Consider the following 141,739-nt stretch of genomic DNA (forward strand, 5'->3'; position numbering starts at 1 on the left):
ATTACTTAAATATATAATGTTGCTGAGAGTCTCCAGGTGACTCCAGTGATCAGATTCTTTGTTGGCCTGTCAGAGTGCTATACTAAGGAGATAACTTGTCTTCAGCTTTTCCCCTGAAGCCCCACGTGAAAGAAAAGATGCCAGAGTGTGTGGTAGCATTTCAGCAGATTTGTAAAAAGAAAATGACAGTCCGGACCCAGGGCCGTGGAGGCCCAGAGTGTCCGTGGAGGGCCAGGGAGGGCGTAATGCATACAAAAGGTTTGTGGCCTAAATAGGGGTGGGGGGTAGGGGCACCTATGCAGGAAACCTTTTGTGGTAATTGTGTCATCAAAGTATGTTTCGTGTTGGTCGCTCAGTCCTGTCCGACTCTTTGCAACTGCATGGACTGTAGCCTGCCAGGCTCCTCTGACTTCTCCAGGCAAGAACACTGGAGTGGGTAGCCATTCCGTTCTCCAGGAAGTCTTCCTGGTCCATAGATTGAACCAGGGTCCCCTGCATTTGCAGGCAGATTCTTTCCGGTCTGAGCTACCAAGGAAGCCCACGTGTTATCAAGTGGCAACATTAAAGACTCAAAGAGGGAAGAGGGGAACGCACTCTGGAGTCAGACAAGGCTGCCCACGCCGGTTCCTGAACACGGTGGCACCTCTGGCAGCCCTCAGGGAACGCTTGGTGCCTGTGTTCTAATCAAACCCCAGCAACACCATGAGGTTGGTGCTCTTGTTAACAAAACATGGTCTTGTTTGAGGTTGGTGCTCGTGTGGTTGCTGTTTAGTTGCTCAGTTGTTGCTCCAATTCTTTCTTGACCCTATGGACTGAAGTCCACCAGGCTCCTCTGTCCTTGGGATTTCCCAAGCAAGAATACTGGACTGAGTTGCCATTTCCTTCTCGAGGGGATCTTTCTGATGCAGGGATGGAACCTGCGTCTCCTGCATTCACAGGAGGATTCTTTACCACTGAGCCACCAGGGAAGCCCTTACACCGTGTTACAGATAAGGAAACTGAGGACAATTAAATCTCTCTTCTGCAACTCTAAGGCAGGATTTCTTCATACAAAGGTCAAGGCTGTACGTGGCCAGGTGTGGCAGAAGGGGGGAGTGGGGGTTCGGGGGATGCAGGGTGCATGGGTGCAGAGGATGGCAGGATGGGGCTGTCTCAGAAGGTCCGCTGTGTGGTTGGAAGAGGGTCAGGCCAGGACCTGAGGATGGGGCCTTTGGAACCAACAGAAGGATTTCGATTTGATGGGGAGGAAATTGGGGGCCCCTTGTTGTCTTGGAGGGCAGATGACAAGCGTGTGGTGGTTGAGGAGCACTCAGTGTTGGGGTGTAGGCGCTGGAGTGGGGAGAGGCAGGACTGGGAGGCCAGTGGCGAGGTGGCTGGGCAGACAGGGTTGAGGTCCCGAGAGTCTGGGGGGCAGAGGCCATTCCCTAGGTGAACCTTGTTGGTCATTAGTGACTTCCAGAGAGGCTGCCCCAAACATCTGGGAGGGGGACTGCTTCCCAACCAGGAACCCCTACCTGCCATTCTTCAGTCAGCTCTGGCTTTTGCCCTCCAGAAAAAACAGATGTTTGCAGTGCTTCGAACCCAACCCAGATATCCTCTAAACTCCCCATTCAGCAGGGCTTCCCACCAGCTGGGTCTCTGTGTTCTATTCCTGATGCGAGGTTAGACCTCCTCTAGCATGCTGTGTTGGTGACTTACTTGTGCACTGGGTCTCTGGAGTCCAAGATTAATCTCAGAGGAATTAGGGCACAGAATGCCAGGGCTTGGAACTGAACTGCCATTTCTTAACCTTGGCCTGATCAGAGTCTCACTGCCCCTGTTTCAAGAGGGACTTAAAAAATAATTATTTATTTTTAATTGAAGGATAATTGCTTTACAATATTGTGTTGGTTTCTGCCATACATCAATATGAATCAGCTATAGGTATACATATGTCCCCTCCCTCTTGAACCTCTGTCCCACCTCCCACCCCATCCCACGCCTCTAGGTTGTCACAGAGTCCTGGTTTGAGTTCCTGGAGTCATACAGCCAATTCCCACTGGCTATCTATTTTACATATGGTAATGAACTATAAAGAAAGCTGAGCTCAAAAGGATTGATGCTTTTGAACTGTGGTATTGGAGAAGACTCTTGAGAATCCCTTGGACTGCAAGGAGATCCAACCAGTCCATCCTAAAGGAGATCAGTCCTGAAAATTCATTGGAAGGACTGATGTTGAAGCTGAAATTCCAATACTGTGGCCACCTGATGCGAAGAGCTGACTCATTTGAAAAGACCCTGATGATGGGAAAGATTGAAGGCAGGAGGAGAAGGGGATGACAGACGATGAGATGGCTGGATGGCATCACCAACTCAATGGACATGAGTTTGGGTGGACTCCAGGAGTTGGTGATGGACAGGGAGGCCTGGTGTGCTGCGGTTCACGGGGTTGCAGAGTCGGACATGACTGAGCAGCTGAGCTGCTCTGAACTGAAGGTACCTGTTTCTGGTACCTGTTTCTGGTACCTCTCTCTGTCTGTCCCGGCCTCTTCTGCCCATCCCCCACCGCCGTGTCCACAGGGCTGGTCTGTCTGCATCTCCACTGCTGTCCTTCAAACAGGTTCATCAGCACCATCTTTCTAGAGTCCATATATATGTGTTAATATACGATATTTGTTTTTCTCTTTCTGACTTACTTCGCGCTGTATAATAGGCTCTAGGTTCATCCACTCAAGAGGTACTTTTAAGACAATGTCAGAGACCATGGCGGGCGCAAAGTGACCTGAGGGCTGTGAAGGAACCCTTCCCTGGGTTCCCTTCCCGGGCTTCTGTGTGAGACATGTCAGCATCTGCATCTCCAGCGCCTCGACCAGGGACCAGCCAATATTGGTCAAATCCAACGTGCCCTCTAATTTTATATAACCTGTGAGCTAAGAGTAGTTTTTACATTTTTAATAATTTAAAAAATCAAAAGAAGAATAATATTTAGTGGCAGGTGAATTGATAGTAAATTCACTTTTCTGTGTCTATAAATAAAGTTTTATTGGAACACAGCCGTACTCCTTCTCTGTTTATAGTCTATGGCTGCTTTGGAGCTGCTTTGCTGCAGGGTTGAATAGGTGTGACAGAGACATTGTCACCCACAAGGCCAAAAATAGTTATTATCTGGACCTTACAGGAAAAGTTTGCTGACCCCTGACCTTAACAGTGTCTGGAGTGTGAAAGATGTTTGATACGTAATAAATATCAGCCAGACACCACATGTGTTAGTTTTTAGATGGTCTCACAGGTCTATGAAGCTGGTGTGGCTATTATCCCACTGAGGTTAAACAGCTGGCCCAACATTATGCAGCTATTGAAACAGCAGGACCAGGATTCAAACTCAGGAGTCTGGCTTCAGAATCCATTGTGCTTTTTCACCTCTCAGTGTTTGGTGAGCACGTGAATGTTTACAGTTGGGGCAGGCCGTAACAGAGGCCAGGTACAAATTCTCCAAACCTGTGGCTCTTCCTAACCCATCTCTCTGGCAAGTCATCTGACCATGATGCAGTCCCAGCCGACTGACGGCGACACGCGTATGTGGTTCTCTTGTGTTCTGAGGTTTGGGGAGGCCAGATCTGGACCCCAGAAGGACTGCAGCTGGGATGGTAGGGGGAGCCAAGCCTGTCTGCCAAGCACGGGGGGGAATGTGAAGCTGTTTCCCCCCACCCCTTCACACTCTGCTGGGCCAGTCTGGGCTCCGGTCCAGAGACACCTTCAAGACACTCTGTCTGAGAAATGATTAGGAGTCTGGGAACCGGAGACAGGCCTGCAGTGAGAGATGGGGAGAAGGGAAGTGCTGGAAACAGTAAATAACCCGGGATCAATTTTCTGGGCGTAAATAGCATTATCCTGAATCGCTCCTGTGATTCAATGCTTCTGATCCAAGCAATTTGCAGGGTTACGCTGTGATATCTGCAGTTTGGTGTGGAAGGAAGACAAGTGGGGTTTCATAAAGGGCTGCTCCTTGTAATGCAGAGGTGGGGGAGACTAGTGGGAAGGGGGTGTGGGAGGGGGCTTACGGTCTGCAAGGGGGTCACAAACAAGGTTAGCGCCCACGTCCGCAAGGACGAAGGGGCCTCTTGTCCAGGCTGCAGATCCTGAGGGTCAGCCCTTTAGGAACCAACTCAGCGGGAACGCCTGGGCTCCCCTTGCTGTCAGCTGCCCTGACCTCAGTGTGTATTGCCCCTGTCATGGTTATGCTTCAAGGATGGAGAGGTGGCTGGCTAACAAGCCTGATAACGACTCCTTTGTCTTTATCGTGTGTACCGTCTCTCCCTCCAAAGGTGCAATTAGTGGCTGTTTCTCCTGCTAGAAACTGGCCAAAAATAAAACGAAGGCATAATCTGATGTTCTTCATTCTCCAAATGGGAATTGCCCCGGATGTGCAGTGGGCCAGGCTGAGGGGAGGCGTGAAAACCTAACCCGAGTCCGAGAAAGGAAGTTCCCAAAACCCAGAGGAAATGACTCAAACCGTATGTGGGCACTTGACTGCCTCATTCCCCCATGTTGGGCAGAGGTATTAGCAGCATAGCGTTCCCTTCTCATGACCTTGAAAATATTGTTTGCCGGCTACTTGCCATAACATCTTCATTAATGGCCTGGAACAGGGAGGCAACAGCATGTTAATTAAATCTGCAGCTGAGACTAAATTGGGAGATGGAGCAAACATCAGTCGCACAGAGACCTAATGCAAGGAGACGTCGGGAGGTTAGAACTATGAGCTGGAAACGGGCAGGTGAACTGCTGGACGTGTGTCATCGAGGCCCCGGGGACACACACAGAAGATGTGGGTGGCAGGGAGGGGCTGGCAGAGGAGGAAATCTGCACCCGGGGGCCCATCGGGGGAGGCGTGGAGGCTCAAACAATGTCCTCAAAGAGGCAGAGGATGCCTTGTAGAGGATGACGGAGTTCTGGTGAGCAGAAATAGCCCGGGATTGATGAGAGTGCCAAAGCTTACGGCATCAAAATGTAAAATGAAAGGTTTCCTAAGGTCAGATGCCCAGGACAGTGGTAAGAATTAAACGTGCCCTGCTTCAGCCAAGGCCAAGGAGAGGCAAAGAACACAGCTTCTCAAGTGTAGGAGCTGTGATTGAGGGAAAGGATAGCTGCTGCTACCCCTTCGGTTCTAAGCCCTTGATGTCCCCCCACGGAGCTGTGTGACTGGGCTCATGGGCAAAAATCCTAGCTGATGGGCATGGCATTTAAAACTAGGGCAGGCAAAGCACCAAGAGATGTATTTTAGGCAATGATTGTGCCTTGGCCCAGGAGACACAGGCTTTGGTGACCCGTGGGGGTATTTTTATGCTTTTCCTTCTATGGCTCAGGGTCCTTTTTCAGAACACCCAAATTATTCATTGAGAAATGGTATAGAGCAGACGTCACCGTAGACCAAGAACCCCTGGTAGAGAAATAGCGCCGGTGGAGAGGAAAACACGAACATGCAGAGGGGAGACCCTGAATTAACTTCTGATTTGTCGAGTTTCTTGTTAGTGTGTTACATCTGCTACTTGAATGAACATTCCCATATCTCTGGTCTCCCGTGGAGTCCACAGGATGCCCACAACTTGGACCCAAAACAATCCGATAAGATGCTATTCTGTTCAGTTCAGCCTCATGGACTATTGACTGTGCACAGAACCTGGGGACTCGGCTGAGTTTTACAACAGCATTCCTGCCGACTTCCCGGTCAATACATCCCCAGGTGGTTAATATACTCCTAGAAATGTTGCAGTCACCAACTTGCTTCTGGGTTCCCTTTCTATTTATGGGGGTTTATCACGAAAGCTGCTGCTGTAAAACTCTAAGAAGAAGAGGTCACATAACTTTTCTTCCAGGGACCGTACAGGTTTAGCTGAGAGCTGGGTCTGTGACCTGGGCAGCCATGGAGTCTGTGCCTTCTGTGAAGTGAGCCTGGTGACACTGGGCCACGTTTTTACTGAATTTTAACTATATGTATTTATATTTTCATGGGGATGATGGATGTGTGTAAAGAGAAAGCAGATGACTTTGCAAGTGACAAATTCATTTTAAGGAAAGACTGGCCTTGCGTAAGCTGAAGCATGTCCTTTCTCTTCAACCCCTTCCAGGCAGGCAGCTCCCAGCTCCCTGATCCCAGGGCACGAAGAGCTAGAACAAGGAGGCAAGGACAGCTGACACATTTTCATAAATGATTAGGGAAGCCGGTGGTTGAGGAAAGTTCATGCTCTCATGTTTAAGAAGAAGTCTTGGTATAGGTTTTATGCCGTGTGGAAGGGAGCCAAAGTCATTTCAAATGCCAGCCTAATTCAGGGTAGATTCAGGTAAAAGGCGCTAGCTGTCCAAACTTCTCTTCCATTGCATCAGTGACCCTCAGTCATTGACTCCCCCACATCTGCTGGGCTGATGCTCTTTGGATTTGGGGGGCTGCCAACGGCTGCTAACGGGAGGGGCGGGCCACAGGCAGCCTCTGCCATTGGCAGTTGTGGCCGTCAGGCAGGCTCCTTCTTATCAGCCCGCTCTGCAATGGCAGGGAAAGGAGGGGGTGGAATTCTGCTTCCTTTGTTGTCCAGTACTCGGGCTGGGTGGCCAGTGGGGTCTGGGCAAGTGTATAGGAGGGTGAATTCACTCAGGAATTCAGGGGGCATTGTTCACTGCTAGAGGACTCTGTATTCACATCTCCAGCCTCTTCATGGATGTCTGGCTGAGCAGAGACCTGGTCTCCCCTGACAGTGAGCATGGTCTCAGGTCCTGAACCCTTGAAGTCTATGGTGCACCACATCAAAGTGAAGGACGTGCCAATGGGCAGGTCCTAAAATCCCAGTCGGGATAACAGGGCGAGACCGAGGCATGCTTGGGTTCAAACTACAGGGTTCAGGACATTGGCAAGAAAATGAATTTGGAGAGAGCAGTTCAGATACTGGCAAGCCTTAACTTCTCCTGTTGTCCTTGTTTAGTTGCTCAGTCATGCTGACTCTTGCAACCCCATGGACTGTAGCCCCCCAGGCTCCTCTGTCCATGGGATTTCCCAGACAAGAATACCAGAGTGGGTTGCCATTTCCTTCTCCAGGGGATATTCCTGACCCAGGGACCGAGCCCACGTCTCCTGCACTGGCACGTGGAGCCTTTACCCCCGAGCCACCAGGGAAGCCCTTAGCGACTCTTTGTTGTTGCTGTTTAGCAGTTGTGTCCGACTCCTCTGTCCATGGGGCTTCTTGGGAAGCCCTAGCTACTCTTATCTAGGCCTAAAACAAGGACAAACTGCCCAGAACAGCCTGAAGACAGGGCTGTTAGAGCTCACCCTCATCCCCCCCATGGCAGCATTCATCTCTCTTTTCCTTTTCCACTCCCTGGAATATTATTTTTCTTGAAAGAGCAACAAAGTTATTGGGAAACTGCAGCCTAAAATACTGCAGGACTTTGAAGGAATACCCCCAGGTCTCAGACAAGACCCAGTCACAGAGATAATCCATTTAATCATTATTTACTCAGGGCCTGTCTTGTGAATGTTTGACTGTCAGAACTGAATTCCACCCCAAAGGAAAGCCATCTTCAGAGAAGATTTGCAGTTGTCCTTTGTAAAAAGGAGAGAAAAAAGAGGGAATTTATTTAAAATAGACACGAGTTAGCTCCCAAGGGACAGGAGGCATAAATTGCAAGAACAGCTCCTATCAGACTCGAATCCTCCTGGTTTAGGATTTTACTAAGGAGGAGGGAAAATGAAAGGAGCCAAGTATCCCCACTCACTTCCAAGTCACATCAAGGCAGTCAGCTTGTGACAGGAAGATTACCTGCAGGAGGGCTTTATTTGATGTGAAAAGGGTTAACGTCATCTTAGTAGATTGGAAATTCTCTGGGTCTCTTTGGAGTGAAGAGCAAACTCAGAGCTTTTACATGAAGGGATGTGCACGGACCCTTTTAAGTTACTGAAAACAAAAAGGGGAAATGGCCAGACTCGCTTTGTGTTTTAACACACAGGCTCGCGAGGATTCTGGTCTTTCTTATTCTCAGTGTAGGGATGGACTTGCTGGGAGGGGATGGGGGAGCAAGACTGTGGACTGATGATGTAATTACAGTCCATTCCCACAGAAGCACATGCTCTGGCTGAGAAGGAGCACACATGGCCAGGAATCAAAGCTGAACTCCATGAGAGGGGAGTAGGCCAGAGGACTCCAGGGGAGGGGATTTCCTTCAGGCCAGTCATCAGGGAGGGCTTCCCAGGCAGGGCGGGATGGGAGTGGGGTGAGCAGGCTCTGGCTACTTGGGGGAGAGGCATGTGAGGCTCAGCAACCTTCTCCGTTCCCACGCCACCGTTTTCTCCCTTTCCAACTCTTTTCTCTCATCACCACAGCTCTCTGTCCTCCACACCTCCCCACACACCACCTCCACCCTCCCCAGAGACTGAGGACACATTTCAGGCCAGCCGTGTTATTGGATTTTAAATGATGCTATGGCTTTTTAATTCTTGTTTTAATTGCCTTTCCATGCAGGGCACTGAAAATGGTTGATTACCAGGCATCTGGGCCCCGGCGGTGACATTCCTTATCCGATGTCCCCTCAAGCGGTGGTGAAAAGGACAAACTCCCAGGGCCTCAGGAATGGGGTTTTCTTAGGCCCAGCGTCACTGGCTGCCCGTCCTCCAACCTGTGGTGGTGGCGCCAGGCTGGGCGCTGTCCGTGGTACTGAAGGCCCAGGCAGCTTCAGTTAACCAGGCTCCCTGGCCACTCCGGCTTTGGAAGGGCAGCTTTGGAACTTAGAGGGCTGAATAGTTTAAACGAATGGACTTGGACATATTTTCCTTTTCCCCTAAGGGCAGAAAAACATTGCCTGCTGCGTCTCTGGAATGATTACCCCTCATTCAAGGGCACTCAGCAGCAAAGTGAGGTTGAATGGCCCTGACAGTAGCTGGGAGAACAAGAGATTCGGAACAGCGACCTTCCTGTTGTGGGTAGGGTCCAAGGAGAGGGGCCCTGAAAAGAAGAGCCAGCCTGGCAGCCACGCCTGGCTCCTTCCCCCAGGCTCTGGCCTGGTCAGGCCCATGCCGGAGGTTCAGTTTGTCCCTTCATCATTTTCCCTCAATGCTCATCACAGCAGGCTCTGCACGGTGCCAAAGAGAATGCTCCCACTCGGTCCTAAATGACTCTCAGCTGCTTAGTGAGGCCAGGCTCCCACAGAACTACATGGGCAGATGCTGTGTGGGGATGAGACGGCTCATTAGAGGTTTAAACACTCTGGGTGTGGTGGTAACTGCGTGGTGTGGGCAGCAGGCCCTTCCCTCCATCTCATAAGCTGCCACCCAGAGGTCCTGCATGACGGCTCCAGGCCTGGGCCCAGCTTGGGTTCTATGGAGGGGTACCCTGAAGGTACCCAGGGGGCAGTACTGCTCCACCTCTCTGGCTGCTGCTCTGCATTTCTGCCCCCTTCCCCAGGGGTTCTCTGCTTCCTCCCCCACACCTCATCTCACAGCCTAGCAGTGAGTAGCTCCATCAGATGGGTCCCTCTCCAGAGATGTCACACATCTCTTTCTCCACTTTTTTTCCCCTGAGAACTTAACCCACTTGAAATCCTCCTGTGTCCAGTAGATCCATGGTCATAGTCAATGACTAGAGGACTATGGGTTCAGGGCCTTGGAAACAGGAATGCAGTTCACTTCCCAGAGGGCCAAACTCTCCCTAGGACAGAGAAGGACAGGAGGGCCACTTCCCATCCACACGGTCTTGAAAGGAGTGATTTATAAAAAGCCAAGGAGGCCACAATCTCTTGCTGAGTCCACCTCAGCACTACCTGTATTTTTTCCAACACCAGAAAACGATTCTGTGTCTAAGGATACGGATGAACAACCGGATAAAGACACACAACACAGGGTGGGGTCTGGGAGCTTCTGTCCCCGTGGAATGGGGTGTACCACTCTCAGTGTGTATTGCGTTCACCAACCCAGAAGCTCTCCAAATCCTGTCCTTTTGATTTTTTTTATGAAGGCTTCATTACACAGGTATGATTGATTAAATCATTGGCCCTGGCGATTGAACTCCATCTCCAGCCCCTCTTGCCTCCCTGGAGTGGGGGCAGGGAGGGGCAGAAAGTGCCAACCCTCAAATCATGCAGTTGGTTCCCCTGGCAACCAGCCCCCATGCTTAAGGGTTTCCAAAAGTCACTTCATTAACATAAACTCAGGTTGGTTGAAAGCGACTTGTTATGAATAACAAGACTCTTCACCTTTCTGGCTCAGGCAGGGGGCTGTTCAGGAACAGAGGACAAAAGACCAAATATTATAAAAAAAACAATGCCCCCCTTGAGTTGGGGGGTGGGGGAAGCAAAGGTGTATTTCTTATTATAAATCCATACCACACCACCACTAGGGAGCACTCTCCTAAATGATGAGGGGTGTAGGGGACTTAAACAGGATGCGGTGGTGGGGAGGGGCTGACAACCTGTTCTGTGAGTTGGAGGGGCTGACAAGAGGGAGAGCCATGGGGGAGGAAGCTCAGGAGACTGCAGAATGGGGCACTGACGTCAAGCCCCCCAGCCAGCCCTGCCTGCATCCCCCACCATCTCCACACTGTCGCTGCAGGCGCGGGTGTGACAGGCTCCACCCCGCAGTTCCACTTCCATCTCCGGCATGTCAATTCGCTGATTTAACATTTCCCCAGAATGCAGGGCTGAGTTTCTTCCCCCACTTGATTTCCTAGGGTTTGTCTCTTTCATTGTTTTTCTTCTTAAAAGAATAAAACCAAAGACAAGCACCTGTCTCTTATGCTCTCCGGCTCTGAGATCCTGCAGCTGTTGGTGGTGAAGAGGTGGGGGGAGGCAGGGGGAGGAGGGAGGCGCGTCTGGGGAGAAGGGACTGGAGGGACTGGGTGCCCATGCCCACTGGGGATGGGCTTCGCCTCTGGGAGAAGATGCTGGGCCTAGAGGAGGCTTCGGCAGGCACCCAAGGGTGCTCCTTTTCAGAGGGGAGGCCCTAAGCGGCCCTGGCAACACTGACTCAGAAAAAACGTGCTGCCCCCGAGGCTGGATGAGGGTCACACCACAACGGACTGGAGCACGGCCTGGGCACCTGCTGGACATAGGATGAGCTCCTTCACCCCTCCAGCAGGGGAACTGGGAGATGCAGGGCAGCTGGGGTCACAAGTCACCACTCCTCTGTGAGGGGCAGCCCTGAAAGGGAACACAGAGAGAAGGAGGAGCTTGACTATGTTCTAGAAACTGACAGGTCAGCATGGTGTGGAGTGAACCCCAGGGGGCGGTGGTGAGGGGTGGATAAGCTGGGGATGAGGAAGAAGCGGAAGCTGGATCATGTAGTGCCTGAAGGCCACCTGTGGGTCTCTATCATGCTTTGTCTGCCCAGCATTCACCCACTCTTTTTTTGTGGGGGGGGCGGGGGCAGGGGTGGGCTGAGCAACAAAAGGCAGATAGCTAGATTCTTTCTCTCTTGACTAGGTTATGGCACTTGAGTGGGTTTGGCTGACACCTCCCTCCTGCTTTAGACTTTGAGTCTCAAGTAGCCAAAGCTGGGAGGAAAGTCAGACTCCCTCTGGGCAGTGATGGGGGATGTGGTGCCCAGCAGACTTGGGCATGTTCTGACCTGGCTGTGCTACCAAAAGTGGCTTTGTGCCCGTTTTCCAAACCTAGAATCTCCTGTCATCAATTCTGAGGGCCCAGGTCTCTTCCAGCAGAGCGTTTTTTTTTTTTTTTTTTTCTTATGCTTTTGCCAGGAACAGATGATGTTATATATGAATGGAAACATCCTGATTGAGCCTGGACAGGAGTCTGGATTCAAATGAGGTCCACTGAGAAGTTTTAGGCAGGGGGCTGGGGGACAGGATTTGAGTTTGGTTTCTAAAAGCCCATTCAGAGAGTAGATGGTGAAAGGAAAGAAAAGAAATGTGGACACCACTTTGGAGGCTCCAGGCCAGGTGAGAGGCAATGACGTTGATGGAAACCAAGGGTTTAGGATACATACTTTGCAAAAGGACTTGGTAATAAATTGGATGTATGGACAAAAGAAACAAGGAGGGTGTTCAGCTTTCTGACTCGAGTGCTGTGCTGTGTGGACAGTGGAGGTATTTATAGAGCTGGATAAGACTGAGGAAGGAAGAGATGAATGTCTGGGAGGTGGAATTAATGGTTCCACGTTGAACATTTGGTGGCTCATTCGGTAAAGAAACTGCCTGCAATGCACAAGACTGCCTGCAGGAGACATGGGTTAGATCCCTGGGTCTGGAAGATCCCCTGGAGAAGGAAATGGCAGCCCACTCCAGTATTCTTGCATAGAGAATTCCATGGGCAGAGGAGCCTGGCAGGCTATAGTCCATAGGGTCACAAGGGGTCAGACACAACCCAGTAACTAACTCCCATACACCTTGAACGTTTTAAGTGTAAGGTGCTGTGCAAGTTGTGGTCCAGGTAAAAAAAAAAAAAAAAAAAAAGAACTTTGGCCAGGTAGTTTCAATAGAGGAAACAGAATATGCAAAACCAGTTACAGAGGTGCTGGTAGAGCTAAAACAGGAGATGGGGAAACAGCCCAGAGATTGCCGATCGCAGGAATCTGCCCCAGCCTAGGAGCAGGGACAAGGGAAAGAGGTGACGGTACCAGCCTAGGATCTGGGGGGATCAGGTAGGAGCTGGGAATGTAGGGAAGGGGCTGCCCAAGGCTGGAACTGGAACTGTGAAGGGGACAAACTGGGGAAGCTGAGGCCACAGCAGAGACGGGGCCACATCAGCAGCCACAGGCTGAGACCACAATCAGAGAGAGGGGTGCTCCTCACCTCCTCCCACCAGTCTCCAGCCAGAGGCTTTCATTGGCCGAACCTGACAGGAAGCCAGCAGACGAGGAGCCTGGGAAATGTAGTTTTCTGGGAGTAGCTGCTGGGATAGAGCTGAGCAGGCGACGGCAGGCAGGGATCAGGGCAGGTGTCTACTGGAAATCACGGGCAGTTTAACTAGTCTGCCTGCAGAAACATTTATGTTCATAACATGCCCTTTTCAAAGGGCTAAATCTCTTAGGAGGGGCATCAGGGCATCAGGGACAGGTGAGTTGGGGGCCACAGCGTCATGGGGATCTCTACTAGTTTCCCTGCTGAGACTGGATGTGATTTTCTGTTCCATCTTGGACAGGCCCACCTTGGAAGTCATAGCCAGCCTTGTCATATTCTAAGAAAGCCACCCCACACCCCCGCACCCCCAGCCTCCCTCTCCAACGTCCTTCTGCCAGACTTGTCAGGAGCCTGCCCCCAGGATAAAGAGGAGGAGGACAAATGCGATTAGGAGGACCGTGAAGTGGTGATGACAGCAGCTGCTTAATATGGAAAAAGGGGATCCTAATTATTGCTTGGACAAGCAGGGAAGTAAAAAGTCAATCAGAGCTGATGCGGAAGGCAGACACATGTCAGGGCAGGCTGCCCCCCTGCTAAGAACCTGGGATCCCTTCACTGGTGGAGGAGCCTCTGATTGAGAGGCAAGGAGATAGGGACCCAAGGGAACTTGGCCAGCCACTCACTTGGCCCAGAGTGGGAGCCGATCTCAATGAGGAATGGGGAGCGCTGAGCCAGCAGAGCTGCCTTCTTATTTCATCTCTTTATTTCAGGGGGAGCAGGGGCTTTGGGGAGCCTAGCAGGAACCAGACTCTCACTCTTATGGGGAACCTGCAGGGACTGGGCTCCCTTCTATGCCCATAGGATGCTCTGAGCTCCTTCCCCTGTGCTCAGGAAGCCCAGCCCTCCCCAGAACCCTCTCCAAAGTGTCCTGCAACCCATGGTGGCAGGTCCCCCACCAATTAACCGAATGGTGCCCGCTCCTGGGCTCTACCTGCCACCTCCCCACTGTGGACATTTTCAGGCCAATTCCCTCCTCCCCAAACCCCACCCCTCCAAGCTCCGACAGGATCCTAATTTCCATAATTTGCAAAGCCTGGCTAAGACTAAGCTGCAGAGTTTAAGCAAGATTTCCTTGGGGGCTTAGCTAGCAGTAAAGTAAAATGGGTGAGCAGGTGCCCTGATTCCGGGGTCTGAAGGCCCTGTGACTCTGTGGACATCTCCCCAAGCCCTTCCGCTCTGGGCGGCTCTCACTTTAGTTGGACTTGATGCCCTGAGGCCTGCTCATACCCTTAACGAGAGTGTCTTTGGCCACAGCCCTGTGATCCAGGGCCCAGGCCCTGACCTCGGCTGGCCTGGTGGGGAGAGAGGGGGCAGGGGAAGGGACACAGAGAGAAACGGGGACAGAGAGAGGGACAACGGGGAGGGAGACGGGGCGGGGCTGGGTGGCGGGGGAGAGGAGGGATAGGGGAAGGAGAGAGAGGCGGAGAGGAACGCCATTCTGCTTCCAGAATCGGGTGCTTCTCAGCTCCATCTTCTCGTCAAGAAGAGCAGTTTGGCTGCACTTTTACACCAAAACCTGCTAAATTATTTTCCCACAGAGCAAATGAGCTCTCTTTCCATAACATGGATCAGAGCATTGCTGACAGCTTTGACACATTAGTCTGTTCCCAATTCTGGCCATTGAGATTGCAGAAATACTGGGGCTCAGCTTGGATAAAAATGCCTTTTCATGTGAACCATGGGGATCCTAGGGTCAGCCTTGCTGGGGCTGTGTGAGTGTTAATTAGACGCTGGGGGCAGGGAATCTGGTGTATGTGGAAGGTGTTCAGTAAAGGCTGAGGCGTGTCCCTGTTTTGACTCGGTTACTTCAACTGTAACACAAGGAGTTGGGGGAAAAGAAGGCCAAAGAGCAGGGTTTTGGACGCCCCTCCCACCTCTCTGACCCCAAAGACAGGAGGGAGGAAGGCTTTCCCCTGTGACTATGGGCAGGACTGCGCCCAGCTGGGCTGTGGGGCCAGGTCTCTGGTCAGTGGGGCGGTCCCTGCAGGCCGGCTGTGCGGGGCGTGGACGGCTGGGTTTCCATCTAGGCGCTCTCCGTCCTTGAGTTGCTGTGTGCCCCTTGGGCAAGGCACACCCTCTCTGTATCTTCCTTTCACCCATCAACAGCTAGACCTGTTAACCCCATCGAACCCTGCTCTACTCCTGCGTCAGGCTGAGGTTTAACGAGATGTGGATGTGAAAATGTTTTTGCAATTTAATAGTCATCTCTGCCAAGGGCAGGCCTGAGTGTCTGACTTTTGAGTTGCAAATGCCTGGGTATGTGGCATATCCAGGCCTCGTGGGGAATCTTGAGTCTCCAAACACGTGGAGGGCTTGGAGAAGCTGCAGGCAGTCATGCCGACCAAGGTGTGACACTGTCCTCTGCCCTGCACCCCGCTGACCTTGCCACCTCCTCTCTCTAAGCCCTGAGGGTCTGGCCCTGCCCTGGGCACACAGTGGCACTTAATTACAGCTTGTGAAATGAACAGATTTGTGGCTGAGAAGCCTGGTTTAAAAAGCGAGAAAATGGCCAAGGGGTGGAGAGAATAAGTAAGGGTGGGATGGAGAAGAAACATGTCAGGGTGGAAAGAGGCTGCTCCTCGTTCAGCTGCGAGTAGTTACTGAGAGCTTGCGGTGGGGGAGGTGGGAGAGACAAGGCACAGCCCCCATCCTTCAGGAGCTCGCAGTGAGTGATCCACAGTAAAGAGTGGGCCGGTCTGGAGGACGAGAGGTCAAAGGCTGCTGGGCTTTTAATGGTAGGTGGGCTCCTGGAGGGCTCCCTGGAGGAGGTGGCCTTTAGATGCCGAGTAGAGAGTAGGGTACTTTGGAATAGCTTCTCACAGGGCCCGGGGGAGTTGGGGAGAGTTTAAGTGGGTGAGCCCTGCCCCCACCCCGCAGGAGAGTGGCTGGGGATGCAACCCTATTCTGGACAGCAAGGGGGAAACGGACTCTGTCCCCGACCCCATGTCTGGACCTGGGTCCTTTCCTGGTGGGCCTGCTGCTGCTCAGAGGCGGGCTGCCCTCTGCTCATCACTGTCTCCCTGAGCTGTGTTCCAGCGCAGAAGTCCAGTTCAGGGCAACTGAACACGTGTTTAAGGAGTGTCCACTGTGGGCCCCTCAGCGCTGGTCCTGACCCGCTCCCCTCTGTGGGTTTGGGGAGAGAGGAGGATTTTGACCTGGTTTCTGGCCTCAGCTTGTTGGAGGAGGGGAGCGATGGAGACCAAGGCCCAGTTACAGCCCAGTGATAGGAAGACATGAAGGCCGTGGCTGCCTGACTTTTCAAGGATAAGGATCCATGTCTGACATAGAACACTTCCTGCAGTTTCGAACACGGACTGGGATATGAGAGAATTACCGTCAAGTGCAGCATTATGATTTTGTTTACAAGTGAAGGGTCCTCATCTTCTAGAGATCTACACTGAAATGCTGACAGATGGAATGATGCCATGGCTGGGATTCCCTTCACAATAAAAGGGGAGGGAGCATGGCTGGGGCGTGGATGCAAAGACTGAGTTGATCTAGAGAAAGGGCACCTGGGCTTTCATTAGATCCTTTGCACTTTTGTGTATTTAAAAAATTCTCCATGATACAAAAGTTTGAAAAGAGAAAAATAAGCAGCACCACTTTGTTTGAAAACAAAAACTTTCAACTGTATTTTTGGTTACCCAGTCACCGTGTAGGAAATTCATGAGGATGAAACCCACCACGGATTAAGGTACGCTTTGGATCCTTTTGGAATTTATTCACCACAATAGCATCAGCATGGTAGCACAAGCATGCAGAACATTAGGCTCCCTGTAGGCTGTGCTTGGCTGGCCTGCGATGCAGGGAAACTCTGATGGAATTTGACAGCTTCCTGGGGGCTGGGGTTCTTGGGTTGAGGATGGGTCTTGGGGGACTGACGGGGGGGGTGACATGACCCAAGGTTCCCCAGGAGACTGGAAACTCAGGGGCTCAGGGCTGCTTGGAGGTGTGGTGGGAGGGGCACTGGGCATACCCTGCTAAGGACCTGCCACATGTGGCTACCTGTGTGGTGTGGGTGGTGGGCCGCCTTTGCCCTTGTGACCTGATTCCACCTGCTGTGTCGCATTAGGCAGGCCAGACGAGACTCTTCCAGGTTCAAGAAAGAAGGTGGATTGCCCAGGTCCCGCCCCCACCAGGATGTGGCTCTGGGCGCTGGCTTGCTTGCTCTTGCGACTGAGAGTTGAGGTCAGTCCAGCTCTCTCTCTGCCCACCCGAATCCTCCCTGTGGGCTGTGCCAACAGCTCTTGGCTCTCCGGCTTCTGCTTTCTCCATCCTGTCTCTTCTTGTTGCTGCAATTCACGAAACGGGGCCCAAAGGGGTCAGTGGGAGGCCCTGCCCCCCAACACTGAGGATGGGGGTGTTCTGCGCCTGTCCACCTGTTCCTCCTGCCAGGGCCTGCCCTGCCAAGGTCTCTTTCTGTCATCAAAGGCAATGGCTGATATTCCCTGAGAACTTCCCCAGGGGTGTTCAAAAAGAGGACAGAGGAGGAGGGTGAGGGTTAACCCACAGGAATAACCTCCAGGGAGGAGGAGGGAGGGGGAGGCAAGCGGGGAGAGACAGGCAGGAGGGAGAGGGAGAAAGAAGGCCAAACCCGGGTGTGGCGGGGTGGGGGGGCTTAGGCAGCGTTGATGGGAGAAAGAGGGATGGGGGTGTGGTTGGGGAGAGAAGGGTTTGGTACAGTTGGTGGCAGTGTTACCTGCTGCCGCCCAGCCTGACGGGTCACCAGGGTGGGGTTCATCCCCATTTGTAGGGGACTGATCCGCATCCTACTGCACGCCTGCCTCCACCGGACGCCGACAGATCGATCCTCAGGTCTGGGCGCGGGTGCCTGTCACGCTGTTGCTTCCACTCAGGCACCCGCTGCCGGGGAGATGGGGAGAGGTCTTGGTTCCAGGCCAGCGGGGCCCCACTCCCCTTCACCCACCACCTGGCAGCTTGTGGCTGATACTCTGGACAGAGGGCTCGGAGGACCCCCAGGCCAGGTGGGTGGTAGCTAGAATGAGGGCTAGGAAGGCCTGGGGCTGAGGTTCCTGAGGTCTCCTGACCCCCTCGCCCCAGCCCCAGCGTCCTCTCCCGGCCTCAAGGGGCCTGCAGCTGAAGCTGGAAGGGCGTCTGGGGGGCCTTGCATCAGGTCAGCTGAGCCTCCCAGCTGCGGGCCCCGAGTCAGCGTTCCCGGGGCTGTCCTGGTGACCCACGTGGGCTGAGAGGTTTGGCCTGATCACCTCCACAGGGGAAAGAGGCCTGGATTTGAGGCCCTGCAGGGCCGCTAACTGGAAGTTTGACCTGAGGCCAACGGCTGCTTCCTCAGCTCCTTTCTGTCGCTGCAGGGAGGCCGGACTCTGCCAGAACTGCCCTCTGAGAGCACCGGCCCGGGGGCAAAGGGGCGGGGTGGCCGGAGCCCCTCTACAGGGGCAGGACGAACCTGGGGCCCTCTCCTGAGAGGGCTGGAGGGGGACGGGAGTAAGGACCTGCCTGGCCCCCTGCTCCTGCCATGGCTCTGCCCTTCCCTCTGCCCATCTGAAACCAACTCCCTCCTCCAGGAAGCCCTCCCTGATAGCACCAGCCCTTTCTGCCCTCCTTTTCAGTGAATACCATGCTGAGGGCCCAGTCCTGTGCTGGGACCAGGAGGGGGAGAGTATCAAGGCTGAGCCCTTAATTATACATATTTTGCAAAGGAATATTCTGGAGCAGGTCTCCATCCCCGCCACACCCCCCCTGCCCCGCCCAGGTGCCCCTCCCCCCACCAGCTGGATCACGGGCCTGGACGTGGACCAGTTGGCTCTGGGGAGGTAGGGCGGGGTCACAGGACACACGTGGAGCCACTGCAGCCCCGTGTCCAAGATGGAACCTCAGAGTGGGTCTGCTCCTCCCTGCTCTCTCTTCCCCAGGCCAGGTATCCACGAGGCCCCTTCTCCGTGTCCACACGCTCACTGTCCCCCAGCCCAGAACCCCATCACCCCTCTCTGGTTTCCAGTGTTTCTTTTCTGCCTCCTTCCCACTCGACCCGCCTACCTCTGAGATGTCCTTCTGAAATAGCTGAGGGACTCACCTTTCTACTTCAGCTGGAGGGCTCTCTGCAGTCACAGCCACTTGGCTCCACAGACGGGGACTCTTGCACTCACCTACTCCACCAGTTTTTTTCCGCCTCGCCTCCAGTGGCTTCTGCTCACCATCCTGGAGGCCTCCTGGCACCTCAGGCGTTTGGTCCAGTTCCCTAAACACCCAAGTACCTTTTTTCAGGCTCTGTTCAAGAAGGTCCCCTTGGCTGGGTCCTTCAAGGCTGGGCAAAATGCCACCTTCCCTCTGGCAGTGTTCCTGCTGCCTCGGGTGGGATTCATTGCCACCTGTGCTCCCATTGTGCTTGCCAAGAGCTCCAGTGAGGACCCTCCTTCTTAGGAGTGTTCTGTCTGTCTCATTCTTCATCTGACTCTTCCCTGTCCAGCCAGTGGGATTCTGGGTCTTATTCTTTAAGATTTTGCCCTGCACACAGTAGGGGCATAATTAATGTTTGTTAGGTTGAATAGATAATTGCCATCTGCACCATGCACGGATCACTTGTCTTTCCTTAAAAACTTTAAAAATCATCCCTATGGGCTTTTAAATATCCCTCACCATACCGAAACGGATAAATAAAAAGAAATCCCTTGTTCCCTTCTCCCTCCATATCAACATCCCCAGTGGGAGCCTGCGAAGGGCGGGGAGCACTCTTGCCAAGATGGAAGTTCTAAGAGAGGGTGCCCTTTCCAGCCACATGGGCTTGTGGGAGGTGTTCTCTTGTCTGCAGGAGAGAACAGCTAGAGTCCCAGCTTGAGAGACAGCTGCAGGGGTGCTGGGGCCCCTGGTCCCAGCAGGAGTCAGGGGTGGGCAAGTGCAGCCTCCCTTGCAGGAGTCTGGAGCAAGACCCCAGGTGAGCTAAGGGCCTGTCTTTTGCCTCCTCAGCCTCAATGGGCTGCTGAGGAGAGTTGGTGGCCTGATGACCAGCGTCCTCCCCCCAGCCCCGGGGGGTCCAGGCTGGGGTTGGGGGCAGGGCTCTGCCTGGGCCACTAACTTGCTGTGTGATACTTGGCAAATCGCCACACTCCCCTCATCTCAAAAAGGCAGTTGCTCTCTACATGCCGTCCAAACATGCCCTGCTGCTGCTGCTGCTGCTAAGTCGCTTCAGTCGTGTCCGACTCTGTGCGACCCCATAGGCGGCAGCCCACCAGGCTCTGCCGTCCCTGGGATTCTCCAGGCAAGAACACTGGAGTGGGTTGCCATTTCCTTCTCCAATGCATGAAAGTGAAAAGTGAAAGTGAAGTCGCTCAATCGTGTCCGATCTTAGAGACCCCATGGACTGCAGCCTACCAGGCTCCTCCATCCATGGGATTTTCCATCCCCTGGATTTTCCAGGCAAGAGTACTGGAGTGGGTTGCCATTGCCTTCTCTGAGCAAATATTAATATATGAACTGCAACAATAGAAATCTGTGCCCTGAGCTCTCTTGAGGGCTTGCAGTCCAGACACAGGAAATTTTATGGGGGAAATGCCACCAGTTTTTAGATTTTCAAGAGAAAGGGCAAGACCCGAAAGTGCCATAAGAGGGCTCACCCCTTCCCTGCGCGATCCCACACACTGCCCGCCATGGCTCACGTCCCCGCATCTGTGAATCGAGGCAAAGAAAGACGGGCCCGTAAACTCAACTCTTCGGAGAGAATGGGACTTAACAACCATTTCTTTAGCACCTATTATGTGCCAGCTACTATTCCAGATAGGCTATGGATAGAGCCATAAAGAAATTGGGCAAAAACAGCTGTCCTGATGGGAGTTTACATTCTAGTCTAGAGAAGCAGATAATAAGCAAAGAACTGTGCAGACAGAGTGTGGGGGAGAAGGGCTGTGGAGAGGAAGAGAACAGGCAAGGGCGTGGGATGGGAGCGTCTCTCGGAGCACAGAGCTAGGGGGCCAGTCGGACCCTCCTGCCACGCTTGAGCCAGGGTGAGTGCCAGGCTCTGCCCTGAAGGGGCTTCTGATGTATTTGGAGAAACACAGTGGACCGTGCTGCTCAGGGCCCCGTGGGATTTCTTCCCTGGACAGGATTCCCCTCACAAGCTGGCTTCAGACAGGTTGGGAAGGTGGGAGTCGGCAGGCTGGAGGCTTCAAGGTGGGCTTCCTGAAGGAGGTGGCATTCTGGGCTGGACCTTGAAGGGTGAGGAAACTCACAATTGCACGGGAGGGAGAGGGCACCCCAGGCCAAGGTACAGTGTGAGCTGAGGTGCAGCAGAGGCTGCTCCCCTCACCCCGCCCCCATGCATGGGGTACGGGTGGGCCCAGCCCCCAACCTGAGCTCGGCAGGGGCTGCGGGCACACAGCCCTCCCTGAAGCCTGTGCAAACGCTGCGCCCTCCCTGCGTTGGCCCCTTTTAGAGGACTGTGGTGCCAACCTCTACCCTCGGCAGGACGCTGACGTCATTCCTTTGTCTCCTTTCTCTCCCCACTGCTAGCCTTACCCAACACAGCTGTTTCCAGCACAGATCCAAAGAGAGCATTTCCATCTGGGGGTTGGACCCCAGGAAGGCACAGATATCATTCTCCTCTCTTCAAGGAGACCCTCAAACGGTCATCCCCTGATCTCAAGGACAACTCTGGTCCCCTCAGTGCCCTGAGTGGACTGGGAAAGCTGGAGCAAGGCACAGGCCTGGAGGTCCAGAAAGGGGTTCGGGAACAGTCCTGTGCTGGTGCCCTTCTTGGAGTCGTGTTATGGAACTGGGGTGGGACGGTCCAGGCCTCCCGAGCTCTGGGTCGAGCATCAGAAGCGCCTGGCTTGTGGGTGAGACGGAGGTGGGGGTTTTACATCCGTCATGCAGCTCATTAGGGGCTTACAGGCAAGTCTGGCCTGCAGGGCCCTGGGGTGAAATCTGGCCCGGGGAACGGGAGGCTGGTGGACAGCTGAGCCTGATGAAGGCAGCCAGGCTATTACTTAACCATCTTGATGGGCTTTACGCTCCCAGCGGTGACATTTTTGCTGCGTTGCTTAAAAAAACAGTAGCGGCGCCTCCCCCGGTCATTTTCCTACTTTTTCCTCATAAATGAAAAGGCAGATGTTTCCCAGAAGAGTTGCAGCTAGAATCTCATTTCTCCCCAGCGCCTGAGAGCTTGGGACGAGATGAGAGAGACCACGGGCCCCTTAGTGCTGCCGCTTCCCGCCCCGGCCCACCTGTCTTACACCCACATCCACCACCCCCTTGCCGCAGGCCATCACTTCCCTCCTCATTCTTGTTTTCTCAGCGAGACCCCTTTGTCTTCAAAGTCCCTTAACTGCTGCCCCCTTTTGCTCTGCCCTCCCCTCTTTCCTTGTCCATCCTTCCCCTCCCCTCCTCCCTGTCCCCTCCTCTCCCCTCTTCCCTCAACCCTTTCTTCTCTCTCCCACTTGCTAGGTCTCCCCTGGTTTTGCCGATGAGCAGAGACAGAAGGAACTTGCCCAAGGTCACACAGCTCATCCCCTTGGGTGGTTGGTGACACTGCAGGTGCTCAGGCCTGGGGCTCCTGTCTGAGTCTGCAGCACGGGGCCGGGGTGGGCGATGGGCCCTTGGGACGGGGTGTCGGGGTTGCAGTGTCCACCTAGGAAGCCACGGGTCTGGCTCGACCAGACCCTGGCTCTGTGGACCAGCAGCAGTGGGGGCACCTGGGAGCTGGTTAGAAAGGCGGAGTCTCACAACATGCCCCCCACCTCCACCCCGCTCTCCTACAGCCTGGGACCTTCTGTACTAGTTTCAGCATTTTAACAATATTGCCCAGGAGAGTCATGGTACATGAGAGTTTGTGCCTGAGTGTTTTCAGGGAAGGGTCTACATTCCACCAGGCTTGGATATATAGACCCCTCAGTCACCCCAGGTGCCCTCACAGCCTCTGTATCACCCCCTACCCCTTTCCCCCCAGTCCCCACTCCCTGTCCCTCTTCATCACCAGGGAAAGCATATCAGAGTTCCCACCAGAGTCCAGAGCGGGCAGCACTGGGCAGCAGGTTGGCAGGCAGCCTCAGGGTCTCTGGAGGCTCACTTATCTGGAGGGTAAGATAACTGGGATGTCATGGTGTCCTCCATCCAGAGGTAAGGGGCCCAGCCCCCAAATCCTGGAGTCTCCCTGACTTTCTCTGCTGATCAATGATGGCTCAATGTTCCTCCTGCCACTGAAAGATGAAGGAGGCATCTAATCTCCCTCCCCTGAGTCAGGGCTGGGTCTGGTGACTCACTTCACCAAAAGAGACCGTGGAATTACTTTCTGGGACTTGATCCTTGATCACAAGGCACCTCCTCCTTGGTCTCCTTGCTACCCCGCTATTGTGTTATAAGAAGCCCTGAAAGAGGGCGGTGTGAAGAGGAACCGAGGCCTGGGGCCAGCAGCCCAGGCGAAGCTCGCAGCCACGTCCACACACACTTGCCGAGACTGGCTCACCTTGGCAGCAGTGGCGCCCGCGCCTCCCGTCAGGCCAGCGTGGCCGATGTCACAGGCAGGGGACAAGTCTTCCTTGTTGAGCCCTGCCAAACTGCAGACTCATGAGCAAAATAAATGACTGCAGTGGTTTGAAGTTACCAAGTATTGGGGGTGGTTTGTTATGTAGCAATAAGAAACTGGAACACCCCTGAATCCAGTCTGTCAGCAAATCTTGTCAGCTCTGCCTTCTAAATATACCCAAATCCAACCTCCATCATTCTTGCTTGGAAGTTTGCAAGAGACTCTTAGTGGATCTCCATTGCCTCCAGAGCCCCTTGGCCCCTACAGTCTCTTCTCCTGCTAAAGTGAGAGTCAGATCCCACTCTTCTGTTTAACGCTCTACAGGTTCGCCACGTCACTCACAGTGAGAGCCAGAGTCCTTCCCATGGCCCAGAAAGCCTTGCCCAGAAAGTCTCTGATGCTACCTCTCCCTACCCTGGCCGCCTCCTCCTCTCTCCTCAACTCCCTCCACTCTGGCCACCAGTCTTCCTAGAGTTCTTGACCATCCCAACTTCGCTCTGGCCCCAGGGCCTTTGCACCTACGGCTTGTTGAACCTGAAGCACACTGCTTGCAGATACCCTCCTGGCTACTCCCTCATTTCCTGAGGACTGTAGTCAAATCTTTTCAGAGGGGCTTCCCTGCTCACACTACAGAAAGCTGCACTCCTTTCCCAGGCCAACCCTGTTTTCTTCCTTCACGGCACTTAGCACTAGCATTCTATATGCTTATTTTATCATGTTTCTCCCGGCTAGAGATAACATTTCTAACATAGACTTCTTGAGAGTGTGGACTTTCGCCTGTTTGCTTGAATCCCCAGCACTCAGTGTCTGGCCTGCAGTGGGTGCTCAGTACATGTTGGTGGAGTGAACGAAAGCTTGCGGTCTGGCCTGGGCTAGGGAGCCAGGCAGGGTTGGGTACTGCCAGACTGCTCTTTCTCCTGGGAACTACACTTCCCAGGGCTCCTTGCGAGGGGCTTCCGGCCTGGGTCAGAGGGCAAGAAGGAAGCAAGCACATACTGCCCGGCGGTGCTCCAGCCTCCTCAGCGCCTGGCGTCTCCCTTTGGGTCTGGCTCACCTCTGTCCCACCCCCACCCCTTCCTGCAGTCTCTGCTGCTTGTTGAAATCTCACCTGGCTGTCAAGGTTTGGACACCACTGTACCCATCTGCCACCTCCTTCTCCAGGGGTCTACTCAGATGGCCATCTGGGAGTTTACCAAGTCTCCCCCAGGGAATCTGCCTCTGGGGCCTCCTGGCTGCAGGGGCCCAGGAGAGGTCCAGAATGCCAGTCTCTGCCCTAAGTTATCCCCACCCCGGCCACCCACCCCCCTCCTTCCGTCCTCCCCCCTTCTCGTGGCATTCTCTTTCTTGGTTCCCAGGATTTTAACATCTGGCTCCCCGCAGGGTTGATCTTACCTGGAGACACTGCCAGGCCTGTCACCACTTTAAAAGGCCTGGATTTAAAAAGAGAGCCCCAAGCCCTCTTCCCCAGAATGTCTGCACCCACATTTACATCTCTGACATCCTCCCAGCTGCGAGGCAGCAGAACCTGCTTCCAGCTACTTTTATTTAGGCTTCAGAAGGAGGCTTGTGGCCGTCGGCAGATGAGGTCTGCGGGGCCCTGGAAGCAAATCTCAGCCCTGAATCTCTAAAAATAATTTTCTATTTGGCTCCGGAACCTGGTTTTGCTCTTCATCTGCCTGCAGGAGGCCTTGAGAGGGCCTAGATCCTGATGTTGTGCCCTGAAAAGCTGTTGCAGGAGGTGCCGAGAGGTGGCCTGGCTCCAGTCCCCTCCCCTCCCCCATCTCCAGTAGTGATGGGGCATTGCCTCTCAGCTGCAACAAACCTAAGATACTGTTCAGCGAAAATGTAACCATTATGTTAGGTACCACAAATGAGGAAAAAAATTGCTGCTGATTAAACCCGGGTAAGGCATCCACTGTTAAACATATCCCAGTTTTGGTGTTACTAAAGCGTGAAAACAAACGTGTGTCTTAGATGAAATACAGTCCTAGCCTGGGTGGAGTCTGGGTGTCTCCCCTTCCTCTCCGCACTTGACCCTGTCTGGCTCACGTCCTCCCTGGAAAGGAAGGGGTGGAAGGTTTGTCTTGGATCCAGAGGCTTTCGGCTCCCACTCTTGCTGGGGCTGTGTGTGTGAGAGGAGACTGGGAAGTGCAGAAGGGGGTCCTGTCAGCCAAAAGCGGGAAACAATTTTCCTCCCACAGAGCCTGCTGAATAATAAAGGCACAAGCCCACGCTGCTGCCTCGTGAGCCCACTGCAAAAAAACGGGTGGCCCCAGCCTGGGTCCCACTGATCTGAGTCACCGGGACTAGCATGTGGGAGGGGCCTGTCCTCAGCCCTGCCGGATTCCTCAGCCCTCTGTACTCCGAGGGGTTCTTGGCCCCGCCAGAGGAGGGCGCTGGAGGGAGCCTTGTCCCTTGCTTCCTGAGAAGCCTGCAACCTGGAGCTGTCAACACCAGTCTAGGGAGATGGGATGATGTAGGAGGGACAGACAAGGGAGCCGGGCCCAGAAAAACTCCCGAGAGGAGCAGCCAACTGCAGCAGGAGAGACTGGAGGGAGGCTGCAGTAGTGATGGAGCGGATGTCTCATCCTCTGCAGACGATGGAGGACATCACCGTGCTCCCCACACCCCCAAGGCCCCCAGTGCCTGTTCTCCAGCTGGGGAGCATGGGCAGCTGCCTGCTCCAAGGTGAGCCTCTTTTCCTTGTGTTCTTAGCTGAAGGGAACCTCCTCCCTCAAGGTTACCTTAGTTTCTGGAGGCAGCCCACATCCAGTGACTAGTAAAAGCTTAGGATGCTCGGCCTAAAACCGAGTGGGACCACCTGCAAGGCCAGCCCTGCTCCACAGCTCCCAGGGTGTGGCTGAGACCTTGGCCATGACTGTGTCACAACCCAGCTTCTCACTCTGCCTAGTCCTGCCTCCCTCGCTTCCTGGGGGTGAGGTGACCACCAGGAAATCTACTTATGAATCTCCATCTCTGAGTCTGTTTCACAGGCCCCTGACCTGTCACAGAGACCTTGGGTAAATGAGAGGGAATTTGCGAGTTCCACTGTGAGCCCCTCCTACCCTGTGGGTCCTCTAGGCCATGGGTGGTGCTAGGGGACTCCCTAAGAGTCTCTCTCCTCCAGGTCAGTCTCAGCTCCCTGCCCGTCCACCAACCCAGAGGAGAGGCTGCAGATGCACGGACCATGGCAGGGGCCCAGGGATGCAGACGGAGCCCAGGCAGAGGGGCTCAGGGACGTCTGGCAGATGATCTAGCTGCTGGGGGACCCCAAGTGTGGCTTGGGGTAGTGCAGACCCCCCACCTGTGTGCCCAACACAGCACATCTGAGCTTGTACAAAGCTAGGGGTTGGCCCGTGTGTCGGTCTATATATGATCACATGTATAGTTATGTGTACATAAATGTATGTGGGCATATCCGTGTATACATATGGAGACAGGAGAAAGCTCCTGTGTGTTTACACCTGGCACGCAAGCATGTGTTTATAAGTGTACATGGAGGAGTCTGTGTAAGTAGGCGTCAGTGTGTGCAAACAGGCCTGTGTGTTTATCAGTGTGCCTATGTGTGGGTACAGACAACTCACAGAGGCAGCTCACTGCGTGTGTCATCTCCCTCACCAGCTCCAGCCTCTCTCTTGCCTCAGATTTTCTGTCTAAGCTGTCTTGAGATCAGCTTCTTTTTTTTCCCCCCATTTTTATTGGAGTACAGTTATGAGAGACAAGCCTTTTCTCTTTATGGCTCAGCCTCCTCCTAGAAGCCTTCCATGCTGAAGCCAACAGAAATTCCAGCCTACGCTGTCTTGTCATGGGGTGTTTTTACTGAAACGATATATTTGTAGGCTTGGCTGTCTGCATTTGACTGTGTCGCCATCAGACTGGGTGCTTCCTGAGGTCAGAGTTGTGCCTCCATCATCAGACTGATGTTCCCAACCATGGGAACTGCCTCTCTCATCAGGCCAGGATCTCCCCAAAGATGGAACCTAACTATCTCCCAGATTGAGCTCAATAAGCCCCACGGATAATGCCCCGAGAGAAGACAGAGAGCTGGGGACCACAGTCCGCGTATCAAGCCCAGTCCCTTTCCTGGTGACCTGTGCAGGTGTCCCAACAGAATGAGCTGTGGGTCGGGTGTCTGGACACCTGAGTTCCAATCTTGACTCAGTGTGACTCAGGAAAACGTTTGCTTTCTGGGGTTCAGGTACCCAATCTCTAATGTGAGTCGGCCCCAGGGCACCCCACGGCCCTGCCCTCGGCCATCACATCTCCGGGGACGTCCATCTCCAGGGTCCTGTGTGGCCCCTGTCATTTCTCCTGACTCTGGACCATCCAACCATCCCCACTTTAAGCTTGTTAATTGACCGGCTGCCAGCTGCATCCTCCCCCGTCAGCCACGTGGAGGGAATGAGGAGGGTCAGTGGGCCACATGTCCTGGGTTATTACATTGAATAAGCTGACAAAAGCCATCAGAAGATATATTGTTTAACAGGAGATTAAAAACCAATGAGAGCGGCTGGGGCTCTGACCCCGAGTCTCTGCGTTTTTAATTTAATTTCTTTTGCTGCTCAAATCACCACATTCTAAAATGATAAAAGTAGCTGTGTTTGCTCAAGGGTTTTATCATTAATTGATTTGGCTGAAGTTTTCCCATAAGACACATCTACTGGAACATGCTTCTCATTTTAAGCTGCCAGATTCAGTGAGAAGGGAAAGGTCAAGATTCATGGAGTCAGGGGCCGGGGTCCAGGGTCACCTTGGCAAGAATCTCCCTATAGGTCAGCAGGCCCAGGTGCTATGCAGAACCCCTGGCCCTTGGAGCAGGCTTCTCCCTACCCTTCAAGCTAAAGGCCAGAGTCTGCATGGTCTTCTCCCACCTTAGATGGGTCAGAGCCTGGGCCACCCCAGGCTCCAGGGGCAGGTTTCTGGTCAGGCCTCATCTGCTAAATCCTTGCCATTCAGTGGAGATCAGACCCACTCGGGCCCCCACTTCCCTAACAGACCTTCCCCTCTGTCTGTCCCTCCCTTCCCCATCTCCACTGGGGCCCCTTCCTGGGCCGGGGCCTCCACGCACTCCAAGACAGGCCTCAGCAGATGATGGCAGCTGGTCCCGGCTCTTGGTTGCGGGATCAGAAAACCTTCATGGAAGACAGATGTTTGTGCCTCACCTTGAAAGATAAGGAAGATTAAACAATGACAATGTGTTAAATTTCTGATGACATATAGTACAGGTGTAACTATCGTATTAACAGAACACTTGAAAATTTCAGACAAGTCTTACGTGTGAGCATGAACCCTCCCGGGTGCACATGCAGGGCCGCTGATTGGAGCCTGTACCCCCAGGGCAGGAGGCGGGGGTCCCGGTAGCGACCAGAGGGCTGAAGCATGTTAGACATGCCTGGCGGACCCTACTCCACCCTTACTCAGCAGGCGGCTCTCTTGGTCTCAGCCTCCTTGTCTCGGTGAGGCTGGACCTCACACTCTCAAATTTCAGGGTTGACGTAGGGGTGGGTTGCTCTCCCCCAGCTCCAGTTACGGAAATCCCAGGAAAGGGCTCTGATTGGTCTAATTTGGGTCACAGTGCCCAAGTCTGGGCCAATCACAGGGCAGGATCTGGGAAGAGGCTGGCGGCTCCCATTGGTCCACGTGGTGCCAGCTGGTGGGAGGGTGAAGACACCGGGTTGGGCAGGGTGGTGTTTCCTAAAGTAGGGGGATGGCAGACAGGGACATTCCCTCAGATTGAGTGTTCAACCACTGTTAACACTGGAGTGTAGTTCATGCTGATATACTTTTTATTCAAAAGGCAAACGCAGGTAAAGGGATTTAACAGAAGAGGAACTGAAATAGACGCACGTGGAACGATGATGGACAGCCCCGTAAACAGGGAAGGCTCATGAAAATCACCGTGAGGTACAATTTCCTCTGGATTGACAAAAATGAAAATGGTTCTCCGTCAGGGATGTGGGAACGGGAACTCTTCACTCGATCTTGGTACTGCCACTCAGCGGCACCCTGTACAGATGAAGATGAGCCCCCTGCCACCCTCTTCTGCACGTACATCCCGGGAGACAATCTCACGTGTGCGCAAAGAGACCTGGAGAGTGGCAGCATTTTATAGGAAAAAAATGTTGTCAAAAATCTCGGCACTTATTAACCAGAGAAAGAATAAATACAGCATGGGATACTCAGAAATAGAATTCTTGCCAGCAATTAAAATTAATGTTACACATTATCAAGATGGATTAGTGCACCAACGTATTATTCTTTGGGTAAAAAAGCAGGTTGCAGAGAGTCTCATACTATTTATTAACATGTAAGAACATGTACAAATATTATGTATTACTTAGGATACATTCCTGGGTAGTAACTGTTTAAAATCATGCATCGGAATGATACCAACTTTGAGTGACAGAGGGAAGGGGTTTATATAAGGAACTGGGGAGAAGTACCCACAGGATTTCAGCTGCATGAGTAATCTTTACCTCTTAAAATGATCTAAAGCAAAATAAAAATGAAATGGGGATCCTTCTGTTTATATGTATAAATATATAAATGTATGTATATGTGTGTTTTGTGTCTCTCTATATTTTTTTAATGTCCTGCTGTTCGCCTACCATTTTATAATGAGCATGAACACATGATTTTTAATAGCTGCATAATATCCCTCCATAGGGATGTGTCATAATTTATGAAGCCATATCCTGTGGTTACCTATGTAGGTTTTTTCCTCCCTATTTTTTCATGTGGCAGTGAGGGTCCTTATTCAGATTGTTTCCTTAGGGAAGAAAACTGGGTCAAAGATCTGAGCTATGTTTTAAGGCTCTGGATAGTTGTTGGGTGGAATGTTAGCCAGAACTCTCTGGGTTGCAAGGGGACAGACCAGTTCAAATGGGCTTAAGTAGGGACACTCATTGGCTTGTGTTGCTGAAAAGGCCAAGGAAAGAGGCTGCCTTCAGGGATGACCCACAGTTCTCAGGGACTAGTCCTCCTCTCTCCGTCTTCGCCTCTGCTTTCCTCTGACTTGGGGTCATCACATGGCCCAGGTTGGCCTCCAGCATCTCGGGGCTCACAGCCTAGCTTCCTAGGGCCTCTGTAACAAATGACAACAAACACGGTGGGTTCAGATAGCAGAAATGCAAACTTTTGCAGTTTGGGAGGTCAGAAGTCCAAAATCAAGGCCTGCAGGGCTGTGCTCCCTCCCTCCGGAGGCTCTGGGAAAGAATCCATTCCTTGTCTCCTCGACTTCTGTGGGCTGTTGGTATTTCTTGGCTTGTGGCCGCATCTTGGCTAGGTTTGCATATCATCTTCTCCTTTCTCTGTTTAATCTCTCCTCTGTATGTGTCTAATTTCTCTTATAAGGATACTTGTGATGGCAGTTAAGGCCCACCTGGATAATCTAAGATAAGCTTTTCTTCTTAAGATCCTTAACTTAATCATTCCCTTTGGTATTTTTAGGTAACAGTCACCCTTTTGGCATATAAGGGTAAGGTTTACAGGCTTTGGGTATTAGAAAGTAAATATATCTTTGGAAGGGAGGCTTTTGAAAATTTATTTGGCCTTGTGGGGTCTTAGCTGTGGCACATGGGATCTACATTTGAGGCACGTGGGATCCAGTTCCCCAACCATGGGTGGAACCTGGGCCCCCTGCATTGGGAGCATGGAGTCTGAGCCCCTGGAGCACCAGGGAAGTCCCGAAGGAAGACTTTTTCAGCCTACCACACCATCCCTACAGCCCAGGATCCCAGAGCATCTCAGGGGAGGACTCTAACTGGCCAGAAAGATTCACACGCCCATTCCTAAACTGATCACTGTGGCCAGAGCACGGAGGACCTCCAGTTGGTCAGGCCTCAGTAACACTCCTGACCTTGCAGCTGGAGAGTAGGGCCAGCCAGCCCCACCTAACGACACAGACACAGTGGTGTCACTCTGGGAGGGAGGAAGGGCAGGTCCCCCAAGACTCGGGTGCTGGGCAAGCAAACTGCATGTCCCTCAAGGACGGGAGGGGCTTTGATGAGTATTCTCCATAGAGATACAGCCTGAGCAAAGGCTCAGAACTGGGAGATTCAAGGCATGAGAATGATAATAACCATCCACTTCTGCTGAGTCCTTTTATGCTCCAGATACTGTTCTCAGCATTTTGCACGTACTAACTCATTTATGACTTATGTCTCCGCATGACATAGATGTGCTGTTGTTACTGCCATTTTCCCAGATGAGGAAACTGAGGCACAAAGAGACCAAGTGGCTTCCCAAGTTCTCACAGCTAAGTGTGGAGGCAGGATTTGAACCCAGGAGGTAAGTGCCCAGGTTTTAACCACTATTCTAGAATTGATGCTTTTGAACTGTGGTGCTGGAGAAGACTCTTGAGAGTTCCTTGGACAGCAAGGAGATCCAACCAGTCCATCCTAAAAGGAAATCTGTCCTGAATATTCACTGGAAGGACTGATGCTGAAGGTGAAACTCCAATACTTTGGCTCCCTGATGCAAAGAGCCAACTCAGTGGAAAAGACCCTGATGCTGGGAAAGATTGAAGGCGGGAGGAGAAGGGGACAACAGAGGGTGAGACGATTGGATGGCATCACCGACTCAATGGACATGAGTTTGAGCAAACCCTGGGAAATAGTGAGGGGAGGGAAGCCTGGTGTACTGCAGTCCATGGGGTCACAAAGAATCAGACACAACTGAGTGACTGAACAATAACGAGAAGTAAGGAAGTGATCCTGTTTGGCAAGAAGGTAGAGGCTGTGTGGGAGATGGCCTGAGAACAGGTTTGTTGAGGGTGTGCTGTAGACAGCCTGAGGTCAGGCTGTGGTACTGGGGCCCTGTTTAGAAACTACGGGGCCCCAGGGATGTCAGAATAGGGGAGTCAGGGGACCCAGATGGGGCTTTAAGGGGGATGGGAGAGAGGGGGCTGATGGGGGGTGGGCCATGTGGCTCGTGTGAGGATGAGGGCAGAGGAGAGGAGGGCCCGGGGCAGGGGGGTGGGGGAGGAGAGGAGGGGCCATGTCTGGAGGACACCCCAGGGGACAGAGGCGCAGGCCTCAGAGACTGGAGACCAGGGGCCCCCCATGGTACCAACCGGGCAGTTGGGAGGAGGAGATAGGAGGAAGCAGCTTGGGTGGGTGGGAGGGCTGTTCCATCTGGGACACCCGAGCCGCTCCTCTGGGAGGCCCCGGACCGGGGGCTGGCGGAGGTGAGTGGGAGCCCACCGGGAGGGGAGGAGGCCTCAGGCAAGTGGCCCTCCGGGATGGCCCAGCCCTCCCCACCAGCAGCCTGGGGTGGGTCCTCTCTCCTCCAGAGCTGCGGCCCCTTCATCTTCGCAGGGAGCAGTGAGCCATGGTAGCCAAACTACTCCCTAAGCGCCGGGCAGAGACCCGCTCCACCCAGGGCTTCGGCAGAGGAGGCCGCGGACGCCAGGCCTCATGGCTCCTGGATTTGGCATCTGTCGCCTGCCGGGGTCGGGGCTCTGCAGAGAGCCGGCCACTGTCACCGTGCAGCCCCCGTGCTGGTGTGCCCCATCCCAGCAAAGGCTCCCCCTCTGGGAACTGAGAGCGTTTGTATCACAACTGTATTTAGAAGAAAGGGACCCTCTCCATGGCATGGTTTTTGAATTGGAGATGCTGAGTCCCCCGACCAAATACAGGTCAGGGAGAGATAAAGACTTTGGCTTACAATGATTCAGGAGGGCTGGAGGGAGACCCTGGAATTCCTGAGATTCCCCCCCTGCCTCTGACTTTGCCACCCAATTTTAACTGTCCTGGTTGCTCCAGTTATCTGAGGCCCCATGAGAATGTGGGCGGAGCCGAGGTCCATCTCCTGCCTCTAAATGCCCCCTACTCCTCTTCCCCAGATAGGTGTGTGCGTGTGTGTGTGAATACACACACATACACACTCATAGACATGGATCTCGCTCTTCAGTCCTCTGCCCTCCGTGGACAGATAAACCCTTCTGTGTTTACACAGCTTCTTCAGGAGCCAGGCCTCAACCAAGGGCAGTCAGCCCCCACTGGCTGTAGAAGGTGGGTCAAGTCAGCCTTTGGGGGCTCTGCGGAATCTAGGATTAGGCTCTGAGATCCGTGCTTGGATGCGATGGGTATTCTATTCCTTCTGGTGCTGCGGAGGCTACAAAGCTCAAGACAGACTGTTTCCCAGACTCCTGTGCACCTAAGGTTTTGGCTCATGAGTCAGGTCCTGCTAAATGGATGCACCTGTATGAGGCTTGGAAGGCGGACGTGAAATGCAACCAGCCTCCTGGTCTTTGGCTGCTCGCTGACGGCATACTTCCTTCAGCTGCAGTCCTGTGTCCAGTCACCAGCTCTGTGGGAACCCAGACACAGGCAGGATGCTGATGGCAGCTTCTAAACCCTGGGATGGCAGCTGCAGCCCTCTGCATTCCTCACCTTCCTGATGGGCCAGTTCAGCAGTGTTGTTCTGCCACTCCTGGATGCCCAGCCGGGAGCCGACTTCTACAGCACTTCCCCTGGCTTTGCAAGCACCTGATTCCCTGCACTAATTCCCTCTTTGCTTAAAACCCCAACCCTGCTTCTGTTCCCTGCCCTGGACCCTGATCGAAACAGACACAAATGCACTTTCTCTAACAGTTGGGACTTTTAGCATGAAGCTAGCAGGTCACCAGGGGCCCCAAGGTCACAGGAACTAGGAAAGGCCAAGAAAAAGTGAATCGAGGGTAGAATCTGCAGAAATGCCCACCCCAACCCCCACACCACATACGCCCTCCCCCCACCCCCCCACCCCCGGAAGGAGGCACAAAGGAGGCACTTTCCCCCTTCCTGATGCTTCAGTGTTTGGGGTCCTTGGCCACATGTGGCCTCGTGTGGCAGGATGACTTGTCAAAACGTTCATTTGTATTCTGTGGTAACCCCCATCCTGACCTTGGCTGTCTCCCATTCAGTAGCTGGCAGGACAGCTGTTGTCTCAGGGAAGGGATGACTCAGCACAAAGAGAGAAACAAGCACTCCTGGCCCTACTTGTGAGTTTCGAAATCGCAGCCCTCATAGGGAACCCGAAATGACTCATGTGGTTGACAGCTCAGGAGCTGGGGGGCAGGTGGATGGCACACAGCATGATTCGCACCCCTCCTCCGCCCCACCACACAGTTTTCTGGACTAAGGACTTGGTGGGGGGAAGGCAGAGGCTTGGGTCCCTCAGAAAGAAGAGTCCTGAGGTCACGCGTGGCCATTCAGCTCGGCTCACTCTGCTGTCCGATTGGGCTGCTTAGAGTCCCAATCCCAACTTCCTCCAATCTGATTGGCTTAGCTGATCTTTTCCAGCCAGGCTCCAAGTCAAGGTCAGTGATCAGGTTATGAGAAGACAGCCTGTGGGTCTGGTGACCACCTCTGGTCTAAGCAGCTATGGTCAGGTGCTGAGCCACATGGATGGAGGCATGGGTAGCGCAGCTCAGAGGCTTGGAAGGGGCTGCAGGTGGGGGCCCAGCAGACACACCTGGTCCCGAACACACTGCTTCCTTCACAGACAGTCAGTCTTTTAAGGCGGGGTCTGAGCACCATGCGGCTTCTGTGTCTCCTTCACCTCACTGGTCCATAATGGAGTCACTGCGGTGTCCCTGCCAGGATCTAGGATTTTGGCCAGATGCAATGTTTATTTGCTTTTGAATGTTTCCATGTGGCAGAACATGACTGCTTTGTTTAAGCATTCCGGGTATCCCAGCAGCAGATTTTCAGCCCCAGTTTCTGCTGATATCGAGCTTTGAGGCTGTAAGTTTGAGGCTGTAACCTGAGTGTGCCATGCCTCAGTTTCCCCATGGGTAAATGTAGCCACCTCTGGGGAGACTGATGTCCCCTTCACCAGCATAAACATACTGCAGAGAAGCCCAGAGCAGACCCTGTAAATGTAACCCTCTGGGGAATGGGGATCCCAGTTCTTTTCCCTGTCTCTCCCCGCAACCCAGCCTCCAGCCCAGGGCCTCCCACACTGTCCTCCTATACCCAAGGTGGAGAGAGGAGGCGCCTCCTACGCCCCAGGCAGCACAGAGAGGGCCAGGCTGGGGCAGTGAGGTGCTGACGGAGCCTTTCCCCCATGATGGATGGCCCGCCGGCTGGAGCTGCAGTTCCAATTTGCTCCCCATTTGGACAGACGCTTTACCCACAATTCAACTTGTCAGGGCCACAAATCACTCTGTGCAATCGGACCAAGGAGGCGAGGGGGTGGGGAGACAGGAGGCGGGCACAGTGGCTCCCAGAGGAACCTGGGCTGGGGAGAGGGCCCACAGGGTTGGGGTGCTGATGGTGGGAGGTTTGGCTGCATCCTGGGCCCTTTTCCCTCCAAGCCTGCCTCCTGCAAGCTCAGCCACCCCACAGCTCCAGATGACCTGCTCCATATTCAGTCCTAACCTTGCCCCCCTTCCCTGTTCTCCGCCCAGGTGTCCCCTCCTTCTCCTGAAATAAGTACAGTGAACACCGTGCTTGTTGTCGTCCTGTCCCAAACTGGCCCTTGCCCAGCTCAACCATACTGGCTCCGTTATGCTTAGACATCTCTGGGGGCTTCTGCTGCCTTCCACCCCAGCACAGGCCGGGCCAACTCCACCTTCAGGCCACCATGAGACTTAGGGCTATTTGTTCACTCCTTCATCCATTCTGAAAACACTAACTGAGCATTCACTATGGCACAATGATGAGCCAAACTGTGAGCCCATAGTCCATGGATGGCGGACGTTAATTGAACAATTACAGAGGTGTATACAACCTCAAACTGAGACAGCAGCTGAGAAGGACATAGAGGTGGTGGGTCTGCCAGGTGTCAGTCTCTCTCCACACTCTTCCTTTAAAGCTCTGCGTAGGCTCACCTCCTCCAGGAAGCCTTCCCTGATTGCCCATCCATGCTGCTGCTGCTGCTGCTGCTGCTAAGTTGCTTCAGTTGTGTCCGTCTCTGTGCGATCCTGTAGACGGCAGCCTACCAGGCTCCCCCATCCCTGGGATTCTGCAGGCAAGAATACTGGAGTGGGTTGCCATTTCCTCAGCACCACATGATGAGTCTCTGGGTTAAAGACTTCTGGTGGTGTCTTGTCTTTCTGTAAAGCCTCCAAGGGTGAAGACTTCCTTAGTTAGGGGTCTGCCTACTTAAGCAGGGTTTGGATATCAGGACTCAGTTCTGATGCCTCCTCTTCCAGGAAGCCTTCCTCAGCAACCGTCTTGGGCCTTGAGCCCCTCTTGTGACACCCGCCACACCCTGGACTCAAAGGCTTTGCAGCTGCCCCTCTCACCTCCACTGGGTACCTCTGGGGCATCCAGCTTTACTCTGTAAATCCAAAGATCTCTCCTCCAGCTCTGCTCCTGCCACCCCCTCGCCACCCCCTCACCCCTAGCCTCCCCCTACCTCTGCCCACTGCTAATGATGATGTAGAGGCAGAGAGGGCAGGCTTTGATCTACAGCCGCTGCCTCCCTCCATGATGGATTTCCCAGCCTCACATATCACTTTCCCAGCTTGGTCACAGTGTTCCTGGCTTCATCTTGTCGAAAGAGTCTGGCGCTGCTGTGCTTGGAATAAACCGGAAAGGTGACTCTCCCCGTGTCCCCGGCCAGCCAGGTCCTGAGAGGCAGCAGGTGGTGAGGGAGTCAGGCCCCGCTGATGGCAGGGCTGGGTGCCTGGTAGGCCTGAGGGGTGTCTCAGTGCTGACTCATCAGTTTACCTCTCTGCAGAATGGGGAGAGGCACTTCTTCTCGAGGGACTAAGACTTGCAGGGGTGAAGCAGAGAGAGAGATGTGTGAGTGCTGGCCAGCTTCCCCAACCCGGGGGTCTGGGAGGCAGAGGGGGTCGTCACCCTTCTCGGTGGGGCTAGAACGTCCCAGGGGTGAAAATCGTATAGAGCCGACCCACTTTCAGCCGCTGCAATGTCTGAGCATCTGCTTTCAGACAAAAACCGAACAGGGGACAACTGTTCTCGGTGGAGAGGAACTCACTCCAGGATCCTCTGCGATGCGTTTTCCTGTTGAATTTCAACGAGGGTTTTTCCGCCTGGCATTGATTTATGCTCCCAACCTTTCAGGCACTCGTGGCTTGTATAGAGGGAGGACGGTGCACATCAGAGGCGGGTCTGCTGAGCTGATCTCAGCCGAGATCCGTCCGCCCACCGGATCCGCGGGGCGGGAGCCGGCGGGGTGGGGAGGGGGCTGAGCTGAGCGCGTCCCTCAGCACCCCCCTCTCCCACGCGCTCAGGTATCTGCCTCCTAGAGTGTGCTGTTCTGATACAGAGATCGGGGTTTGGATCCTGGCAACAAGCCAGTGCTTCTAGGAGGGGGAGAGCCAAGCTGCTTCCACCCGCCCGGCCTCTCTCCTCTCCTGTTCGTTTCAAGGCCCTGCGTTTTGTTGGGGCGGGTTTTCATCACCGGTCTGATTTCTCCGCTTCCCACAGGCTTCTCTCAATACTCCCTCCGCTGTGCAGGCTGGCTGGTCCACCCCTCAGCCCCGCGCTTCACCCTCTTCACGTGCCCAGTGCTGTGCGCACCAGCGGGCAGGAGCTCAAAGAGCAAGAGGACTATAATAGGGAGGGGCGTTCGTAGCGGACAGCCCCAGGCCTTGAGAGCTCCTGCTACGCCCGCCCTCTCCAGGGCGTCTGAGGCGCTCTTCCCCTCTGCCTCTTCTGGTCTAGGGGTGGTCACCGCTCCCCACTGCCGCCAGCGCCCAGGCGTGCACCCGCTTGCTGGTTTCTGAGCCCGGTGTGCCCGCTCGCAGATCACCGCGTTTGAGGGACTGTTTGCTTCCTGCCTGGTCCTCCCGTCTTTCTTCGGTCCGCTTCCCTTCCTCATCTTTTCTCTTTTTCCCCTTGTGGGTCTCATTCCTGCTGGGAAGAGGCTGGTGGCCCAGTGGGACCCGGAGTCCTGGCCAGGCATCGTGAGGCCCTTCAGTCACTTGAAAGATTCCGAAATTCAGTTATAACTGATACGTCCAGCGCGCGTAAGCCCCGGGGGGGATCGGCTTCAGGTTAATCAAACCCTTAGAAAGCAGATTTAGAAAACAGACTCCTTCCCTCAATGTTTCTAACTCAGGGTCACATACCCAGTGGGATGAACATTTCCAATTATTTGTCCAGGACACGCCCTTCAAGGGGGATCCCAGGGTGGAGAGGAGAAATTTGATCCTTGCATCGTTTTCCAGAAAACATTAATCTCATGAAATGCCTTTTGCAAAAGGAGGTTCCATGGTCAAATTTGTTAGAAAAACTCCACATTCTATAAATTTCCCCTATGTCTCCTTCTAGCAGAGGCTCTGCAGTGCCCTGAAGTAAAGAGTAGCTTGTTCAATGTATGTTTGGCCCACTGTCCCCAAAGTTGGATCAGGAAACGAAAATCCTTTTTTCTTTCTTTTTTGCCCCAGTGACTCATTTCCTGAGCCCTAGGTTCTACAGAACACTCTTTGGGAAACCTTGATCTCAGGCCCAGCATGCGTGGCTCTGTGCTATAGAGCGTTTCTTATTTAGAGCAGACTTTGAGCCTTAGAAAAGACAGAGGAACCAGACATCAAATTGCCAACATCCGTTGGATCATAAAAAAAGCAAGAGAGTTCCAGAAAAACATCTAATTCTGCTTTATTGACTACGCCAAAGCCTTTGACTGTGTGGATCATAACAAACTGGAAAATTCTTAGAGAGATGGGAATACCAGACCATCTTACCTGCCTCCTGAGAAATCTGTATGCAGGTCAAGAAGCAACAGTTAGAACTGGACATGGAACAACAGACTGATTCCAAAATGGGAAAGCTATATATTGTCATCCTGTTTATTTAACTTATATGCAGAGTATATTATTTGAAATGCCGGGCTGGATGAAGCACAAGCTGGAATCAAGACTGCTGGGAGAAATATCAATAACCTCAGATATGCAGATGACACCACCCTTATGGCAGAAAGTGAAGAAGAACTAAAGAGCCTCTTGATGAAAGTGAAAGAGGAGAATGAAAAGTTGGCTTAAAGCTCAACATTCAGAAAACTAAGATCATGGCATCCGGTGCCATCACTTCATGGCAAATAGATGGGGAAACAATGGAAACAGTGAGAGAATTTATTTTTTGGCTCCCAAATCACTGCAGATGGTGACTGCAGCCATGAAATTAAAAGACGCTTGCTCCTTGAAAGAAAAGCTAAACCTAGGCAGCATATTAAAAAGCAGAGACATTACTTTGCCAACAAAGGTCTGTCTAGTCAAAGTTATGGTTTTTCCAGTAGTCATGTATGGATGTGAGAGTTGGACTATAAAGAAAGCTGAGTGCCAAAGAATTGATGCTTTTGAACTGTGGTCTTGGAGAAGACTCTTGAGAGTCCCTTGGACTGCAAGGAGATCTAACCAGTCCATCCTAAAGGAAATCAGTCCTGAATATTCATTGGAAGGACTGATGCTGAAACTGAAACTCCAATACTTTGGACACCTGATTCGAAGAACTGACTCTTTGGAAAAGACCCTGATGCTGGGAAAGATTGAAGGCGGGAGGAGAAGGGGATGACAGAGGATGAGATGGTTGGATGGCATCACCCGCTCGATGAATTGATTAGCGTTTGCGCAAGCTTCGGGAGTTGGTGAAGGACAGGAAGCCTGGTGTGCTGCAGTCCAGGGGGTCACAAAGAGTTGGAGACGACTGAGCAACTGAACTGAACTTGAGCTGTATAGATGAGGCTAGAGTCCTGGCTCTGGTTTTTTAGTGGCAGCCAGGTTTTGGAAAACGCACTTAAATGCCATCTTTCAAGTCTCAGTTTCTTCATTTCTAAAAAAGGAAGAATCCAGAGCTCTGAGGAGGATTCAGGGTGATAATCATCTGTAGGTTGCAAGACATGAATCACGTTAAACAGAAAGGGGGACTTATTGGAAAGATGCTGAGTGTCTTCTGGGTTCCCCCAGAGGGGAGTGCAGCAGGAGGGTCGAGACCCAGGAGGTGAGTGGTGACCTTGGCGGTGTGCACACTCCACCCTTCATCCCTCTCTGCACATCTGCTTCCTCTGCCTTCCTCTGCAGACCGTGTTGATGGCTTCCAGGGAGGTAGGGCTGGCTGTGCCCACTGGCAGCTCTTACGGCGGTCTCAGCTCCTGTCATCTCTTCCTTGCAGGGATCTGGACTAGAGGACTGCCCCTCAGACAAATTCTCTCCCTGGAGAGAGAGTGTCAGAGGCTCAGCCTGGTAAGTGTCCTCTCCCGTCCAATCATCTGTGGCCAGGGTGCTGGGGTCACCCTGGGGCTACACTCCATGGCCCTTCTGTCTCAGGAGTGGTTCTTAGCACACGTGGTACAGCAGATGTTGTGTGTCCCACGACACATAAAGTGCTTGAGCGCTGCCTTTGAGCCACCATGAGTGACACGCCCGCCCTGAGCGGCCGGGCCGGGGTTGTGGGTCCTGGGGAAGACATCAGGGGCCCTGCAGTCTCTGCTTATTTCTTGTGCCTTTCCTGTGAGTCCGAGTGCCACTTCTGGCGGGATCTGTGAGATGTGCAGGTTCCTTTGACGTGGCGTGGGTAGCCATCTGCGGGGAGGGGAGATGAGAAACCGGCTGTGGCCTTGAACAGTTAAGGTGCACTCCATTGGAACTGGCTCCCGGTCTTGGGCTTCATGAGCTTATTAACTTTTGATAAGGTGTATTCGCGGACTACCTTAAATCTGCCATTTAAGTTCAGGTGCTTACTTGGGTATGCCGCAGACAGTGTGAACAGCTCACAGTAACAAGGTTTTTTGCCACAGGGCACAACATAGGCACCTAGATGCAGGATCACTCCAAAATAAAAAGAATAATAAAAATAAAAAATAAAGTGCTTGAAAGCAGGGTAAATACTCAGTAAGTGAAGCTGGCATGATTAAGCAAATTCTTAATCTCAGTCTCTGGCTGAGGAAGGAAGTGGAGGTTAGCAATAACAAGGGCAGTCATCCATCTAGGAGACTTCCACTCACACACCTCACATTTCCATGTGTATAAAATCACCTGGTCACAGGATACAAGAAATGGAACCCTCCCCCTGCAAAAAAAGAAAAAAAACTCCAAGGATAATTTGGATTATATTCAAATGAAAAACTCTGTTCATCAAAACATATCATTTTTCTTGATTCCACACATATGGGTTAATATATGATATTTGTTTTTCTCTTTCTGACAACTTCAGTCTGCGTGACAGACTCTAGGTCCATCCACATCTGTGCAAATGACCCACTTTCGTTCCTTTTTATGGCTAAATAATATTCCACTGTGTATATATAGCGCAGATGGGTGGGATGAGGACGGTTGGATGGAGGTCCAAGAGGGAGGGGATATATGTATACAGATAGCCGATTAGTTCTGTTGTACAACAGAAACTAATGCAATGCGGTAAAGCAATTATACCTCAATTAACAAAAATAGATATTATTAACAGTAGAAAGGCAAGAAGCCAAGCTGAGGAGATATTTACAATACACATCTCCAACAAAGGACTGGAATTCCAAATATATGTAGAACTCCTATAAACTGATAAGGAAAAGACAGACAATCTGATTAAAAAATAGGCACAAGATCTGCACAGGCACTTCGCAAAAGAGGATGCTTAAATGGCCAATAAACAGAAGAGAATGTGCTCAACATCATTAGTCATCAGGGAAGTGCGAGTGGAAGCATAAAACGAGCCCACTACACACCCACCAGAATGGCTCAAATGAAGAGAGACGCGTACCAACCGTTGGGGAGGATGTGATGAACTGAACCTCCCAGACAGGCAGGTGGGGTCTAACTCGGTACAGCTCCTTTGGAAAATCATTTGCGGTATCTGTTGCACGTGCTCACAAGCAAACTCCAGGATGCAGCATTCTACTCGTAAATGCGTTCCCTTTGGAAATGCATACAAATGTCCACAGAGATACACGCAGTAGAATTTTCATAGCAATCCTCTTTTACTATCCTGAAGTTAGGAAACAATGATGTCCACCACCAGCAGAACGCAGAAAAACTATGGTATAATCATAGGCTGGAACGCTACTCGGCAGTGAGAGGAAATAAACCACCAGTGCACGTAACAGTTTCAGCGAGCCTCTCAAACAGTGTCGGGCCGGAAAAGCAGACCCAAGTGTATGCAGAATTGCGTACATGTGAGCACATGAAGTTCAAAAGCAGGCAAGACTGGTCTAAGCTGTTAGAAGTCAGGGTAGCGGCACTCTCTGGGGAGGTTGGTGGGAAGGGGGCAGGAGGGGGTTTCTTTTTTTTTTTTTTTTTTGGCTGCACCACGTGGTATCCGGGATCTTAGTTCCCTGGCCAGGGATCAAACTCTGCCCCCTTGCATTGGAAGTGCAAAGCCTTAGTCACTGGCCTGCCAGGGAAGTCCCAGGAGGGGGTTTCTGTGGGGCTACTGGTGTTGTTTCTTGATCTTGGGTAGATTAAACAGGTGTGCAATTCGTGAGAATGCGTGGAGTAATTCACTTATGGCTTGTATGCTTTTCTGTATTTATGTACCCGCTAACAACATTTATGAAAAAAAAAAAAATCCTGCGGGGTTTATGTTAAAGCTCTGATTCCCTGCCCCATTTCCAGAGAGTCTGATTCATCGGGTCCCGGGAGGGACCTAGGAGTCTGCATTTTGACCAGCTCCCTGGGTGAGTCTGGGCAGCAGGCTCTACACTTGGCCCTGGCCAGTGCTGGGAGGGTCGGTGGAGTTTGGCTGTTCTCGGTGACCTGCCCTGTTGGCCCAAGGTGCTGGGGGAACGCTTCTGGTGTGAGCAGGAGATGGGGAGGTGGGAGAGGGCAGGAAGCACCTGTGCACCTGAGGGAGCGGCTGCTCTCAGTAGAGAAGACAATGAGTGGACTCCCGGGCATGACCCTGGGAGGGCCAGCCTGTCTCAGGATGGAACGTGGGTACCGGGAGGGCTCTGTTCAGTGTCCTCTGAGCCTCAGTTTGCAGTGAGCGACGTGAACAGGCAAACTCTTTACAGCCTCCGTGGTGGGTTCTAGCTTGAGTTTCGGTTCTGATCTTGCCCTGGAGTTGCTGTGTGACCTTGGGCCAGTTGCCTGCCCTCTCTGGGCCTTAGGTTGTTCACCTGTAAAAGAAAGGGTGGGACCATGTGTTCACCTGGCCACCTGTGAGGCTTGCTGAGACCCCTCCCTGGATACCTCTCGGAGGGTGCTGCTGCTGGCAGCCCTGGTCAAGCATGGTCTGGAGTGGGTCAGTTTCATATCTGTTTACTCTGCAGCCCCACCCCTCTGGCGGGCCTTGAGCTCCTGGAAGGTAGGGCTGGACTCCATCTTTGTTTCCAGTACCTCACACCTTATTGGACACAGGGAATGTTGCAGTGAAACCTCTTGGGGCCTCCCTGCTGGGGCTGACGTGCTGGGCCTGACGTGCTGGGGCTCTGGTTCTTTCCTTTCTGGAAGTCATACCAGGACACCCAGGTCCCAGGGATAAGAGGAAGATCCACCACACCATCTCACCTCCAGCTGGCCTATGAGGTGACCTGTTGACTCCTGGTGGCAAGGGGGATCCAAAGAGACATGCCCACCTCTCCCTCGTGCCTGGAGGCAGGCAGGCAGACAGGCAGACAGGCTGGGTACTTCTGACTGGCTCTGCTGAGTTCACTTAGAGGCTGAGTTATTAACTCCTGGCTTGGGCAGAGCAGCCTGGGCCCTGGGTGCCCCTTGGAGCTGACAGGGGCAGGCCTGTGCTAATTGAAGGCTTAATTAATTTTCCCAGTGGAGGCTGCAGCCGGCGCCTTCTCTCTGCCATCTGGCCATTTGTCTTCTGGTGGGAACCCCCTCTACCTGTCTGGGGACCACTGTCTGCTCCCTGCTCTGGGCCCTGAGCACGGCGGGCTCCCAGCTGGGGTCTCCGCTCTAGGGGGCTTCTTCCTTGGCTCCTCTGCCAGGTCCTGTGCCCCCGGTCCTCCTCTTTCTTTCGCTTTCAGGCTTACCCCGAGCTTTGGGCATTTCTACCCAGGCCCTGGGGCCTTGCCGGCCGCATCTGCATAGCCCACTGGAATGTTCCAGAGGCGGGCAGGCTGACCCTCTGCCTCTGGGTCATCCTTGAAGACGAACAGTGTCCATCTTCACCACCCACCACTGTTTACATCAACAAGGCACCCCCTCAGGCCAGACTCAAGAAGTCAGTGGGTGACCCGGTGGGGTTTACTGGCTACAGAGGCAGGTGGGGGAGAGAAGCGTTGCCCAGAGGTGACTCCCCAGAGATGCGGTGGAGACAGAGGCAGGAACTAAGGCCTGGGAGCTCCTACAACAAGCCAAGCATGAACCGGTCTTCTTCCAGTCCTAATGCTCAGCATCTTGGGGTACCTGTAGGTCCCATTGTACAGGTGGGGACACAGGGGTTTAGGCTGTTAGCTCTTTTGGTCAACATGGGGTCTCCAGGGCTGGCTGCTCCGGAGATTGGCCCCCTTAAATGACACCCCTAAAGGACAGAAGTTTGTCCTCACGAGATTCTTTGTCTCCGTTGCTGAGCCCTGAGGCTGGAAAGAGGGAACCGCAGCTCCCTCTAAATATTGTGAGGAGGAGTGTGGGAGACGCCCCTCAACCACCCCCACCGGCTCCCTGCTCCCCCGGGCCCTTCCAGGGCCACAGAGACCCTTCTGATCACAGCAGTGAGAGCTGTTGAAAGGGAACTTACTGGCATCTGACTCAGATTTTGTGGCTCGAACCCAGAAGTGCTCAGTGGACAACCCCCACCTTTCCAGCCCCTCTACTGGAGCAGCTTCCAGCCACAGTGCCTCGGACCCCCAACGTGAGGGAGAGGCCTCCCGTTCCCCATCCCCAGCCCTTGACAGTGAACAGCAAGGCGTGTTACTCAGAGGCTCGCTGAGCTGTGTCAGAGCCTGTCAGCCTCTTAAAGCCACTCTTGGGGGCAGGCAACCCTGGGGCGCTACCCACAGAGCCATGAAGAGGCAGAGGGCCTTTCTCTCTGGCCTTGCGTCCGAGGTCTGGGGTGTATCAGGCATACCCCCCAACCCCTCAGGCCCCCTTCTACACAGGGTGCAGACTTGCCTGTCTCCTGTTGGGGACAGATGATGGGGCACATGTGCAAAGGAGCCTCCCCTCCCTTTGTCTGCAAGCTCCTGAATTGATTGCATCCTCTGGGGGAGTTTTGACATTGTCACTCAGGGTGGCAGCTCTAAGGGTCCACTCCCTGGGGCCCAGCCCTCTCCCCACTCCAGCCAAGAGGCCCTGCTGTGGCCCTGGAACGGACTGTGTGCTCCCTCAGACAAGTGGGCCTCCCCAAACCCACGAAGCCCACCCGGCCTGTGGCCTGTGGACGGGAGGTGGCTGGGGCAGGGCTGGAGCTGGTCCTGGAGGAGTGAGCAAGCCCGGCAGCATCAGGCCCCGCGGAGGGAGTATTCGCTCTGCTGGGGATGCAGAGCTCAGCATCATTTGTCCTTGTCGCCTCAGCTTTTGAGTCTGTGATGACGACGGGTCCCTGAGATCTGGCCTGAGAAACAGAAGGCAGAGAATGGGAAGGATCTGGCGGGGGAGGGGAGAGGTGGTTCAGGGGATGGGTCGGGGATCGGGGCTTGGGTTGGTAAGCGGGCAGCATGAGGCCCACATGGGGGTGCAGGAGGGTCAGGGACGTCCTCTGCTCTCCTCACCACTGTTGGGGTCTTGCATCCTTTTGCCCAGAAGCCAAGTGGCTGGGAGCCCCCGGGCTGTGCCCTAGGCAGGCACGAGAGGGCGCTGGTCTCTTTGGACACCTGGCTGAGTTTACACTCTGGGAAGGGGTGGATGGGAGAGGGCTGTGTTTGGGCAGGGGAGGGGGCCAGGGGCGATGAGCTAGGCTGAGCAAGGGGAGGCCAGTGGCCGGTTCCAGAGCCTGCTGCCTGCCGTGATGACGCCGGAGTATCTGGATAGAGTTCTCAGCACCCTGTGACAGCTTGACCCTGCTGCCATATCTGCAGCAGGCGTGGGCTCCTCCGAGCTCTACTTCACACCAGCGGTTGACCTCGAGGTTACTCAGTCTCTCTGAGCCCCGGTGACCACGGTCAAGTGCCTTGCCGGCTCTGGCCCCAGCAGTGACCCCAGCAGTGAGGGCCTCCCCACCTAGCCTTCATTTCCAGGGGTGGAAGAGACGATGGCTCAGGGTAAGTCCTCCCCACCCCAGAGGACACCAGGGTGCAGACGCCTCCCTGAGGGTGCCCGCCCGGACAGAGATGAGCCCAGGCCTCGCCCTGGCCCTCTGCCTTGGAGCCGTTGATGGCTGGGTGCCCGGAGCCCACTAAAGCCAGCTGCCAAGAGCTCTGGCACCGGGGTGGCCCAGGGAACCCCCGAGAGTCCTTGCAGCCTCCGTACTCAGCACTCTGCTGGCTCCAGGGTCTTTGGGCATCTGGCTTGAGCCCCTCTCCCTGTGGGATTCCCTCCTCCCCATCCAAGACAGGGCCTGATGGTCCAGTTGGCTTGTTCTTGCCTGGAAGGTACTGCCAAGCCTCCCACATGGAAACTCCAAACCCAGGCGGTCGTCTGTGTGGTGTGTCTGCTGGACCAGGGTCTGGCTGGGGGTCTTAGAGCTGGGGGCTTCGGGGCCTCAGCTTCCCTCATTTGTAAAATGGAAAGAGTAAGAAACCCAGCCTCTAGGGTTGTTGTAAGGACTCTAGGTGATAACACGGGCCAGGTGGAGGGCCAGGCACAGTCAAGTGACTGGTACATTTTTAAAATTTTAAATTGTAGTTTTTTTATTTTTTTAAAGTATGCATATACGTATCTACTTGGCTGTGTCAGCGTCAGTTGCAGCACGCAGCCTCGGTAGTTGTGGCGTGCAGACTCCTGGAGGTGTGAGGGCTCTGGAGTGCTCAGGCTTCCGTAGTTGCCCCCGTGGCCTTAGTGGCTCTGAGGCGCGTGGGGTCTTTGCTCCTGGATCATGGATCGAACCCATGTCCCCTGCACCGCAAAGCAGATTCTTAGCCACTGGACCACCAGGGAAGTACTATGACCGGTATATTTTATATTTTATTTTTTAGAAGACCTCATAGTGCTGGAGAAAAATCACCTAATTTGAAGTCTGACCAATCTGGGCTCAATCCTTAGCTCTGATTCTTGCTAACTTCAGTTTTCCCCTTCCATAAAATGGGATTTAAAGAACTCTCTCCCTTCCTTCCTCCTTAGGTTATTGTGGGATTTGAGGGGTTCGTCTCTGCAACTTGGCCCTGGGTTTAGCACATAGTTGGTGTTCGTGTGTTGGAGAAGACTCTTGAGAACCCCTTGGACTGCAAGGAGATGAAACCAGTCAATCCTAAAGCAAATCAACCCCGAATATTCACTGGAAGGACTGATGCTGAAACTGAAACTCCAGTACTATGGCCACCTGATGCTAAGAACTGACTCATTGGAAAAGATCCTGATGCTGGGTAAGATTGAAGGCAGGAGGAGAAGGGGACGACAGAGGAGGAGATGGTTGGATGTCCATGAGTTTGAGCAAGCTCGGGAGCTGGTGACAGACAGGGAAACCTGGCGTGCTCAGTGCCTGGGGCCGCAGAGTTGGACACGACTGAACTGGCTCAGTTCGTGATCAGCTTCTCTGACCTTCCTTCCCTCTGTTGCCCTTGGACCCTGGACCAGAATCTAAACAAGCCTCACTTGCCACCAGCCCTCAACCCAAGCTGTCTGGTCCCTGCGTCCCACCACACTTGTCCCTCTTGGGCTGCCAAAGTCAGGACTGCCCCGCAGGTGGGCCACTGCCCAGAACCCCACTGTTAGGCTAACTGCCCTCATTCCCATGCCAGTCTCCCTGGGCTCTTCTGAAATCAGATGACACAACAGGTGGGAAAGCCCTTTGCAGGCTCTGGACATGTGAGGGGTTAAGTTGCTGTCTGCACTTGCCACAAGAACCAAGGGGGTATGCCCGCGGTCCTCACAGAGCCCTGTGGGAGCGGGACGTCCTTGGCCCACCTCCTCCTCCAGAGCCGGCCTGGAGGCCTCTCCCTGCCGGCGCTCTTGCCTCTCCATCCTAAATGCCATTTCCCCTGTCTGCCTGAGCCACTGCCTACTGTCTGGGGCGGCTGGAAATTTCTCAAATGTCGCTTTGATTTATGGCTCTAGTTAATTCTCCAGGAGGCCTGTGAGATGCCCTGAGCTCTGCAGCCTCAATGGGATAAATCATTTAACAGGTGGTTAAATATTCTTTAAGGTCTGAGGAGCACAGGCAGGGTGTAGATGGAAGGGGGCTGGGGGTGGGGGCCAGCCTGGAGGAGACTTGACAGATTTCTAACCGGAAAAAGGGAAAACGATGTGGTCATTTCAGAACCCGTGAGAGTCGTTTGTCATAGCTATGGCTGGAGGCAGTGGGCCCCTTCCTGCCCTCGGGCCCAGGAGGCTGGGGGTCTGGGGGCGGGGGTTGGAGGGTGAGGGCTGGGCCCTCCACAAGCCATATGTTTCACGCAAATGATCTTCCTGTTGGGAGGTACCCACAGGACCCCAGAAGCTTCCAGTTGGGAGTGAGGACTTGATATTAACACGACAAAGGCAGGCTATGATGCTGCTGGCTGCTCTGAGAAAGTAGGCGGAGGGGAGGCCTGGCGCACACCAAACTGGCTGCGCTCTGCCTAATGGCATCCAAATACGAGATGACACCCGGCCAGCCAAACAAAACGGAGCCTCGCTGGCACCTGGAGACCCCAGAATTAGGCAATCCCGCTACCGTACATCTGTAGCGGCTTTCATGGTTTCAAAGCACATTCCCATTCTTTGTGGGGGAAAAGAGACCCTCCTATACTGTTGGTGGGAATGTAAGTTGGTGCAGCCACTATGAAGAACACTATGGAGGTTCCTCAAAAACTAAAAATAGAGCTGGCAGTGATCCCGCAATCCCACTCCCGGGCATATGCCTGAACAAAACTATAATTCGAAAAGATACGTGTTCACAGCAGTACCGTCCCCACAGCCAAGACACGGGAACAACCTAATGTCCACTGACAGAGGAATAGATAAAGATGTGTCTGTATATACAGTGGGATACTCTGTGTGTGAAAGCTCATTCCCTCTGCATGTCTGAATTTTTGCGGCCCCAATGGACTGCAGCCCGCCAGGCTCCTCTGTCCATGGGATTTCACAGGCAAGAATACTGGAGTGGGTTGCCATTTCCTTCTGTAGGCAATCTTCCCAATTCAGGGATTGAGCCCACGTCTCCTGCGCTGGCAGGCAGATTCTTTACCACCGAGCCACCTGGGAATCCCCACAATGGAATATTATTCAGTCATAAAAAAAAGAATGAAACAGGGACTTCCCTGGTGGTCTGGTGGTTAAAAATCTGAGCTTCCACTGCCGGGGGCTGCAGATTTGATCCCTGGTTGGGGAACCAGGATTCCCCATGCCGTGTGGTGTGACCCCCCCCCAAAAAAAAGAAGGAAATAATGCCATTTGCAGCAACGTGGATGGAACTAGAGATTATCATATTAAGTGAACTAAGTCAGAAAGAGAAATATAAATACCATACGATATCACTTCCATATGTTGGATCTTAAATATAAGTAAACCTATCTACAAAACAGAAAACAGACTCACAGAGAACAAACAGACTTGTGGTTGACAAGGGGAAGGAGGGTTGCAGAGGAGAGTATTGGGATTTGGGGATTAGCAGATGCAAACTATTATATATAGAATGGATAAACAACAAGGTACTACTGTATAGCACAGAAAATTATATCCTGAAATAAGCCATAATGGAAAATATAAAAAAGAATGCATATATTCATACCTGAAACACTTTACTGTACAGCATACATTCAGTTCAGTTCAGTTCAGTTCAGTCACTCAGTCGTGTCCGACTCTTTGTGACCCCATGAATCACAGCATGCCAGGCCTCCCTTGTCCATCGCCAACTCCCGGAGTTTACGCAGACTCATGTCCATTGAGTCAGTGATGCCATCCAGACATCTCATCCTCTGTCCTCCCCTTCTCCTCCTGCCCCCAATCCCTCCCAGCATCAGAGTCTTTTCCAATGAGTCAACTCTTCGCATGAGGTGGCCAAAGTACTGGAGTTTCAGCTTTAGCATCAGCCCTTCCAAAGAACACCCAGGGCTGATCTCCTTCAGAATGGACTGGTTGGATCTCCTTGCAGTCCAAGGGACTCTCAAGAGTCTTCTCCAACACCACACTTCAAAAGCATCAATTCTTCAGTGCTCAGCCTTCTTCACAGTCCAACTCTCACATCCATACATGAACCCTGGAAAAACCATAGCCTTGACTAGACGGACCTTTGTTGGCAAAGTAATGTCTCTGCTTTTGAATATGCTATCTAGGTTGGTCATAACTTTTCTTCCAAGGAGTAAGCATCTTTTACTTTCATGGCTGCAGTCACCATCTGCAGTGATTTTGCAGCCCCGAAAAATAAAGTCTGACACTGTTTCCACTGTTTTGCCATCTATTTCCCATTGTAAATCAGCTATATTTTAATAAAAATTTTTTTAAAAGAATTACATTCCTATCCTTGATAATGTTTGACCCCCACCACAGGCTCTGAGGTCAGCAGAACAACGGCTTTGAGCCCAGTGTACAAAGGAGTAAACGAGCCCAGAGAGGCTAAAATCCTGCCTGAGGCAGCACAGCTGGCTAGCAGCCAAAGGGAATCCCGGCCAGGGGATGGCAGGATGCAGCTAACCCAGAGGGAAGGGGCCCTAGAGATGACCAAGCCCAAAGTACCCATTTTACAGATGATGAGACTGAGGTCCTGAGAAGGTTAGAGAATGGCCCAAGGAAAGGACAGTGGTGAAGATGGGGATGAGGTCCCAGGCAGGAGGGCTGAGGGTGGATGCCTGCCCACCACCCCCCACCTCAAAGTGTCCCCTCTTTGGGACCTAAGTTCCCTAAATGAAGGTCGCTGGTAGAGTCTAGGAAGACTATATAAATGGAAGTGGCAGTAGCCCTGGTGGGAGGGGAGGGAGGTGTGGGAAACCCTCCCTGGGACATCCTCCCCTCCCTCCCTGTCACCCACCCCCCAGCCCGAGGCTGGTTGTTTTGTGTACTGGCATTTCGCCTCTGCTCCCCCACCTCCATCTGTCCAAGGCACCCCCGGGGCAGGCTGGGGTGCTGTGGCTTTGTGTGTGAGGGAGGGTCCTCTTGGACTAGGGCTGAGCTGTATGGGGTGCAGAACAGGACAGGCCCGGCTGCAGATTGCCCCCTGGCTGAGCCTGTGCCAAGAGAGCCTAAGCAGCCCTCCCCAAGAGGCAGGTCTGCTCTGGGCCCCTGGGGCCCTGGCATTCCCAAGGGTGACTCCTGCCCCAGCACTCTGAGCAGGTCAGAACACACAGGAGTGGCTCGAGGGGCCCAGGGCATACACAGGGATGGGGCAGGCTGCCCTTACCTACATGGCTTCGTTAGGAAGCAGCAAAGGAGGTGTTCATTCAAGTGGATGAATGGGACATTTTCAGGACTCAGGAGGTGGTGGAGGACACGGAGGATGCCCAGGTTGTGGACGTGACTCTGGCTTTCAAGACAAGGCTTAAGTCATCCCTTCCCTCTGCTCTGACCAAGCCCTCCCTCAGGGTGCCCTGGAATTGCCAAGGAAAAATGCTGGGGGATGGAGGGTGGGGGAAGATCTCAAAGGCATCTGATACTCTCACCCCTGCAACCATCTGTGTTTGTGAGAGAGAGAGACAGTGTGTGTGACAGTTGGGCAAATGTCACAGGGTGGCACCCATGCCTGCCTCTCCAGCCCACAGCGGCCAGTGCTGTGTGACTGCCAGCTCATGTCTGGTTGGGAGTGTATCGAGCCCGTGGTCAGTCCCTCTCTGAGGCTGGTGCCTCCCGCGGCAGGCTGAGGTCTTGTCTGCTGCACCCCCGGAGTTACATGGCCCGGAGCATGTCAGAGCGGGCCACCGAATCCAAAAGTGATGCCAGGACTAGAGATGGTGAAGGAGGGGCCCAAAGCCCCCCAGTGAGCCCGGCCAGGTCACCCCTGGGCCCAGGCCAGAGCTGAGGGTAGGAGCAGAGCAGCAGTTCCTTCGGGTGAGAGGCAGTACCTGGAACACCCCCCGGTCTCGAGACCCTCAAGTCTCACTCTTGCTTATTCAGCTGTGCGGGTCTTAGTTGCAGTGTGCGGGCTCTTTGTTGCAGGATCTTTAGTTGCAGAAAGTGAACTCTTAGTTGCGGCATGTGGGATCTAGATCCCTGACCAGGGACCAAACCCCCAGCCCCGGCATCAGGAGCAGGAGTCTCAGCCACTGGACCACCAGGGAACTCCGCACGTGGCTCTGTCTTAGGACCACCAGCGCCTGGTCATTGTCGTTGATTCAGGGTGAGCGTGTGGCCTGTGGGACCCACGAGGCTCAGTTATTATGTGGCTTCTGCTGGGACTTGGCGGGGGTGAGGGCGCAGAGAAGCTTTTGCCTCCTCCTCTGGGGTCTCTCAGGTGGTTCTTACAGGATCTGAAGCTAGACCCCAGCTCTGTTTTGCCACCCTGGGAGGTACATGACGAGGAGAGAAAGTCTGAGCCCGAGGGATGACATTTGGATGGCCTGCAGTCAGCTCTAGCCCTGGGTGTCCCAGTGGTGTCAGCCAGTAAAAGTCACAATACACTCTGAGGAAAAGGGTTCAGCAGAAATGAGCTAGTCAATGTTTAGCAACCAGCATTTGGGAGGAAGGTCCTGATGTGTGGTGTTTGCCAATTCCCACAGTGTAAATGCTCTCACTGTAGCTGGTTCATATTACCACTGGATGACATTGAATGTGGAGTTGGGAAGGGAGGCATGTTTGGCTCCTGCAAGTCCCTGCAGACCAGCCTCTGCACACAACTAGGGTGTAAGCGACGCTGGCCAGGTTTTCTGTCATTTATCACCAGAATAATCTGACCTGAACACCCAGTCTTGCTGTTCTGGGAGGGAACTTCTCAGTGACGCCTGGGCTCCCCATTAAGGTCATGCAAGTATCTGCTGTCTCCATTCACTAAGATACGGGGGCACTCGTGGTTTCTTTGAACTGTGGTCTGCTGCTGGGGCTCTGGAGGAGGTAGAGAGCCCCTCGGAGCCCCTCGGAGTCCCTCCACAGCCTGGCCAGAGGCTCTGCCTCCCCTTCCCAAGCCCCACCAGACACTGGCTCGTCTTTGAGCTCAGGCTCTGACAAAAGGCAAGAAAAGCCCCTTCAAGCAGTTTCTGTTCTCTGTCTTCACTACCTGGCTGTGCAAGTTTTGTCTTGGTTTGTTGTGGGGAGAGGGCACAGGGAGGCGAGGAGGAGCAGAAGGAACGCAGAGTCATAGCTTAACCAACTGTCCAGCCAAAGAGTGCAAAAGCGACACTTCCCTCCCTGGGTTGTTGGATTAAATGAGATTATGCGTTTAGAGTGCTTGGGCTGCTGGAGCCTCACGTGTGCGCGGTGCTCTCTTCCTGCCGGCAACTATCATATCTCTGTTGCTGTCCGATCTGCACCCATCTCCCCCGCAAGAAAAAAACCCCACTTGCTCCTCCTGAAGCTTCATCTCCTCTTGCTGAATGGCAGCCCCATCCTTCCGGTCAGACCCCGTCCTGGGAGCTGTCCTCCATTCCTCTCTCACACCCCACACCCAGTCCATCAACTGGCCGCCAGCCCCACCTCCAGATGCGAGCCAGGTCTCACCACCTCCACACCTTCCCCGTCTGGTCTGGAGGCTCCCTGCTCCTCCAGATGGATGGCAAACAGCCTGGCCTCGCTGCTCCTGCCCTTACCTGACGCTCCGTGCAGCGGCCGGGCCGTCTTGTTAGCTCCAGTTGCACCATGCCATTCTTCTGCTCTAACCACTGCAGTTCCTCCAGTCTGCACTCAGGAGTCCAAGATCTCCCAATGGCCCATGGGGCCGAGACCTTCTCCACCCTCAGCCCTCTGGTTCACCTCCTGCCTCCCGCTCCTCGCTCACTCTGGTCCAGCCACACCAACTACATCCCACCTCTGCCTCTTTGAAGGTGGAACCTTCTCCCTGCCCAGTGTTCCCCCAACTTGGTGCCTTCAAGTCACCTCCTCGGGAGGGGCCTCCCTGCATCCCTGGTAGCTCTGTCTTCATCCCCACGGTGCCTGCCTTGTTTCCCCCAGCGCTGATTGCCATCTCTTTCTCCTGGGTTTGACGAATCACCTGCTTCTTGTCCACCCCTCCCGCACTGCTCCAGGAGGGCAGGGTGACTAAGCTACTTACCTGGCCGAGATGACATGTTCCTGGCTGTCCCAGAGCCTGGCACAGAGGAGGTGGTCTGTGCACGTGTGTTTGACTGGCTGACGGCATGGCTGTCTTGGGATAGGTTTATCGCAGTTGCTGCCAAGGGAGTTAGTGTTTGGCGAGGGTCCACCATGGGCCTGGTGCCCTATGGGGTGTGTCGGGGTCCTGAGAAGCAGGGAGGGAAGCACGGCCCTTGCCCTCCAGGCACTGCATTCTGCTCGGTACATCCGCACCTGTGAGCCAGAGATGACCTGGCAGGTTGCGTGCCAGGGGAACAGTACCCAAACTGGGGCTCACGGAGGATGCAGGTCCTGTGGGCTGGAGAGGGAGGTGTGGGCCCCCTGGCCCAGCTGACTGTACTTTTTACACCTTCCTCAATTCAGATCCATTTCCTTACCCCTGTCCATGTCTTTAATATCCCCATCTGGAGTGTTCCAGCATCCCTCCCACCCCCCAGGCAGCTGCCCTTAAATCAGTTATTCCCACACTGCCAGCGTCCCTGTTATGAAAGACAAAGAGTAGATGCTGCTGTCCTGATCAGGGTGCCTCCACCGCCCACACCAGAGCCTTAAACTGGCAGCCTGTGGGTTAAACATAACCTGCAGTCATGATTTATCAGGACCTTCTTGGCACTGACCTCCCCAGTATTTCTGAGAAATTTAAATTCATTATCTTTTGAAATCAGGAGATTTCATACATGAATCTGGGGTTCTGGCTTTGCTTGAAAAAACAAAACCAGATGTGGCCCCATTGAGTCCAAATCCCTGCAGGCAACAGGGCAGAGGGGCCAGATGGGAGCCTGTGCTCTCTAGCCACAGTCCCCACCAGCCCCTATTGCCCTTCAGTCCCACTGGCCTTTCTCTGCTCTCCTCTCGCACGTGCCATGCTTCCCTCCACTCGCTCTCACATTTGATTTTTGACATTTGGGTCTGTGATCCTTGATTCAGAGAATGTCTCACCTCCAAGTATACCAGGTCTCCTGTGAGGGACCCCTCCTCACAGCTCTGGTCACCTGCTGCTCCTGGGTTTCTCCTGGAATCTAGTAATAATGAGCTGCTCATGGCTTCCCATAATCACGTGACCTTATACGTCGCTGGGCCTTTGCCACCTCTCTTAGTTCCTACTCATTTCCCCTCTGGCCTTTGCCACCTCTCTTAGTTCCTACTCATTTCCCCTCTACTCATCTTTTAAAGTTTGACCAGAGTGATTGCCTGGTGTATGAGACTTACAGTAGTGCCAGAAAAGCCTGCAGAACAGGGCCAGGCATGAGAGGATGGTAGCTCCTGCTCTGAGCATCCCAGGCAGTGGTAGGCGCTTGCACTGGGGCCTTTAAGCCTCACACCTGTGTATTAAGTTCCATCATTAGCATCTCTTCTGAGTTGCCTAGGGCCTTACATCCAGTGAGTGGAAAACTGGGAATGGAACCCATGGGACCAGGGAGCCTCTCAGGGGCCCAGCAGGCAGGCTTCTTTCCACAGCTCCCCTGTCTTCCACAGTTAGGCTTCCAAGGCTGATACCACTCAATAGTTGTCCAGATGTCTTCCAGAAGCTCTAGGGGCTGTGTGCTTTGAGTTCATTTATGCAGGAAAGAAAGTGAGAAAGAACAGCCAGTGTCCTAAGCTGCATTCTAGCTGGACTGGATAGATATGCAGGTCACCTGACCAGAAGGCATTCAGTTGGCTCAGCCCAGGTCATGTGGTCTAGCCCTGGGGTAGCATGTGCCCCCCAGAACCCTAGGATCCCCCAAAGACAGCAGAGGCTCTTGACACAAAGAGGGAGGGGACACATTGAGGGAAAGAGCCAGGGTTCCCCACAGACGCCCAAGGGCCACTCCCTAGGGTCTCCCCTCTCTGGGCCTTTCTGTGGGGCAAGGATGGGGGCAGGGCGGTGTTGGATAGGTAAAAAGCGGGGCCCAGAATCTGAGGGGAAAGGTCCTTCAGGCAACTTGTGTTGTCTCTATATCCACTGAGCCCCCATCCCCTCCATCAGCCCACTTTTGGCCCCATCCAGGATTCTTGGGTCTGGGTTGGGGGGTGGGGGAGGTGGGCAGGCCTGAGTACTTGGAGGTAAGGAGGCTTGAGGGAGAGACCCAGGATCTGAGGGGGTACACCTCTCCCCATGCTGGTGGGGCTTTTCCCTCCCTGGAGCCTCATCCCCCTAGAGAGGGGCACCTTCACTCATGCAGTCTCCCCTCTAAAACGTCAGAGCAGTGACTTGACTGCAGTCTGGGCAGCTAATGGATAGCCATTCTCTTCCGACCTGACCTGAGCCTCCCCCCAAACGCTGGGGAGCCCCTGCTCCGTCTGGAGCCTCCTCCCCGACCCCCATCCTTGGGGCCACCCAGCTTTTCCAAGAACTTCACATCTTCCCTGGACGCCCAAGGCCTCTGCCAGCCGGACAGCCTCTCCCTTGGGGCCCCTGAGGCTTCTGCGCCTTTCTGTGTGGGGTGCTGTCCTTTGCAGGACTGTCCTGGTGCCCGCCCACCCCTCCTTGGGGCTCATGGCTGCCAGAGCCCACAGGACCCTGTGTTGTCGGGGTGGCCTGGCTCTGTCTCCCATCAGAGGAGACAATTCAAGGCCGGGACTCGATTCCGATGTCTCAAAATTGCCAACTTTAAACACGGAGCATGGGACACAGATGATTCAGGAAAGTTGCAAAAAATGAGTGAATGCACGCAATGTTGCACAGTATTGGGTTCAGTCGACCCCAAAGCCTCCAGGTGATGAGCCTCTAGAGCCAGGGATCTGGCAGCAATACGGAGCTCCTGCTGCGGCACTTGCCTGTATATGGAAATTACCAATGAGAGCAAATTGGCAGGTCTGTGGGCTTTTAGTGAGCCCAGAACCCAGGTGACTGGCTGGTGCCTTTGACTAACTTTTCCTGAGGGGGCTGTGCAGACAAACCATGAATACTGAGTCTCTGCTGGTCTGTCGTGTGTCCCTGTGTGTGTATCTGAGTGTGCTTGAGTGTGTGGGAGAGTGTGTGTAGTTTAAACTGATTCTAACCCCCTCCCCACCCCATCCTAACCCCCAGGAACATATCCTAGAATCAAAATAGAAGTTTGCCCACATTCATACAGAAACATTAAAATCTGGACAAAGTCCTAGACTATCAAACAGCTTCACATTGTTTTGGAAAAAAAAAATACACAGGACCCATATATGCATGCACATAAAATTTCATAGAACCTTACTCTTCACTGCTTGCCGTACCCACTGGTATATTCTACCCTGTGTGTGTACGTGAGTGTGCATGTGTGTGTGTTGCGTGTGTGGGGTCATGCTGGTCACAGCCCATGAAACTGATTTCACTACTCACCAAAGGATCCCCATCTTGCTGTGTGAAATCCGTCGTCTTAGGGCACCCCCACCCTCAGGTTTGGTAAAGGTGGACACGAGGCCAGCTGCCCTGCTCGCCTGGTGGAGAGGAGGGCGGAGAGCAGCACAGTGGCTCTCAGAGGATGAGGTGATGACACGAGTCGTGGCTCCTGAGAGGCCACCACCGGCTCTTATACAGCCATCAGCAGATGAAGACCCCAGTGGCCACGGGGGCTCAAGAGAGGTGGAGACTGGCACTCAGCTGCCAGCCTGGAGGTCACGCAAGTGCAGGCAGTTTCCCAAGGCTGGAAGGGAGACCTCCCCGCCTCCCTTTCCTGCAGCCTCCCTGCCGTCCTCACTCCCCACTTCCTGGCCCCAGGCTCCCGCCCTTCTCTTCCCTAACCTCCTTTCCTCCTTCTGGGCCTGCTCGGTCACCACCCAGGACCTGCTGGGCTGGTGCCATCTGCACCCTTGCACACCAGCTCACGGCTCTGGCTGAGCCCCTTCCTTGCTCGAGGCCCTGGGTGTGCCCCTCGCCCCCACTCATCATTTCTGGGAGCCCCTGGGGTGACTGACAGCCAGGGGCTGGGCCAGGGGCCGGTGGGTGAAGAGCCTCAGAGGCCTGTCCATGGGTGGCTGGGTGCATAATAAGAGGGTGGGGGGGTAGACTGAGATTCCCCCGATGCTGGTATTTGTTTTAATGCTTTCTAGATGCGCAGCCCATCCCAAGCATATAATTTTCATTACACGATATCAACATTTAGCTTCAGCAATGGAAATGTCAACTTTAATTATTTTCAAGGAGTCTTGATGGCTCTGGGAATAAATCAATATAAATAATGTTTTCATAAACTCTGAATCATGCTCCTAATAGCTTTATATCTATAATTCTAATATTCAAAACAATTTTTCTTTGCATCTCAGCAATTAATTGTTGCCAAGTGCTCGCTTTCCTGTTTTCCCCGTCGCTGTGGGCTCAGAACCCGGGGCTGGGGTTGGGGGAGGGGAGTGACATATTGGCACAGGGGCCGTGTCCTCAATCTCGAGTCAGTTCCTAGCTCTACTGTCCGAATAGTCAGGCTTCGTTTAATGTCTTTTCTGTAGAAAACCATCCCCTTTCCTCTCGGCCCGTTTCCTCACCTTTCCGACCCACCGTCTCCACAGTCTGCTCTCACCGCCACGCCAGGCTGGGAGGGACGTGTCTCTGGCACACACGTGGCCTTTGTGGCTCCCTACAGCTCCTGGGCTGACGGCAGGGCACGCAAGGTGGCACCGGGAGCTCGGGACTTGTCCCAGGTGTACCGTGCCCAGCGGTGTGACTCTGGACAGCTGACAGGTGGCAGTGCCAAGGAGTCATCTATCAGGCAGGCTTCTTATCTGCAGGTCGCAGAGAAGGACACCGGTGGATGTGAGCAGAAATGGAACTTTAGACTAAACAGACACCGGGCAGTTCAGACTCTGCCAGGCAGTTGAGTAGGAACAGCACCCGAAATGCAGCCCTGGAGCTGGTCCAGAGGCCACCACTCTCACCCCCAAGGCCCTGGCCCCTGCAGTTTGCACAGCAGATAGACAGGCCTGGAGGCTGTGGGCTGCAGAGGCTCTTGGAAGAACAGCTGGTCTTAGAAACCAGCCCGGTCACCACTGTCCCTGGAATGGAGACTTCTCCACCCCCAGCATCTACTTGAGGCCTGGGGTGCTGTGCACCACTGATGGGCTTGGGGCTCACCCCACAGCCAAGCTGCAAAGGAGCATGAAAAGTGAGTATCTGGTAGTTTGCCTTTCTGTAAAAGGGGGCAAACTTTCTGCTTCATGGGGGGAGAGGGACCCCCAGGCATCAGAAGAGGCTGAGAAGCTAAGAAGTAGGTCAGAACTCCTTTCTGGGGCCATGGGCCTCCCTCTGTCCGATGGCTGAAGCCCCTCCATAGCTGTTTTGTTTGATGCTGACATTTTCTCAGTAGAGAACTATACAAATGCACGCCTAAGGGCCTCGCCTCCAGTCTGACTTCTGCCCCAGACGTTCAATTATCATTTACCTTCTCACAGCAACTGTTCTCTGAGGGAGTGTGCTGATGGGTCCAACAGGAGGCTCTGGTCCCCATGACAGTTATATTCTCAATGTAAATAAATAACTGGCATTTGTTCTTTGGGAACTGGCTGAGATTACAGCCCATGAACCAGTGCCCCAGGCTCACTCAGTCCCTTCTGAGCCATTGAGGGTCCCCTTTTTCTGAGGCTGGAAACCTGGCCCCAGTTCCTGGCGACAGGATGGGTCTGTCTGGACTACCACGGGCCCCACCCATGACCTGGACCCAGCAGTATCTTCCCAATTCACATGAGTGCTGGGCGGTGCCCTTCCTCGGTCACGATGCCTTTGGAAGCAGCCATTATACCTGTAGCCTTTGTGAAGTCACTCGCACAAAGGTTTAAGAAAGATCAAGTTCATAACGGGTTTGTTGAAATATATCACCTTCCCTTAAAAAATGAAATTATATTCAACTAGGACTCTCTTGGAAACTCCAAGTTCCATGCTGTGGGAAAGATAAAAGAATGGATCGAAGGATGGATGGATGGATGGATGGATGGGTGGAGAGCATGCCTTCCTTCCTATGCTAAGACATCAGGGGAGGGAGGACTTGGAATACATGAGTCTCAGCTGTGAAAAGCTTTGAGCATGAGATTATTCCTCCTTTGTTTTGGGTGGTTGAGGGGATGAGTTGGGGTCAAACCAGAGGTAGGGGGATGGGTAGGATGATTTCCTGGGTCCCCTTCTGGGAATTTTCTCAGAAGATGATCAAAGAGTCAAGACCTGATAAAAAGCAATAGACAAGAGAAGGTGACAGAACTGTCATTCATCCACATGCACATTGTTTTTGGGGATTCACCAAAAAAAACAATGTCAAAATATCTTCCCTTCATGCATGGAGAGCAAGGAGCGAAGTTTGAAATCTCTGCTTTCAAACTGTGTTCCTTATAATAAACAAAGAATACAAGTGTTCATACAGTAGAGCTGTGCGTTTGAGTGCTATACCCAGGATGACCAATTCATATGATTCCTGGGCAAGATCTCCGGAGATCCACTCTACCTCCCATAGGGTATTTATCTCCAGGGGTCAGCTCAGTATATTCCCCTGAGAAGTCTCTTCTCAATGGCTGCACTGTTTAAAGCTTCACCTGCTTTGCTCCATAACATCCTTTCCCCTGGGCTGCCCAGGTGGTAAAGAACCTGCCCGCTAATGCAGGAGACATAAGAGACTCAGGGTGTGGAAGATCCCCTGGAGGAGGGCATGACAACCCACTGCAGTATTCTTGCCTGGACAATCCCGTGGACAGAGGAGACTGGCGGGCTGCAGTCCATGGGGTCACACAGAGCTGGACACGACTGAGCGATGGAGCACGCATGCACCTCCTTTCCCCTTGCTTCCCACCTGCCCAGATTTTCCATGACAAGCAGCTGCAAATAAGAAGGGCCTGCAAGAGAGAGGCCCTGAGCAGGAATTCCATGCCCCAAGAAAAAGGGCAGTGAGGTGGCACTGTAGCTTCAGCAGAGGCAGGCGGTTGTGCGGAGTCGGAGATGCGAGACAGGGCCTCAGCCAGCGAGGATCTGCAGGCTTTGGAGGCTCAGAGGGAGCAGGACTGAAGAAGACAGTGTGCTTCTGTCTTCCGGGGCTGCTCTGACAAAGCAGCCATCTGGGAGAGGAGGAGGAACTGGGGAGGACTGGCCAGGCAGGGGGTACTCGGCCGAGGTCTTGGGGACCAGACCCTGGGATCCCACCTGGGCCTTCCCCAACGGCTGAGCAGAGGAGGCCCATGGGACAGCCAGGGGACACTGCCAGGGTCAGAACTCCTCACCCACCAGGCCTGGCTTGGAGGACCTCTAGGGCAAGTGCAGGAAGAGGAGTCTAGGGGGTGCTGGCCCTAAGGAGAGGGGCCTGGCTCCCTGGGGCTCCTGGGGGAGGGCAGTCTCTCTGTAGGCTGGCCCCCACAGGACCGTGAAGGCTCCAAAGAGGATTCTGGCTCGTTCTCGGAGCCTTCCAGTGATCCTAGGACTGGCTAGAGAGATGTCCCTGGGGGACTGTGGGGCTGGGGGCCTGGGGAGGAGATGGGGTGCTGGGTGGGCCAGCAGAGTCTATGTTACTCTTTGCCACCCCAGGCACCCTGTCCTTTGTGGAGGGCCTCTGAAACTGTCTGCAGGGGTGAGGCAGGGGGGGAGAGAGGGTCCCATGCCTGGAGCAAGGGCCCTCACCTGTTGACCCCTCACTTCCTTGCTTGGCTGGGGGGTGGGGGAGGGTGGGCACGTTCCCAGAAAGCTGCCCCACCCTTCCTGACCAACCCCCATGGCCATCCTCATCTCTCCAACCACCCCCGCCCTCAATTTAAAACCAGCAGAAGGGCTCCTTTCCCCCTGCTGGGCATCCTCACCTCTCCAGCCCAGAGGTGCCAAGCTTCCAGAGACCAGAAGGGCCCATGGTGCCTTAGGCCCTCCTGTGAATGCCCTGTCTGCTTCAGCCAAGCTCTGTGCTGACTCAGTGCTCCCCATGGCTGGGCAGACCCTACCCAACTCAGAGGGTGTCCAGATGGCTCTCATCTGTCCTGGGCCACAGACAGCCATCTGGATCTGGGCCTGGACACGAGCTTCCCTCCTGGCTCGTCTCTCTGGCCTTCACTTCCTATCCCACCCCAAGCCCCAGTTCCACCTTTATTCTCCCAAGATATCCCAGCTGGTCAGAAAAAGTTATGGGAGCTCTGGCCCTTAGTGATAGAAACGGGGGTTCATTCTCAGAAACACAGCAGCCATTGCCCATCCCTGGGACACCCTAGTGTTCTGTCCTGAAGAACCACCTTCCCAATGATGGCCGCAAAGTGGCTTTTCCTCTTTTCCTCGCTTGCCACCTCCTCACTGAAGCCACCTTCTCCATCTGCTTGGTGCGTGCTGGCCAGGCCGTGCACCGTAGCACTGGGGTCTCGGGGCAGGGAGTTCTCCTGTCACCTCGGTGACCTTGGGCAAGTCACCCCTGCCCAGAGGGCCTGATTCTCCTTATCTGTAAAGCAAGGGGGTGCAGACTTCACCGCCTCTGAGATTCTCTGCTGCCAAGAGTCTATTTCTATGATGGGGTTTCCTTTGTTAATAAGATGCAGAAAGTAATAAATCCATAGAGACAGGGAGTGTGAAGGGTTTTTGTCTTCAAGGGACCTGTGTCTTTCCTGGGATCAACACTGTCATCCACTTTCAAAGAAGGAGAGGGCCAGACCAGTGGGTGTGTCAGCCCAGCCTGGAACGCTGGGTGCCCCGTGCCCCCCGCTTCCCCCATCACTGCTCATGGCTGCCTCCTCAGGGAAGAAAAGCATGAGAAAGTCTGTGCCCAGGTGCCCCAGAAACAAAGGCCCGGACAGCTCTGCAGAGCTTAGTGCCTGTTCCATCCGGTCATGACGGCCCGGCACAGCCCTACCCTCTAGGGAGCCGACTGGGGTCTGCACAGGGTCCTTCACTGCAACGGTAGCAGGGGTCTCCCAGGGCTCCCTGTGTGGGAGAATGAACTACTGGTAAAGGGCCAGAGCAGTGGCAGGAAGGGGACCGTAAGCCCACCATGGAGCACAAGGGCAGTGGGCCCTGCTGGAATGACAGCTAGAGACGGCAGGTGAGGTGAGCCCGGGAGCAAGGCAGCCTCGTCTCCACGGCCCAACAGGGGCTTTCCTGGAATACGTGTGGGGAGGGAAAGTCTCCCACAAGTATAGAGTGGATGGATGCCCACCGACAGAGGTGGAGGGTCCCCCCCCAACACACAACTTTGAAGTAGAGAAGCGAAAGGCTGGGCTTCTGGCCTGAATCTGGGCAGAGAGCAATTCCCAACTAGGAGTCCATGGGGGAAGGCTGGGGACTTCCACACACAGGTCACCGTGCTTTGGCTGTGCGACCACACCACGACAGGGCCCGGGGGCACGAGGCCAAGGCAGTCCCAGCTCCGCGGTGAGGGGGACATATTCTGAGTACAGAGGGGCTGGGGAGAGCGTCCTAGTTGGCATCGGGGCTGGGGATGGGGGCCTGGCAGGGCGGTGTCCACACCCCGGCCCTGCTCTCTTCCCACCAAGCCTGTCTCTTGGAGACCAGCTACCAGTTGATCCAAAAGAACCCATCTTCCACGTTGCCCCACTTCTTCCAGCAGCCTGGACGTGCAGAGTCTTAGAGCCAAAGCAGCAGAACTGGGAAAGCCCTTAGAATGAAGGGGGCTGGGGGGGTTGGATCCACGGCCCTGGACCTGCCGTGCTCAACTCCGTGACCAACTCCGCTGGTCAGGGGTTAACTGAAAGCAGAGGTGTGAGCTTGCAGGACTCCAGGCTGTTTTTTAATGATACTTCCATTCATAGGTAAACCTCACCCTGTTTGCATCACCTTATCAGCTCTTACATCAACCCAGGGCAGCGGTTGGGTAGCTAATTTATCTCCATTTTACAGCTGAGGAACCAGGCTTGAGGAGGTGAAGGACTTCTGAGAGCAGAAACTCTAATGGTGAAATGGCAGGCGGAGGGCTGACGGTTGAGAAATAAGGGGGCTCTTGACGCCCCCACCCACCCATCCACCTTTCTCAGGGCTTTCCACAGGCCTGCGATCCCCCGGCATAGGAAAGTTTTAGAGAGGAGCTGATCAGAGCCCTCAGCCGGGCCTCCTCTCCTGGGTGTGTCATGCACCTTTAAGGACTGGCTCTCAGACAGGTAAACAAGGGGACTCAAGGGGTCCCCAGAGCACTGCTGGCCTGGAGCAAGCGGTGCTGAAATGTGTGGTCTGCGTGGAGGACGTGGTGTCACAGCCTTACAGAGGAGCAAACCACCGCCACCCCCGCCCCGCACCCCGCCCCCTTCCTGCCCTTCTTTCATCGTCCCTCCCAACCTCCAACTCCTCTTCTGCAGAGAATGAAGATAAATCACTTCGCTCCGGAAAACCACATCTAGCGTCTCCTGCTCTTTGCGGGGCAGGGACGTCCTGACGGCGCGTCCGCACTGCAGATGGCTTGCCATATGCCGCTTGCCCGCACGCTCTCACCTTATAAGCAGATTCTGTCAGGTTCTCGGAGTAAAAGCTTAATTAACAAGTGGTGTGTACAATGATGTACTTAATTATCTCCTGCTTTTATTTCTTTGTTGCTTCTTGGTTTTTCAAAAGTTTGGTAACAGTTATAGACAACTATTCCCAACCGCGGTTTTTGCACCTCTTTTTCCTACCCCCCCCACCATTTAGAGACTGTCAGTGGGATAAAGAGGAGAGCTTTCTCTTGTCTAAGTGAGGCCCCTGCTTCTTGCCCCCAAGCCCAACAAAGCCCTCTCCAGACTTGCGTGGCTGAAAGCTCTGGGAGGTGGTTCAGGTGCCTGTGCTTCTAGAAAGCATTTCCTGTGGCGCTGACCAGCAGTCCAGGCCAGGAGCCCAGGCCTGGACCTCCCTCCCCCTGTGGGGGCCGTCAAGGTGCTGCCTCATCTCGTTCTTTTCCATCTCACCCTGTTGGTCAATCCTGAGCACAGTGGGTGTGGCTGGGCTGGGGCGGTAAGAAGAACAGGGTGCCGGGGGCAGATAGGGGACCCTTCTGCCTCAGGTTAAGGACAGGGGCAGCTTCGGGACCGGAGCACAAAAAGAGCAAGGCGACTTCGAACAGAAGCACAAAAATGTAGCAAGTTGCAGGGCATTCAGTATAGGCTGAAGCCAGACCCCTGAAAGGAGAGACTGCCTCCCTGGGGACCATTTCCGCTTACAGTCCCCATGACCTGAGGTCAGGAAGCCCTGTTTCTCCTGCAGGTGTCTTTTGGAAGCATCTGTGTGCGAGGTGTCCTGTTTTAGTGACCTTCCTTTACAGCTCAAAACTGTTATTACCACGTGGAGGCGGAGAAGGCCATGAGCTGACAGCTGCAGTCTGAATCACGTCGGAGGCGGCCCATCTAACTTCCCCGGGGCCCGAGGGCTGGCTCTAGGCTCCTCAGCCAGCAAGGACTGGGGGAACCCGGGGCCCCCCGGTCCTTGCATGCCCTCCCCACCACACCCACCCGTGTTAGCTGAGACGGGGTGCAGTCTGGCGAGGCCTGGGGAGGGTGGATGGGAGGAAAGGACAAGATGCAAGGGCAGAAGAATTGCAGAATCAGGGGATCGGGGCTTCCCTTTTATCCCTCCAAGCTGGGGGAGAACGCTGATGGACACTGCCCTGAAAAGAGGACAGAGGCCACAGCCGGCACCAGGCCGGGCCCCCGGGGCAGTGCCCTGTCCCGGGACATCCATGTCTTTGACTGTATCAGGTGGCGGGGGGCGGGTTCTCTGTGTGCTGCAGACACTCCCGTCTCCTGTCTGTCAGAGAAGCGTCTGCCGGACTCCAGAGAGGACTGGGCCCCCAGACCTCGCAGCGTACCTAAGCCCGGGACAGTTCCTGGCCCGTGGTTGAGTGCTCAGCAGACATTGGTCATGTCAATCAGAGTTGAATAGACCTTCCAGTGGCTGCTGTGCCGTGCTCATGGTTCTTGTAAAAACAACCGCCTGGCCCCAGAGAGAGAGTCTTAGCTGTGTGTACCATGCCCCGGCCCAGCTGACCTCAGGGCAGTCAGTGGGGGCACGTCAGCTTGACATGTGGCTGGGGGTGGGGTGAAGAGAGAGTACAGGGCAAAGGGATTCTGCATCTCAGAAGGCTGATCTGGGAGGCGCTAAGACAGGAGGGGATTAGGAAGAATCGCTGGGAAGGAAGCAGGGGTGCGTGGTCATCCGGAGGTGAGGAGGGGGCTTCTGCCCGAGGCCCCCAATCCCCATCCCACTCGGTGTCACTCACGGCCTCCTGTGCATCTGTTCAACCTTCCCCTGTGACTCCCCTTCGCTTCAGGAAAGGTCAAGGCAGGACGTGGATATGATGCATTAAAACCAGGACCAAGATACCAGAGCCCGAGCAGCCCCAGAGGCAGACCCAACCATCAGGGGACAGGTGTGGGACAGTTTCACCCGAGCCAGGGTGCAGGGAGAAGCTCTGAGAATTGCTTTTTGGGCTTCAGCGGGAGACTGAACAGATGATTAGCAGGTCGCGTCTTCCCCACTGCTGGGATGGCGGACAGTCAGGCGGGGAGTCCAGGGGTGACTCCATGCCCACGTGCGGGACAACACAGCTTCTTTAGATTTTTGCTGAACAAGGAAACACTGAAGGAAACACTGGGCTTCTCTCACCTCCATGGGATAGGAGCCCCCGCCTGGCTTGTTACCCATTAGAGAAAAAAGCTCTTCAAACACATGGCCAGGGAGGCTGGGGGGAATGGAAAGCAGGGAAAACAGGAGGGCAGGCTCTTCTGCTGACCTCACCTCGGTGCCAGGGGCCCAGGTAGCAGGGCCCTCTCCTGGGTGGCTTTCAGCCATGGATACAGCCTCTGTCACCAGAAGCCATGACCCCACTCTAGTCCTCCCCGGGGAGGGGTAGCGTGGAGAGGAAGCTGCCACATGGCTAACGGACGTTTGTGGAATGGACTAGCCCCCTCCCCAAACTGCATGGCGGCCACACTCAGGGTCAGAAGAACCTCAAGAGTACCAGACTTGGTGCACTGGGATGCTGGGACACCTCCCCTGGGGCAGGGGACGGCTGGGAGGGGCAGGAGGAAGCCCCGGGGCAGAGGCTGTCAGTGCCCATGTGGGGACCACTGGAAAGGGCGGGTGCTCTGGCCTCCCTGCAGAGGCAGAGACCACAGGGAGAAGTCCATACGGCAGGTGCCGGCGGGGCCAGGCTGGTTTCCCTGGACTGAGTTCCCCGCTGCTCCTAAGCACGGTCATTGTGGTATTCTGTATACCAGGCCCCGGGATGCAGAGCAGGGAGGAAGCCCGCTTTCTGCTTACTCCTGAGTGCTTATCATTTCTATCCCTCCTACCCAGACTGGAAGCACACGCCTTCAACCTCCCTGCCCCCGCCCCACCCCCACAGGGCCAGTTTGCCCTCTCATATCCAGTCTCTCCCCCCTCACTGTCATCTCCTCTGGGGTGGCGGCCCACCCTGAGCTCATGGAAGCCTGCCCTGCCCACCTCTGCCAGCCCATACTGCTGATCCCCAGCCCACCGCAGGGGAGTCTTGTGACTTCAGGACACCAAGAAAGGAAAAAGGGCTGCAGGGAGAACCTCACAGTCATCTAAATAGCAAACTCGGTGGTCCACGTCCTGCCCCTCTCCCATGCTGGCCGACCCCTCCAGCCAGGCCACACTTGGGCTTCAGCCCAGCTCCGTGAAACATCTTGTGAACCCACTGGCTTCTTCTTGTCTACAGAACACTCTGTGTCTCCCTAAGAAACCGTATCATGTGCTTTAATTTTAAATTGTTTTCGGATCGGTCCCTTACAGAAATCTTAGTCCTATTCACCTCTGTGGTGACAACATTTATGTCTAATAAGGGCTTCTCTCTTGATGATGAATTTAACATGGGGTGGGATGGGGTGGGGTGTGAGAGGCCCAGATGGGTTACTGGGCCAGGCCCCGAAAGCAGCGGCTCGGGTGCCAGGGTAGGTGGTAGGTAGGGGGATAAGTAAGGGGGCGGATGGTGTCCCTGCCCCCAAGCTGATCAGATGCACCGCCCTTGGGTTTTCTCCTACAGCTTTACGTTAGACCCACCTGGAAGTAAGTGTTCAGAGAAATTAACACCCAGATATGGGGCTTGCAGTGGTGCCGACTAGGGCGGTCTCCTTCCTGGGTTACTGGACTGGGTTATCCTAATGACATTCCTCATGGAGAAGGGGTTGGGGGTACAGTGTGTGAAGATGTGCCCAGTGGATGCCAGTGCACGCCATATAAAAAGCCATAGCTCTTTCTATGAAGCTGGGTGTAGACCAGGAGGAGGTCACAGTGAACGTATCTGTTGGTGAACCAAACTCCGTCATGGGTGTGCACAGTCATCAGAGAAGGACTCTGGTGGAAGATGAGGCAGTGTAGGTGAACTCAAGTTTCTTTCTGACCCTGCCAACCTGGGGGCTAAGGTGGGGCCTCTGTAGATAATTCCAACTAGATGATTCTTTATGGAACTGACTTGAAAGTTAATGGCTGAATCCCACTGTATTTACAGCCTAGACTGTCAGAACCAAAGAAGAGACTCTGGGAAAGCTCTGGAATCCAACCATGAAGGAAACCAAGGCGTGGATGCAATCAGTAACTGCACACCCACTCAGTGATGGCAGCGTTGGAAGTAGGATCTAGGCCCTGCCTCCTTCCCACTCCACTAAGATGAGAACATCCATTTCCTGACCCACAGTCTCCTAATACCTTGTTGGGCTGTGCACACGAATGCGCCCGGCCCCCCGAATTCACGTAACGCCTCCCTCTATTACACATAAGGACCAAGGAATGTCTCATACCTTCCCACCTGAGGCCAGCTGAGGTCCCCTTGAGTGGAAAGCCTGGGGCCGTGTGAGCAGGGGTGTAGAGCTGGAAAAGGCAAAGAAAGGGAAAGTTTCAAGGGAGCAAAGACAAAGACCAAGCTCCCTTTTCTCTGCTCTGCCCTCGGCCTGAATGTTGCCTTTGGTTTGACGCCTATCTGGGCTTTCTGCACAAATGAGGGATTTGCCAGCATGACTCCAAACTCCACCAGATGGAGGGCAGGAGGCAGTCCTGGCAGCCAGAAGGAGAGGGTTCTGGAAATGCTTGGTCAGTTGGGGAACTGAGACAGCGCATCCTGTCTAACCACCCAGGAGAACCCGCTCTGCGAATCTGTGGCTGCCAGCCTGACTGGGTCCCACCAAGAGACCTGTGTGCTCAAGACCATGCTCTGCTCAACACCTCACAGGTCCCCAGGGGGTGGCAACAAGGCATCCCAGTCACTCCTCTGGCAGTCTACAGGTTTTAAAGCACAATTCCCATGTTATGTTAAGCTGCCTCTTCACCATGGATGATGAGCAAGGAAAAAACAAGCCTTCCTAAGCAGATAGCAAGATGGACGCATACGCACGCAGTTTTGGGGTAGGGCAGAAAGACGTCAGGTGGCCCTGCGTCTCCGTGCCACCCTGCGCCCCCTTTTCCCCTTAGAGCAGCCATAGCCTGACGTACAAAGGAAGCTGCTTTGCCCACTTTCGTCCCTCCAAGTAATCACTCTGCTTCCCACCAAAATCTCCAACCCAATTCCAATCCCAGCCCCACCCCAGCCAGCCCCAGACAGGAGGCTGTGGTCCGCTCCCCCCACCTTCCACCAGAGCCTGCCCCTGGGGGACCCCAGACCGAGCCGTAAGCATGTTCAGCAGGAATGCTCCTTGGGCCCAGTGGGGATTAATGCATCAATAGAATTGTCAGGCCGAACATAGGCAGAGGGAGGTTGTGGAGGGCAGAGGGCTGAGTGGGCTCTAGGAGACAAACAGCCAGACAACTCTGTCTGGGGAACAGCCAACTCCATCTAGTAAGCACCTCACCTGCCTTGTCAACGAAGAGATAAAGACACATGATTTCAGGCCCCGCTAATGAGGGACCTGCAGTGCTTGAGATCCAGCCCAGAGGCAAGTTGGCCTCTAATTCTAGGTCTGGGGAGAAGGGTCTGCAGAGCCTGCTGGGCTGGGTCCCCGCAGGCCCTCTGCATGTGATTTTGAGCCATTCCCTTCTTGGGGCCATCCTTGTCTTGTGTCCCTTACCAGATTGTAAGGTCCACGAGGACAGAGACTGGGACCAGCCCCACACCCACTCTCAGCCAAGCACACTGTGCCTCTGTGCTGCCAGAGCCCAGCAAACAGCCAGGCTCCTCCTGTGCTGACTCAGGGCAGCCCAGCCAGGCGGCAGTCGGGCAGAAAAGGAACCAGTTGGAGCTCCTTGGCTTTGAGCAGGAGGCCAGAGGTTTACATGGAGATGAGTGATGGGAACCACCTGTGGCTTGAAGCGCCCATGATCCATCTCCAAAAGGTATCCGCCTGGAGGGGCATCCCCCTGCTGCCCACACCGCCAGGAGCAGCACCTGGAGGACCCCGGATAGCTCTGTTTGCAGAGCTTCAGGGGATGGGAAGGAGCAGACAGCTTGTCAGGACGCCAAACAACCAGACAGCAGGGAAAGCCAGGGAGCTCATTTCTGGACTCGGCCACAGAAACCCTGTCCTTTCCCTTGGAAAGTTTGGAAAAATATGCCCAGGCCAAGGAGAAATGGTTTGGGGGTTTCTTACAGCATGGCTTCTCTGTGGAGGTGGATAATGGGGCTTGGGGGATTCCCTCTCATGCATCCTCTGATCATGTTTTTGAATGGAAACAGACGCGGCAGGCCTGCTGTTTATTAAACACAGCAGGGCTTTTCCAAAGAGGTCACCACACTGCTAATTTTCATTCCTCTGGGGAATTCCCCTGGTCCCCAAATTCCTTGAGTTCAATTACTTTAAAACTTGATTCCTTTATAGCCGTCACCTTGTTGATCAACCTACTCAAGGAACTGAAGCTCTGTGAGGGAGCAAGGTGGCAGGGGGGTGGTGGTTGAAGAGTAGGAGAGAGGAAAGGGAAGCAATTCTTGGAGACCAGCAGGGCAAAGTTGGACACTCACGAGTTCAGCACGAGGGGCGCTTGTCTGTCTGCAGAGCAAGGGGAGGCTACGGGCCAAGGCCCTGGTGGTAGTCATTGCACCTGTGAAAAATCACTTTGGAAATTTCTGTGCTCTGGGTTAATACAGAATTGTATCCTTAAATGTCAACTGATTCAAGGGTTCACTTGGTTAAATAAGGGGGATCAGCCAGGCAGAAGAGTCTGGAATTCTTGGGATGGATTAGTGCAACAGCTGTTGCCCAAATCTGGTACCCAGATAGCCTTCAGGAATTCTGGGATGGGCCTCTGGGCAGCTGCTGGGCTGAACAGCCTCAATGAGAGCCAACAGGCCCCTCACTGAGGAGGCAGGGGGTCCTGGAGACTCCCATTCTAACCAACGAGTGGGGATCAGGACAATCTGATCTTAAGGTAGGGAGCCCGGGTGGACAGCGGGGCTCGAAGCTGACGTCCTCCTCCCTCCTCTGAGGGACCATGGGAAAAAGGAAGAGTGAGAAGAAAGGATTATGTGGGGGAAGGAGGTCTCAGGGGGATACTCAGTATCAGTGACCCTCAGATTCTCCACGCTGGCCTGATGTACAGTTGAATTTACTTTCCCTAAGTTTCAGGCTTGCCTTGGTGGGCCATAAACAAGAAGGTGCAGGTCCCTAGTGTGGCCGGGATATGGCGACAGCAAGTCTGGGGACTGACCATAAACGGCCTCCAGGCCCATGGTGCCTGGGTCGGGCCTGTTGGTGACCTCTTTGCTCAGCCAGTGATAGTTACCGCACCCTACAACCCAAGGGCTTGGAAATTTACAAAGTCCCATCATATCTGTTATCTCCTGGGAGCTTTCCAAGGGTACTTTGAGATGGGCAAGGAAAGGCAAGTGGGTCTCTGAGAGGTGACTTCTCTGAAGAGATGTCACGTGATGGATTAGTGGTCCAGCTGGGGCTTGATTCTAGCCCCAGAGTTCTTGTCTCTGGCCCTTTTGCCCTCCTGCCCACCCCACCTCTAATCTGATCCAGCTAAAAGGACTGGTCCCGAGGGGAGTCTCCAAAATCACCCCCAGAAAGAGTCACACCAGAATGAGGTGGGGGGCAGCACCCTCTCTGCTGCCAGTCACCTCCCTCCACCTTCCAAACCCACCAGGAAGGGGCTCTGAGGCTGGCTGCTGCACGGGACAAGAGATGTCCCCATTCATTGGAATACTCGGAACAATTCACAACCAGTGCTAAGTGGGGAGAGGACTGCCTGAGCCCCTTGGGGCCCCTGGCTAACCTTTGTGGAGAGCCCACAGAGCCTCTAGGAACAGGGGCAGCCCAGGCGCCCCACAGGCTCAATGACTTGCAGGTGACCCAAATCCACAGAGGGGTAGGGGAGGCGGGCAAGTCAGAGAGGCAGCCTGTCCCCCTGTCGCCCATAGGATCTGTGGTCAGCAAGGATCTGCCGTCAGCGAGGTTAGCAGCCTCCCCCTGGGGCTGCCCTAGTCCACCACGAGGCTCGAAGGCCAGTTAAGAGTGGGTGCCCCCCCAGGTCTGGGCTCTGGCCTCCTGGGGCTTTCTGGGGGCGGGGTGGGGGTGGAGAACATCAGATATGGAGAAGAGCTTTCACTTAGATCTTGAAATTCAAGTCTTCTGTTCCTGGCAAGGAAAATGGGGTGGATTTGAGAAAGACTTTGATCTTGAAATAGGTAGTCCCGGCTCTAGGCCTTGGATTTGCCACTGACTAGCTGCGTGACCTTGAGCCAGTCCTGGGAGGTCTGCGTAGAAAGCCCTCACAGACTTTCACTGTCAGGATTTGGGAGCCCTGCGGGTGGGATTGGATGCTGTGGGTGAGGGACAGGGGCTCTCCAAAATGCAGGGGCAGCAGGCTGGGCAGGAAATGCTCAGCACAGTTAAAGAGCCGGGCGTGGAGAGAACGAACCGTCACCGGCTCCTCAGCTTCCCCTGCTCTTTTTATTGTGCATCATAAATTATCAGCCTGTTTTATTCTCATTTTATAGCCTCTTCCAGGTTGTTGCTGGCGATTTACTCTCTGCTCTGGGCCAGTGGTGTTAGAAACGGTTTCCTGGTCTTTATCTTTCTCTGTCGACACCTCAAATTCCTGGCAACTGACCCAGCAACTTGGCGGGGGCGGGGGGGGGGGCGCTTCTGTGACCACCTGTTAGTTGGCCAGGGAAGCGTCGGCATTGGCTGCTACAGGTGACATTAAAGTTGGACCACCTTCTGCCTGCCCTAGAGTAGTCTGGATGAGCCAGAGGAAAGTAACTCAGATTCCACGCATGCACGAGTGCTGGTCAAGCCCACTTCCAGAAAAGAGAGGCTGTCCTCCTGGGACCTTTTAACTCACGTAGCTGTCAAGCGGTGAAAAACTCTTCAGATTCCTCTCAATGCAGAAGAAAAGGGTACAAGACCTCTACATCTCTTTTCTAGTGTCACCATCCTGCATTTCTACCATTGTCAGATGCTGGGCTGGCAGTGGGGTGAGGTGGGCGCGGATCCTGACTTTGCATTTGACTTTGTGGAACTAGCCCCAGTTCTACTCTGGGTTAGTGGCCCTAGGCAAGTCCCTCCCTCTTGCTGGGGGCCAGTTCCCTCATCTGTAAGTCAAGGGGACAAAACACAAACTTTCCTGAGTTCTTTCCAGTTGTGGCCAAGCTATATAACTCAACAAAGTTCACTGCTCACATACAAGATAAGAAGCGTTTGCAAAGTGACAGGTTCACATGACAAATTAATATACTGTCAGTGTCGCGGACCGGAGAAGGTGACGGCACCCCACTCCAGTACTCTTGCCTGGAAAATCCCATGGACAGAGGAGCCTGGTAGGCTGCAGTCCATGGGGTCGCAAAGAGTCGGACACGACTGAGCGACTTCACTTTCACTTTTCACTTTCCTGCATTGGAGAAGCAAATGGCAACCCACTCCAGTGTTCTTGTCTGGAGAATCCCAGGGATGGGGGGAGCCTGGTGGGCTGCCGTCTATGGGGTCGCACAGAGTCGGACACGACTGAAGAGACTTAGCAGCAGCAGCAGCAGCAGCAGCAGCAGCAGTGTCGCAGACAACACTACTGTTTTTAACGAAATGCGGGCTCTTCAAATGAAGGTGGTGGATTAGGGAAGATTTGAATGATGTGAGCCTTTGATATAACATGTTTACTGAGTTTTTTGTATCCTGATTAAAGGGGAGGCGCCTTAGAATAGCGGCAACGTGTCTCCCCTGTCACCATCCCAACAGAAGAGAATTTTTGTTTGAGGTGATTCTTACAGTAAATGATCAAGTACCATTTTCTTAATCCAATTTGCTGGCATGACCTTCTCATGCCATGATTTTGTGGATACGAGTTGGTAAAAGAGCAGCATGTGCTGAGTTTGTGATAAATGGAAGGACACAGGTGGGGACCAGTACCACAGTACTCACAGTGGTGGAGTGATGGGGAGAAGATTGGGAAGAGGGAAAGAGACCTGCTTTTTTACCATGCCAAATAAAAGAGAGCGGCATGGCACCAGAGAGAGGCAAGGTTGGTGTCATTCATACTGGGAAGTACAGAGAGTGAAGGCAGAAGAGAAAAGTGATAAATGTTGAAACTGCTCTCTGGATTTTTGTTTATAAAAAGTAGCTCTCCATCCCCCACAAAACAGCAGGTACAGTTTCTGGAGTGGGTCACGGGGCTATAGAGAGCCCTCTATTCCACGCTCCAACCAGTCAAATGCCAGAGCAGTTCTTCTCAGGGTCACGTTCAAAGTCTGTTCAAATAAATCCATATTCCCATTTCAAGGTTGGCAACAAAATCATGCCAACATATGACCCATTAGGATCATATGTTGATCCTTAAGGATACCATTTCCCTGAAAAAATACACTTAAGTGTATTTGTGCATAATACACAATAAGTGTCTAATTGCGCATGTGTATGTGTGTGTGTTTAAATGTTAGGGGACATTAGAAAGAATAAGCTTTTCATTTTCTTCTTTTCTTCCTTTTTAATTCTATTTTTTCTTTGAAAGACTATGTGCCAGACTTGCAATGGTAACAAGGAAGCAGGAGGACTGAGACAGGGAGACATGGGGGAGATATTTTACAATTTATCAAGATATGAGTACAAGTCCCTCTGGGTTTAAACCCCCACCGAACTGTATTTTGAGCTTAAATTAGGAAGTAACCTTCTTAATGGCCACCCTGAGGCAAGGCTGCGGCTAGGAAAGAGCAATCTGAATGATTAACAGAGAGCAGGCCCAGGTGGCTCCAGTGCTGGCGGAGTCTGAGGTTTGAGCCACCCCAGGGATGCAGCTTCTAGAGACAGCATGCCTGCAGTGTGGTGGGGGCCAGGAGAAAGACTGGGGCAATGGGTGAGAAGTCTTGGCAAATCTTTGCCCCAGTCACCCCAAGTCAGGAGGCGAGTTTCCTATTGCCCTGCTATGAGCCCAGTTGTAAACTTCTGGTAAAACTCTGATTTGGACGTCCCCTTCCAGCTACTTGCCTTGATTTAACCCTTCTGGGTTTGGCAGAGAATAATTATTATAATCACAGCCATCTTGTGGAATTTTATATACCATCTTTCACATGCAGAGCATTTCACCCACTATCAGAAAACAAACATGCATATTATGAGACAACGCTAATTCTGAAGAGAATTAAGCAGCTCACAAGGCATTGAGCTCCACTTCCTGAGAATTCTGGAAGTTTCAAGGACTGTGAAATCAATTCCCATAACCAACAGAGAGTCTGAGAGAATCCCTTTAAAATGACTGGAAAAAAAAAGAATAAACTGAGATCTGGAAGAATGAGCTTGCAAATATACCACTGAAGGCAAATTTAATGTTTTAAGTAAAATTTAACTTAGTGCGGCAGGCACCTGGCTGAGGGTTACCAGGAATGGAAATTAAGACCAAGCTGCAACTCCTGAGGAGCCAACAGTCTTGCAAATTCACAGAACGAATCAAAGGGATTCGTTCCATCAAAACCTTGCTTCTTACTTGCTCCCACTCCCTTGTTCCTTCCCTTGTCACCCCTGGTGCCCAGACCTCTTTGCAAAATCCTCTGTTCCTGGGTTTCTCCATTGTGATCAGTGGCCAGCCACCGGTGATATCAAAGGCAGACCACCCATTGCTGCCCAGTTCCTCCAACCCAGCTTTCTTTCTTTATACAGTGGGCTCCCTCAAGGTTCAGTCCCTCCCATTTTGAGAGGAATCTAACTCTACTCAAAGACTAGTGGCCAGAAGGACGGGACGGTCTTTCTGCTCCCCACTTCCTTGCTGTACATTTTGGGCTTCCCTTGTGGCTCAGCTGGTAAAGAATCCGCCTGCAATGCGGGAGACCTGGGTTCAATCCCTGGGTTGGGAAGATCCCCTGGAGAAGGGAAAGGCTACCCACTCCAGTATTCTGGCCTGGAGAATTCCATGGACTATAGAGAGTCCATGGGGTCGCAGAGTCGGACATGACTGAACGGCTTTCACTTTCATTTTCAAGGCCTATCTACAGAGTTTTTAAAAGAAAAGTGTTGACCAAAATAGAAACATTCAGAAGTGTTAAGATTCAGGCTTTTCAAAGATCCCATCAGTTCTGGTCTCCAGTTTATAGTTTCTGATTCCCTTCCCGAAGCACCACGGAAGCTCCTTGTTCTCTGTTTTTAATGCCAAGTCTATACTAGCCAGGAAACAAAGCTGCCCCTCTACATGAGCTTTCCTGACCCCGCCCCTCCAGGAAGCCGGCAGAGGGCTTTGGAGGGAATGCTGGTATACTGCAAATGCTCCCTGCATTCTGAAGTCCTCCTGCTGGGGCCTTGCCATCTGGACCCCCCAAGCCTGGTTATCCAGTACTAATACTTGGCTAAGCCCTCCCACCAGGCATCTCCCCCTTTCTGTCATTACCAAGATCCCTGAGGACACTCCCTTAAGTGACATAAGGGAGGTGAGAGCCTGTCTTCAGGTGATCTGAAATGTACTCTTTCAAGGAAAGAATCTGGAAGGCTGTGAATTTCCCCCTCTCAAACCCCAGCCTAATTCCCCCTTGCAGCTCCATTCAAACCCACTCACTTGCAGCTCCATTCAAACCCACTCACTTAACTCACCCACACACAAGAGCAATGCACTTCCATTCTAGTCTGAGACCTCCTCTTTCCTGGGGCCCTGCCCTTCTGGTTTCTGTGTGGAGGGACCACCTTCACTTAATCACCACAAGCCCTGGAGAAAACTCCCCACCTCTTCTCTATATCTCTTTGTCTCTTCCCCGCTTCAGACCATCACAACACACATCTGCATTTTAAAGGTAAGTCCCTCTAACTCTGGCTACTTTAAAGTCCAAGCTCTAACTAAAAACGGATTTTTCCTTCCTTCCCTTTTTTGGGGTACACTTCCTCGCAATTTACCACGACTTTCTATGAGAGTAATAACCCTCTAGATGGATTCCGTGGGAGGGGAGGAAGGAGATTACTGCAAGTGGATGGATTGGGGTCGTCAATGAAAACATCGGATAGTTATAAACTTTGTTTTAATGGGTCTACACTGACAATGGTATAATTTCAGAGCCATCTTTAGCTTGCCTCAATTGCCGCAGTCAATTTGCTTTACATTTTGTAAAAAGTCTTCGGTAATTAAAAAGTAATGATGGAGGGGGGTGGGGTGTGGGAAAGTATGGCAGAGGTTGGTTGCGACCACTCTCAGTTTATTAAATTCCGTTTCCTCCAGGTTCCTATTAGAAGCGGTTAGACGGAAAGGAAATTACTTTGTCTTTTCACTCAGCTGCTCTATCTCCTCAGCTGAGGAAGAAGAGATAAGTGAGGAAGAAGGCCGGAGAGGGAGGAGGTGCTGGGAGGGTGGGCAGCGCACTATCCGAGGCTCTGTCTGTAACAGAACATGGAGGGAAATGCAGTCTGCCCACCCCCGAGGGAGGAGGGGGCTGGTGGAGAAACGCGAAGGTCCGCGTCTTTTTTCCTCGAGGGAGCTAAGGAGATCTCTGACTTCAAGGTGGATGGAGAGAAACGAGAGGGTTCAGAGAGGAGCGGGGCTGGACGATGCCCCAAATTTCTGGGCAGGGTTCTCAGTCTAACTGGGCGAGGTGCAAATAGCAGGGCTGGGGCAGACCCCCTCTTCTCTCCGGCTCACTCCACGGCCTCGGCCTTGGCACTGTCCATTCCTTCTCAAGGCCAAAGACTTGGGTCGGCCTCTACAGCCCCCTTCCCCCCTGCCCCAGACGTTTCTGACCCAGGGACAAATCTGGTGGATCAAGATATCTGGATTAGCTGGGACCTTCCGCAGCGACGCTCAACTATAGAGCTTAATCTGAAGCCCTTTAGAAAGTGCATGAAAGGCGCCGTTGTCCAAAGCGCAGGGAGAACAGCTGACTCTGACGACGGGACAGGATATTTGAAATCAGGGATGTCTTGGGAAACCCTCTCAGTTGGTCCTCAGCCCCGGGCCCAGGAGTCCTGATAGGCAGAGGTCGGTACAGACCCAGCAGTGGGAAATAGGGGAATCGCAGCCAGCGTCGGGTGATGGGGCAGGAGGGAGGGGGGCGCTGGGCGTGGCGCTGGGCGTGGCGCGGTGCGGGGGCGTGGCGGGGGAGGGGTGGGGCGCGGGGCAGGCCGGGAGTGTAGCACCGGGCGGGACGAGGGGCGGGGCGAGGCGCTGCGCGAGGCGCGGGGGCTGGGCGCGGTGAGGGGCAGGCTGGGGAGTGTGGACTGCGCGGGGCGAGGGGCGGGGCGCTGCCGCCTCCACCCCCAGGCGGGGGAGCTCTGGGCGGTGCTGGCCGTTGGAGGCGGGCAGGGGCGGGCCGTCGAGGTCCGCCCCCTCCTCACCCCGCCCGGGAGTAACTGTCACCCTCAACTTCTCCCTCAGTCCCGCCGTGAGGCAGAGCCACGCAGAGCTCCCAGGGGGCGAAAGCGGGTCTTAACTAGCAGACGGGTCCGAGGACGGGACGCGGGAGGAAGTGGGAGTGGGGCGCGGGGTCTTCCGTGAAGGCTGGGCGGCGGGAGGAGAGGCACCCACGCTTCTCGGCTTGCGGTCCCCACAAAGGGAGAAGGCCACACCACCCATCGGCTGTGTCCTCGGCGACTCGTGGCTGTCACACCTGCTGCTGCCGGGAGCCTCTGTTCTTGGTCACTGCTGCTGCTAAGTCACTTCAGTCGTGTCCGACTCTGTGCGACCCCATAGATGGCAGCCCACCAGGCTCCCCAGTGCCTGGGATTCTCCAGGCAAGAACACTGGAGCGGGTTGCCATTTCCTTTTCCAATGCATGAAAGTGAAACGTGAAAGTGAAGTCGCTCAGTCGTGTCCGACCCCCAGCGACCCCATGGACTGCAGCCTTCCGGGCTCCTCCGTCCATGGGACTTTCCAGGCAAGAGTACTGCCTGGTCCCAAAGCAGGAGCGAAGGGCATGCTGGGACTAAAGCCGGGGCTTGTGGGCTTCTGAGTGGAGGGTAGGCATCAAGTTAGATGGAGTATGTTGTTGGGGCGGAGCCTGCTCACCACAGGGGTGCAGGATCTGGGGCTCAAAAGAAAGGCAAGCACTGGTCGTAACATTGTACCAGAGCTCGGGGGCCGGGACCTGCCAACTCTATATCACTTATAAAATTGCTCTTAAGCATCTATATGACCCAGCCCACCACTTGATTCCTGTGAAGTGAGCTTGCTCTGCAAGGGCAACTGTGGGCGTCTTGAAGAAATACTGGCATGGAGGGCTTGAGGAAGAGGCAGGGAGGAGCCCATTTTCAGGGAATGGGCTTGAGGGAGCGCTTACAGAGCAGAAGTCAGTGGCAGCTCCAACAGAGGGGCCCTGGGGGTGGGAAAGGTGGAAATACGATGAACTTCAATCAGCTAACAACACAGGCAAACTCCAAGGTTATATTACGTGAGGACCAGGGAGGATGTGTGGTGTAGAAGGCTATGGGGGCGGGGGGAGTGCTTGAAGGGAAGAGGGAGGGGCAATGCTCCAGGTCACCCAGCACCAGCCATCTCCCTAGCTTTTTGCTAAGAGTCCTCAGCTATCCTTTCAGAGAACATTTTCTGACCATGGAATCTTGTTTGTCAGCGAAATGGAGAAAGAGGGGAAGTTTGGGCCTTAGCGGGTTCCCTATTAAGTGCCTCAGAGAAATAATCTTTCTTTCACAGATTAAACCAGAGTGCAGGAAAATCTTTGAGTCTGACCCAGACATGAGTGTTTGCATCTTAGTTTTTTCATCACAAGCCTCCGGAAAGGAGCTCTTTTCACCCTAATATTCTCTCTTTTGGCTAGAACCCAGAGGTGATAAGAAACTGCCTCATGACAGCCTCCCTGGGGAGAAAGTGAGGGGCGTGGGGGTGGCCTTTTGAAGTAGGCTTCCATCCTCTGGTTCTGGGAGGATCACAAGGCATCAGGCCAGGACTCAGATTAGCTGTGGTTCAAGACTTTGCCTGTGTGGCTTCTGTGGAAACATACAAGGTCACCGAGGTGACGCTGTCCCCTTATAGTCAATACCTGATTTTCCAACTTGAGATTCCCTGATGGCCTCATTCACCTCTGGGCCCCTGCAGCCCCAGCACTGAACTGGCACCTGGTTGGTATTGGCAATGCATCCTTACAGTATCTTAAAGGCCCAAACCGTAGGCCCATGTATAAGATCCACATCAGCAGCCGGATGGGGAGGCACTGGGGAACTGATTGAAATCACGTGATGTATCCGAGGAGTTGGCTCAGCATGAGATTTAACTACTGGAGGAGGAGCCTGAGTGGGCCTCATTCGCTCACACTTGTAGATAACTTGGATGTGCCCTTCAGGAATGTAAGAGCCAGTAGGAAGTTCCCTTCCTGCTGGACTGTGAAGGATATCTGAGTGGACACTGGGTTATCTACGAGCCTTGGCAGTAAATCCCCCTTGCCCCAAGGTACCTTCCTAGTCCCTAAAAATTGCATAGAGATTACATATTCTTGTCTGCCCAATCAGCCTGAACTAGCTTCCTGTAGACAGGAGTCAAGGAAGCCCTGGGCCTGCCAGCCCAAAGAAATCAGGATTGAAAGGGAAATGTCTTTGGGAGGGGTGACAAATGGTCCTGACATTGGGTGGAATCTCAGAGCTGGAAAGGAAGGGAAGGTCCTGTGCCCTTACTGGTGACTTGAACCTCCAGCTTCAGTATCCACCCCATTGTGCTCTCTGGAGTTGTCCCCTCTCCAGGGGCAGCAAGCCATTCTCTCCTGGATGCTGTGCTCTTCTCCGCTTTGTCTTGTTTTCATTGGCGTGGCAGAACCTTTGGTCTCCCAAAGTCCAGGGAACGTAGCCCCCACAAGACCATCCCCAAAATGTCCTGAGACAGCTTGCTGCTCCAGGAACATAGGGACTCATGTGTACTGTGAGGGCTTTAAAGGCTATGAACTGGGAGCTTCTCGGACGTGGCTCACAGCTGCAGGCCCCAATGTCATGACAAGCCTTATATAGAGATCATGTTAACCTGTGTGCTTTCTAGACCTTCTTCTGAGGCAAACTACCTCACCTGCTCTACAGAGTTCACCGTGCGGATGTGGGGACTGAAGAGGGTTCTCTTGGCTCAGTGTAGCCCCATCGCACAGGGACAGTGGTTTTCCAAAGGCAGATAAGAAAGAAGCAAGATTAGACCACCCCCCCAAAACTGAGAATTATCAGAGAATTCTGGACAGTGGTCCCTGTCGGGATCTATGTTGGGGGCTGGGAGGAGGAGATTGTCTCGCAGGGACCCCCTCCCCTCAAGTGGAGAGAGTTACAAGTAATCAAACATTAGACCAGGCCAAGGGGGACTGTCACATCTGGGTCACAGTCATGACTTCAGCCAGAGGCAGAGCCCCCAGCCCCCAAGCCCCTCACAGCTCTGCCTGGGAAGAAGTGGGGATGATCATTTCTCTCCTCAGCTCCAGGATCACAAATCCCCTTTTGGGGAAGCCAAAAAGGCTCCTTCCCTGTGCATGAGGTCAAATGGAACCTGGGTGTCAGCTATTTGAAATGATGACTTTTGTTTTTGTGGCCCTTGTATGTCCTCTGTGCCCAAGACATCCATCCATCCCTCCCTTGGCCCCCACATCTCCTGTTACTGCAGAGTCTTCCTCCTTCCCTGGATGCGTGACCCTAATATTTACAGTGGGGCCCACAGATAGACATTAGCCACAAATACATGACAGTGAGAAACTTACCTCAAAACATAGTCCTGAGGTAGTGATTACCCCTGGGGGTCTGGATAGAAGTAAAGGTACCCTTCTCTGGGGCTCCTCCTCGCTCAGGCCTCTCAAGTAAAGGTGGACTCACAGGAGGAGATGCTCTCACACTGAGACTACAAACCTTAGACTATGGACCCATCAGAGAATTCTGGACCATGGGTCTAAGTGGGATTGGTGCTGGGGAGGTAGGAAGATTAGTCATGGGGTAGAGGGGCTCATCCGGCCAGGATTTACCTGCTCCTGCCCCTGCGTCTGCCTTTTAGACAGTTTCTCTGCTGCTGCAGAGCCACTGAAGCCAGAGGGCAGCTGCTGGTGGATGCAATGGGGCTGTAGTGGACCTGGGAATCTCTGTGAACTTCCAAAACACCTCAATCTCTCACCTGCCAGGAGTGATTCCAGATGCAGGGTCAGTCCCCAAACTGGGGGCAGGCAGTCAGGGAAGAGCAGGTCGCTGGAGAGAACTCGCCTTCCCTCCCTTCACCCTGATTGGGCAGGAAAACCTGAGATGCAGACTTGACCATCTCCTGGGCTGTACATTCTTGGGGGAGAATGGGGCCTTTGCCTGTTTGGATCATTTATCACGCATACCCGGACCCCCAAATGCTTTAAGCTTCCCCAGCACTTAGCCAGTCCACCCCCTAAGTTTGCTGTGGATTTAGGGCTGGAGGGACAAACGCACCCCAGCTTCCCCCGACTGGCTGCATGAGAAGAGCCCTTTGGGGATGTACACATGGGGTTCTGTAACTCTGCAGCCCTGTTCATTTAGGTTTTCAGGCTACTACTTGATGCACGTTTTAACGGCCTCGCCTGAGTTTCATCTTTTCTGGTTGGAGAAAGACAATTCTTTCTTCAGATCAAATTAGAATCCCAGTAAGAGTAGACTCCTTGGTGGGGATGGGGAAAGTGAATGATCAGGCAGCAGGCTAGAGGGGACAGGGGTGGTGAGCTGGAAATACAGCACAGGTTGGTGGGAGCATGGGCTTCCAGGGCCATAGAAATCTCCAGTTCGGTTTGTAGTAAGTTCGTAAGCCTGTTCAAATAAATTGATTAGCAATTGATCTTATTGATCAATTGACTAGTTGGTCTTCACTCAACACTCTAAACAGCTAACATCTGTTCCCAATAAATAATTCACATAGTAGATATTAATTAGAAGGCTTGCGAAGAGGGGGTGGCAGCTTAAAAAGCACACTTGAGGTAACTTTTTGCCCAGAAATGCGTGCTAAAACCTGCACCCCGACATGGAGGACAAAGTGCTGTGAAGGCACTGCCTCCCTTCTCCTTCCCTCAGTCACAAGGCGTGGGCACCCCCTGCCCCCAGCAGGCAGGCAGCTTGACTCTGCCTCCTTGACACTGCCTGCGTACCTGTAGCACAGAAAAGCCCCTGGGGATAGCTGCCCCAGCACAGTTGGCGGCTGCCCACAGCCACAATAAGGGTGTCTGTGAAGTCCTAGAACTGTAAGTTGTGGAAGGCAGCCCCTGGCCCCACCCACCCCCTCCCACAAGCGCCTGACCCTGCCAGTGAGCAAACGGCCAAAAGTTTGCTCAGGCATTCACTGGGGCCTGGAAAATATCATGTCCCGAATGCAGCCTGGAGACCCAAGTCCTCCTTACCTGGGCCCTCAGTCACACACACACCTTCGATAATGGGCAGAAGTCAGGGGTCAGCGATTGGAAGATCTGAGACCAACCCCGAAAAAGACCCTCCCTTTCCACTTGGTTTTCCTGGTGTTCTAAGTCCCTTGGCTCCTTTTCTTAGCAGTGTCCTTTGGAGAAACTTTCTCAGTTTCCTTTGGAGAAACTTTCTCAGCAGTTTCTCAACAATGTCTTTTGCAGATCATCATTGCTTTCAACTTTGGAAGGAGCAGGGCTTCTGGGGAGCCCATCAGAGGCCTTGTATTTGAATTCCTGGGCAGAAGTGGGTGGCTGACTTCTCTGGGCTGGACAACCCAGTTCCTGTTTCCATGGAGTAGGAGGGGGCATTGCTCCCACCAGTCCTGGTCAGTGTGTGGGAGGAAGCAGGTCCATCCTACCTTCTCTGAGTAGTGTACAGCTCACTGAGAACAGTTGGGGATGGACAAGACATCCAGGAAAAGCACTTCCACACTTTGCTGTCTACTCTCCATCAAATATTGGAAGTGTTTCTTGAAGTCTGGACTACAGGAGCTGCTGAGGGTGGCCTGGGCCCTGCACCTATCAGCAGGTGCTACCCTTGTGGGAAAAGAGTATTTGCAAGGTTCTGTGGGTGAAGCGAGGTCAGTGAGGGCTTGTCGCCACTAGCACTTCAGCCCATTTTGACCCAGGAAGCAGCAACCCCTGGCTGGGGGCCCAAAGTGCAGAATTCAGGTGAGAGCCACGTGCCACGTGGCTGCCCAAGCGAAAGGACTCCAGAAATCACCCACATATCTTTTTGCTCTGTGAACTGAGCGTTTAATTCCTGAAAGCTTCGTCTCCTCAAGGGCTCTCAGCTCCATTTTTGTCCCTAAATTTCTTAGTACTGTTATTGCAGGAAGCATTTGCCTTCTTATTGGAGGTCTTTGAAATGGAATGGAACCAGCTCTTATTTCCACACTTTCAGAACCAAAATCCAGAAAGGAGGGTTGTCTCCCAGACAGGTGCATCCGTCTCGGGGATTCCCCTCTTTACTCCCAGGTCAAAGTTAGAGACCCAGCTCTCAGCGGCTGCCTTCGACTCTGAAGGCACGGGTTAGTGATTGGTAATCAGTGTGGACAGCTTGAGGGTGAACTCAAGTGATGTGTCACAGGAGGCTGACTAATGCATGCAGGGCTGCTGTGGATTAGGGGGCCTGCTTCTTAAAGAACCTTTCAGCCCTCACATCATGGGCCTGAGAGGGCCACAGACAAGGGGATGAGATGGCCAGGGAGGTGGGCTTGGCTGGGCTTGGCATTTCTTGTGCTAGTCGAGGGGGGCTGAGGCATCAAATACAGGATTGCCCAGGTGCTGTGAAAGGGAGAACGGCCCTGATGTATTTCAAAATTCAGTGGCGGTGTTGGGGAGGAGGACTGACCTCTCAAGGGCAGAGGCCTATGGAGACAAGGAAGGTGTCTCTTGGCCTCTCGGGGTAGATAATGGGTGGTTCTTGGACAAAAAGGCCAAGAGGTCAAGAGGTGGCTGGGGTGGGGGGCTCCAGACCCATGCCCCCATTCTGTTGTTTAGGATGGTGCCCCTGGAAAACCCTGAGTGGCCTGTGGTCAGACCACCATTTGGAGAGATTTAAATTAGATGGATAATGGGACCCATGGCCAAGTTAAGTGACTTTCTTTACTCTGCAGGGATCAGCATTTCTTAGCCTCTACTGAGAAGTGCTCAGATTCCAAGAGCAGAATATATACCAGTGAATGAAAAATATATACCAGGGAGAGAGCATTGCCTGGCACAGATCCCCACAGATGAGAAGAGCACGTTCTGGTGGCCAGAGGTGGCCTTGGCAGAACAGAAGAGTAGATTGATTGGTCAAAAGCCAGCCCAGCCTGCCCACCCTCGCTGCGGCCCAGATGCTAACTCTGTCCCCGGTGACTTGTGGGAGGATTTAGAGCATCCAGTCAAGGGACGGGTGGCTTCTGCAAAGGCAGAGTATAGGGCTGGAACCACGATCACCGCTGAAGGGTAGGATGAAGGCCCTGCTTCCTGCTGCTCCCCTATCAGTGCATCCTGAATCCAAGGTCCCGTGGTCTGAGAGGGCAAAGCAGGGCGAACAAGTGTTTTTCTGTTATTTCCTGTGGCTAGAAGTGCAGGCAAGGTCAAGAGTAGGAATCTCACAAAACTCACATCTGATTTAGCCCACTGCCTGCCTCTCTACCCACAAGGCTTCCCGTGCCCTCAGGTAAATATCAGACTGTCCTCTCTTCTTGAGTTCCCTGGAATGGGTCTTACTCCCCTCTGGCCAGGCCTTCTGTTCCAGTATGGAGAGCTCGTCCACCGCCTGCCTCATCTGCTCAAAGCCTGCCCATCATTCAGATCTCAGTTCCAGTGTCCTCCCTGAGGGACACCTTCCCAAGCCCCTTGGACCCGGCAGCCATCAGGGACATCACCACAAGCCACTCCCTTGTGGCATTTAGCACACTTTGAAATCACACACTTATTTGTGTGATTATTTGATTAATGTCTCTCTCCGCTCCAAGACTGGCCTTACCCAGTTGGGCTTACCATTGCCCCCTGCCTCTTTTGCCACTCCCTGGCACTTAATTAGGTACTCAATAAATATTTGTAGAATGCATGAATGGAAGGGCCCGTCTGGGTTCTCCTCTTCCTCACATTCACCCATGCAACCCTCGTTCACTGGGCAGCTCACTTGAATGGCTTGGCTGTGCAGTTCCTGAGGGCACCTGAAAAGAAGTAGGTCTGGAGGCTGCAGGGAGGGGTTTTAAAAAAGACCCATCTGAAGCCCATTAGCATAAAGATGATATAAGAAGCCTCTCGGAAAACACAGGGAAAAGTCAGGAAACAACTTTCAAGAGGTTGGCAGAGGAGGATGGCCCAGTGTGAAGTGGTAGAGGAGGCTTGAGAAGGAGGAGGTAAGAAGTAATTCAACCACAGAATTTGAAGGTGGAAGTGTGGGAGGCAGGGCCTTTGCTGCAAAAGCCAGCCCCCAACTCCACCCCCTGTGCTGCAGGTGGTTGGGCAGGGAAGCTGGGACAACCTCACTGGGGCGTTTGAAGCAGAGAAAGCGGTTCCACTGTGGGGACTCTCTCCAACAGAAATGCTTGAATAATTTTGTGAGGATCTACATGCAGGGACAGTTGCTGCAATGTTAAAGATGACATGAAATCCACAGTACCTCCATAGGATAAGGTACAAGGCAGCTTCACTGAGAGTGATGGAGGTGCATCACCGACTAGGAAATCCGCGGTCCGTTCATTGAATCTGTGTGCCCTGTTCTGTTCATTCAGTGTGTGCACCTGGACCCTATTTCTGTTTTTACAACAAACTTCTTTGTGTACATGAAACTACATGTGTTTGTGCTTAGAAAAAAGTCTGGAAGGCCCCACGCACCCTCTAGCACTTCCCTCTGGAGAATGGGATTCAGCGTGGGCTCAGGGGAGTGACACTATGTGGCTGTCTGGGGTATGATTTGAATACATGTGTATTCTGTGATACAAAGGAAGCAGAAAGGTGGTAGGATACGGAAGGCTGAGGGAATGTTGCACTGTGGGAGCTCAGAGTCACTCGCCTCCAGGGAGCCAGGGCCAATGGCCTGAGTGGAGGCGACAGGGTTGGGGTGGGTAGGCAAGACCTCTGTGGACTATGAAGATCTCTCCAGAAGTTTCCTGGAGAGTGGCCTTTTTGAAAGAGGATGCTAGCTAAGAGGTACGGTAGAGGGAAGCTCTTAGAGCTAATTGGAGGGTGGTGGCAAGTTGGTGGGAAGAAGGGAGGGAGGCAAGATCAGAAATAGTTTCTTGGGACACTGGGGAGAGGGAGACTCAGCTGGAGGTGAACCCACGAGCCCAAGCAGAGGAATTATCCTAAAAGGGTGAGAAGTGTTTTGGGGGTGAGGGAGGGGTTTGGGGTGGATAAGCTGAGGTGGGCGGGCCAGGGAAGAGAGTTCAGAGTTGGTGACCCCGGTTCTCATCAGGGAGCTGAGTGGCTATGCCATGGAAAGGGACATGGCTGGGGCTTCGGACAACGCCCTAAGGGCAAAGGTCTGGGAAAAAGTGCTCCCGAATGGACTGCTCACTGGCGGCGGAGGGGGCCCAGCTGCCTGGTGGATCACACCTCTGTGATGGGACAACCTGGCAGTTCTGTGGTTTTCTCTCGTTGGGACCCAAGTGCAAGACTAGAAAAAATGAAATTTCATGTGGTTCCCAGGCTAGGGACTGGCCCACAGGGGAGGGAGGGGAGGGCTTTCGATGGACTGACCACAAGGTAGAGAAACAACGAGAAAAGAACTGGAGACCTGGGAGCTGGGAAGAGCAGCTGCAGAGATGAGCCCTGGAGAGAAGGGCTTCTACAGCCGGGCTGAGAAGGGCTTCTCTACGACCCGGGATGGCCCCTTAAGGGATGTCTGGGCTCAAGGTGTGGCTGTGGGGATGGGTTGCCCAAGTGGATAAGAGTGAGGACCAAGTCCCTCAGGAGTTGTTAAAATGGTCGAGACGGAGGCAGTATGAAAGCGAAAGTTGCTCAGTCGTGTCTGACTGTTTGCAACCCCATGGGCTATATATATATAGTTTATATAATATAGGTGAGAACCCTGGAGTGGATAGCTGTTCCCTGCTCCAGGGGATTTTCCCAACCCAGAGGTTGAACCCAGGTCTCTCACTTTACAGGCAGATTCTTTACCAGCTGAGCCACCAGGGAAGCCCAAGAATACTGGAGTAGGTAGGCTTTCCCTTCTCCAGCGGATCTTTCGAACTCAGGAATCGAACTGAGGTCTCCTGCACTGCAGGCGGATTCTTTACCCACTGAGCTGTCAGGGAATCCTGGGGGGCAGTATTGGGGCAAAGATTAAAACTTGAGTCCAGAGCGTCAATTCATTCATTCAACAAATATTTATTGAGCACCTACTATGTTCCAGGCACCCTTTCAAGCCTCAGGGTTGAGGGGTGGGTGGCCTCGGGAGGCCCTGGGACTGCTGATAGATGAAGATGGGAGGAAGAGGGTCAGGTCAGGTCAGGTGGTGGTGGGGTGGGATGTGGTGGTGGGGGGGTGGGGTTTCCAAGAGGAAGAGGAAGCATCACCAAGGATGGATTTAGAATGGCCGGGTCAGGTGGTGGTGGGGTGGGATGTGGTGGTGGGGGGGTGGGGTTTCCAAGAGGAAGAGGAAGCATCACCAAGGATGGATTTAGAATGGCCGGGAAGATGGGGCAAGGAGCTGATGGGGGTGGGCGGGGTACGCTGGTGGACTTGGGATGGACGGGAAGAAGAGCAGCCTTGGTCTTCTAGAAGAGTTGCCAGAGGAGCACTGGCAGGGACTGGCAGGCTCCAGATGAGGGGGTGGTGCGAGCCTGTGTGTTTCACGGCTTCCTCGTCACACACCGCCCCCAGACAATCCCATTGCAGCCACCTTTCCCCAAGCCTTGGGCCTCACAGAGGGCACCTGGGGGCTGACACGTGGGGAGAGGCAAGATCTTCCTCCACACCCGGGACAGTGACACTCTTCCCTGGGACTTCAGCTCTGGATTCTGGCCCTTAGCCATTGTGTGGAAGTAAAGAGCCATGGAGGGACAACCAAGGTGCTCCTGAGAGAAGCAGGCGGGGGAGACACTCGCACGAGCGGGGTGACACCAGGCATGTCTGGTTCAACCATGTCTTGAGGGTTTCCAAAGCTCCCTCTGATGGCTTCCTCCTGTCCTTTGGGCCACCTTGAAGCCACAGTGGACAGGGGGGTGGGAGAAGGAGGTCTGGGGCAGTGGTGGGGCCAGGGGTGCAGAAAGGCCTGGAGGGAGGTGGGTGGGGATGACCTGGGTTCCCTGCAGGGATCTTGAGGAGGGCGCCTTTCCTTCCACCTGAACACCCTGACCCTGGCGCGCTCCCTCTATGTCACCTTCCAGGTCAAGTGCCACTTTCTAGGATCACCTGCTGTCACTCTGTCCCACTCCCTACACTACTGACCTTGTCATTTGACTTGAACATCCTGGTCTTCATCCCCCCTCCTGGGGAGTGGGTGTGGGGCTCCCCCCAGGCACTGGTGACCTGCCCGTCTGCACAACACGATCAAGCTGGGCTTTTTAAGACTCCAGATGAAGATTCCTGGCAGGATGACAGGGACTTCGGCTTCCCCTGCAGGCCAGGAAGGCTCTGTTCTTGGAGGAGGGCCACTCCAGAAGAGCTGGAGTTGCCAGCTGAAGGTGGGAGGGAAGCTGAACTCCAGGTGGACAGAAGTCTTTTTCTCCTCCTTTTGCCCTCCAAGTCTTTGGGATGCCAGCAAGGCCTGGGGCCTCATCCGTCCACCAGCAGGTGGTCAGGCCACTCTTCCTTCCTCTGGTTCTTGTCTCAGCAACTGCAGCTTCTGGGGAAGGAAAACAGCAACAGCTGAGATGGGCAGCAAGGGAGAAGAGAAGGCGGCAGAAGTAAGGACCGAAAGCCAGAGCCCCAGGGCAGGGACACTTGTCGGCCCAGGGTAAAGAGGGATAGGCAGAGGACTTGGCCTGCCTTTCCATCTGCAGATGACCACGTGCATGCAGCAGCTAGGGGAGAAGAACAGGAAAGGCCAAAAAAGCTTGAAGCGTGGAAAGCGGTGCTGGGAACAGATCTGCTTCTGGGGTTGGTGGCATAGGACAAGGACACATACTCATCTCCACCTGCAGTTAAACCTGCCGGAGGGCCCTTTGCCGGGGCACGGTACTGGGAAGCGGCCCCTTCAGGCACCTCTCTCCTCCTCTCTGCACTGCAGCCCCACGTGTGCACGGGTGGGTGCTGCTCCATCACAGTGCTCAGAATGGCCTCTAACTGGCATCGGGTCTCCACTCGGGGCCTCAGGCCTGGACCAGAACTGGGCACAAGGAATAGTGGGGTTGTCCCTCACTTTCCTGCTGGACTACCCAGCCCTGCCCTGTCATATCTGCTTGAACATCAGGCTAACGGCTACTGGGAAACCACCCTGGTTTCTTATAGACCAAAGCTCTTCCCCTGCCTTTTCCTCCCCACAGCCAGGAACAGCTCCTAGGCAACAATGCCATGCACACTCCACAGTGGCCCAGAATGCCTGCCACACCCAGCCGCCCCCTGCCAAGACTGGTGGCCCCACAGCGGGGTCTCCCTGAGCCCTCCCCATAACTTATGGAGCTCTTTCCTGCTCTCAGTGTATCTAAATCCTACTTTAAGTTTCTTTTCCGCTTAATAAACTCTTCCTGAAAGTACCTGCTTTGCTAAACGGGTTCTTCCAGCCCCAAGGGGGGTTCTGGTCTTCTTAATCAGTTTTCTAGGATTTGAAACTGATTCACAATCCTGCTGAGACATATCCTTAGAGACTGGAAGACACCACACACAGCCTAGTTAAGCCCTCTTTCTTGAGCCCCTTGAGCTTCCTGGCACCCTTGTCTTAGAAAAGGCGTTGTAATCTGCTGCGTGAGGTCGAATGAACCAAGCCTTACGTGTGGGAGCCACTTGCTTTGTATCGGGTTCAGATGAGGTTCTATTCTGCTTTCCACCTTTTCATCAGCGTCTTGTGGTCGGGTGCCCAGACCCTTGTCCTTATCTCGAGGCCACCCTGGAGGCCATAATTCTGTCCGCCTTGAAGTTCAGGTCTGCCACTCACCCTCCTGCCCCTGAGCTGTGGCTCTGCAGCCCCTCCCCTTCCTGCAGCCGGGAATTGAATTATTCTCTTTTTCTTCTCCGTCTCCCACCCCTCCCCCCACCTCTTACGGAAGAGTTCCTCTTACCTGTGCAAGTATTGATACATCTTCTTTCTGTCTCAGATTTCTTCCTCTTCAAACTCAATCCCCAAGGGCCTGCCTATTTCATCTTTTCCCATCTGCCTTTCTGGACCTTCTGGCCTTCTTGCTTGGGCCCACACATTTTATCCCAGAGAGAGGGGAATGGCGATCTGGCTACCCCAGCCTTGCCCTGGCTCTCCCCATGTTGGCGCACAGGTCCTCTGGAGGGAGTGATGAGTGACTGATACAGACCAGACAGGATGGATGAGGAGGAGGTGAGACGGCCCCGGGCATGTCACTGGGTCCTGCTGGTTTTACTTCCTGGTCTCGATGGCAGTGTCAGTGACGGTCCGCAGTCCTCATTTTGTGACTCAGTGAAGGTGATGCATCATCACCCCGCTCCTCCTCCTCATGGTCTTCTCCAGAGCCAAGCTCCAGCCCCTCTGAGGCTCCTGGGCCTCATCACAGGAGGCAGGGTGAACGGACTACGGTCTCCCAGTGCTGCGGTCCAGGGGAAGGTGCCACCATCAGGAGGAAATGAAGTTTGCAGAGAGTGGGCACTGGCCGGTCCCACAGGGGGAGGCCATCGCTCTGGCCCAGCTGCCCTCCCCAGCAGAGCTGCGTGCGCCCTTGCTTTTAGGTCTTCTATTTCTCCCTGAAGCATGTCCCAAATCCCCCCACCTGTCATGGTAGAGAGCAGGATGGCTGAGCTCTGCTCACTCCCCGACCAGGCGGCCCTTCTCTCCACTGTGTCTTCTCAGCTTCTTAAACCCATGTTCCCTTTCAGGGAACACACAAGCCTGGCGCCCAGCCAGGCTTTCTGATGCCCCTCCTGGGTAGGGAAGGGCCTCCCACTCCGCACGACCAGGCGCCGCGGGTGCTGTCACTCGGCGGCCCACCCGCAGGTTTTGCTGGGCTCTGCATGGTTAGGACTGTGAAAATAATAGGTCTCATTAGCTTGTGAAAATAGTGGACGGCTTCATCTCCAAATGTAAAAGCTGAACTCGAACATGCTTTTTATTGAAAAGGCATCTCCCTGAGATGCTGAGGCTCTTCTGGGAACTCCAGACGGAATGGCTGGACTAGAAGCCTGAACTCGGGGCTGGGGGGGTGAGGGAAGAGGGGGCACCAGAGATGGGAGGTGGTCCCATAGTTGGGGTTGCTGAGAGGAGAGGTCCAGCAAAGGAAATGAACCCAGAACTTAGGGGAAAGTTGATACTTCAGGGGCAGGTCCAGGGACAGAGCAGTGGGGAGGGTTAGGAAAGGGCAGAGATGGGGATGGAGAGAGAACCAGGAAGTCAAGGGAAGCGTGTCAGCAGAGGGAGCACAGGAGACTGTATCAAAGGCCATTGGAGGTTGCCTTTTGAAGGGCTATGCCATATCCTGTGGCCCTCACTGAAGCTGCTTGTGTAGTGGGTGTGGGGAAGGAAGGGGCTGCCAGTTAGCAGCTGGGAGGAAGACACCCTCAGAGAGGGAGAAGCCGAGTTTCCGTATTGAGGGAGAAGACTGAAGGCGTGAGTCCTGAGTGGGCCAGGGAGGGGGTCTTGGGCACCAGACCCATCCCCTACCTCTACTCCCCTGCTGGAGACCTTGGGAGGGAAGTGGGTGTGCTGGGGACTGTTTCCAGGTTGGGGGACTGAAAGGAGGCTGAGACAAGTGGGCAAGAGCCCAGAGGTGTGAATGTTGGTGAGAGAGGGTTTACTCATCGAAGGAAGGGAGTGAAACCCAGATGCAGGGACCCCCAGGGGACGCCAGGACCTGGGGCCTCTCTACGAGATTGAAAATGGGGATATTTTTATACTATTTGTTTATCTTTGCAATAAGGAAAAAAGTGATTAAAAAGAAAAGTGGCCCAAATGCCCATCAACAGTATAATGGATAAATAAATTGTGGTATATTTCTACAATGGGATGCTATACAATTCCATGTAACAGCGTGGATACATCCCCAAAACATATACCTGTTGAGCAAAAGAGGTCAGACATAGAAGACTAGGGACTATTTGCAATCACTTCCGTAAAGTTCAAGAAACAGGTGAAAGTAACCAGTGGGGATAGACTTCAGAAAAGTGGTTTCCCTTGGGGAGAGTGGTTTCTCGTGGGGAACGAGTGACCGTTGCTGTTTTATGAGCTGACTTCAACAGGGCCGTTCGTTGGAGAGCATCAGCCTAGACATTTATGACGTGGACATTTTTCTATGTATATGTTCTACTTCAATAAACAGTTTACTTTAAAAAAGAGAGCAAGAGAGACTACGTGAAGCCATGTCTTTGGGCTACAAGGCCAGTTACTTCTGAGGTCACCTCCAGCAGATGTTGGGCCTCCTGCGGGCTGGAAACTGCACAATCAGCATGGCAGTCGTTCTTCCCATGCCTGTGCCATGCCAGCTGAAGACCTGGCCACCTCTGTCTGCTCCCCCTGCCCAGCGGTGGTGAAAGATGTTCCACATGACTAACCCCATCATGGATACTAGAGGCCGTTTCACCTCTGGAATCTTCCAGGCCTTGGGGTCATGCCCCCTGTGGCAGCGCCCCCAGGTATGGCCTGACAGATGGGACCAGCCCTCCCAGCAGGCCACACGGGGCCCAGCTACCCTGGATCCACCCAGAGGGGGTGCCTTTTTCTAATTTGCCCAAAGGTGCCCAAGAGATTCTCAACACCGCTGCTGGAATTGCCGGGCAAAGATTCTTCAGGTCTGATGATGTCTGGTCCAGAGAAAAGGGAATGTGAGGGTTGTGCCATAGCATCACACTAACAATAGTGCAGTTCTTGTGCACGGCAGCGCTTCTTTAAGATCTTTTGCTTTTTCACGGCACTTGTGTGGACAATCCGTGATCAGGGCTTTGCCCAGGTTCTGGCAGGAAGGACAGAAGCGTCTCTCCTGGCTGTGATCCCTGGAGCCGACTGGGAGGCCATGAGAGGGCTTCTTGGCCACAGGAGCCCTTCTCCTTCCTCTCTGCGTATCCCTGGCAGATTGGGCAGATGTCTGTCACTAGTTTGCAAGATGTGCATGTCCGTGGTGCTATGCATCCCGCCATCATCCTTTTGCTGATGGACTCCATCTGCAACCCCACTTACTCTTTAGTTCCTGCTTTTGAGTTTTGTCAGGGGCTGCTGGCTCCCAGACCTTCTCTCTGCTCATGGCGGCCTTGCGTTCAGTTGCCAGTGGCATCTGGTCATGGATGGGCCTGGACTTTTTGTTCTGCAAGACTTGTGGCGGGGTGGTGATGGGGGAATTGGTTTGTTTGAGTGTTTTCCTGTTTTCTAGTATTCTCCAAGGCTTCCAGTGGGGTTTTGCTCTTTTTTACCTTACTATTAGCCACATTTGATCAAAGTTCTTCCTTAGAGGATGCGCGGGGGCGTATCTGGGCTTCCTTTCCGACTGCCGCTACACCGCCTTAAATGATATCAGGTGTTGTGAAGGGACAGCAATGACCCAGGGACCCCTCCTGCGCCAGGGTCTGTCCCCTGGAGAATGAACCCAGCCTATTTCCTCTTTTTATGGGATGAGAAAACTCTGGTCGGGGGAGGCATTTGTCTTAACGGAGTGAGCCTCACCTCAGTGTTTCGTCCTGAAGAGAAATCAGCAGTTGGAGCCAATAGAGAGGAGTTTTATCTTGAGTAGTGAAGCGGCACCTGACTGATGGGAACACACGGAACCAACTCATCATCCAAAAAATGGTGCAACTGGAAGAGAGAAAGTTCTAGAAAGCTTGGGGACACCTCAGGGCAATTAGTGAAATGAGATTTAGTTATTGAAAACCCATTCACTGCAGCTCCCTCACGACTGTTGGCTTACCCAGGTACTGTAGGGTGGGCCGATGGACCAGCCCCAGGGAGCAGCTCCTATCTTCCTGCATTCTGTAGAACCTCCGTTTCCGGTCATTCAGAGCCGTGGCCGTGGGTCAACTCCCTCCTGGTCTGTTCCACCCGATTTGGTCAAGGCTGCACTGTCCGTCCTGTCCCCACTCATGAGGTGCCCAAGTTACATACTTTGTCTATAGTTTTCTGCCACTTCCTGGGCCTGTTGGTTGTCAGATTACGTGGGCACATTTCTTCGTTGCCCTGATTTTCTTCAAATCTCTTTACATTCCCTCCTGATCCCTGCCTGTCACAGTGTTGGTACCAGTCAGAATCTCAGAATTGGTTGATACCAATTGACATTTGCTCCATTTTAGTTGAAAAACTACCCTGATTGCATTTGAATCTCACCACCAGCATCTTAGAACCATTCATTCAACTCATCCATTCAGGCTCAGAAGGCCTGCCTTCTCTTGTGTCCTCTGTTAGAGGACTTGAACAGGAAAATGGTAGGCTGGGGAAGCTGGTGTTGAAAGTGAATCCAGACGGCCTGGGGGAGTGGGGGAAGGATGAGATGGTGAATCCTGCCTGGAATAAATAACCTGGTCAGAGGGGCGGCGGTGAGCACTTGCCGTGCGCAGATTGATCTAGAGCTGGAAGGTTCTAGAATTCAGAGGCAAGTTAATTAAGGGGCTGAGGAGACAGGATGAAGCAGGGAGAGGCAGCAGGAGAAGACCCCAACCTATGGAGAGAGAAGAAGAGGTATGAAGGTTCACGCCGGGGTGAGACGCTCTGTGGACAAGAAGTGGCTTGGGAGGATGGGCGTTCTGGGCCCTGGGAGCAGAGAAGCGAGTCTGGGACGTGGTGGCCCACACACCCGCCAGTGATCGGTGAGCTGATGGAATCGGCTCTGGGGCAGCCGCATGCACGGGCGTGCTCGGGGCAGGGTGGCCTCGCAGCTCCTTTGGAGGGCTTGTCTCTGGCGGTGGCCCCTGCTCCTCCTGCCTTCCCTACCCCTCCACCTGAGCCTGTGGCAGAGTCCGCGGTCGGCCTCTTCCTCGGGCGTGGAGGTGGCCCAGCAGCACTTGGCCTGCCTCTCCCCACCCTGCACAACCTCAAAGCCAAATGACGGAAGCCCCTCCCTGCCAGGGGCCTTCCCCGCCTGCCTCCTCATCTCTCGCAAGCTGACTCTCTCCAGAATTTGGCCCGGCCCTCAGCGGCTGTGTCCTCTTGGGCACAAAGAGTGGAGGGCGGCTTGGGCCTCTCCAGCCCATCCTCCACGTGTCTTCAGAAAAGCAACAAGGAGCCAGCCCTCCAAAGGGGTGCATCCGTCCCAGCCCCAGGACTCATTCTGTAGTGTGTCTAAAGAGTGAGGTTTTTTTGGTTTGGGTTTGGCTTTCTTGATTTTTTCGGTATCTGGATACCAACAGCTTCCCACCCTGCCCCTCACTTCATCACTCTGCCCCAAGTCTGCCTGGGGCCCTTCTCCTCCAGGAAGATTTCCTGGTCCATTCCAGCTTATCACCACCCTCCAGTCTGTTGACTGCAGAGGGCTTTTATTATCTGCATCTCTTATTTTATTTAGTGCTTCATTATACTCCATTGATGTCTCAGCTTTGTTTTAATCTCTAAGAGTTCCTTGGGCATTCTTTTATCTAGCAAGATAATAAACTCCTCGAGGGGAGGCCTGACCCTGCATTTCTTTTAAAGCCCTTCACCCCTCACCATGGGGGATAAAGAATTTCGAGGGAAGTGGGCCTGTGTGCCTGCTTGCCCTGTGTGTGGGTGCTGGGTCCGCCTGGGCGCTAGCTGGAGGTACAATGCCATTGGCTCCGACAACTGATGGCATCTCATTGCGGGCGGAAAAGAGGGGTTCCAAGGGCAATGAAGAAGCTAGAGCTGCTGCTCGGGACCCTCTCGGGATCCAGGGAATGTAGGAGAGGCTCAGATGACCTGCAGATGGGGGTGAGGCAGAAGGCAAGGGGGCCAAAAAGGGAACGCCTGCCTGGGGAGGAAGTAGACTCAAGAACTGGGCTGAGGAGACAGACACCAGGGTTTCTAAGCCAGACATTGTCTAAGCTGGCGGACTGGGCTTGGGGACTGCTGCTTTGTGTATGGGACGTGGGGGGCACTTAGTCCTCTCCCAGCCAGGTCAGCTCAGAGCTCAGGCTGTGAAGGGTAGTGATTTGATAGGGTCTGGGGTACAGGGAGGGAAAGGAATAAGGTCCCTCCCAGGTCCACAGCCAAACCTCCAGGATGACACGAAACAGGGCACAGCCCTGGGACACACAGGGTGGCCAGCGAATACAGGCTGAATTGAACTGAACAAAAGGGTGCTCATCCCTCCGAATCCCCTTAGCTAACCCCTCAGGAAAGTCCTCTCTGATGCCCCACAGCTCCTCCGGGCTTCCTCCCGCCACGGCCACCCTCGTCACCCTGCTGGTCCTGTTGTCCTCACAGCACTTAGCATTATCTGGATTTATCTTGCCCATCTCTGTCTCCTTGTTGGTTGTCTGTCTCTCCTCCCTGGAGAGAGCTACGCTCCAGGCAGGCAGGAGCTGGTCATTCTTGGCTGCAGCCACACCTTCAGCTTCTAGAATGGGGCCTGATACCGCCGGGAACTCAATGAGTATTTGTTGAATGGATGAATGGGTGGATGACAACAGGGGGACAGACACAGGTCTTGAGTGGGATGGGGGTCAGAGCAAAGCTCCCCGACTCTTAATCTAGCACGCAGTCCAGGGGAGCTGGCCCAGCCAGGGAGGGGCCTGTCGGGTGCTGGTCGAGAGTGTGTTCTGGGCCAGGGCCAGCCAGCGTTGACTGACAGATGGCATGCTGAGAGATGTGTGGAATGGAATGCAATTCCAGTTTCATTTGAGCCTGGACTCTAGGAAAGGAAGTGCCAAAAATATGTAGTCCCACTCCCTCTGCTCAGGTATGGGATCCAACAGTCTCGAGGGGTCTCTGAGGGTGGGGAAGAAGTGAGCCCCGACCCCAGGCCATCTGACAAGAGAGGGTTGGCACTGGGCGCAGCAGTTTAGGGGACACTGGCCAGTCCCACAGCAGGCAGAGGGGAGGGCCTGGTGCTGGGCACAGGAAGGGCAGGACTGTCTCACTGCCATACCCCGCCCCAACCCAGCCTTCTGGGAGAACCGGATGGAGGCTTTGCCCAGGGCCTCTTCGAGCCTTAGCACGCGGGGCCAGTCCTGCTCTCTTCTCCAGCTAGCCACACTGTCTGTGCTATATCTGAGCCCCCAGCCTGGCCAACACAATGAGAAGCTGAAGGAAGAGAAGGTACCTTGAGATTTCCTCCTTTAAGGCCCCAGGGGCCCCTTAAAGTTCAGGAAGTATCAGCGGAGGCAGGGATGGGGCAGGGAGGCTCAGAGAGGGACTCAAGAACTTCACTGAAGGTAGGTTCTAGAATAGGTTGATGATGCCTTTTTCCTCTCTTCTAAGGGGTTCCTTCCCTCTTTCTATACTAGCTAGGGAGTTCCAATCTTTTAAGAGAGACAACATCTGAGTTTGGAAAGCAGAACTACAAGCTGAATACCGGTCTGGATGGGGATATTTGGGGCTGGAGCATGGTTCATACAAACGTGTCTGCTGGACAAAACTGTACGAAGAGCCAGGGGTAGGGGTGGCAGACTGCCCTTCTCTTCATCTGTGTCTTCTTGATCTATCTGGTCTTGCCTGAGCCCCTCACCCTTAATGGAAGGTCTGTAAGCTTCCTGGTGTGTCACCCAAGAACACTCAGGACTCTGAACTTTGGAGGAACCTCTGGGGTTTGGCATCTGAGCATAAGTGGTGGAGGATGAGGCTTCGTGCTCCAGCCTCTTCCCTTGGGCATCTTATCTGATGAGCTTCTGGGGCCTCCACACCACTGTTCCTACAGAGCAAGGTGCCCGCTGGGCATCTCCTCCCTGTGGACCCACTGCCCTCCAAACCTACTTCCTTCCTCATGTCACCTTCAACTTCCCCACCCTGCTCGCTTCCCACTCATCATCCCTGACCCCTATGTTTGTAACGGGGCTTTTGCCAATTAAGCCCCAACTTGCTTTCTGATCTTGTGTCTAATCCCTGGCGGTCCCTGTCTTATCTGGGCCTCAGGGTCTTGGTGTGGCCCCCTCTTCCCTTCACAGCTGCAACCACCTACCCTACCTTCTGAGGCTCCTCTCCCTGCCTTGCCAGTGGCCACCCATGGGTGCTCCAGCTCCCTGCTTCCTCATCACCTCCAGTCAAACATGGAAGGCAACAAATCTATTTTCTATTTTAACAAAAAATATTTATTAATAAATATTTGACTGCACTGGGTCCTAGTTGTGGTACGCGGGGTCTTTAGTTGCGGCATGTGAACTCTTGGTTGTGCTATGTAGGATCCAACATCCCGATCAGGGATCAAACCCGGGCACCCTGCCTCAGGAATGCAGAGTCCCAGCCACTGGACCACCAGGGAAGTCTCAAAAAGTCCATTTCCAATGCCTCTCTGCCAACGACAGTGGGGCAACAAACAACAGAAGGTGCCTGAGAAATCTCAGAAACGATGATCATCGAGCGTGTCCCTGACCAGCAGAAATGTCAGTGGCTGGGAAAGCCCCACCCTCTCTTGTGTTCCCTGGAGTTCCAGGCTCTGTCTTCATTTTCCTACGTCTTAGGATTTTCTGGTCTCCTTAAGGTCAGCTGAGATCTAGTTCGTTCCGGACATTGTTTGTGAATTCACAGATGGCAGGAAGTCAGGGGGCCAAAGTCGGCCGGTGGGAGCAGCACAGGAAGGAGGACCACTGTCCCAGATGGTGGGAACTGGGACACACCACCTGAGACCGACAGAGCCACGCAGGTCTGTGTATCCACTTCTGAGCCTCCCTGGCAGCCCCTGGACCCCCATCGAACAGAGAAGACCTAGTCAAGGGTCTCAAGCAACCCTCCATGGATGGTCTAGGGGGAGGGGATTTTCCAGGCAGGAATGTCCACATGGAAGGCCTTCAAATGAGGGGACCCCCTTGGGAACTGATCCTGCCTGGTAGTCTGGCTCATAAGTGAGGGGTAATGAAATCCAAGTTGGGATATCTGGTTGCCAAGGTTTGGAGAAATGCCATTTTGTAAGGATCAGTTATTAGAGATTCCAAGGTTTACATCACTGCAGTTCTAGTTTCTGAGGATATGTATGCTGAGGAAGTTCGAGTAAGTAAAGCCAAGGGGATGGAGGGCTGGCAGTTAGCCCCAAAGAGCTGCCACAGCAGAAACTTGTCTGCAGCACCCGGGATCCTGACGGGGGAGCGTGCAGGAGTGACAGTGGTACCTCTGGGCCCCTCTGCTGGCAGAAAGCACAGTAGAGTCAGGAAGGGGACGAAAGCCCTGTTCCTGGATGAACAGCTTGGAGGGATGGAGAGGAGCTGATGGCAGGGCCCTGCGTCAGGTCAAGTCCGTGGAGCCAGGCTCCTCCAGATCGTGGCCTGGCCCTGAACTTGATCTTGTTGGCCAGAGATGCTTTGGCCTCTAACAGAGAACTTGCATCCCACTAGCCTCAACTTTGGAGAAGGCAATGGCACCCCACTCCAGTACCCTTGCCTGGAAAATCCCATGGGTGGAGGAGCCTGGTAGGCTGCAATCCATGGGGTTGCAAAGAGTCAGACATGACTGAGTAACTTCACTTTCACTTTTCACTTTCATGCACTGGAGAAAGAAATGGCAACCCACTCCTGCGTTCTTGCCTGGAGAATCCCAGGGACGGGGGAGCCTGGTGGGCTGCTGTCTATGGGGTCGCACAGAGTCGGACACGACTGAAGTGACTTAGCAGCAGCAGCAGCCCCAACTTCTTGGGGGGAAAAATGTACACAAGAACTGGGATGCAGGTGGTTTCGGAGTAGAATGGGGCTTTGGGGTCTTGTGGGACTAGGGGGCTATCAGCTACTCTGGTGGGCTAGCCAGTTTTCATGCCAAAAAAAAAAAAAAAACAACCCACCTAAGAGCCAAGGAGCAAATCCAGGAGTAAAACGCAGCTGGAGGGGTGGACCGGCACTGCCGCAGGGATGAGATGTGGGAGTGTCCACTTCTTCCTGTTCTGATTTGTCCCAGAAACAGTGAAAGAGGCCAAGGAAGTAGTCACCAGCTCCTGGTTCTGAGCAGTGTATAAGCCGTCCTTCCAGGAGTTAACAACTAGGTTTGGATTCTGAAAGAAGAGTGTCTAACCTCCTTAATCACCCCCAGTAGTATGCTGAGGGCCAGGCCCAGTGAGCTGGACTATGGAATTTTTACTTAAGTGAGGTCCAGGCGGAAAAGGAAAGGCGCAAAGCCAGCACTGCCTGCCCAGGGCCCTCTGGGAAAGAGAAGGAGGGAGAGAGAAGGCCCTCTCCAGGGCTCAGCCCCAGAGCAGGGCACACGTTACCAGCTGAAGAAGCCAAAAGCAAAGGCAGGCAGCCCCGTGGTCACCTGGGCACAGCCCTGTCCCTGGGCCATCTTTCCTGCAGGCCGAGGGGGTCACTGAGTCTGTTTTCTTGATCTGCCCTGGTCCGCACGTGCGATAGGCTGGACCCAGAAGCTCTTTGACTGCAGAGGTACCCAGGGCGGGGGTTCCTCCAGCGTGGACGGTGGGTTGGACCCCACGTGGAGGCTACAGTTAGCTCTGATGGCCAGAAGGAGCCACAAGCCTGTATCCAGAAAAGCAAAGAGCCCCTCCCTGGGGACGGAGAGGCCACATCTGGGCCTGGAGACTCTCCCATGTTGAATGGGACTGAACTTTTTCAGATTGGGGATTTGCGCAGTTTTTTTTTAAAGCTATAGACCAAATAAAGAAATTTCGTTTTCCCTGTGTTGGTGACAAGTGGTGGCTCTGCCTCATCAGCCAAGGTCATCAGGGAACTGGTCCTTCTACCTCCAAGAGACCGCCGTGGCCGCCAGAGTCCCCGGTGCTTTTCAAGACATTTACATGGTTGTTAGTGTTAAGAAACGAGTGAAGTGCTGGTACTGACCGGGCCCACAAATGGCTGTGGGCTGAGAGTCCCAGGTCTTGCAAGACTGTCTTGGGCCCCAGGCCCACAGTGGGTATGCCAAACATGCCCATCTGGGCCTTGGGGCAGAGAGGTGGGCCTGAAGGCTGCTCCCCAGACCCAGCCTCAATGTCCAGATCATCCCCAGCGGTTGGGTCAGTGAAATGCCTCCTCAGGGCCTCCTAGTGAACCGCCAGGGGTAGCAGGACAGTAATGGGGGTCTCTAGCAGCCGCAACCCCGATGGGTAGGGGAGCCAGATGGGCCAGAGTTGGAGATCAGGTCACATATCACCCACCTCCTCCAGGGGCTAGCAGGACCTCAGCTCGGATGGAGGATTAAAGCATAAAATTTTAAAAGGCTGTAAGAGCCTGGGAATACCCCAACTGGGCACTCAGCCCAGGAGCATGCCTGGAGTGGGGTCTCCTGTGCAAGGGGATGGCACAAGGACAGGGAGAAGAGGTCCCTACAGGTCTGACCCCAGTGGGCAGCCAGGACATTGAGAGGGGCAAAGGAGTCTCCCCAAGGGTCTTGGCCAGTGGCCCAGGCACAGCCCCCCTGTCCACTGGGAGAAGAATTGTGGACACTGGCAGGCTTGGGGCCCAGGCCATTGGGATGTTGCCCATCTTTCTGCCAACCTCTGTGGGTTACCTCCATCCTTGTGGTTACAAGATGCTGATGCTCCACTAGGTACCATGCCCAGAGAGGAGGGACAAAAGGCCTAATGGGCAGACCAGGCCTTTTTTAGGTCTAGCACCTTCAGCTTACAGCTCATCAGCTGGAATCAGCTCATGAGACATCGCTCTGTTCTGTCACTGAGGTAGGTAGGGCCTTGGGGTGCAGGCTAGCACCCCAGCCAGCTGTGCCCTAGCATAGCTGCCTCCCTGTCTCATCCTCCATCTCACATGGGTCCTCATATTGAGGGCAGGATCGTGGCTTCACCAGCTTTCCCGCTGGCCCCTAAAGTGTTGACTGGCAGAAAGCAAGATGGATGTGGCCTCTGCCAGCACGGAGTGGGCAGCATGGTGCAGTGAGGTGCAGGCCGGGGCAGCCTGGGGGGTTGCGAAGCAAATAGGAGCCCAAATGGAAAGCCCACTGTGGAGAGGCGAAGGGCAGGGAGAGCTTCCAGGAGGCAAAGGTGTCCGAGCCAAGATCTCAAGATGGACAGGAGCAAGTGAGGGTGGCAAAGGACAGCCAAGAAACCTGAGGGCATTCAGCTGGAGAGGAGGCTGGGCCAGACCAGGGGCCCCGGGGCAGAGGTGGGCTGGAGAAGAGCCCTGGACCTGCAGGGGCACCAGCTGGGCTGGGGGCAAAGAGCAGACGACTGCTGTTAGAAAGGCAGGGGTGACAGAGGCATGAGCCAGGGGAATGGTGGGGAGGGAACGAGATTCCAGAGACAGAGCCCTTAGGCTTGGAGTGAGGAGGGGGCACGTAGGACTTGCAGGTGTTTGCTAGCCCAGGAACGTGGCTGCTGGGGGAGCTGCCTTCAGCGTGGGAGGGGACGCAGGGCGGAGCCCGTCTGAGGCGGGAAAGGCCATGTCTGGTGGAGAAGGCTGGGTGCAAGCATGCCAAGAGAGAGATGAGAGAGACGGGCATCCGGTCCCGGAGCTTGGCAGAGTTCCGGCCTGTGCCGTGCAGCCCTCCAGGCACCCGCCTAGCGTGAGGCTGTCTCCAGGGACAAAAGAACGGTGTCTCTGGCTACCAGGAAACAGGAGAAGGAAGAGGGAGGTGTGAAAAGCAGTCTTTGCTTTCTTCTGGGCCGCCTTTCAGGCCCGGCGCTGGGCCTGGGTATCTAGGAGGTCTCCTTGGCTAGCCCTCCCTGCTGCCACCCCGAACTTGGTCCACACAGCCTTCTGGCTCCTGGCTCCACATGGGGAAACTGGTTGAGAGGCTTTGAGGCTAGTGAGGTGGGGTGGGGGGGTGGGGTGGGGTGGGAAACAGCAGCCTCTTGGTTGATCAAGGGATTTGTAGAGGGCAAGCAGCTCCCACCCATCTCTGGAGGCCTGTGCCCCCCACAACGTGGGCTTTTCGCAGGAGGTCACACCCGCCAAAGCTCTGACTCCTCACAGACACGCTCACTCTGGTTGGGGAGGCAAGCATAGCTTTCCATGCTGTGACTTAACCATCAGGGGGACTCCAGAAAATTCCCACCCCTAGTCTATGGGGTCACACAGAGTGGGACGACTGAAGTGACTTAGCAGCAGTAGCAGCAGCAGCTTCCTTAGAGCCAGGTGGAGGCGGTGATCTGGGGTCCATCCTGGGGCACTGCTGTGAGTCTGCCCAGCAAGTTCCGTCTTTCAGAAAATGAGGGACTTTTGACTCTTTGCAAGGCTTGGTGGGTAGAGCCCATGAAGTCCAGTCTCAATGACTCAGATGCCGAGAGGGGAGACGGGGTGGGATTAGTCAACCGATGGCAAGGTGAAACTGAGTGCTGCCGCTGGGAGCGCCTGTCCTGAGAAGTCCCTGCTGCCCAGGCTTGAGAGCTTGTATTCCAGTGGGCAGTCTTCTTTCCTCTGGAACCAGCCTGAGGGGCTTGTTAAGAACCCTGCACATGAGCGCAAGTGTGGGAAGGAGGAGACACAGCTGCCCCACGACAAACGATGGGCTTCATGGGATGAAGTGAACCAAGAGAGACAAGGACCTCTCGGGCCAAACACAGATGGAGACAGAAAAGGAGCCCAGGATGGAAAACGGGGTGCCCAGGGCCGAAGCTGGAAGACTTGAGGAGCTGGGGAGGGGACGAACTGCTTTACGTTCCTCACTGGTATAAACAGTGATAGGAAACATTCTCTCATAATCATTCGCTGAACAAATATTTATGGGCCGCATTCAAGGACCCATCTGTGAATAAGACAGGCAAGCCCCTACCTGCCTAGACCTGAGGGTCCAGCTGGGAGGGTCAGGGACAAAATGAATATTATTGAGAGAAGCAGCTTAGGCAGGGAGCCCAGGTCCCTTGAAGAAGGTGAACATTCTTGCTCATGCTTCCCTCATACAACAGTGTATCTTGCCCGAAAACTGGCCTTGCTTTAGGTCGGGAGCTGATAATTACACAGGGAGACAATGTCTTACTATGTTAATGGTTATAATTGTAACATATCTTGCCTGGGAACTTGTTTCTCTAGACTTGTACCTCTAATTGCACAGCAACAGTATATCCAGCCCAGAGTCCTTGCCCAGAACCTGTGCGCCCTGGCTCACCTTGTGTTGAAGTTATCTTGGGATTTATGCCTTGGGAAAGGGTCTGGTGGAGCTCTCCCAACCTTGAGGTATTTTTTTCTGGGATCAGACAAGATCGGGCGCCTTCAGGCTGATATGGGTGGAGACTTGAGGTATTCTTTTCGTCTATTCTCAGCAGCCAGTTGAGAAGTCTAGAGGCCCGCTTAAACTCGTGAGGGTGGGTACTCTCCTACCCACTTCCAGTGCCTTTTGCCGACGGCTTTCTCTATCGTTTTCTTTAAACTTTGTTACACAAAGCTCTGAGCAACTGAGACCCATGTCTTTTGAATACTGGAGTGAAGTTTTCTCCTTTGGAGGCCATGAATACCGGCACCATCCACCGTAAGCTATCGTTATGTCTGATGGCTATGTGTGGATCAAAAGAACTACAGCCAAAGCACAGCAGGGCAGGGCAGAGGCGGCGGACAGTTCCTCCTGGGGTCAGAGCCTCCCTGGCTCTTGAGGAGGAGGGGGCTGTGTGGGGTGCGGGGGTTGGGAGCAGTCTGGGCAAAGGAAACAGGGAGCATCCCTCAGCTGCTGCAGGGTCCCTGGGAGGTCAACGGTCAGGTCTCCCCTGTGTCTAAGGTTTTCACAGAAGCGAGGGTGGTGTTCCCATTGGGAAGCCAAGGCCTCCGGAAGGAGAGGGTGAAGAGGGCGATATGGACAGGAGGTCAGGGTCCTCTTCTCTGCTGCTCATCATCTGTGAAGTGGGAAGGCTCTGAGGATTAGAGGGGACTATCTAGACTCTGCCTAGGTGCTAGCTAGAGGCTAACTAGGAGCCTGCCTAACCTGTTGGTGCATGTAGTTGGTCTCAGCGGTGCCCAGCTGCTCTAGGGGCGGGGCTGGCAGAAGAAATCTGATGAGATGACTTGGCGGAGGTGAGGGTTTGGCCAAGACAATGGGCCATGAGGCAGGCCCAGCAGCCAGACGCAGAGAGGACCAGAGTGAGATCAGGAGCCCTGATCAAGGGAGGAGGAAGGACCCAGGGGTGGAGTGGACGTGCCACTTTCTGGTGGAGCAGAATCAGCAAGTGGGAGAGGCCAGGTGTGGCAGGGGGTGTGACCACCATGCCCAGCCCGGAAAGAGGTGACCCACGCCGTCTCCTCCCTTCCAGAACACAGGCACGTGGATCTGCTCCAGCATGGCAGTCAGAACCTCTGGGCCTCAAAACTGTGTATCTAAACATATTCAGCTTCATAGCGCATGAAATTTGGGGGGAAATTAATCTTTCATTTGCTTAAACTCTCATAAAAGAAGATATTCACAGAGTTTTATGAATAACCAGAAATTCTCTCAAAGCTCTTTGTGTTTTGATGGGGAAGAGCATTGACTGGCATTAATTTAGTGTATACCGTATGCTCTCTCCCCACTGTGGGTAGCAGCATCCTGTTCCTCACCCACACCCCTCTCAGTTCTAGACCACGCCAAGGAGCACAGGATAGGACCCAGGGATGGAGGCACAGCACCGGCAGCCTCCCCTTCTGACAGCCTCCCCTTCTGACAGCCTTCTGAACCCTGAGTTGAGCCAGGAGGTGGGAGGAGGAGGTACCCGGAGGCACAGGTTTTAACTGCTGGAGGTCGGGGGAGGCCAAAGGGCAGTGGGTGCCCCAGGGAGCCTCCCCACAGTTACACAGGAGGCGGGGTGGGGGGGGTGGGGTTGGGGTCAGCAGCTGAAGAGTGGAACCTGAGTGCGTGGGGATGGGTTGGACCTTTCCGGGCTCTGCAGGGATGGGAATCCCAGGGCTAAGGACAGCACTCTGGGCCCTGTATGGCCCTCCCGGTACTTCCCAGCCCCTGAGCCCAGCACAAAGGTGACTTCTTGGCCGTGAGTAAGTGGCAGCCCCCGCACCCCCACCCCCAACCCCGGCTTGGCAGCTCTTCCTAACAGGGCCCTTCCCTCAGGGCCTCACTAGCCTCCACTGTGAAATGGGGAGAAACTCCTCTCAGAGGAACTCAGTTCAGTTCAGTTCAGTGGCTCAGTCGTGTCCGACTCTTTGCGACCCCATGAATCTCAGCACGCCAGGCCTCCCTGTCCATCACCAATTCCCGGAGTCCACCCAAACCCATGTCCATCGAGTCAATCATGCCATCCAGCCATCTCATCCTCTGTCGTCCCTTTCTCCTCCTGCCCCCAATCCCTCCCAGCATCAGGGTCTTTTCCAATGAATCAACTCTTCTCATGAGGTGGCCAAAGTATTGGAGTTTCAGCGTCAGCATCAGCCCTTCCAAAGAAATCCCAGGACTGATCTGCTTTAGGATGGACTGGTTGGATCTCCTTGCAGTCCAAGGGACTCTCAAGAGTCTTCTCCAACACCACAGTTCAAAAGCATCAATTCTTCGGTGCTCAGCTTTCTTCACAGTCCAACTCTCACATCCATACATGACCACTGGAAAAACCATAGCCTTGACTAGATGGACCTTTGTTGGCAAAGTAATGTCTCTGCTTTTGAATATGCTATCTAGGTTGGTCATAACTTTCCTTCCAAGGAGTAAATGTCTTTTAATTTCATAGCTGCAATCACCATCTGCAGTGATTTTGGAGCCCCAAAAAATAAAGTCTGACACTGTTTCCACTGTTTCCCCATTTATTTCCCATGAAGTGATGGGACCAGATGCCATGATCTTCATTTTCTGAATGTTGAGCTTTAAGCCAACTTTTTCACTCTCCTCTTTCACTTTCATGAATAGGCTTTTTAGTTCCTCTTCACTTTCTGCCATAAGGGTGGTGTCATCTGCATATCTGAGGTTATTGATTTTTCTCCCAGCAATCTTGATTCCAACTTGTGCTTCTTCCAGCCCAGCATTTCTCATGATGTACTCTGCATATAAGTTAAATAAGCAGGGTGACAATATATAGCCTTGATGTACTCCTTTTCCTATTTGGAACCAGTCTAGGTGAGGGAAAAAACATGACTGGGCATTTCCAACTCCAAGCAAAATGCTTGACACAAAACAGGTACTCTTGGAACCCTGAACCTTCACGTGGGCTCCCTAACCTCCCTGGTCCACCTGGCTCCCCGCCCAGCCCACACTTCTGGTCGCACCTAACTGCCAGCCTCACTCCAGACACCCCCTGCCCCTCTTTGACCTCTGCTGCTAGTCAGTCTGAAATGCCCTTGATGCCGTCCCTGACCTTGCCGCATGCCACCCTCCCACACTTGGTTTCTCCGTCTAAGGCCCATGGCTCCTTCCCGATCTCCTCCCTGCCCCACCATGGGAGCGTCCTGGGGGCCGTGTGGCCAGCTCCTGCCACGTCTCAGCCGTGCACCCCTGTGCTGTTGGAGGAGGCTGCCCAGCTCCAAGGTGAGAATGCTGAGTCCCGGGCCTGGAAGCAGGGAGAGGCTTGGTGGCCGGTCCGGGCTCCCCAGACTCCTGGATTCTGAGCCACTTCTGCACATCCCCCAGTAGCAGCAATGGTGGGGCATGAGCTGGCAGCAGCTATGGCCGGGAGCCCTTGCCCTCCTCACCAACGTCCATCGTCCTGACGCATGGTGTCCCTCAGCCACCCTGGGACAGTTGCCAGGCCAGGGTTCCAGGAAGGGCCTCAAAGGGATGAGCTTGCCCCTGCCCTGCCTGAAGGCACACAAGCCACGGCTGCTGCCTCTGCCCACTTGGCAGAAGGCACGCTGTGCGACTGGCTCCAGATGCCATGGCACCATCCAGAACCAGGCCGAGACCACCAGGCCGCATGAAGGCGAGAGGGAACATGCCTCTTTCATGTAAGCCAGCACTGCTTCTGTGCAGGCCAACCTGATTCTGACATGGCCCCTGCCTGCCTCCCTTCCCTCCACCGTCACTGTCACTGAAGGGAGCAGGGGCAGGACGGGAAGCTGTGAGAGACGATTTAGAAAGGGCAGGGGTGCCCAGGAGAGAGGCAGCAGGGGTGGAAGGGGCAAGGAGGACAGAGCCTGGGGAGGGTTTGTCAGTGCAGCGGGGCCCCGTTGAACTCAGCTGAGGAAACACTACATGTACACGGGCCCGAGCGCTGAGGATGTAACTCGAAGAAGGCCTTGCACTGCAGTGCCCAGGGCACAGCCCCCCAGCAGGCTTAGCTGGCTTAGCAGGTAAATATCTAACAGCCAGTTCTCCAAGCTGTAGTGTCTGCAGATTTCCCTGGTCTAAATCCTCCACCATGTCAATGCTAAACCTTGAATAAGTCCCTGAAAGCTGAATGGGGTGAGCTCCCCTACCCCCGTTGGCTCTCAGGGGCAACTCCAGCGTACCACTGCCAGGGCTTCCTGTCACAGGTCCCCAGTCCAGCCACAAGCCTTGGCCCTGAGTGCACAGGTGGCTTGGCCTGGGTTTGGCCCCTGGGAAAGTAGAGACCGGGCCCCTGAGCCTTCCCACTGCACCTTAACCCTGGCAGGTCAGCCATGGCCGCTGTGTAGAGAGGAATTGGGGGACAGTCAGCTACAGAGCACCCCCTTGAGGTGCCCACTCCCCCTGGCTTCTGCCACGGCCACCCACCCCTGCTAATCCTTTTCCTGTTCGGCCACAGAGTTCCCTCACCTCCTCATAGTCAGAAGGGACTCTTCCCCAACATATGGGGCACAGAGCTCACTCACCCTCCCAGGCTCTCTGGCCTGCCCCCACACAGTGCTGGGCAGCTGTCTTCTTCCTGGCCTCGCCTCCCCTCACCCCTGTGGCCCTGCTGCGGACTTCCTGCCTGTCCCCAACGATGCTTTCACAGACACTTGCTGAAAGCTGCTCCAGGAGGACTGCAGTTCTGTCGGCTCTCTGGGGGCTGCCACAAACTGCTGTCTTCAAGAGAGGGCGGATCATCCCCTCCAGCCTCCCTGCCTGACTCTGCCATCCCAGCCCCACGCCATCCACACACCAGCTACTCCACCTCCAGACAGCTCAGAGCCAGCCCCCGTCAGCCAGCGACCTGGGGGGACTGAGGCTTCCCGGGCCCTGGTGGGACACGGATCTAGGCCCCCAGGCCCCAGGCCCCAAGGCGCCAGCTCTGCAGGGGAGTTGCTTAATGACCTTGTGAGCAGTAATTACACCCCAGGGCCCACTCTTAATAACCACGTATTCTCCCTGTCAATGTGCCTTAATTGAAAATGAGTAGGCGATACAAGTTGCTGTGAAGTTGGCTGGCAAGCCCTTAACGTGATATTAATTGTAGTAATTAGTAGTCACTTTGTGTTGGAGTCATCTATAAATAGGGGGTCCATTAGTTTAGCAAAAGAGCATGATTTAAAATGCAAATAAAAGCCCAATTAGACAGATAAATCACTCGTCTTTCCCAGCAAATTATCATCTTGTGGGAAGGTGGGGACAGCAGTCATTCTGAGAATGCATTGGTCAGTTCAGGGACTCTGGAGTTTGATAGCACGCAAGCAACCCATCTGGGACACTGTCCCTTTAAGCAGGTTTGCCCAGGCTCCCTCAGGAGGCTGTCACTCTTGGGGTGTCCCCCCACCAGGCTCTTAATGGCTGTGATTGGTGGTCAGGCCCCCAAGTAGCTCCTCCCCCACCTGCTGATTGGTTCCCTCTGGCAACGTGGGTGTACTTTTTAAAGAAACAGTAGCACAGTGCACATTTGGTGCTGGGAGAATGGACCTGGGGTATGGGAGGAATCCCCTCGTTGGATGCAGTTCCTCACAGTCCAGAGTGAACCCATGGATACTGTGTATTATCCTGCGATACAAGAGTTTAAAAAAAAGTAGCACAACACTGTTCTGGGGGTGGACTATTTACTCTCCACTTCCTACAGCCTTCCACAAAAAACACTTATGGCAATTGTTGAAATCACACACACACACACACACACACACACACACACACAGGCTTTGGGCAAACACTGGAGGTGGAAATGACTGGAAGTAGTAGGTGGCAACTGAGGAGGCATTAAGAGGGCTCAGCTTCATGGTCAAGGAGACTGTCTAGTTCTGCTTTCATTTGATTAGCACCAGTTCCCAATCCCTTCTCCCAGGATGGTATTTCCAGCCTCACATTTAGAGAGGCCTTTAAGATGTGCCCAGGAACCTGGGTGCTGGTCCTTCCCTCTCAGGTCACTGGAGCTGCCAGAGACCTAGTGTTCAAAGCCCCATCTGAGTACTTCACAGCCCCATTTTCACCTGCCAACCTCCCACCCCTATCCTAGAACCCACCACTGCTTTATGGACTATTGAGGCTGACTCTCCCACACTATTTGCATTTTAATGAAAGCTAAAGCCATTATAAGATAAAGTAGCCATTCCCAAACCCAGATAAGGATCAGAATTGTTCATTCCAGCAGTTTTTTCTGTCATCCAAGAATGAGGAGAATGTGGGCAATTTGAGAGTGTTAGCCTATATTTTAATTTATCTTTTATTATTCTTTTATGACACAGGGCTTGCAACAGGTGGTAGTACTTGTGATTTTTAATGTCCTATTTGACAGAATAGAATATTGGCAACCATATGTGGATCCTCAAAATAGGTGTTTTTGGAAAATTTTGCCAGTGTATCAAATCCAAATGTCTGGGATATGCTGAGCTAAAAGACTGGATTAGGGGCTTGGGGCCAGATGAGTCAGAATGTGTGTGTGTGTGTGTGTGTGTGTGTGCGCGCACGCATGCACATGTGCTGGTGTGGGGGCACTGGTGAAATAGGGAGGTTTATCAGCAGAGATTTCCCTCTCTCTGAAATAGCCCAGGACTACAACTAGACCATGGATAAGAAACTAGGAGGTGGCCCAGGCACTGTCTCGTCCGATCTCCTTATATCACAGATGAGGAAACCGAGGCCCAAGGAGGCAGAATAACTGGCCAAGCGACATGGTAAGTCAGTGGCCCAGGCTCTGGCCATCATACACTGAGGGTACCTCCTGCTATCCCCACATGCACCTTATTCCTGGGTTGGCCCCTAAAGCAAACATCAGAGTGGGCGTCATAGGATAGGCAGGGTCCGTCTTGGCCTGCTATCTAGTTCTTCCTTAGCAGGGACCATTTGTTAACTTCCGGAAAGTCAAAAACAGCCCTACTGACCATCAGTCAAGAAGTTTCCAAAGGAACCAAGACCATGATCAGGGAGCACCCAGACAAGGCCACGGGGCCAGGCTCTTAGAGGGACAGCTGTACTCCCTATTTTAACTCTCCCACCTCCCAGATAAAAACTAAGACCCCAGCATGAATAGCCTCCCTTCTAGGCAGTGCCAGCCCCAGATTAGCCTCTGCTTCCCCAACTTCTCCTCCAAATCACTCAGCACCAACCTCTAAGACGCCCCTCTCAGAACTCTTCCCTCCAGACACTCTGGGGAATCTTTGGTAGGTATGTTCTCCTTTGCTGCAGCAAACTAAGCCTAAATGTTTTGTTACAGGTGTGTTCCTGGTGGTATTTGATTGCTGGGCTTTGAACATCCCACAGATATTTGATCCACCATACTGCAGGCAATGTAGTGAAGAAAAGCAACAAACTCTGAAACAGTGTGACTTAAGGATACACATATGATCAATGGAAAAGAATTGAGAGTCCAGAAGTAAAATCGTGTCCCTGGTCAAGTGGTTTCAACAAGGGTAAAAGGACCATTCAATGGGGGGAAAGAATAGTATTTTCAACAAGCAGTGATGGGATAACTGGAGAGCCATATGCAAAGTACAAAGCTGGGCCCTCACCCAACATCATTAAGTAACGTCAGTAACGTGAAATGGAACAAAGAACTAAACATAAAAGCTAAAACTATAAAGTTCTTGGAAGGGAACCGGGAATAGATCTTCATAATGTCAGATTTGACAATGGATTCTTAGCTGTGACACCAAAAGCACAAGTAACAAAAGGGAAAATGAATTGGACTTCATGACAAGGGTAAAACGTGTGTGCTTCAGAAGACACTATCGAGAAGGTGAGAAGACAAGCCCTAAAACAGGGCAAAGTATTTGCAAATCAGGCCTCCAGAGAGGACTGGTATCTAAAAGAACTCTTACAGGATTTCCCCGGTGGGCCAGTGGTTAGGAGTCTGCCTGCCAATGCAGGGGATGTGGGTTCAATTGCTGGTCCGGAAGGACCCCAATGCCTTGGAACAACTGAGCCGGTGCTCCATGACAAGAGAAGCCACTGCAACGAGAAGCCCACACACTGCAACTAGAGGGTAACCCCTGCTTGCCATAGTTAGACAAAACCCGTGCACAGCAACGAAGACTTGGCACAGCAAAAATGTTTTTTAAACTCTTATAACTCATTAATTAAAAGAGACAAACCAGTTTAAAAATGGATAAAAGATCTGAATAGAAATTTTTCCAAGGAAGATATATAATAGCTAATAAACACATAAAAAAGACACTTGACATCCTTAGTCATCAGGAAATGCAAATCAAAACTACAGTAAGACATCACGTCACACCCACTAGGAGAGTTATCATCTAAAACTCAGATAACAAGTGTTGGTGAGGATGTGGAGAGACTAAACCCTCAGACATTTGTTCTGGGAACGTGAAATGGTACAGCCGCTTTGGAAAGCAGTCGAGCATAAAGAGCTAAACATAGTCGCCTTGTGACCCAGCAGTTCCACTCCCAGGTATATGAGAGAAATGAAAGCATACATCCACATAAAAACTTGCATATGAATATTTATAGCAGCATTATTCACACTAGCCAAAAGGTAGGGGGAAAATGTCCGATGAATGGATAAACAAAATGTAGTGTCCATACAATGGAATCACGTTCAGCCATAAGAAGGACTGAAGTACTGTTGCATGCTACAACATGGATGAAACTTAAAAACACCATGTTAAAAAGTGAGGGAAGTCAAGCACAAAATACCACATATTGTGACTCATGACATGTCCAGAGTAGGGAAATCTATAATAAAGACAAAGATTAGTGACTTGCAGGGGAGGGGGCTGAGTAAAGGGTTCAGTTCAGTTCAGTCACGCAGTCGTGTCCGACTCTTTGCGACCCCATGAATCGCAGCATGCCAGGCCTCCCTGTCCATCACCAATTCCTGGAGTCCACCCAGACTCACGTCCATCGAGTCAGTGATGCACTCCAGCCATCTCATCCTCTGTCATCATCATCTCCTCCTGCGCTCAATCCCTCCCAGCATCAGAGTCTTTTCCAATGAGTCAACTCTTTGCATGAGGTGGCCAAAGAACTGGAGTTTCAGCTTTAGCATCATTCCTTCCAAAGAAATCCCAGGGCTGATCTCCTTCAGAATGGACTGGTTGGATCTCCTTGCAGTCCAAGGGACTCTCAAGAGTCTTCTCCAACACCACACAGTCAAGAGCATCAATTCTTCGGTGCTCAGCTTTCTTCACAGTCCAACTCTCACATCCATACATGACCACAGGAAAAACCATAGCCTTGACTAGACGAACCTTTGTTGTCAAAGTAATGTCTCTGCTTTTGAATATGCTGTCTAGGTTGGTCATAACTTTCCTTCCAAGGAGTAAGGGGTCTTTTAATTTCATGGCTGCAGTCACCATCTGCAGTGATTTTGGATCCCCCAAAAATAAAGTCTGACACTGTTTCCACTGTTTCCCCATCTATTTCCCATAAAGTGATGGTTAGGACGTGGTAACTGAAGGGTATGGGGCTTTACGAGGTGTTATAAAATTGACTTGTTGTTGGGGACTTCCCTGGTGATCCAGCAGTTAAGACTGCACTTCCAATACAAGGGGCATAGGTTCAGTTCCCAGTCAGAGAACTAAGACCCCACATGCCGCATGGCCAAATTTAAAAAACTGGTGATGGTTGAACTTATCTGTGAATATACTAATTCAATAAACTATGAGTAGGTTTATGGTGTATAAATTATATCTCAAATATTTTAAAACAAAATGGACTCAGCCCTTCCTTATGCAGGCTCCTTTCTATAGAAGAAAGTCTGCAGGAAGCACAGTGCCCCACAGACGGAAAGTTCCCACGTGACACAGGCCCATGAGGGAGATGCAGCATGAGCCATGAGACACGGCAAAGACGACTGGGGAACAGGTGTTAGCGAAGGCTGCTCTGGGGAAGTGACTTTTTAAAATATCTTATTTTACAGCTTTACTGAGATATATTAAATTCAAATGTGCAAGTCAATGATATTTAGTAAATTTACAATGTCATGCAACCATCACTATAATCCAGTTATGAAACACTTTCATCCACCTGATAAGATTCTTTAATCCTATATACAGTTAGTCCTATTCCACTAGCTGGACTAACCACTGATCAACTTTCTGTTCCTTTAGATTTGCCTTTTCTGGAAATTTTATATAAATGGAATCACAATATATGATCTCATATGTCTGGCTTCTTTCACTTGGCGTGTTTTGAAGGTCCACGTTGTAGCATGTAGCAGTAGTTTTGTGCATAGTACTCAATGGGATGGACAGACCTATTGTGTCCATTCATTCCACAGGTGATGGATACTTAGGTTGCTTCCAGTTGGGGGCTATTATGAATGAAGCAGCTATGAACACTTCACAGCTAGCCTTCACGTGGATGTGTATTTCCGTTTCTCGGGTAGCTTCCTAGGAGTGGAACTGCTGGGCCACGTGGCACATGTAACCTTCTAAAAAACTGCCACACTGTTTTCCAAAATCTCACCATTTTACAGTCTGTAGGGAAGTGACATTGAAGCTGAGACCTCACAGATGAGACGGAGCTGGCCTTGCAAGAAGGAGGGAGCATACAGCTGCGGTGCAGACAGGGCCCGGCAGCACATGTGAAGGCAAGGGATGTAAAAACTTACCTGGACAGAGCAGCTGGTTCCCTCCGGGAAGCGGGTAAGATTCTTTGTTAAGCTCCCTTTGAGAATATGAAAATGCATCTGTCTTAGAACAAGGCCCCAAGGGTAGGATGGTGTATATGCTGAGTGTGTGGTGAACACAAGAGAATAGGACTGTGTGTGACACGCCGGAGGTCGGCCACTTAGGGCACAGCTGGAGGAGATGGTGCCAACTTTGGAGCAAGGCCAACTTTGGTTCAAATCCAGCTCAGCCTCTGGGATGTTGGGCATGTGTCCTAGCCTCCTCGAGCCTCAGGCTCCTCTGCTGAAGCTTCACCCTGTCACAGGAGGTTCTGAGCACTAGCAATAACATGTGTCAAGAACCTGCTGGAAGGGGCCAGATGTGCAGCAGGTGTGTAGCGGGGCGGGGGGAGGGGGGGAATCTTCCCAACAGTTCAGTGCAGCTGAAGTGAGGGAGGCGGCTGCAACTCTTATCTACCTAGGAGGCAGTGAGAAACAGCTGGAGGACTCCAAAGCTGGCCAGGGTGGGAGGCTCTGGTGGCAATGCAGAGAAGGGGAAGACAGGAGGGGACGAGTCATTCAGAGGTGACTGCCAGATGAGATTACAAGAGGCTGATGGAGGCAGAGGTAGAGAATGCTAAGTGGGTGGAGGAATGCCTTGGTGACGGGATTAGGGTGGCTGGGGATGAGATGGAGGAGTCCAGCATGTCTCCAGCTGTCTAGTTTGAGCTGGGAGAGGACTGACAGCTGGGATGTGCAGCAGGGTATGTGCCCATCCACAATACTTCCCAACCTTACTTGCTGTTGGATGCGGTCATATGACCAAGTCTTGCTAATGGGGTATAAGTGGGTAGTATCATTTCCAAGTGTCTATAGTGAAAAAGGTGTGACTGCCATCATTCTTCCCTCCCGACAGTTGGAATGCAGCTGCAATGTCTGGCACTCCAGCAGCAACTTTGGATCATGATATTGTGGAGAACTTGGGACTGGAAATCACACACAGTTAACAACAAGAAAGAAGAAAGTTTGGGGCTATCTACATTGGCCAACTTCAAGGAGCATCCTTTATGTTGTATACTATGGTAAATAGAATACAGAATACAATAAGAAAGATATCCCCCAAATTTGCAAAGCAGCACCCAGGGGCCTGGGCCACTGATTCTAGAGTGCCAAATCAGCCTCAACCGTCTACCTCTGATCATCATGCAAATAAGAGAGAAACAACCTACAGTGTGAGCAACTGCTATTTGAGGATTTTCTGTTATCTGCAGCTGAATCTACCCGTAACATCCCAGGTCTAAAACTTAGCCTATGTCTTCCTTTCCTCTGCCCAAATCCATTTGTGCCCAGGATGAGCAATTATTGATTCCTTTCAGGAGAAGCCCCACTTTACCCTTGACGGTGACCCCACAAGACAACCCACGGAAGTGGCATGGCCAGGATTCCCCCAAAGTCCACCAAAGTCTGACTTAAGTCTCTCTTGGGCTTATCCTGTGTTTGATGATCTATGGCCAATCATCCAAATCTTAGTAGCTTCAAACTTCAGTTGACCCCCCACAGTTTTTCTGGGCTTACCAGGCATTGCCAACTTAGGATCCCCCAGGGGGCTGCGGTCAGATGGTGGCTGGGGCAAGTAGTCCTCTGAAATTGCGATAGGGCTGGGCGTCCAAAGTGCCTACCTCATACAGCGGGCAGGGGGTGAGGGCTGGGAGCTGAATTGAGGCTGCCGCTGGGGCCTCTCCCAGCATGGAGGCGGGATTCCAAGGAGTGTCCCAGGAGTGAGCACCCCAGGATACTAGGCAGGAGACGTGAGTCTTCTCATGCTCCAGCCTTGAAAGCCATATGGCGTCACTTCTGCCATGTGGCTGGGGCCAGCCCAAGTTCAAGGGCAAGGGGTTACCCAGGGTGCAAATACCGGGAGGTGTGGTGTCACAGAGGTAGGAGTCCGGAGCTTGGAGGGAGGCTGGACCAGAGACACGGCTTGGGCACCGGCAGCAGCATGTACGTGCTAACCAAAAGCCAGGGAATGGAGTTTTGTGTGCTCTGGAGTGTGCACGTGGTGTGTGGGTGTATGTGGTGTGTGCTGTGTGATAGGTGCAGTGTGTGAAGTGGGTCTATGTGCCTGTACATGGTTGGGAGCTGGAGGCTGGCAGAGAATAACTGGGATTCGATGGAATCATGTGTCTTTACATTAGCTTTGAGGGGTTGGGTTCCCTTTTCTGCTGCCTCCCACTTTCTCCCTGGAGCGCCTCCGCCACCTTCAGAGTCACCGGGCCGCTGTCAGGCAGCCCCCATGCCCCCTCACTCCACAGCAGGCCCAGGCGGAGGCTGCCCAGTGAGGCAGGCAAGGCTCGTGAGGCCCTGCCTGCCAGCAGCCCCCAGAGGACACCATTCTTGTCACCAAAGGCCTCTGAGGACAGTGAAGGGGTGCTGTCCACCGACCCAGGCCCTTGGGTCTGATATATGCAAAGGTCACTCAGCCAAAAGTCCGGAGTTCTGGGTTCTGCTCCAGCCATGTGACTGTGGGGACATCGTGTGCATTCTCTGAGCCAAATAAAACAACTGAACGAGAGCCCTGAGGTTCCATTCGGGGTCCTGGGACTGCAGGCAGCTCCACACAGCCTCTCTCATACCCTCTCTCCCCCAAGTCTCAGCTGAAACCTGGAAGGGGCCACAGAGGCAAGACAGCACCTAAGTTCCAGAGGTCATCTCAGGCAGCCCCCTGCCTGCGTTCCAGCAACATCTCCAGCAACATCTCTGTCTGAGCCCCAGGCCCTCATCAGTCAGAGGAGCCCAGCGGCTGCAGGGGAGGAAGCAGAGGGGGAGTTAATCTTCCCTGGAATATTAATGGCCCCATCAGGAGTACTGGGGACAAGCAGAGCAGCAATCTGCCTTTATTAAGGAGGCGGGTGCCAGCTGGAGTTCAGGGTTCCCGAGAGACAGAAGGGGGGAGAGCAGAAGCAGGTGGGGAGCCCTGAGGGCGGAGCAGCCAGTGGAGGGGCGCCTCACTGCCCCTGGGCCTCAGAGCCCCTCCCACCCCCTATCCCTCCCCTCTCCTGCCCCCTCCTCCAGGAAGCCTTCCAGCAGTCATGCTTGGCTGGTTCTCCGAGACCACCTCCATTCGTTTGGACTGTGCTTGTCACCCAGATGGACTGCCCTCCCTGTAATTGTCCAGCCTGGTGGGTCCCAGGCTTGCCGCACACTACGTAAAGTCTCCAGGTGACTGGAGATTTTTGGGCTTCCCAGGCAGTGCTAGTGGTAAATAATCTGCCTGCCAATGCAGGAGACATGGGAGACATGGGTTCGATTCCTGGGTCCAGAAGATCCCCTGGAGGAGGGAATGGCAACCCACTCCAGTATTTTTGCATGGAGAGTCCCATGGAGAGAGAAGCCTGGCAGGCTGCAGTCCATGGGGTCACACAGAGTCAGGCATGACTGAAGGGACTTAGCACGCACGGGGACTTTTAGCGATCCTGATGGCCTCTTCACACCAGAGGTCCTCATTTCAGTAGTCAGGAGCAGGCCTTGGTGTGGCTGTTAATGTGGTATCAGTTTCTGGGTGCTTGCAGTATGCCTCCCAGATGAGACACCCAGCCTGACCTAGGGGAGCCTCTCAGCTCTACCAGCACCCCGCTGCTGCTCCAGAGAGTGCTAACACTTACCTGTGCTCACTGTAGGTCAGATGCAGTTCTGTTTGACACACTCACTGGCTCCTCACAACCACCCAGGGACCCCTGTTATGTTCCAGTGTATATGGGGAAACTGAGGAACAGAGAAGTTAAGTAACTTGCCCAAGGTCACACAAACAGGTGCTAAGTCACTTCAGTCGTGTCCGACTCTGTGCGACCCCAGAGACGGCAGCCTACCAGGCTTCCCCGTCCCTGCGATTCTCCAGGCAAGAACACTGGAGTGAGTTGCCATTTCCTTCTCCAATGCGTGAAAGTGAAAAGTGAAAATGAAGTCGCTCAGTTGTGTCCAACCCTCAGCGACCCCATGGACTGCAGCCTTCCAGGCTCCTACATCCATGGGATTTTCCAGGCAAGAGTACTGGAGTGGGGTGAGCTGGGCTCTGAACCACTCTGTCTGGAGCCTACAACAGGGACCTAATGAAGAGAAAGGCTCAAGATGCAGGTCCTCTGGGATGAGACAAGAGGACATTACAGCCAGGTCACCAGGAACTGGGCCTTTTTCTGGGAACAGATGCAACAGACCCAAGTTGGGTGCCAGGGAGAGGTGGGGTCAGAGGGCGTAGGGCATTGAAAGCAAGCCCACGCAAGCCTGATCAAGGCCTATGCAGTTCAAAGAGCTTCCTTTCCACCAGTCACCTTGAGGCCCTCCAAGGCCTGTTGCAAAGCCCATATTACTAATGGGGAAACCAAGGCTGGGGGTGGGGGGAAAGGGGCCAGACAAACTTCTCAAGCTGGCTCGGGTAGGGGTTGGTGTGGACCCACATGTGAGAAAGTGCACTGCTCAAGGGCTTCCTCCTTGACCGGGTGCATGTGGGCCCCAGGGTGTCAGGTGTGCAGGTCTGCAGGTGTTGGAGGGTGCATGCATGCCCTGAGCCCACCTGGATGCCTGGCCCACACGCCACTCCAGGCCCCAAGGGAAGGAAAGCAGTGCTTTGACTCCATAGGTTCCCCTCCATTGGTTCCCCCATGAATAAGCCAACACGGGGAGGAAGCATCAGCTAGCCAGCACTCACTCCACTTACTAAAGCCACCACCAGGACAGGCTTCTGAAGCCGAGATTAACCATCGGCCTCATGACTGGAAGCAATATGTATTTTACCTGCCCCTGCCCACCCTTTCGGAGAAGGCGATGGCACCCCACTCCAGTACTCTTGCCTGGAAAATCCCATGGATGGAGGAGCCTGGTGGGCTGCAGTCCATGGGGTTGCTAAGAGTTGAACACAACTGAGCGACTTCACTTTCACTTTTCACTTTCCTGCACTGGAGAAGGAAATGGCAGCCCACTCCAGTGTTCTTGCCTGGAGAATCCCAGGGATGGGGAGCCTGGTGGGCTGCCGTCTATGGGGTCGCACAGAGTCGGACACGACTGAAGCGACTTAGCAGCAGCAGCAGCAGCCCACCCTTTTGCCTTTTTTGTTCACCAGGTTGAATCAATTTATTAGAGTTGCTTGCAATCAATTTGATTTGATTCCCCAACACTGAAGAAGAGAAATGAGGCATTGGGGCCCCGGAGCCAAATTTCACTCATTCAAATGAACCTGTGCCAGCCAGAAGGGGCCCAGCCAGCCTGTCACATGCCACCTGCCTTGCCCTCCACTGAGCTGTTCCAACCCCCAATCTGAAGGCTGTCTGAAGGCCACAGGAGATGGGGACACTCTCAGCCCAGCTGCATCCTGACCCCTGGGGCCCCTCTCCCTGACCCCAAACATTTCTAATTGAAACCAGATCCTCACCCCACTCGCCACTCCAGAAGATGTCACATCACGCACAGTCCAGTGAGCTGTGCTTTCCAAGGTAGAACCCCACAGGATGGGGCACCTAACTGTCCCTGTGCCCAGACTGCACATTGGAATCCTAGGTGATCACAGCAGTGACAACACTGGCCGACATCCACTGGGAGCTCCCCATGCACCAGGTGCTGGTTCCATGAACTCATCTAATGATGGAGATACTACGATCTGCTCCCTTTTCTCAGTGGAGACACTGAGGCTGGAGAGGTGAAGTGGCTTCCCCGAGGCCACACCAGCCACACGTGGTTGTGGCTCACACAGTGATGCACCATCCAAAAGCTACCATCAAGCCCCCTTTCTCTTCCTTCCTTTATGGCTGGAACGCTGAAATGCTCACCTTCCCAGCCTCCCTGGCTGTGAGGAGTAGCCCCATGACATAATTTCAGTCAATGAACAAGAGGCAAAAGTCTTTGGAGCACCTATTTTCAAAGAAAAAGCCCAGCTAAAGGAGAATCCTTCACCCCCTTTTCCCCACTCCTCTCTGGGGGCCCCTTTTCCTTCTGGTTATTGAAGGAGGACACAGACATTATGGCCAGAGGTGCAGCAGTCACCTTGTGAGCATGAGGAGAAACTCACTTGCTAAATGTGATGGAATGGAAAATCAAAGGATGCCACGTCCCAGTGCCATCCTTGAGCTACTGTACCAGCTCAGGACTACCTTCTCCCAGCTCTTGGATGAGCCAAAGAAACCCCTCCTTTGTTTAAGCCCCACTACCATCATTTTCTGTTACTCACTGCTGAAAGTACTCCTAATCAGTAAGATTCAAACACAACAGTTTGGCTCCAGAGCCCCAGGGCTTAGCAATCTTGTCCTACCTATAGAGGACATTTTGGAGGCTCTTCACGATGTACACTCTTTGGGGGTCCCCTACCCTCCCAAACAGAAGGGCCATTTATGCCATGTCACTTGGCAACTGCCTGAGCACAGCTCATTGGCTGTAAAGTGGACACCTGACCAAGAGCTGAGGCAATCAGATTCCTGCTCAAGTACCTGAACCCAGCCTGGGGCCCAGTCTCACGTAGAGAACACTGATGCTCTACCTGCATCCCTCTTTAGGAGCAGAGGGTGCATTTCTCAGCTGCTGGAAGTGCTGCTGATGGGAGACATCTCCCAGCTGCTACCCCTTCAAGGACAGCCTCAGCGTAAGAGAGCCCTGTCAGAGGTCACGCCCCCTTTCCTAGGCAGCCCAGTCCAGTGACTAGTTGGAGGTGGGTGGGTGAGGTGTGTTAAAAGTCTAGTCGTCTCACCATCTGAGTCCAGAGCTTTCTGTGAGATCTGCTGAGGACATTTGGAGGATGGTGTCCCAACCTGACCTTTCCCCCTTTCTACCCCTGAATCCTTCCTTTCCTTCCACAGGTATTGATCTTGAAAACCTTCTGAACTAAACATCTTCCAGGATAAACTCCATCTCAGAGCTGCCTCCCAGGGAAGCCAACCCCATGACGCAAGAACTACAAGGGCCTGAGACACAAGGGCTGAAGAGACTACGTCATCCACAAACAGAGATGGAAGCAAGAGCCTGGAGCCCAGAGAGAGGCAGGTACCTGGCCCCAGCGAGGCAGCAGATGAAACTGCTGATTCCTGACATTTTCCAGCCCCTGGTACAGCCCTCGGGTTCTGCGAGACATCCTTGATCCCTCATAATACCCCTCTTTGTTGAGCTTGCTTAAGTGAATTTCGATCTCTTGCCCTCAAACCATCCTTGAACAAGACCTGCTGCTACTCTTCATTTTAAGAATAAGAAACGAAAGCCCAGAGGAAAGGGGCTTCCCGGAGGTCATAGCAAGTTAGTGAGAGAGGAAGGTCTTCATCCTTTACTCATGTAGCAAATAGCTTTTGAGGACCTACTGTGTGCCATGAATTGTATACATTTGGGGGTTAATAAAAACAGTGTCAGACTTTATTTCTTTGGGCTCCAAAATCACTGCAGATGGTGATTGCAGCCATGAAATTAAAAGACGCTTACTCCTTGGAAGGAAAGTTATGACCAACCTAGATAGCATATTCAAAAGCAGAGACATTACTTTGCCAACAAAGGTCCGTCTAGTCAAGGCTATGGTTTTTCCAATGGTCATGTATGGATGTGAGAGTTGGACTGTGAAGAAAGCTGAGAGCCAAAGAATTGATGCTTTTGAACTGTGGTATTGGAGAAGGGACTTGTTGAAGTCCCTTGGACTGCAAGGAGATCCAACCAGTCCATCCTAAAGGAGATCAGTCCTGGGTGTTCATTGGAAGGACTGATGCTGAGACTGAAACTCCAATACTTTGGCCACCTCATGCGAAGAGTTGACTCATTGGAAAAGACCCTGATGCTGGGAGGGATTGGGGGCAGGAGAAGGGGACGACAGAGGATGAGATGGCTGGATGGCATCACCGACTCGATGGACATAAGTTTGAGTGAACTCCGGGAGTTGGTGATTGACAGGGAGGCCTGGCGTGCTGCAATTCATGGGGTCGCAGAGTTGGACATGACTGAGTGACTAAACTGACTGAACTGAACTGTAAGCAAGGCAAACACCCCTATCACTGAGCTCACAATCCCATGAGAAAGAAAAACAAATAAACAGACAATTACAATACAGGGAGATAAGGGCTGTGGAATCACTTAGGAAGGGGAACTTATCCCAGGCAGGGAAGCTCCCAGCAACTCCCTAGGGGAAATGACATCTATGCCAAGGCCTATTAGAAAGTACAGCCCTCCAGGGAGAAGGGAAAGTGAAAAGGCTCAGAACTGAAAAGGAGTGGTGTGTGGGATCCACACACTGGTTTCCTCTGCCTGGCATCTTTCCCTTGGGGAGAGGGGCCTCAGTTTCTCTGGGCCCCTGTTGCTTCTGGGAGATGGCCAATCACCACCCTCATGTCCCTCACCACATGGTTAGGTCCACGGCCCAGTCTGGCCTGATCAGAGCCTCCCTCAAGAGTCTGCATCTCTATTGGAGACACAAGGGGGTGGAAGGTGGTAAGGGCTGAGGCATCCTGTAGCAGTGCCCAGGAGGAGTGTCCACATTGCCCGGATGCCCAGAGCTGCGGGGGCCCTGTCCCTCCTGAGCCTCAGGGTCTAGCTTTTCCTTCTATTCCGTGCCCTGCTTCACTGTGTCTTCGATAAATCCCCTGTTCTTGTTTCACTCTTTCATCAGAGTCAATTTTTGGTACTTGCAACCGAAGAATCCTGATTTCAGAAATTAGTACCACGAGTGGAATTTATGACATTAAACCTTAGGGATATGTGAGCTACCTGAAATTGGTTTTCTTAGCTCCATGGGGCCAAAATCAGAAGGACTCTGGTTCACATTATTCGACAGAAAAGAGGTTACCAATGGTATGCGGGGGTGAGCTGGTAATCATGCCACACATTCCGGTCACCAGGGACCAAGTGCCAACTGAATGTGAGAGACTCCAGCAGCTGCTGTGGGCCAATTTATAAAGGATGAGGAAAGCTGGGACCTTCAGCTGGATGGCTGTTCCTAACATTGGATAATTTAAAGCAAGAAAATGACAGGCTCAAATCAAAATGTTCGCCTCAAGGCACAGAATAAAATTCAGGGCCATTATATGAAAGAATCTTTTATTGCATATTGCTACAGAGCTTGAAACTGCTGAAGACGGAACTTCGAGATTGATTCTGAAGTTGCTGAATTACAGCGTCAGTAGAATTCACAACCTCACTTGGTCCCTTCTGTGAGAGGGAGGTCAGTGGTCAGGAAACATGAGTGTCCCACTGGAGTGGTGGTACCTGGGGGGGATTACCAGGACCCTAAGCCTAAGCAGCTCACCGCCTCACCCTTGAATTCCCTCCTGGCGCACCTCTCACTTTTTCTCCCTGAAGAGTCAAGAGTCCAGACTCCTCGTGGTCCAGATGAGACGATGAAGAATCAGGGGAAGAGAAGAGTTGTACTCAGAAAGGACTGCAGGAATGCACTAATTTCTAAGGTATGAGGAAGACGTGTGGGGAGGATCTTGAGAGTGCCTTGATCAAGTGGGAGGGATACGGGTGGGGGCCGCACTGCATTTACTGATATGGGCGCTGTCACCAGAAATCCTGCGTTCAAGGTGCTCTTGCAGACAGTTGGCAGATGTTCTGACATTTGCCGAAATCACTAATGCGAATCTGAACCAAATGATGATCTGCACTAATTGGCTAAAAAGGACCAAAAAATCCCTGGCATAAGTAGGGAGAAGGAAGGCAAAACAACCAGCCGAGAGCACCGAATGGATCCATCGATGGCCACAAACTCCAGTTCACTTCCTCTTCCTACTTCCCTTGCAGATTCTATCAGTGAGATAAAGTCATGATCTTGTCTTTTATAATCAAAAAATTAGTAACATATTTCAGATATACAAAACAAACACAGCAAACATTCAGAAACCTCTTATGCAACCTAAGATATGGAAAATGGGAATTCGAGTCCTCCAGGAAGCAGACACCAAGATGGGATTTAAAAATGCCTACAAAGGATAATATCGGGGAGGCAGAGTAGGAGGAAGGGTCATCAGATCACTATGCGGTCTGACCCCACAGGACAGAGGGAAGAGGCCCAGACAGCCACGCTGTTCTGAGAAAGTTTCAGGAAGGCTACCAGGAAGTCCTGGAGCCAAAGTCCCCCTCGATAGGACCGAGGTGGGGAGTGGAGGTGGTTGCCTGGTATCCCCACTGTGCCCAGTTGGGACGGGTGCATCCTGGGAAGCGTGTTGAGGTTGTTGTTCAGTCACCAAGTCGTGTGCGACTCTTGGTGACCCCATGCCAGGCCTCCCTGTCCCTCACCATCTCCCAAAGTTTGCCCAAGTTCATGTCTGTTGCATCAGTGATGCCGTCCAGCCATCTCATCCTCTGACGCCCTCTTCTCCTTCTGCCCTCAATCTTTGCCAGAATCAGGGACTTTTCCAATGAGTCAGCTGTTCACATCAGATGACCAAAATACTGAAGTTTCAACTTCAGCAACAGTCCTTCCAATGAGTATTCAGGGTTGATTTCCCTTGAGATTGACTGGTTTGATCTCCTTGCAGTCCAAGGGACTCTCAGGAGTCTTCTCCAACACCACAGTTCAAAGGCATCAATTCTTTAGCACTCTGCCTTTTTTACGGTCCAGCTCTCACAACCATCCCACTGAAATCTCAGTTGGTAAAGAATCCGCCTGCAATGCAGGAGACCCTGGTTTAATTTCTGGGTCGGGAAGATCCACTGGAGAAGGGATAGGCTACCCACCCCAGTTTTCTTGGACTTCCCTTGTGGCTCAGCTGGTAAAGAATCTGCCTGCAATGTGGGAGACCTGGGTTCGATCCCTGGGTTGGGAAGATCTCCTGGGGAAGGGAACTGCTACCCACTCCAGTATTCTGGCCAGGAGAATTCCATGGAGCGTATAGTCCATGAGGTCACAAAAAGTCGGACACGACTGAGTGACTTTCACTCACAACTGTTTGTGACCACTGGGAAGACCACAGCCTTGACTATACAGACCTTTGTCAGCAGAGTAATGTCTCTGCTTTTCAGCACACTGTCTAGGTTGGTCATGGCTTTCCTGTCAAGAAGCAAACACCTTCTGATTTCATGGCTGCAGTCACCATCCACAGTGACTTAGAGCCCAAGAAGAGGAAATCTACCCTACTTCCCCCTACTCCCCCCTCGATGTTTGCCATGAAGTTTTGGGGCCAGATGCCATGATCTTAGTTTTTTTAATATTTAGTTTTAAGCCGGCTCTTTGACTCTCCTCCTTCACCCTCATCTAGAGGTTCTTTAGTTCCTCTCCGCTTTCTGCCATTAGAGTGGTATCACCCACATATCTGAGGTTGTTGATGTTTCTCCTGCCTATCTTGATTCCAGCTTGTAACTCATCCAGCCTGGCATTTCTTGTGACGAGCTCAGCGTATAGACTAAACAAATATGCTGACAGCAGACAGCCCTGCCGTACTTCTTTCTCAGTCTTGAACAAATCAGTTGTTCCATAAGGGGTTCTAGATCCCTGGACTCGGGGAAATTGATAAAGGGTCTCTCGGGGTGAAATGAGAGAGCAGCCCACGGAGGACTCACCTCAGTCTACAGACCCAGTCCTCTGCATTGTGGGCTCCCTCCATCACCTGTAACTGGCACAGAGATCTCAGTCCAGGGCTGGTTTGGACCCAGAGAGCCTCAAATAAAGGGGTGGACAGTACTTTTGAACAAGGAACTGTTGCCACAGCACAGAAGACACAATGCATCTTCCACTGAACTCCCCCCAAAGCAAGCCGCTGCTCTTTACCTGGGTCGCTGAGCACAGGAGAAGTGGAGGGGACGAGCAGGTGTCTGGCTCACTCTGACTCCTGGGGACAGGCAAGCCACGTGGCCTGGAGGTCAGAGTGGTCTTGCAACAGCTCAGGAAGAAGGCAGTTCTCACCTGAATTCACCACACACCAGGTCAGTGAGACATCAGCCCCCTCCAGAAGTTACTTCCCAAGTTCCTAAAAGGAAATCAAGGCCCTTGTGTGTGACAGAAAGCCCACCTCAGCTTCCTGACGGGAAGACAAGGACCAGTTACAAAAGGAAAGGCCAGGAGGAAGCCATTTATGCTCTCCCTGCCTACAAATAGAGGGAACCAAAGCAACACTGCAAGCCCGAGGCACCCACAAAGCTGGGTGTCCCCGTCTGACACCAGAAAGGTGGTGCTGTGATGGCCCGGTCACACCCCCGATGCTATCACACAGACCAGCTAGTGTGAAACACAGCCAGCTCTTTGCCAGCAACAGTGGCGCATTGTAAACTCAAGCGGGTGCTGGCTTGGTTTGCAGCTGTTGTTCCAGATGTAGTCTCTCTGGTATAGCAAATTAATCCAGCCCCGGCCCTTGGTATCCAGTTACTGATCTGGAAAGTGGAATGTACTCCATGTGATAAACAGAAAACACCAGAAGCCGTTTGCTTGCACCTGACCAGGAGAATAGTAAAAGCTTACTGCCCTGCCTCAAAAATGCCGGCTTCAGAGTTCCTCCTGCGGCCTTGGACCACCTCCCCATCCCCTGGACATCACCCTGCCAAAGGGTTTATCCTCTGCATCGGCAGCAAAATGCAGGCAGGATCAGACCAGAAAGAAGTCACAGTGTCCCAGATATCTCGGTAAGACACACGAGTGACAGAAACTGGGCCGTAATTCAGGGCCTCAGCGAGGATCCTGCAGGTCCAAAGTCTGAGACCTGTGGACTACTCTCTTCAAAGTGAAAGAGAATCTTCTGCCACCTGAACCCACTGTCTCTAAACAGGAGGCAGAATGCTTGGTGGGCTTTGGATTTTGGGAGTAGCCAGGAGATCAACTCCTTTTCTAAGGAATCCAAAGGTGCTCAGCTTTAAGGGACCCCATGCAGCAGAGGCTCCACAGGGTCCCAGCTGTGCTGCAAGCCCCTCTGCTCTCAGCCCTGGACCAGCAGTGCCCAGAGCATCCAGGGCAGGGCATGATGCTGCATGGGGCTCACCTGCAGTGAGCCCCAGTGGGAAAGCCCCAGGAAAGTCTCCAGAGCTTTTGAACAAGTAACTCTTCTCCTTTGAGGAAATGGCTCCTTGCCACAGGCTGTAGAGAGACTGAATATCTGACTTTGAGTCACCAAGCAGTTAGCAGCCTGAGATGCCCCTCATGAACCAGATGCCATCAGTCCCCCGACCCCACATGGAGCATGCCCAGCAGCCTCCATCTTCAGTAACCCTGTCCCACATGGGAGTGACCTTTGATACTCTAGAGAGCAGAGACCAGTAGTATCAGAAAGGAATATTTTAGTTGCCACAGAAAACCCTGAGACACTAGAAAGGCTCACATAATTTTTAAAAATCCAAAGTCAACTGCTTCAGGTGAGGCTGAATCCAGCAGCTCAGTGATCTCACCAGAGACCGTGTTCCTGCCTCTCCTTTCTGCTTTCCATGGTGTTAACCTTATCCTTAAAGTGGGTTTTAGGAACGCCCACAAACCTGGGCATCCCCGTCTGACACCAGAAAGGTGGCGCTGTGATGGCCCGTCACACCCCCAATGCTATTACACAGACCAGCTAGTGTGGAAAACAGCCAGCTCTTTGCCAGCAACAATGGTGCATTGTAAACTCAAGCGAGTGGTGTCTTGGTTTGCAGCTGTTGTTCCAGATGTAGTCTCTCTGATATAGCAAACACTATGAACAAAGCTAGTGGAGGTGATGGAATTCCAGTTGAACTATGTCAAAGCCTTTGACTGTGTGAATCACAATAAACTGTGGAAAATTCTTAAAGAGATGGGAATACCAGACCACCTGACCTGCCTCTTGAGAAACCTGTATACAGGTCAGGAAGCAACAGTTAGAAATGGACATGGAACAGATTGGTTCCAAATAGGAAAAAGAGTACGTCAAGGCTGTATATTGTCACCCTGCTCATTTAACTTATATGCAGAGTACGTCATGAGAAACGCTGGGCTGGAGGAAGCACAAGCTGGAATCAAGATTGCTGGGAGAAATATCAATAACCTCAGATATGCAGATGACACCACCCTTATGGCAGAAAGTGAAGAACTAAAGAAAGTGATGAAAGTGAAAGAGTGAAAAAGTTGGCTTAGAGTTCAACATTCAGAAAACTAAGATCATGGCATCTGGTCCCATCACTTCATGGCAAATAGATGTGGAAACAGTGGAAACAGTGGCTGACTTTATTTTTCTGGGCTCCAAAATCACTGTGGATGGTGATTGCAGCCATGAAATTAAAAGACGCTGGCTCTTTGGAAGGAAAGTTATGACCAACCTAGACAGCATATTAAAAAGCAGAGACATTACTTTGCCAACAAAGGTCCGTCTAGTCAAGGCTATGGTTTTTCCAATAGTTATGTATGGATGTGAGAGTTGGACGATAAATGCAGAAGAATTGATGCTTCTGAACTGTGGTGTTGGAGAAGACTTTTGAGAGTCCCTTGGAGTACAAGGAGATCCAACCAGTCCTTCCTAAAGATGGGTCCTGGGTGTTCATTGGAAGCACTGATGTTGAAGCTGAAACTCCAATACTTTGGCCACCTGATGTGGAGAGCCGACTCATTTGAAAAGACCATGGTGCTGGGAAAGATTGAGGGCAGGAGGACAAGGGGACAACAGAGGATGAGATAGTTGGATGGCATCACCGACTCAATGGACATGGGTTTGGGTAGACTCCAGGAGTTGGTGATGGACAGGGAGGCCTGGTGTGCTGCAGTTCATGAGGTCACAAAGAGTCGGACCCAACTCAACGACTGAACTGAACTGAATCTTATCCTGATGGACTTCCCTGGTGGCTCAGATGGTAACGTGTCTGCCTACAATGCAGGAGACCGGGGTTAAATCCCTGGGTCGGGAAGATCTCCTGGAGAAGGAAATGGCAACCCACTCCAGTATTCTTGCCTGGAAAATCCCATGGACGGAGGAGCCTGGGGCCCTTGGGAATGCTGTCGGCGTTCCTGGTGCTTCTCTGCTTCCTCCTTCAAGTTTAGCAGCAGTGAGCACAGCTCTGTTGGCCCCTTGTGGGAAAGCAGAGGAGCTCCTTTCCCAGAATCCTCCAGCAGCCTGTGTCTGATTGGCCTGAACTAGGTCACGTGCCCACCTGCAGACCAATGCCCGTGTCAGGGAGCTTCACTGGGCGGCAGCAGACATCCAGGGGCTGAAGGAAGCCAATGCTATACAAACAACATGACCAAGAGCTGTGGGCAGGGGGTGGTGCTCCAAAGGAAATGGGGTCTTTACTGCCATAAAAGTGGAGGGAATGGATGCTAAACCCTTTAAGCAGCAGGCTTCACACAGGGCACAGGGGAGGGAAGGGGAATCAGTTTTGATTGTAGAATCGTATTTTGCCTTGAATCTTATAAACTCTCAGAGTTCATGTCCCTGGGGTTTTTCCTTCTCTGGGGCCTCTGCTATCTGCGAGGAGGGGAAGGGAACCATAGCCCCTGGTGGAGAGAAGCGGGGAAAACCTCAGAGCTTCAACTTCAGCTATTTCTCATGAATATCCACCAACATGTCTGGGAACCTGGGCCCCGGGTTTAGGTTCCATGCTTGAAGACTTTTTGCCCTGCCTTGGAAGTTAGACCACCTTTCACGACAACACCCCTGCCTTTTTGTTATAAAAAACATTTCTCCCCAAAGCCAACTAACGAAACACACTTTTCAACGTTATATTTCTGCATTACAGCTTTCAATAAAGTCATATTCAGCTTGTTTACTGGACTCTGCCATCTCATCTCGTCTCAAGCAGAGATGGTCCTGGGGGACTCGTCTGAGTCCCCGGCCAATGTTTTGCTTGTTGTCACGCGCCAGGCAGTGCGGGGTAAGGGGGCCATTTCCTGATGCCTGTGAAGCCGTCTCCATCTGTTGGAAAGTGTTCTCTGGGAAGCCTTCACTTTGCCCAGAAGTGTTTTTTCTCTGCTGTAACTCTATGAGCCCTTCCCCACCCCGTCCCAAAACACCGCTTGTTTCCCAAAGGGGACAGAGAAATTGTTATCACATTACATTTTAGTCAGGAGCCACAGTATTTAATTCCAAGTCATTGCTTACTCCTTACATAAACCTGTTTTCCTCGTTCAGTGGCTGTGTCTTTCTATCTGTGAGAAATTGTCTTGGCGAGGGGTTGAATATACCATCCTTTTTTTCATTAAAATTAATGAAAATATTTTTTCATTTTATGGTTTTTCATCCAGGAGCAGGCTTTTCAGAAATTAAAGTCATGGAGTGAGGGATAGGCGCATTTACCCTCCTGCATGTATCTCTGCCTGTAACAAGGATCGCCACCTTGGCTGAAAAAGCCCCTTGGGAGGGCAGGTGCTGTCCCCACTGTGCTCTTCCAGGCAGCCCTTACATCTTCCCCTCACAGGAGGGTATGTCAGTCATCCCGCCCCTCCTGTCTACTGGGGCCCAACGAGGTTCAGTTGAATCGAACTCCGGTGGGCAAGACGACGTGTTCTCTCGGAACGTGCACCCCTGAAGGCGCCTCCAAGGTGGCAAAAGCTTTCCATCTCCCTCTGCAGGAGGCTGGAGCCACGGACTCTCGTGTTCGAGACACCCACCACCAGGCATTGGGAGCAGTCCCGCCAGACCACAGCACCCTCCCTGAGAATTAGAGACTAAAGAGAGAGTCTGTCCCAAACAAACACGTGTTTCGAAGGAGCTCCCAGCAGCTGGGCCAAGGTTGGGTGGGGAGAGGGGAACCTGGAGGCTGTGGGAGAGGGTGAGGGTTCTAACGAGTCAAGAGCTGCAGCGATGCCCTGGGAAGGCTGCGGTAAAGGGAAGCAAGAATACGGTGGACCTGCCAAGGCGGGGCTTGGAGGGTGGGGTGAGGGAGACGAGGAGGGATGGAAGGTGATGGAGGGGCCAGCAGACTACGGTTGGTGGTGGGGAGAGAGGCGTTCATAGGATGTGCGGCAGACACACTCCCCAAGCAGATACGTCCAGTGGGAAGCTGGATAGAGTGTGTAGCTCCAGAGTCCAGAGGGAGGCCTGCTCTGGGCTGTCTTCCTGCTGAACTGCAGTTTCCTCAAAGGCTGCGACAGATTATTGTCACATGCCAGAGAATCCTGCAGCTGCCATGTAACAGGTGCTGAAGAAATGCCTAGTGAATAAATGGGAGTGCTCCAGGCCAGCACAGGAGGTGAGCCTGGGAGTCTTACACACCTGTGCACGCCTCTGTGTGTGTGCACGCATGGAGGTGGGGGTGGGTGTGCAACACCCAGCGTGGTCCGGCCGGCATCTCACCTCAGCCACGGCAGTTCCTGAGGGGCCACTTCTCTTTCCAGCTTGATTCGTGAGACAGGTGTTGGCAGTTTATCTAACTGTGCTAATGAAGAGGATGGGGTGCTAATTTCTTCACTTTATTGAATCCTCCAATCCTTCACAGCCTTAGAGCCCTGAGAGGGGGGTGATTAAAAGACACTTCAGCATGCTGGTTATTGCCAATTAACAGACTCCAATATAAACAATTAATAAAGCCACTGTGGGTGGTGAGCGGGGAGGATTTGATGCCCCAGCAGGGACCAGCTCCGCCAGCTCCTGGGTCGGGGTGGGGCTGCAAGTCCGTCCCTGTGATCCGATAGACCACAGTCCGGAAAAGGCAGTGGCGGGGGCGGAGGCGGGGGCGGGCGGCTGCCCAAAGCCCCAGGGACCACCTATGCAGGGCTCTTTGGGCCCCCCAGCCCACACCTTTCTTCCCCTGCCTCCGCCCGCTTGACCAGGCAGTGGCCAAACCTGACAGGTCTTCTGCTGGAGCCAAGACCAAGGAGCCTCTAATAGACACCGGTGTGACTCTGCCCCACCGCTGTCCCCAAAGCTCGTTTTCTCCGGGGTAAAACATGCCACATGTGCCAGGGAGTGGCCTCGTCTCCTGAGGGGCTCACTGTGTGAGGCTCTGAAAGATGCTGGCACCAGGGCCCACGAGGGCCAGATGCCACCCAAGCTGTTCCTGGGCCATCTTCCAACCAACCATAGCGGAAAGTTAAAGGGGGGAAGACACACCTGGAGGGAGGGGCGAAGGAACCTGCTTGTGTAACCTCATCCCTCTCAGCCAGTCAGGGGCTGGACTCCAGGGCCAAACTCACAGACCAGGGGCGGGGGTCACGTTTTCAAAAAAGGGCCAATAGTAAACATTTGAGTTTTGCACTTTATCTTTTTGGGCTCCAAAATCGCTGCAGTGACTGCAGCCATGAAATTAAAAGATGCTTGCTCCTTGGAAGAGAAGCTATGACAAACCTAGACAGCATATTAAAATGCAGAGACATTACTTTGCCAACAAAGATCCATATAGTCAAAGCATGGTTTTTCCAGTAGTCATGTATGGATGTGAGAGTTGGACCACAAAGAAGGCTGAGCACTGAAGAATTGATGCTTTCAAACTGCAATGTGGCAGAAGACTCTTGAGAGACCCTTGGACTGCAAGGAGACCAAACCAGTCCATCCTAAAGGAAATCAACCCTGAAGATTCATTGGAAGGACTGATGCTGAAGCTCCAATACTTTGGCCACCAGATGCAAAGAACTGACTCATTGCAAAAGACCCTGATGCTGGGAAAGATTGAAGGCAGGAGGAGAAGGGGTTGACAGAAGATGAGATGGTTGGATGGCATCACCGACTTAATGGACATGAGTTTGAGCAAGCTCCAGGAGATGGTGAAGGACAGAGAAGCCTGGTGTGCTGCAGTCCATGGGGTTGCAAAGAGTTGGACACAACTCAGCAACTGAACAAAAACAAGACCCCATACCGTCTGGGTCATGACTACTCGACACTGCTGACATGGTGCAAAACAGCGTAGACCGTACGTAAGCCACTGATTGAGGCCTCGTGCCAATAAAACTTTCTTTACAGACAATGAAATGTTAATTTCAAGTCATTTTTCACACGTCACAGAATTTTCTTCTCTTGGTTCTTTTGCAGTCACTTAAAACACTGTAAAAACCACTTTTAGCTCTGAGACCACCTATAAACCAGTGGCAGGACAGATGTGGCCCACAAGCCAGAGTTTGACAACCCCAGATCAAAGCTTCAGGAATCTTGGGACCCCCTGGGCATCCCAAAGAGAAATTCCCTGGGGTACAACCCCTCGGAGGGAGCCGGGAATATGAATTGCCACCACATGGCCTTGCTGGTGGAGGCTGGAAGGCAAAATAACTGGGCACAGACCTGGTTCCACCAGAGAATCAAATGGCCCCAAAAGATGGCCCATGAGGGACAGCAAGAGGCTGAAAGGCACGGTGTGTGCACAGATGGACAAACCGACACTGACATGGAGTGATGCAGTCATTCTCCCGCTGCTCGGCTTGTGTGGGGCATGGACAATCCAAAACGGCGGCCGGGCCTCAGCATCTGGACCCGGGACCAACTGCTGCCCTCAGATGGGACCGCGGGTGCATCTGACCTTCTGAGACTTCAAGGTAAATGAGAAAGAACAGACCCAGAGGAAGCTGAGAAGTCCTCTTTCTCTCCTCACCCCCACCCACCTTATTCATGCAGTCAACAATACTTCCCCCCACGTCTACTAAGGGTGGCTTGGTTTTCAGCGTGAGACAAAGCCTCCCAGCCTTGCAGCTGTCCTTGGAAATGACCCTGGGGGAGGGGAAGTGTTGCATTGGGGTTGCCAAGGACGTCCCTGTGCTGCCTGGGGAGAGAGAACAAGCAGAGGACATCCGAGTTGACAGAGCAGGTGAGGAGTCTCTTGAGGGAATCCCGGCTGTTGGCAAAGCAAGTAATTTAGCGAAGCCAGTCCCATGTAGAAGCAGCAGGAAAGTGTCCCCAAAGGTTTCACGGAAAAGGCAATATTGATTGATGGGAAGGAGAAAGCATCAGCTTTGAAAAACCGAGAGGTGACTGACCACCGGACCACTGGAGGTTCCTGCCACAGCTTCCTCAGGCACCTTCTCAGGCTGCGGACAGGTGGCAGAACCAGAGCTCCAACATCATGTCTGCAGCAGCAGGGCCAAGGCCCAGAGCCACCGATGGGGGCACCAGGGTGCTGGGTGGCGTCCTGAGCACCTCTCTTCTCATCCTGTACGGGCTTCCCCGATAGCTCAGTTGGTAAAGAATCCGCCTGCAATGCAGGAGACCCCAGTTCGATTCCTGGATCGGGAAGATGCCCTGGAGAAGGGATAGGCTACCCACTCCAGTGTTCTTGGGCTTCCCTCATGGCTCAGGGGGTAAAGAATCTGCCTGCAATGTGGGAGGCCTGGGTTCGATCCCTGGGTTGGGAAGATTCCCTGGAGAAGGGAAAGGTGACCCACTCCAGTATTCTGGCCTGGAGAATTCCATGGACTGTATAGTCCATGGGGTTGCAGAGTTGGACACAACTGAGCGACTTTCATTTTCATACCATCAACTCAGAAATACTACTGGTTTACCTTGAAAGTGTGCCCCAAATCCAGCCACTTCTCCCACCCCCACTGCCATTCAGGGTGAGTCTGGAAGAGTGCAGTCGACCTCTCCCGGGTCCCCCGCCCCACATCAGGTCCTCCACACACAACTAGAGTCACCCTCTCTGGTTTCCGTGGTCCCACGCCCTGCCTTCCCTAGAATGCATCCAAATTTGCAGCGTGGCTGGAAACTCTGCAACTCCGTGGTCACTGTGCTCGCCTCACTTAGGCATACCCACTCCGCTCCACACTCAGGACTGGCTCCCCATTTCCTGTCTTCCGTCTTCCCCCAGATACCCCCAGGTTCCCTCCCTCACTTCCTGCAGGTGGCCCCCCAGTGATTCAGCTCTTTCCCCCACCTCCTCCTCATTTGTCTTCCCTGCATTTCATTCCTCTGGCTATTTTATCTATTTCCAGTGTGTTTCCTGCTACTGGGAGAGGCCTGCTCTCTACAGATCCCCAAGGACCACCGTATAGAGTTCTGGGGGGGTCTGTCCATGTGGATGGGGAAAAAAAATCACATCTGTATTTTCACTTATCGTCAGTTAAAATTGACCACCTCCTTCCCGTGTGCATGTCAGCAGCGAACCACAGTAGTCACCTTGGGTCCCGTGGCTCTGTCACACGTGGAAAGTGCAGATCATTTCAAATCGTCTTATAATTGCGGCAGAAATCTTGAAATACCATTTATGCTCAACCTTACTTCAAAATGATGGTGGTTTTATTAGACCCACTGCTCGATCTTATTATTTAATGCATTAATAAAGGAGCACATGTATTACTCCATCGCAATTTTTTCTTAATATTTTGATAACTGCATTTTAATGTAATTGGTTTCCTTTGAATCTTAGAAATTTCATTGCGTGGATTTACAAATGATATTCTGAAAAGGGGGTCTATCGCCCTTCCCAGACCCCAGAGAGGTCCACGGAGTCCCATCAGTGAGGAGCCCCTGTTCTACATGGAAGCTCTGTGCAGAGAGGGCCTGACACAAAGTGGGACAAAATAAAGGTGGGAGAGACTAGGGTGCGGAGGAGGTGGGGGAAGCGGAGGAGGGTGGGGGAAGCGGGGGAGGGAAAGAGCCAGCACAGAAATGAATAAGGCTTAGTGGTGAGACGGAACTGGAATCAAACTGCTCTGGGTGAACCCAGCCCCATGATGTGCTCAACGTGGAGCCCTGGGTGTATCACAGAAACAGGCAGAGCCTCAGTTTCCTCATCTGTAAGATGGGGTGAATCATATCTCCTTATATAGTTGTGAAAATAAAATTCTGTGCTTGGCGCCTGGCCTGGTACATGGTGAATGCTCCATAAATCATGGCATGTTTTGGTCAATGCCGTTCCTTCCCCAGTTCTAGGCTTTTGCCCAAGGATCTGGCTCCCCAGCCAGGAAGGCATATCCCACAGAGCTCTCCCCTCTCAGGGGCCCTGGGCATTCTAAGGAGATGCAGTGCCCCACCTGACAGGCTAGTAGGGCCGGGACTGGACAGAGGGTATCCTGTCCATCGCAGCAGGGCTGAGGGTCCTGCCCGCGCAGACACGCTTGTGTAGGCGGTGTGGATGGTGACCCTATATGGGCAATCTGCTAGGACCCTAACTCGTGAGTCTGAGGGCACTGAGGGTAGCAGTGCCAGGGAGGCATCTGGGACAAGCCGTTAGGAAGGGGGTCCTGAGGACCTGGGATAAACGTGGCCCCTGTGCCCCGCGGCCTGAGTTCCCCTTCCACCTCCCCGAAGCCAGCCTCCCCAGGGTCAGCACCCTCGTCCTGCCCGCTCAGGGAGCCCAGGCTGGCCTTTTGCCTGAGGCCCTGCGTCCCGACCTCTTGCCCATCACCACGCACACGGAGAATGACAGCCTTTGTCCTGGCACTCTGTGGACAAGGACGAGGGAGCAGAGGTACCAGCCTCACAAGCACCCAGAGGACGGAGCCACACCCGACAGCAGCTGCCCTGGCCTAAACAGGCCACGCCCCTGCCTCAGGACCTCCCCCCGGCCAGGCCCTCTGCTCTTCACCCAGATGTCCACAGGATCTGTCGCCATCACTCCCTCTCAGCTCAGCTCAAGTCCCAGCTGCTGCCAGGACCTGCCAGAGGTCTAAGGTGGTGGGAAGATCTGGCTTCAGAGTGGTTCATCTGTAAATGGGCTGGTCCTGTTGGCTTCCTGGGATTGGCCATGAGGACCCCAATGGGGCTGGGCACCCCTGGGTGGAGCAGGAGCATGCGCCTGGTAGTTTGAGCATTCTCTGGCATTGCCTTTCTTTGGGATTGGAATGAAAACTGACCTTTTCCAGTCCTGTGGCCACTGCTGAGTTTTCCAGATTTACTGGCATATTGAGTGCAGCACTTTCACAGCATCATCTTTTAGGATTTGAAATAGCTCAACTGGAATTCCATCACCTCCACTAGCTTTATTTGTAGTGATGCTTCCTAAGGCCCACTTGACTTCACATTCCAGGATGTCTGGCTCTAGGTGAGTGATCACACCATCATGGTTATCTGGGTCATGAAGATCTTTTTTGTATAGTTCTTCTGTGTATTCTCGCCACCCCTTCTTAATATCTTCTGCTTCTGTTAGGTCCATAATGTTTCTGTCTTTTATTGTGCCCATCTTTGCATGAAATGTTCCCTTGTATCTCTAATTTTCTTGAAGAGATCTCTAGTCTTTCCCATTCTATTGTTTTCCTCTATTTCTTTGCATTGATCACTGAGGAAGGCTTTCTTATCTCTCCTTGCTATTCTTTGGAGCTGTGCATTCAAATGGGAATATCTTTCCTTTTCTCCTTTGCCTTTAGCTTCTCTTCTTTTCTCAGCTATTTGTAAGGCCTCCTCAGACAGCCATTTTGCCTTTTGGCATTTCTTTTTCTTCGGGATAGTTTTGATCACTGCCTCCTGTACAATATCACAAACCTCTGTCCACAGTTCTTCAGACACTCTATCAGATCTAACCCCTTGAATCTATGTATCACTTCCACTGTATAATCCTAAGGGCTTGGATTTAGATCATACCTGAATGGTCCAGTGTATCCATAAGATGGTAGAGGAGGACGTGTGCTCATCTTCTCCTGTGAGAACTCCAAAATTACAACTCGCTGCTGAACAACCATCGATAGGAGAATGTTGGATCCCACCAAAAAGATACCCCACACCCAAGGGCAAGGGAGAAGCCCCAACAGGATAGGGAAATCGTGTTTAGAATCAAATCCCATACCCGCCAGAGACACTCAGAAGGCTCAAATGAAACCTCGTGTGCACCAGGATGGCGTGTGGCAGAAGCCCCCTTGGAGGAGGTCGCCATCAGCCCCACCATAGAGCCACCGAACAGACGACCCACAGCCTGAAAAACAGTTATGCCAAAGAAGGTCTCGCACTGTTACAGAAGTTCTAGGGCCCACAACAGATTTCCCAACCTGGGAATCTGGCAAAGGAACTGAGAAACCCCAGGGAATTTAACTTTGGGATTTGATTACACAACTTCCGCAGGTCTGAGGAAATAGACTCTTGGAGGGCACGACAAAACCTTGTGCGCGCCAGGACCAGAAGAAAGGAGCCAGGGCCCCAAAGGAGAGTGAGCCAGACTCGCCTGTGAGTGTCTTGGGTGTCTCCGGTGGCGGCGGCGGTCCACGGTGGCCTGCGGCGGGGCTGGGGGCACTGACCACAGCAGCGCTCCATAAGTCCTTTTGAAGGAGCTCACCATTGCCACTACCCTGACCATAGTTTGGCCGCAGCCCTGCCCATCAACAGAAAATAGGATTAAAGATTTACTGAGCATGGGTCTGCCCATCAGAACAAGATTCCCCCACAGTCAGTCCCATCCAGAAACTTCCACAAGCCTTTTATCCTTATCCATCAGAGGGCAGACAGAATGAAAACCACAAACACAGAAAACTAACCAAACTGATCACATGCAACACAGCCTTGTCTAACTCAATGAACCATGCTGTGTAGGGCCACTCAAGACGGACGGGTCATGGTGAGAGTTCTGACAAAACGTGGTCCACTAGAGAAGGGAATGGCAAACCACTTCAGTATTCCTGCCTTGAGAACCCCGTGAACAGTATGAAAAGGAAAAAAGATAGGACACTGCAAGATGAACTCCTCAAGTCAGTAGGTGCCCAATATGCTACTGGAGATTAGTGGAGAAATAACTCCAGAAAGAGTGAAGAGATGGAGCCAAAGCGAAACAACACCCAGTTGTGGATGTGACTGGTGATGGAGGTAAAGTCCGATGCTGTAAAGAACAATATTGCACAGGAACCTCGAATGTTAGGCCCATGAATCAAGGTAAATTGGAAGTAAATTTGGCCCCCTGAGGGACCAAGGAGATGGCAAGAATGAACGTCGACATTTTAAGAAATCAGTGAACGAAAATGGACTGGAAAGGAGGAATTCAATTCAGATGACCATTACATCTACTCCTGTGGCCAAGAATCCCTTAGAAGAAATGGAGTAGAACTTATAGTCAACAAGAGTCCAAGAGTACTTGGGTGCAATCTCAAAAATGACAGAATGATCTCTGTTCGCTTCCAAGGCAAATTATTCAATATCACAGTAATCCAAGGCTACGCCCTGACCAGTAATGCCAAAGAAGCTGGAGTTGAACGGTTGTATGATGACCTACAAGGCCTTATAGAACTAACACCCAAAAAAGATGTCCTTTCCATTATAGGGAACTGGAATGCAAAAGTAGGAAGTCAAGAGATACCTGGAGTAACAGGCAAGTTTGGCCTTGGAGTACAAAACGAAGTAGGGCAAAGGCTAACAGAGTTTTGCCAAGAGAACACACTGGTCATAGCAAACACCCTCTTCCAACAACACAAGAGACCACTTCACACATGGACGTCACCAGATGGTCAGTGCTGAAATCAGATTGATTGTATTCTTTGCAGCCAAAGACGGAGAAGCTCTATACAGTCTGCAAAAACAAGACCGGGAGCTGACTGTGGCTCAGATCATGAAGTCCTTATTGCCAAATTCAGACTTAAATTGAAGAAAGTAGGGAACACCACTAGACCATTCAGGTATGACCTAAATCAAACCCTCCCTAGCGTGAAAGCACTCTTCTGCTCATTGGCACCCCTTTAT

The 141,739-nt window shown here is 53.1% G+C and overlaps 3 long non-coding RNA genes across 4 annotated transcripts; 1 reads left to right on the plus strand and 2 right to left on the minus strand.

Annotated features, from left to right (window-relative positions):
• Nucleotides 1-27,830: 27,830 nt before the first annotated feature.
• Nucleotides 27,831-28,903, minus strand: LOC147346602 (uncharacterized). The gene is made up of 2 exons (XR_015152682.1): nt 28,640-28,903; nt 27,831-28,526 (listed from the first exon to the last, which is right to left on the minus strand). It is a non-coding gene; the product is annotated as an uncharacterized LOC147346602 (long non-coding RNA).
• A 20,780-nt stretch (nt 28,904-49,683) lies between these two features.
• Nucleotides 49,684-55,740, minus strand: LOC147346603 (uncharacterized). The gene is made up of 3 exons (XR_015153015.1): nt 55,391-55,740; nt 54,411-54,527; nt 49,684-52,709 (listed from the first exon to the last, which is right to left on the minus strand). It is a non-coding gene; the product is annotated as an uncharacterized LOC147346603 (long non-coding RNA).
• Nucleotides 55,741-57,029: 1,289 nt separating this feature from the next.
• LOC147346604 (uncharacterized) lies at nt 57,030-118,929 on the plus strand. 2 transcript variants are annotated; one of them, XR_015153018.1, is made up of 3 exons: nt 57,030-77,472; nt 112,336-112,464; nt 113,004-118,929. It is a non-coding gene; the product is annotated as an uncharacterized LOC147346604 (long non-coding RNA). The 2 variants fall into 2 exon arrangements; XR_015153017.1 differs by lacking the exon at nt 57,030-77,472 and having other exon boundaries at nt 89,101-112,464.
• Nucleotides 118,930-141,739: the final 22,810 nt, after the last annotated feature.

The sequence above is a fragment of the Bos grunniens genome, chromosome 23 (assembly GCF_055505025.1).
Source record: "Bos grunniens cultivar Pamir isolate PY7600 chromosome 23, Bosgru_T2T1.0, whole genome shotgun sequence".
NCBI lineage: Eukaryota > Metazoa > Chordata > Mammalia > Artiodactyla > Bovidae > Bos > Bos grunniens.